Source organism: Pelophylax lessonae (assembly GCF_965119305.1).
Source record: "Pelophylax lessonae genome assembly, chromosome: 3".
NCBI lineage: Eukaryota > Metazoa > Chordata > Amphibia > Anura > Ranidae > Pelophylax > Pelophylax lessonae.
In genome coordinates, this window is record NC_138770.1 from 400,190,076 (window position 1) to 400,311,971 (window position 121,896).

At 41.9% G+C, this 121,896-nt stretch overlaps 2 protein-coding genes across 2 annotated transcripts; one reads left to right on the top strand and one right to left on the bottom strand.

Annotated features, from left to right (window-relative positions):
- Window positions 1-40,164: 40,164 nt before the first annotated feature.
- CCN6 (cellular communication network factor 6) lies at window positions 40,165-76,269 on the top strand (the record flags this gene model as incomplete). The annotated part of the gene is made up of 5 exons (XM_082248836.1): window positions 40,165-40,254; window positions 52,125-52,413; window positions 54,477-54,719; window positions 73,723-73,916; window positions 75,988-76,269. Exons 1-5 carry the CDS (start codon window positions 40,210-40,212, stop codon window positions 76,267-76,269), a joined length of 1,053 nt encoding a protein of 350 aa, XP_082104962.1. The 5' UTR covers window positions 40,165-40,209.
- Window positions 76,270-84,286: 8,017 nt separating this feature from the next.
- Window positions 84,287-120,929, bottom strand: TUBE1 (tubulin epsilon 1). The gene is made up of 12 exons (XM_082252113.1): window positions 120,794-120,929; window positions 115,108-115,181; window positions 112,270-112,322; window positions 108,466-108,523; window positions 103,714-103,829; window positions 99,924-100,045; window positions 99,276-99,463; window positions 92,170-92,339; window positions 88,877-89,017; window positions 87,115-87,255; window positions 84,616-84,790; window positions 84,287-84,464 (listed from the first exon to the last, which is right to left on the bottom strand). Exons 1-12 carry the CDS (start codon window positions 120,816-120,818, stop codon window positions 84,306-84,308), a joined length of 1,422 nt encoding a protein of 473 aa, XP_082108239.1. The 5' UTR covers window positions 120,819-120,929; the 3' UTR covers window positions 84,287-84,305.
- Window positions 120,930-121,896: the final 967 nt, after the last annotated feature.

Here is a 121,896-nt window from a genome sequence, read left to right on the forward strand (position 1 = left end):
ATTGTTGTACGTTGTGCCTTTTTTTCCCTTTTAAAATATGTAATAAACATTTGATATTTTATATGATTATTTTTCAGTTTTTGTGCATGCCATGTTCAAACCCCGTTGGGACCATTGTCTTCCTTTTGTATTAGTATTTTTTGGGGGATGGCATGACACATATTTTATGTCACCCCACAAACCTTCCCCTCCTGCATCCCTATTTCTGGTAATGAACCATCTAATGGGAGTTGTCGTGCACGTTGGTGGTGGTTTAACAAGGTGACTGGAGTTTGATTCAAGGTAACCACACCTGAAGAGTCTATATGGGATTTCAATGATTGAAAGGATCACATTCAGGATTGCATGCTATTAGCAGGAGCACTTGGAATACACTGTGGGATTCACTTTCATAGGGATTCTCTGCTCATTGTTAGGCAGTGAGATCGCTTTGAGCACATTATGGGACTTTATGTATATGTTCACAGTGTGTTTTACTATATTTTTTCACTATTTTGATTTTGCTTACATGCAAATTTTGCACATATCTATATTTGTTTGGTTATGATATATTGGTATTCGATTCTGTTTTACACATGGATCAGCTCTAATTTAATGCACAACTTGGTTTAGTATTCTTTGATTTATTACACTGATTTTATAATGTATTACAGCTTACCTTGAATAGGGTGGCTTCATTATTTTTCTTTTTTAGGCTTGGTTTCCTTTGTTTCACCTGGTGATCCAATCAGTAACACACTTCCTGTCTTTGGGTGTCTGCATTCTGGATGAAGCAGAAAAGCAGACACTTTTGGACAGCAGCATTGTCATTCTAGGGTGAAGGTAGTGTTAAGGCCCATACAAACGATAAGAATATTGGAAAAAAAATGTTGTATGACAAACGATCGGCTGATTATCTGATCTCTAGTATAGTGCTTGTGACAGCCGATGCTGACTTTTTGAATGACAAAACCAGAAGATACAGGCTAAAATTTTTTTTGCAAAAGTGAACACAATGTCCGATTTTCATTTGATTAATACAGTTTTTGTCAGAAAAAAATTGTAAGTGCAAGACTACGCATGCTTGGAAACGAAAGAATACATACAAAACAACTCAACACACTACATTACTTCTGAAGTTATGTTCTGTCGTACGAGAATTTACGCAAGTCGGTTACTCAACTCATGAAATTTCTTCATTTTTGATAAGAGACTAGCATGCAAAAAAACTCGGACAATTATTCGTTCGATAATCTCGTGTGTACCAGGCTTTAGATTAGACACATACCAAAGTATACACATATCAAAATTCTGGCGATTCAGCAGGAACAGGCTTTGGTCTTTGTATACCGCTGTATGCTCAACAGAAGCCAGTCTAATGAGCTGCTTTTGTTGACTGGTCATGCTAGAAAACCATAATTTGATCAGTGCAATGGCTAGTAGAGCTGATCTGTGTATTCTGAAGGTGTGGGAGTCCCCGTTGTCAGAATAAAAGGACACATTAGTGTTGATTTAATAAAACTGGATAGTGCAAAATCTGGTGTAGCTCTGCATGGTAGCCAATCAGCTTCTAACTTCAGCTTGTTCAATTAAGCTTTGGCTTAAAACCTGGAAGCTGATTGGTTTCTGTGCAGAGCTGCACCAGAATTTGCACTTCCTAGTTTTAGTAAATTAGCCCCAGTGTTAGAGATCCCTGCACTAACATCTCTTGTATTCATGCAGGATCTGTGAGCTTTATGTGGGTTGAACAAAAAAAACCAAAAAAAAACCTCACAGGGATCATGCACTTCATCTCGAAGAAGCTCAAATAAGCTGCTCCTACAGGCTTTTGAGCCTTTTTGAGCTCTTATTTTTTTCTGCTTGGAAACTCCCTTCCATGTTAGCCAATGTGCCCATGCACACTATGGCTTTTTAAGGAGTTTACATGCATATGCTCTTACAGGCAGAAAACCCACCCCACCAAACTTGCATTTTTGAGAGGAGCTTTTGAGCAGAAAAGATGCCTAAGTGCCTTAAAACACCAGAAAAAGCATGAAAAAGCACAAAAATAGTGTGAAAATTTACAAAAAAAAAGAGGAAAAATGAGCCGAGAAGGGGTTTGTAAAAAAAGCACAAGCTTCTTCAAGCTTTTAGGCAGAGAAATAAAAGATCAAATGCCTGTAAAAGCAGCCATTTTTTTTAGCTGCAATGTGCATGAGCCCTCAATGTGTATACCCTGCTTTAGACTAGCAGATTTAGATGTATTTAACCAATAAATTAATGCTAACACTTTTAACCACTTTAGGACCGGAGGGTTTTCCTGCTTTACGTCCTGGCCACTTTTTGCAACTTGGCACAGTGCGGCTTTACTGACAATTGCGCGGTCATGCAACGCCGTACCCAAACGAAATTTACGTCCTGTTTTCCCCACAAACAGAGCTATCTTTTGGTGGTATTTGATCACCTCTGCGCTTTTAATTTTTTGCGATATTAATAGAAAAATGTGACAATTTTGAAAAATAACAATATTTTTCTACTTTGACAGTTAAAAAATATCCAATATATTCAATTTTTGTCATATATTTAGGCCAAAATGTATTTAGCTACATGTCTTTGACAAAAAAATTCTCAATGAGTATTTTTAACCGCTTTAAGACTGGAAGATTTTACCCCATTCCTGACCAGGCCATATTTTGCGATTCGGCACTGCGTTACTTTAACAGACAATTGCGCGGTCATGCGATGCTGTACCCAAATTAAATTTATGTCCTTTTTTCCCCCAAACATAGAGCTTTCTTTTGGTGGTATTTAATCACCTGTGCGATTTTTACTTTTTTCGCTATAAACAAAAAAAAAGCGACAATTTTGAAAAAATAACAATATTTTTCAAATTCATTTTTTTATATGAAATTCCCCCCCCAAAAAATGTAAAAATCAAAATTTTTTAACATTTTAGGCCAATTTGTTTTCTGCTACATATGTTTGGTAAAAAAAAATCATAATAAGCATATTTTGATTGGTTTGCGCAAAAGTTTTCGCAGCTACTAACTACGGGAAATTTATGTAATTTTTATTGTATTTTTTTTAAACTAGTAATGGCGGCGATCTGGGATTTTTTTTTTTTTGCGGGACTGCGACATTGCGGCGGACAGATCGGACCCCTAACTGACATTTTTGACACTTTTGGGGGTACCAGTGACATTACTACAGTAGTCAGTGCTATAAATATGCACTGTTACTGTAATAATGACACTGGCAGGGAAGGGGTTAACTTTATTGATGATCAAGGGATTAATTTATGCCTGGTGCTTACTGACGTGTGTGGGGGGAGGGGACTGTGTGACACAAGCACAGATCGCAGGTTCAGCTATGCTGAATCCTTCAATCTGTGACTGCCTGTCACATAGGAGATCCGCCCGTTTTGTTTACACAAGCGGGCGGATCTCCTCACTCGATCCCCGACGATCGGGGAAGAGCGCGATGATCACCGCCTCTCCTCCCCTGGCCCGACTCCCGCTGTGTCTGAATACAGCGGAAGCGAGCCTCCGGCGGCGCGCGCACGCCACCCACAAGGGGAGGAGTCCAGCGATGTAGGTCTACGTCGCTGGACGATAACGAGCCACTTTGCCGCAGTACGCTCCATGTGAGCGGTCGGCAAGTGGTTAAAGCAATTACAACAAAGGGTTTATTTTCCTTTTGGGATAAAGGTTTTACATAGATGAATAAAAGATGACAATTATAATCACCCCTATCAGTGGTAAGTGGTTTGTCTCAACCCTCTAACTCAGCCTTTCTCAACAATTTCAACACAGAGGAACCCTTGAAATAATTTCAGGTCTCAGGGAACCCCTGCTAAAAATTACTATCCACAACTCATGATACATGGTGTGATGGTCAGTGGAATGAATGCTCCTTACACTTGTGGACACTGGGAAGAACTACCTTCTTCCAGATAGCTAAAAAGATCAATGGTGTCAGGGAAATTTATCTTAGAGGCAGAAATTGCCCATTGCTCAAGGAACCCCTAGCAACCTCTGGAGGAACCCTGGTTGAGAAACCCTGCTCTAACTGCTAGTTTGTGTGGACAGCTTAGTCTGCGAAGGTCAGTGGAAAAATAACAGAAACAAGAAGACGGGCGCCTCTGAGTGTAGACTGAAAGGTGATTTAATACAAGCTTGTATACATAAAACTCAAACGAGGAGGTTAAAACCAGGCATGTTACAGGAAATGTATATCCAAAAGGACGTGTAGGGGCTTCATAAGCCCACGATGCAGCAGTTGGCTACTTGCAGGAGCTGTTCCGGCTGGCTGGATGGTAAGCTTACCCTACAGTATACACTCAGAGGCTCCTGCCTTTTCTTTTTTCTTTGCATGTACTGGAGGCAGCTTCTACTCCCCACTTCAAGGCTGGCCCTGAAACTGGGAACATGTTTGGATGTCCTATATGGATTTGGTTTCTTAGCAGCGCCAGTAGATTTTTGAAAAATAACAGACTTGCTGGCAGGATCATCAGGTAAAAATAAAAAAAAAAAAAGAAAACTAATACAGCAACATTTAAGAATCAGTGAGCTGCAATTTAACACATTTTCGTTTTTGATTTATCACCTATTTAACCTTTATGGAGTATGTTACCAAAAAATTTAATTGCTGGTGCAGAGGATGCCTAAAATTTGACTTGTATGTTAGTGCAGACTTCTAGGAAAATCAAAGAGCCTGTCATACAAACAGGAAATTACAATTTTCAAGGCATTCTGTACAACAATGGTGTACAGAATGCCTCCAGGTTGCTATATTGCACTGAATTTTGCAGCGTTGCATAATGAAATGGAAAGGTAATTTTTAATACCATTAAAATACAATATTTGCTTTATTTTTCTTACCATGGTTATCCTCTTATTAAAGTTTAAACATAAATTTAGTGTGAGAGCCGGTCCACACTGCCGCGACTTGTCGGGCGACTTGTCAGCCTGACAAGTCGCGCTCCCTCGCGGTCCATTGACCGCTACAGGACCCGTTCTAATAGGAGCGACACAAGTCGCTCCAACTTAGAAAAAGGGTCCTTTACTACTTCGGGGCGACCTCGGAGCGACTTGCATAGACTTCCATTATGTGAAGTCCCCTGCAAGTCGCTCCGAAGTCGTGGTGCATGGCAATGCACAAGTCGCCCCCGAAGTAGTACAGAGTCGTGGCGCCTTAGTGTGAACCGACTCTGAGGGTCTCTTCTTTTCTGCTGTCCAAAATATTTATAATTTTCATCGACCTTGGCTACAATGTAACTTTGCAGATGTTCCATGGTCCCAACAAAAGTACAAGGAAATTAGATACTTTGGGGTTGATTTACCAAAGGCAAATGCACTGTCCACTTTGCAAGGGAAGTTGAATTTTGCAAGAGAGGTTTCCAGAAAGCTTAGTGAATGAGGTGAAGTTCTGCTGACTTACATTCATTGGATTTTTTTTCCAGTCAGCGATTTTCTTTCTCACAAAACCGATCCGAACAACTGATTAGCCGCTGAAAACTTTTAAAAGCAGCGGGAGGGGTTGCCTGTGCTTCCCAGGGCTTACCGTTCATAACGGCGAACCCGGGAAAGGATCCGACGGTTCGAGCGACTGGTCACAGAGATGACCAGATCATCTTTTCTCACTTATATGATCTGAGTCAGCGGTCTCAAACTGGTGGCCCTCCAGCTGTTGCAGAACTACAATTCCCATAAGGCATTGCAAGGCTGACAGTTACAAGCATGACTGCCATAGGCAGAACCATGATGGGACTTGTAGTTCTGCAACAGCTGGAGGGCGGCCAGTTTGAGACCCTTGATTTAGGAGGACAACAGTGACGTACTTCTGGTCTAGGGCGAAGTAAACTTTTTTTATTTATTTATTTAATTTTTTTGTATAAATCTTTTTATTGAAATTTTTCAACATGAAAATACAAACAGTAGGGAAGTACAATTCCCATGAAAAAATATCAAGCATATTAATAAACACAATATTAACACAGTCTTCATCACATGCAAGAATAATAATAACACGCATGAGTGATAACGTGCATAAGAAACCATCCCATGGTCATAATCGATTGCATATTGGAATCCAGAGCACCAATGTGGTGTATTACCGGTCAACCGCCACTAGATGTCGCCCATAGCTTAAATTGAGTAAAATGAATAAAATGAGGGAAAGATCCCTTCGGTAAGGTCGTACCCCACCGGCACCAGAGCGCCCCACAGAAGGACACCCCTATTGGGAACTAAACTGTGTCCAATCCAGGGGCACCAGAGGGGCACACCCCCATTATAGTAAAGAATTTGGGTCAGAATTATAATCCATTCAGCCAGGAAATCCAAGGTTGCCATAGCTTAGTCAAACGAGCGGTGGACTGGTTTTTCAGGGATAGCGAACGTTCGTAAGAGAAATTAGTTGTAACCATATCAATCATGTCCTGAAGGAGTGGTGGGGCAGACTGTTTCCAGGATCTAGCAATAAGTAGTCTAGCCGCAAGTAAACAGTGGGTAATTGTGTGATGCAAAGAGTATTGTATAGTTTCAGCGCCTAGAGAGAGAAGTGCTAATCCAGGCTCTGGAGCGATCAGGGTGTTTGTCACATCAGAAAGTAGGGAGAATACCTCCCGCCAAAAGGTTTGGATACGTGGACACTGCCATACGATGTGGAAGAGGGTGCCTACTCCTCCACACGACCGCCAACATTTACCGTCACAATTCACATCAAATTTATGGATTCTGTCAGGCGTGAGGTACCATCTTAGCGACAATTTCAGGGTCAATTCCCAGAGGTTGGAGTTACAAGTTGTGTAATAGATAGATTTCAGTGCTTGTGTCCACTGTTCGTCTGTGTATGTCATTCCCAAGTCCCTCTCCCATTGAACGTGGGGGAGCGACTTGGAGAAATTAGTTTTTTGTTGTAGTAGATTATAGAATGTGGTGATGCCCTTGACTTTAGGTGGAGTACTGGAGTTTAGAAACTTCCAAGCCACTGCCTGGACATTCAGTGGCCAGCAAGGTAAAGAGTTAAGGAAATGTCGTGTTCTGATGTGTAGAAATAGGTCAGCGTTGGGCAAATGAAATTTATTCTGCAAGGTGGGGAATGGTATGATTTTTGAGTTTTCAAAGAGATCGTTTAAATTGGTTATGCTGCGTTTGGTCCACAAGGTGAAGTATGTATCCGCCATCACGGAGTGGAGGGCTGTCAGGGGTATTGTAATTAGTGTTGAGCTAACACAGACTGTATTATTCGGGTTCGTACCGAATAATTGGATTTTTGTTACCCGAACACAGACCCGAAAACTTTACTGTATGTTCGGGTTTAAAATCCGTGTTCGGTAATTTTATTTCCTGTTTTGTATGTAATGGCGCGCTTTTAATGGCGGGCTTTCAACAGCCAATCAACAAGCGTTTAACTGGTGTGCCTTAAGCCATCCCAGCCATGCCTACTAATGTGTTAGTAGCTGTGATTGGCCATCTGAAGCATGTGACCCATGTCTTTATAAGTTTGAGAGCCACAGCGCGGCGCGTCATTCTGCTATAGTTTAGGGAGAGAGCACACATCATACGTGCTGGCTGCTGATTAGGGACAGACAGTGAAAAATTGTGCCCGAAAAGAATGCAGGGACAGGTCGGAGTGTAGGCAGGGACAGTTATTTGAGCATTTTAGGGACAGGCTGGAGAGATTAGGCAGGGACAGTCTACATCGATTTTGCTGTGTGGGGGGTGGTGCAGTGAACAATCTTTTTGAACATTTTAGGGACAGGCTGGAGAGATTAGGCAGGGACAGTCTACATCGATTTTGCTGTGTGGGGGGTGGTGCAGTGAACAATCTTTTTGAGCATTTAAGGGACAGGCTGGAGAGTTTAGGCAGGGACAGTCTACATCGATTTTGCTGTGTGGGGGGTGGTGCAGTGAACGATCTTTTTGCCCTCACTTGAGTCCACTGAGGAGGAGGAGGAGGAGGGAGAAAAAAATCTATTTTTATCAGTCTGTTGTGTGCAGCGTTCAGCTATATTTCACTACAGATTGCTGTTCTAATCTGCTATTAAAAAATCAAGTTAAAGGGGAATTTTTTTTTCCCCCTTCATAGCCTGCTTGCTGCTGAGCTGAGCTGACCGTGACATAAGACACTGCTGTGTTAACATGTGCTATTGAGTGATTTTCAATTTTATACACTTTTTACTATTCCACTATTCAATATACATCCTTTTGGGTTAAAAAAAATAAATTGTGGCATAGTCTGTACTAATCTGCTATTTAAAAATTACAAACTTAAAGGGGAATTTTTTTTTTTTTTCCCTTCATAGCCTGCTGCAGAGCTGACCGTGACATAAAACATAAGACACTGCTGTGTTCACATGTGCTATTGAAAAATCACCAATTTTATATCATATTTTCTATTCCACTATTCAATCTACACCCTTTGGGGTAAAAATAATTAAATTGCGGCATAGGATTGCAGGGTGCTTCAGTTTGCCTCCTGTTACGAACTCCTCCTACTCCTCATCCTACCTTTAGGGTACAAAAAATTTAAGCGGGGCCTAGTCTGGGTCTGTACGTGTGAGATAGATACACCTTTTGATATCATATTTTCTATTCCGCTATTCAATCTACACCCTTTGGGGTAAAAAGAATAAAATTGCGGCATAGTCTGTATCGGTACGTGTGAGATACACCTTCCAAATTTTTGGGGCACATCTTCCACCGCCGAGGATTGCAGGGTGCTTCAGGTTGCCTCCTGTTCCGAACTCCTCCTACTCCTCATCCTGCCTTTAGGGTACAAAAAATTGTAATCGGGGCCCAGTCTGGGTCTGTACATGTGAGATAGATACACCTTTTGATATCATATTTTCTATTCCGCTATTCAATCTACACCCTTTGGGGTAAAAAGAATTAAATTGCGGCATAGTCTGTATCGGTACGTGTGAGATACACCTTCCAAATTTTTGGGGAGCATCTTCCGCCGCCGAGGATTGCAGGGTGATTCAGTTTGCCTCCTGTTCCGAACTCCACCTACTCCTCATCCTGCCTTTAGGGTACAAAAAATTGTAATCGGGGCCTAGTCTGGGTCTGTACGTGTGAGATAGATACACCTTTTGATATCATAGTTTCTATTCCGCTATTCAATCTACACCCTTTGGGGTAAAAAGAATTAAATTGTGGCATAGTCTGTATCGGTACGCGTGAGATACACCTTCCAAATTTTTGGGGCGCATCTTCCACCGCAGAGGATTGCAGGGTGCTTCAGTTTGCCTCCTGTTACGAACTCCTCCTACTCCTCATCCTGCCTTTAGGGTACAAAAAATTGTAATCGGGGCCTAGTCTGGGTCTGTACGTGTGAGATAGATACACCTTTTGATATCATATTTTCTATTCCGCTATTCAATCTACACCCTTTGGGGTAAAAAGAATTAAATTGCGGCATAGTCTGTATCGGTACGCGTGAGATACACCTTCCAAATTTTTGGGGCGCATCTTCCACCGCCAAGGATTGCAGGGTGCTTCAGTTTGCCTCCTGTTACGAACTCCTCCTACTCCTCATCCTGCCTTTAGGGTACAAAAAATTGTAATCGGGGCCTAGTCTGGGTCTGTACGTGAGAGATAGATACACCTTTTGATATCATATTTTCTATTCCGCTATTCAATCTACACCCTTTGGGGTAAAAAGAATTAAATTGCGGCATAGTCTGTATCGGTACGTGTGAGATACACCTTCCAAATTTTTGGGGCCCATCTTCCACTGCCGAGGATTGCAGGGTGCTTCAGTTTGCCTCCTGTTCCGAACTCCTCCTACTCCTCATCCTGCCTTTAGGGTACAAAAAATTGAAATCGGGGCCTAGTCTGGGTCTGTACGTGTGAGATAGATACACCTTTTGATATCATATTTTCTATTCCGCTATTCAATCTACACCCTTTGGGGTAAAAAGAATTAAATTGCGGCATAGTCTGTATCGGTACGTGTGAGATACACCTTCCAAATTTTTGGGGCGCATCTTCACCGCCGAGGATTGCAGGGTGCTTCAGTTTGCCTCCTGTTCCGAACTCCTCCTACTCCTCACCCTGCCTTTAGGGTACAAAAAATTGTAATCGGGGCCTAGTCTGTGTTTGTACGTGTGAGATACACCGTTTTATAACATTTTTTCTATTCCGCTATTCAATCTACACCCTTTGGGGTAAAAAGAATTAAATTGCGGCATAGTCTGTATCGGTACGTGTGAGATACACCTTTCCAATTTTTTGGGCGCATCTTACACCGCCGAGGATTGCAGGGTGCTTCAGTTAGCCTCCTGTTCCGAACTCTTCCTACTCCTCATCCTGCCTTTAGGGTACAAAAAATTGTAATTGGGGCCTAGTCTGTGTTTGTACGTGTGAGATACACCGTTTTATAAAATTTTTCCTATTCCGCTATTCAATATACACCCTTTTGGAGTGTAAAAAATTAAATTACGGCATAGTCTGTATCGGTACGTGTGAGATATACCTTTTAAATTTGTTTGGCGCATCTCCTTCCACCGCCGAGGATTGCAAGGTGCTTCAGTTTGCCTCCTGTTCCGAACTCCTCCTACTCCTCTTCCTCATCCTCCCTTTAGGGTACAAAAAATTGTAATCGGGGCCTAGTCTGTGTTTGTACGTGTGAGATACACCGTTTTATATCCTTTTTTCTATTCCGCTATTCAATATACACCCTTTTGGGGTGAAAAAAATTTAATTGCGGCATACTTTGCATATTTGACTGTGAGATACACCCGTTGTATTTGTATCCTGTTTTTCTATTCCGCTATTTAATAAACACCCTTTTGGGGTAAGAAAAATTAAATTGCGGCATAGTTTGCATATTTGACTGTGAGATACACCCGTGCGATACTGTTGTTGTTTTGTTCCGCTATTCAATAAACACCTTTCTAGGGCAAGATCATAAATTACAGAAATATGAGGAGACCGTCAAATAGGGGCCATGGCCTGGGTCGTGGTGCTGCTGGTAGAGCTCCTGTTGCAAGGAGAGGACGTGGTCGATCTGTGCCAGCTACACGCACAAGTGAAACACCTTCCTCAAGTGTGAGTAGGCGACAGAACCTGCAGCAGTATTTGGTAGGGCATCATGCGCCTCTACAAGTGTTGAGGCCAGAACAAGTAGAGGCGATAGTAGATTGGTTTGCTGCTGACAGTGCCTCCAGTTCCTTCACATTGTCTCCCACCCAGTCTACTGCAGAAAGGTCAGAGTTGGCACCTGCAGCCGATCTCCAACCGTCTTTCACCTCACCCCCTTGCAAATCAGGCAAGCAGTCTGAGCCCCAAGTCATGCAGCAGACTCTTCTTCTTTTTGATGACTCTGTCAGCAGGGTTTCCCAGGGCCATCCACCTAGCCCTGCCCCAGAAGTGGAAGAGATTGAGTGCAGCAATGCCCAACCACTTATTTCTCAAGATGAGTACATGGAAGGACCATCGCAGCATGTCTCCGATGATGACGAAACGCAGGTGCCAACTGCTGCGGCACTCAGAATTGTGGAGACCGACAAGGAGGGCAGGGGTGAAGACTGGGTGGAAGATGATGTGGAGGACGATGAGGTCCTCGACCCCACATGGAATGAAGGTCATGCAGGTGACCTGAGTAGTTTGGAGGAAGAGGCAGTGGTTGCACAGAGCCACCAGCACAGCAGAAGAGGGAGCAGGGTGCAGAAGGGGAGTGGCCGTGTCCTAGACACTACACCTGCTACTGCCCAACGCAGCAAGGGACCGAGCACACCAAAGCCAGCTCAAAGGAGTTCTCCAGCGTGGAAGTTCTTCAGAAAATGTGCCGATGACAGGACACGAGCCTGAAGCGAGGCATAAACCTTCTCAACCTGAGCACAACCTGCATGATCAGGCATCTAAGTGCAAAGCACGAGCTGCAGTGGAGTAGACACCTTCAAAACCAAGAAAGGTCTCTGGATCCTCCTGCTTACTCCTGCTGCAGTCTCGGCCTCTTCATCCACATCTGTAGTGATACCGGCACCTGCCAACAGATCTGTCAGCAACACCACCACCTGGGTCACCAACCATCTCTACAATGTCCCGTGGAAGCATTCAGCTTTCCATCTCCCAAACACTTCAGAGGAAGAGGAAGTACCCCCCTACCCACCCGCGATCCCTGGCCCTGAATGCCAGCATTTCAAAATTCTTGGCCTTTGAAATGCTGTCATTCCGTCTGGTGGAGACGCACAGTTTTAAAAGCCTTATGTCGGTGGCTGTCCCACAGTACGTCGTGCCCAGCCGCCACTACTTTTCCAGGCAAGCCATCCCTTCCCTGCACAACCAAGTGGGGGAAAAAATCAGGTGTGCACTGTGCAACGCCATCTGTGCCAAGGTCCACCTAACTACCGATACGTGGACCAGTAAGCACGGTCAGGGGCGTTATATCTCCCTAACGGCACACTGGGTAAATGCAGTGGCGGATGGGCCTGAGGCGGATAGCAATTTGGCGCATGTCCTTCCACCACCGAGGATTGCAGGGCGCTTCATTTTTCCTCCTGTTCCTAACTTCTCCTACTCCGCTTCCTCATCCTCTACCGCCTCCTCATCCGGTCAGCGTAACACCTTCAGCCCCAACTTCAGCAGAGCCAGGGGTAAACGACAGCAGGCAGTTTTAAAACTTGCCTGTTTGGGGGAAAAACCACACACCGCGCAGGAGTTGTGGAGGAGCATGGAACAGCAGACAAATGAGTGGTTGCTGCCAGCGAGCCTCAAACCTGGCCTGGTGGTGTGCGATAACGGGCGAAATCTCATAGCAGCTCTGGGCCTAGCCGGTTTGACGCACATCCCTTGCCTGGCGCATGTGCTGAATTTGGTGGTGCAGAGGTTCCTTAAAAATGACCCCGATATGTCAGAGCTGCTGCAGAAAGTGCGGGCCATCTGTGCGCACTTTCGGCGTTCTCACCCTGTTGCTGCTCGCCTGTCAGCGCTGCAGCGTAACTTCGGCCTTCCCGCTCACCGCCTCATATGTGACGTGCCCACAAGGTGGAACTCCACCTTGCACATGCTGGAAAGACTGTGCGAGCAGCAGCAGGCCATAGTGGAGTTTCAGCTGCAGCACGCACGCGTGAGTCGCTCTGCGGAACAGCACCACTTCACCACCAATAACTGGGCCTCCATGCGAGACCTGTGTGCCTTGTTGCGCTGTTTTGAGTACTCCACCAACGTGGCCAGTGCCGATGACGCCGTTGTCAGCTTAACTATCCCACTTCTATGCCTCCTTCAAAAAACAATTCGGGCGATGATGGAAGAAGATGTGGCACAGGATGAGGAGGAGGAGGATGAAGAGGTAACATTTCCAAGGCTTTCAGGGCAGTCATTCGCAAGTGGCTCAGAGGGTGGGTTCCTGCACACACAAACGCCAGGGACACAATTGTCCAGCAGGGGCACAGTTCTGGAGGATGAGGAGGAGGAGATGGAGGAGGAGATGGAACCATGTTCACAGCAGGGTGGCACCCAGGCCAGCTCATGGCCATCACTGGTGCGTGGCTGGGGGGGATACAGAGGACACAGATGATACACCTCCCACAGAGGACAGCCTTTCTTTGCCTCTGGGCAGCCTGGCACACATGAGCGATTACATGCTGCAGTGTCTCCACAACGACCGCCGAGTTGCCCACATTCTAACTTGTGCTGATTACTGGGTGGCCACGCTGCTGGATCCCCGTTACAAGGACAACGTACCGTCCTTAATTCACTCACTGGAGCGCGATCGCAAGATGCGCGAGTACAAGCGCACGCTGGTAGACGCGATGCTGCTGGCATTCCCACCTGACAGCGGGGCCACAGTGGAAGCACAAGGCCAAGGCAGAGGAGGAGGAGGAAGAGGTCGCCAACGCAACCAGGGCACCGCCAGCACCTCAGAAGGCAGGGTTAGCATGGCCGAAATGTGGAAAAGCTTTGTCAGCACGCCACAACAAACAGCAGCACCAGCAGCTCATATGGAACGTCTTAGCAGGAGGCAGCATTTCACCAACACGCCTACATGTAGTGAATGACAGGTCTGACGCCTTCAACTTCTGGGTCTCCAAATTGGGCACATGGCCTGAGCTTGCCCTTTACGCCTTGGAGGTGCTGGCGTGCCCTGCAGCCAGTGTATTATCTGAACGTGTATTTAGCACGGCTGGGGGCGTTATCACAGACAATGAACCAGGCATGGATCCCACAGGACTTTTCCGTACCTTGTGCAGAATAGAGATGGATACCGACCTTACCCAGCCATTGTTATATTTTTGATCTTTCTCACTCTTTTGGGGTGTACCCTAATTTAAAATGACTGAAAAAAAGCAGTGTTGGCTACCTCGTCCGCCTCCACCGCCGCTTCCACCTACACCGCCACATCCACCGCCACCTCAACCTCCCTCCTACTCCATATGGGCCTCGTCCTTCACAGATGAAGAAAATTGTTTTATTTTTCTGTTTTTTTTTGTTGTTTTAAGTTATTTCCCTATCCAGATTTGTTTGTAGAGCACTTGCCATGCTCATAACTACGTTTTGCTGCCATTTTCACTCTCTAGCCCTTTCCATTGGTGTTTTAGAGCCATTTAAGTGCCTGAAAGTTCGGGTCCCCATTGACTTCAATGGGGTTCGGTGTCCGGGTAAAGTTCGGAAAAAGTCCGGGACACAGACCCGGACTTTTTTTTCAAGTTCGGCCGAACCCGCCGAACACGGACATCCAGGTGTCCGCTCAACTCTAATTGTAATTTCTACGGCGTTTGGGCCTTTGGAGTGTTGGGAAAGCAATACTTTCCATGCATTGGCAGTAGCCACCATAGGGGGAGGGAAGTGGGACGGTATTTTTGCCCCCAGGGATGTCGCTAATAGCCATGCCGAGAGGTCTGATTTAATGCTTTTTTTATTTTTTTTTTAAAGCATAAGCGCAATGTTTTTTTTTTGATCTGATGATTGCAAAGGTGGAGAATAGATTTGGGTTCTTATAGACCCCAGATCTCTCCATAAAGAGGACCAATCAGCCCTTATTTCTATCACAGAAATGTACATTCCTTGTGATTGGAATAAAAGTGATAAAAAAAACTAAAGGGACAGTGTAAAAATAAAACAAAAATAATAAAATAATAATAATAATAAAAAAAATGTTTAGAGCACCCCCATTCCCTCCATGCTCGCACTCAGAAGCTATCACATACTTGGGTCGCGCATGCATATGTAAACGGTGTTCGCACCACACATGTGAGGTATTGCCATGAACGTTATTGCAAGAGAAATAATTACAGCCCTAGACCTCCTCTTTAACTCTAAACTGGTAACCTGTGAAAATTGGCCACCTATAAAAATTTGCCGCCTATTTGCCACCAAAAGTGTCGTCTATGGAGGTTTTTAAAGGGTAACTCCACTTTCAAGGGGAAAAAAATCAGCAAATAAAGAAAAACAATATAGAGTATACAATTGTGACACAAATCACATCGTAATTGAATGTTATTAAAAAATGCTTTCATTGTATCATTTCATTTCTTGATAAAACTGCCTTGTGTGAAAGAAATTAACAGTGTATGTGTTTGATTCGTGGGACTCTGTAATACATCTTGTGGAATAATTCCTCCTGAGTATATTTCATTAGCGACCCATCTTCAGATGCCTATGAGGATAGTAAGTCATTGAATCATAACAGGTTGTGAAAGATTTGATTATGTGCTTGCCTTGAAGAAAAAGGAGAAAGATTACACTTTTCTTCTTGGGATCACATGGCTGACATAGTAAAAGAAGAATCTGGGGCTCTTATTCTTTTAGACGTTCTTTCATGAGTAATCAAGCAGAGAAGCCATTCTGAGATAGAATCACAGTGAAGCATACTTTCATAATGAAAGGAAGCCTAGAGGAAAAATGATACACAGATTGATGGCGATGTGATGCAATAGATGCTCTGCGGGGATTTTTAACACACAGGCATTCCTCTGCATCAGCTCCCAAATTCTACTCAAGGTTCATTTAGTGTCATTTCTACAATTTTTTTCCCTTCTGAAGTAAATTATCCTTTAAGGCAGCATGATGAGAGGGCGTGGCCGGGATGTAGACGGCGCCGGACGTGTGTTAGCAGAGCTCTCCACCATCCTGATCTTATCCGGCTCCATCCACGGCCCCTGTGCCTCGGATCGCGGCGGTTTTGCCCTCCTCCGCATCGGGCACAGGTGGGGCACGGATGCCGGGGAGAAAATCACGGGTTTCAGCACCGACCCCGCGGCCTAAACGAGCGGTCCCGCCGCGAGGCGCGAAAGCGGCCGCCGCCATCTTGCAGGTCCAGGCCTCATCTTCTTCCTCTGCAGCCACAGGCGCCCAGGCCTTCTTGAAGTCGGGAAAGATGTCCGCGGGGGCCGGGGACCCTCCTATGGTGCAGCCTATGGACTCAGGTACCGGGGGGTCTCTGCCGGGGACCGCTGGTCAGAATGGGGGGTCGCATGGAGGGGGGGATATTACTGCTCCCATACTGGCTGCTATAGACGCCTCAAAAACTGCCCTGATGCTCCGGATTGACCACCTGGCCTCTGAATGTACCCTAATCCGCCATGATCTGGATAAAATCAGGGGGCGCCTGACTGAGACTGAGGGCAAGGTGTCTGAGGTGGAGGATGTTACCGCTTCCCATTCGGCACAAATCATTGCCATGCAGGCCCAGGTGAATGCTTTGGCGGACAAGATGGAGGATGCTGAGAACCGACAGCGTCGCAACAATATCAGGGTGGTCGGCTTGCCAGAGAAGGCTGAGGGATCTAATTCTACATTGTTTGCTGAGAAGTTCTTTTGTGATCTACTCAAATTGCCTCCCCCTCCCCCGACATATGTGGTGGAGAGGGCCCATAGGGTTCCCACGGGACCTCGGCCACCCGGGGCCCCCCCGCGCCCGTTTCTGGTCCGCTTTTTGAACTTCCGTGACAGGGATCGTATCCTCTCTGAGGCCAGGAAGCAGGAGGAATTGCAGTTTGAGAACAGCAAGATAATGTTATTTCCTGACTTCTCTGTGGAAACGCAGAAGAAACGCAGATCATTTACTGAAGTGCGCAAACTCCTGAGAACCAAGGGCCTGAAATATGGTATGATGTACCCGAGCCGCTTGCGTGTGGATTACAAGGGATCTGTCCTTTTCTTCAATTCGGCGGGGGAGGCTGCTGACTGGTTGGACTCCATTTAATTTCCTCTGATGCACCTGCTATCTTGGATGATATGGGGCTCTTGGGGCCCTGCTGCACTGTACTCCCTATTTGCAGCTCCTGTCTACGCACGGTCTGCCTCCTCAATTGCTGCTGGGGGGACATCTACGGTTCCTGTATTGTTGCTCCTGCCCTGAAGTTTCCTGGGTTGCCCTGGGCTGGATCCATGCTTCTATTCCTGGGGCTGTGGACTGGTCTACAGGTCATTGGAGCTCTGTGTGCTACACGTTGTTGATTTTTCTCTTTTTTTGTTTTGACTCTATTTTTCCTCTCTTTAGGTTTTTTTCCTTTTTTTTGAGGAATGACTATCTAGCGGCCCCCCCTTTTTTGGGGCTGCCGTTGGTGGACAAGAGTAACGCCGGCTGCGGTTTGTATGTTGCAGCCATGCCTTTAAAATTTTTGCTGGGTTTTGGGATTAGGCTGGGTACCCTGTTGCACTTTTTTTTGTTCCAGGTTTGGGTATCACAGCAGGGATGTTTTTTTGTTTTTGGCTCCAGGCTCCATCCGGTGGTCACTGTTCTTTTTTACTTATGTGTCTGTATTGCTGAATGTCTGGATGGAGTTGGGGGATCGGGTTGGTCCTCGGGCTGTGCTTGGTCCTCCGGCTCCCTCCTGCTATATGTCCCTCTGCTGTTCTATGGCTGAGCTACTTAAAATCATGTCATGGAATGTGCGGGGTCTCAATGACAAGGTGAAACGCACAGCCATTTTTAGGTACATTAAATCTGTTCAACCGCATGTTATCCTCCTCCAGGAGACGCGTTTGGATGGGAGCAGGGTGCTTGCCTTGAAGAGGCCTTGGATTCAGAGGATCTTCAATGCCACTTACTCCACGTATGCCCGTGGGGTGTCTATTTTGCTGGGTAGAAGTGCACCCTGCTCGATTCAAAAGGTAATTACGGATCCTGGCGGACGGTATGTTATTGTTCTACTGGAGATTTTTCACCGGCAGGTGGTACTGGTGAGTGTCTACTTACCTCCCCCGTTCCACTCTCAGATTCTGGTGGATCTCCTGGTGACCTTGGCCCCTTATATGCATCTTCCTCTAATTATGGCGGGGGATTTCAATGCTGTTCTGGACGGCGGGCTGGACTCCTCTAACCCGGGTAGACTGTCGTCTCCTGAACTGGTGTCCTGGTCTTCCGCGGCTCAGCTTACGGAGCTGTGGCGCTGGAAAAACCCTGGGGTACGTGGCTACTCCTGTTGGTCTGGGGTGCACAGAACGGCGTCCAGGATAGATCTGGCTTTTGCTAATGGGCCTTGTCTTGCTTTGGTCCAGGATGCTACATATTTGGCGGGTGGCCTCTCTGATCACAACCCACTGCTGTTGACTCTGCGGGTGGGAACGGGTAGAACTAGGGGTGCATGGCGCCTTTCGCCGGGTTGGCTGCAAACTGACAAGGTGATGCAACAGGTGGAGCCCCAGATGCCTACATATTGGGAAGATAATGCCTCGTCCACGGTAGGGGTGGTCCTGTGGGATGCTTTCAAAGCGGTTATGCGGGGTCATTACATCTCTGCGATTAAGGCATCTCGTAGGGAGGCTAATGCTGACAGGGAAGCTGTTCTGCTGGAGGTCCGTAGGTTGGAAGATGAATACTCGGCCACTCCGGGACCGGCGGCCTATGCGGCCCTGGAGGAGGCCAGGAGGCGTTTGGCTTTGTTGGATACTGATTTTGCGCATGCCAACCTTAAACATAGAGCGGAGTCACTTTTTGAGAAGGGAGACAAGAATGGTAAGCTTTTGGCCTTTTTGGTGGCAGATCAGAGGGCTTCGGTAAGTGTTCCGTGCATCCAGTCTAGTTCAGGGGAACTGGTTAGGGACCCGGGGGAGATCTCCCGGGTCTTTATGGATTACTACTCTGACACCTATTCCCCCCTACCTGCATATGACCTGGAGAAGTTGGAGCGCCTTTTATCTGGCTTGCCGGTTCCGGTCTTGGAGGGTGAGGACAGTGCGTGGCTGGACAATGACATCACGTTGAAGGAAATAGAGAGAGCCATCTCATCCTTTCCCTCCAATAAATCGCCGGGCCCTGATGGGTTCCCGGTGGAATGGTATCGGCAGTACTCAGACTCCCTGGCTCCCAGGCTCCAGGCATTGTATGCTGCGTGTTTCGATCAGGGGGCCCTGCCGGGTTCCATGCTCGAGGCGTATGTTGTTCTCCTGCCCAAGCCGGGGAAGGATCGCACCCTGTGTTCCTCCTACCGCCCCATTGCCTTACTCAATGTGGATCTCAAGATACTCACGAAGGTCTTGGCTACTAGGCTGGCGGTGGTCTTGCCTTCCCTGGTGGACATTGATCAGACCGGGTTTATGCCGGGCAAGTCCACGGACACCAACCTTCGACGTCTGTTTACTCATTTGCAGGTGTCCCATGCCTCCGTTGGCACTAGGGTGGTGGTGTCCTTGGACATTGCCAAGGCCTTCGACACGGTGGATTGGGGGTACATGGGGGTGGTGCTGAGGCGCATGGGGTTTGGTCCTAAATTTTGCAAGTGGATTTCCCTTTTGTATTCCTCCCCGCGTATGGCGTTGAAGATTGGATCTTCCCTGTCTCCATTTTTTGCAGTAGGTAGGGGGACTAGGCAGGGCTGCCCTCTTTCGCCCTTTTTGTTCTCTCTGATGATTGAACCCTTGGCTATTGCGTTGCGTGCATCTCCGGAGGTGGGGGCTCTGGAAGTGGGCTCCATTAAGGAGTGCCTGGCACTTTATGCGGATGATATGCTTTTATTTTTGAAGGATCCCAATGCTTCTCTGCGGGCGGTGTTCAATATCCTAGACACTTTTGCAAAGTTTTCCGGCCTAAGGGTGAATTGGGATAAATCCACTATGCTCCCTATTGATCCTGGTGCCATTGCTGCAGCTGATGGGGCGCTACCATTGAAATGGGTGACGGAGTTCACCTACCTGGGAGTCAGGGTGTCGGCGAGGGTGGCGGATTATCTTACTCTGAATCTTAACCCACTGCTGGAGGTCTTTAAACGCAGGGCGGAGGTGTGGCGCGACTTACCTTTGTCGGTTCTGGGGCGCATTAACTTGGTGAAAATGAAACTTCTCCCTGTCTTTTTATACTTCCTTAGAAATTCCCCGGTGTGGGTCCCGCGTTCTTTCTTCCGCCGCGTTCATGGCCTGATAGGTTCCTTTATTTGAGGTACCTCTCCTCCTAGAATTGGTCTGCAGGTGTTGCAGGAGCCCTGGGGTCAGGGGGGATTGGCTTTACCTGATCTTTATAAATATTTCCTGGCTGGGCAGGGGGTGGTGGCGCGACGCTGGCTTGCAGGGGACGATGGGGACTCCGCCACGGTGCTGGAGGCGGCTGTTTTGGGCTCCTACGAGAGTCTTCGCCTTTTACTGCATCGAGGGTCCAGGGCTACATTTCAGCTGACAGGAACGATGCGTTCTACCATCAAAGCCTGGGAACAGATGCAGGTGCTGGTGGAGCCAGGAGCCACTGGTGTTTCCCCGGCCTCCCCATTGTGGTGGAACCCCAAGTTTCCTCATTTTGCCTCGATCCCTGATCCTACCATCTGGGCCGTTAAGGGGGTGAAGTTGCTGGGGGATATTGTCTCTGGTGGGGAGCTGTGCTCCTTTGATGCCCTGAAGGCGCGTTATGATCTTCCAAATGGGTATTTTTTTCGCTATCTCCAACTTCGCCATGCGTTTGTGGCACAATTCGGTTCCTCTCGGGTTGTGATTAAAGCTTCAGCTCTTGAAACAGCGATACAAGCGGCGGGTATGCGGAAGCCTCTCTCAGAATTGTACAGGGAATTGTTCGCTGTCACTCCGCCTGCTGTACGTAGATGTCGGGAACGCTGGGTGGAGGAGGTGCCTGACCTGGATGGTGATGACTGGGATGATATGTGGAGTTCACCCTTCGCCTACCTGGTCTCTGCGAGGGACCGTCTGATTCACTTTAAATTTCTGCATCGGATTTATTACACGCCGGCGAGGCTGGCACGTATTTATCAGACGGCCTCGGCGGAGTGCTGGCGTTGTTCCCATTCACCGGCGGACTTCAGTCACATCTTCTGGGGGTGCCCGGTGGTCAAGGACTATTGGGCATCCGTCTTAGCTTGTATTGTGGAGGTGGTTAAGATTCCGGTCCCCAGCTCCGTGGAGGTTTGCCTCTTGGGGTTGGTGGATGGCTTAGCCCCTGCGAGGGCCGTTCGTACTCTGGTCAGCTTGCTGCTTTTCTATGCGCGCAAGGCTCTGCTCTTACACTGGAAGAGTCCCTTGGCTCCCACGATCCTTTTCTGGAAAGGCTTGGTTAATAAAGTGACTCCGCTCTATAAGGCCACGTATCTCAGTAGGGGGTGCCCCCGCAAGTTTGATAAAGTATGGAAAACATGGATAGACTCTCCGGCCTCGACCTCCGTAGATCAGCTTTAGTGTTTTATGTGCTACTGTTCGGGACTGTCTGGGGGGGGGGGGGATGGCCATGCCGGTCGGTGATATATTCCTGTTCATTGTGCTCTAACTGCATGTATAGAAGTCTCTCTATTTTTTTTTTTTTATTGACTAAGCCATGGGGTTGCTGCTAGTGGGCTCTGTGCTGGACTAATCTATAATGTTCTATGACCTTGTTACTGGATAATTGGAGCAGTCTTGAGGGGTATCTTTATTACTGATGGATGCTTTGTTTTTCCACTGGACGTGCTGGATGGAGCCTGGGGTGGGGGGGGGGGGGTGGGTGGGGGGTGGTGTGGGAGGGGTTTGACCTGTTGTCACTGAGGGTGGTTGTTGCCCTGCGTGGCATTGTCTTGTCTGTTTTTTGTGTGCAAAAATTCAATAAAAACAAATTTTCAAAAAAAAAAAAAAAAAAAAGGCAGCATGATGAAGTGGAAATGATGCAGGTTCTTGTCTAGTAGGAAAGCAGCAGGAAGGAAATACAGTAAGTATACCGATTACCACTGGCAGCTTCCAGATCATACCCTGGACAAGACCATTTAAGTACACTGCTCTGGGAGACTATTTATCATTTAAGGCTCCAATATAACACATCTGGAACCATTATGGAATGAAAAGAGATATCTTTGGTACTTTCAAAATATATTTTGCCTTTGCCTCAGTTTGGATATTTCTGGGAAGGCCTAGGGGTGAGATCAGCTTGTTTCTGTACTTTAGGCAAACACTGTGATAAAGGCCAACCACTTCCAGACATTTTAGGTCTAATGCAATTTTGGCCAAGTTGCACATATCATCAGCGTGTACTTCCTTCTCATGTTGTATGACTCAAACCTGTAAACCACTTGCAGATACTAGACATGCAAGCAGGGCTGCTGTTAGAAATCACAGCCTGATTAGAAATCACATGCATTTATCAGTCCCTTTCTTTGCAGCCTCAGTTGCAAAGATGAATGAATTGGAATTACTCTGAAGCTTCTTGCTCATTCACACAATGAAGCATAGTAAACATAGTTTACTATGCTTCAGTGATGAATGGACACAGGAGTGGTTGATACCGATCACTCACTGTGTTTATTCAGGAAAGGAAGGGGCCAATAAATTATAAATTTATAGCTCCCATCTCCCGCTCTCTCAAGGCGGAAACTTCACCCTGTATGCTCGCAGCAGTTGCCAGCAGGAGAGGAGGGAATCCGGCAGTGCTGTTGGGGAAAGGGTGGGGCAATGGGAACACAGGGAGGCCCAGACAGCAATGGAAGGGGTGTTAATAATAAAGGGAAAAAACCCATGCGCTATCAATAACAATGTAATGATAATGGGATAATGAGAGCTAATTCCCAAATAAATCAATGGTATATATAACAGAGGTGCTGTGCTATTCTTGAAAGATTATATAATGTGAAGATAATTAGTGAAAGCAAAAGTGATTTAAAAAAAATAAAATAAAAATATGATACTACGTAATCATCTGAATAAATAGCATCCTTTATAAATGTGATCCATCAGTGGTGGGTAAGAGTGAGATAGACAAAATAAAAGTAAAATATAAAATATAGAATACAAAATAAAAAACACTCAAGTGATAGTGTGATATGCAAATGCAACAATGAAAATTTGCATGTAAGGATAATAAACAATCTTCAAATAAATAGCTTATAATTAATAGAAAATCTAATGCAAACACATGAAGTCCCTGGCCAGTGACTGGCCTGTTAAATATCAAAAGCACAGGAAATGCAATAAAACAGCTGATGGATAAAATTTGTGATGATCCGTGATGTCTCTGGCTGTGCTACATTCTTACCTTACAGCTGTAAGGTAACAGCATAAATATCCAAGGGACTTGTCTCATCCATGGATCGAATTGGATTGCTCTTATCCTGTATTCCTCAGATGTCCACTCAGTTTTCCCAGGGCTCCTAGTGATCTATGTTGTCAGTATACCAAGCCTTCTTAGCCCTGTAGTGGATGGATGGTCCTGGAGGGTAGCTCAAGGAGGATGGGCAAGGAGAGAGGAAGGCTCCAATAGTGTAGTCATTTTAAAATGGATTTATTGCAAATAAAAAACACTCACATTTAAAAACAAGTGATCCTGTTATGGCAAATGAGCAGCCAGCTTGTCCTCCGACAGCACTTCCAGATACCTATCAGCTGTCTGCCCAACGCGTGTCATCACCATCACGTGACTTCATCAGGGTATGCTGATAGGTGGTTACGGATGTGTTTATATAGAAGACAGAAACGAGGGGTGTGTTGGCAGCCATTTGCTTGAAGTCTCTGTATATAATATAGCGTTGGGTACAGATGGCAGCCATTTACGCGGAGACCAAACGTTAATATCAATTGTGTGTAGGATAATGAATAGTGATAGCAGTGAAAGCAGGTTGAAAGGATAATCAACCGGCATTGGCACATTTTAAAGTTTGATAAACACTTGGGAAATATTCTACCACCAAAACCTAAATTCGTTTACAGAAGAGCCCCCACCCTCCGCAATAAAATTGTAAAAAGTTTACTAGATCCGCCAAAAAAACGCTTGACTTTTCTTAATGGCAAAAAATCCCTGTAAAAATTGCTTTGCCTGTACCCGTACTCATCGTCCAAATGAAAGAAAAATTCTGTTTATTGCCAACAGTATTGACATATTATATGATATTAAAGAATTTATTAGTTGCCAACAGTATTGACATATTATATGATATTAAATAATTTATTAGCTGCAACACAGAAGGTGCAGTGTATGCCCTTGAATGTAGTTGTGGGCTACAATACGTTGGACGTACAAAAAGACCTTTAAAAGTGAGAATTATAGAACACGTCCAAAATATCATCAAAGGATATGACAAGCATAGTGTATCCAAACATTTCGCTAGGGTACATGACAAAGACCCCAAGCATTTAAAATTTTGTGGTATAACTCCTTATAAGAGACATTGGCAAGGAAGCCATGAAGTCAGAACCCTGAGCCAATTGGAATCCAAATTGATATTCCTTATGGATACTCTTACCCCAAAGGGGCTCAACATAGAATTTGATTTGAATTGTTTTATTAGATTTACTAGTGGTCTTCTCTTCCTTTTTCTCTCCGTCACCAGTATATTAAAATACTTGGATTTTGAAGATGTGGATGAACTGAGCTAAAGCAGGAAATCCGGTGGGTGGTGTTTGGTGTGCCAGTATGTGGATTACTCTCACTTTTGACCATCTTTTGTCAAACAGCTGATATAGTGCATTCATACATGTTTTTTTTTTTTCTCTTTGTTTGTGGTTTTGTTTTTTGCTTTTTTTCAGAAAGGGGATCATAATACATATACATCCCTGATGAAGATTCGAACTGAAAAGTTCATTAAATTCGAAACGCGTAGGATTTATTACTTTCTCTCCCTTGGGAATCTCATCCCCAAGGTGGGAGTTGTGTATCCCCATTCATTTCCTTGTTTGCAATATTTTATTGTCTATTGCCTTGGTCCTATTTTTCTCATGACTGACTTTGGTCCCTTCCACTGTTGGCCATGGGATTGGGATAAGGTTATGTGAGTTGTTCATGTTTTGCACATTGTCGTTATCAATTTTGTATTAATAAATATTCAATTTTCATATAATTTGTTTTTTTTCTTCTCTTCTTATTTATGATTGCCTTAAAAATCCCCCCCCCCAGAGGAGAACAACACATTTGTGTTATTATTTCTTATAGTTATATGGGATGATGGCAATCATGGGTCACGCACCATCTGGGACTACTTTATTCTATAGGTTAAACCCACAAGTGCCTTTTTTTTACCAATACTATTCCTTTATACGTACTGGCTTTTGGAATTTACAAATGCATTGATTTAGAAATTGAAAGATTTAGCACTGGGAAACACTTTTTGATAGATAAGTAATGCATTTTATATACAACTATATAGATCAGACCAAAATGAGGGACACTTGAGAAGAAAAGAGGCACAGAGGGACTTTTTTTCTGAATACGAGACAGTCCCTGGAAATCAGGGACAGTTGGGAGCTCTGCCTTCCTGTGTACATGGCTCAAACGCATGCTCATGAGGACACTGGTTGCCCTTCTGCCAAGGGCATAATTCTCTTTTTTTCCACTTTTTGTGACACAGGTTAATATTTCTGCACAATAGATCTTCAGAGTAAAATTTGCTTGGTTCACATACATGGCAGCCACATATTTCTGATGTAACCTGTCTTATTTAGGAGGCTACTTGGTTGTACTTAGTGCTCACCCTTACACATTACTTGGAGAGCACAGGCACTACAAATTTTACTTATGTGTTGTCATGTAAGTCCCCCTCTCCAAAAATGTTAAAAAGGAAACTTTTGTTCTCTGGTTTGGGCATTCTCCTTCTCCTCTATCTCTTGCACATAAGTGCAGGGCTTCTTGCATCTGTCTAGCTACGATAAATCCTCACAGATGGGGTTTATGTAAAGGACATGAACATCGTCATGTAATTGACCTACATAACAATGTAATTACGTGGAGAGTTCCTGGGGGCACACTAAGGACTAGAATATTTAAAAAAAATTGGTACGTCGTAAAGGCTGCCAATCCCATTTCCGATTAACATTAAATACTATCAGACTTAACAAAAGAACAGCGCTGTGCTGGCCGAATGTGCATTTAACTCAACTGGCTGGGAAACTAATATAGTCAGGGAGGAATTCATTCAGATGAAACTCGTATGTTTAGGGCCTCATGCACATTGGACGTTTATAAAACATCAGTAGAATGCTGTACCTGTAGAAGGCCTTTTTCAGCTTTTTTGCAGTAGCGTTTTTCAGCGTTTTTTAGCTTTTTGTAGCTGTAACATTTTTTAGCATTTTTGTTAGCAAAACTTTACTCCCACATAAGCCTATGGCTCAAAAACGTTGATAAATGCCAAATAGCCGAATTTTTCTGCATTTTTTTTCGGCGTTTTTCAGCAATTTTTAGCATTTATCAGAGTTAGAGCGTTTTTACAGCTGAAAAACGCCTCCTAAAACCCACTAGTTCTGGTAATTTTTTCCAGCCAGAAAACGCCCCTGCCAAAAACTGCTGATAACAGTCTGTGTGTGCATGGACACATAGGATACCATGCTGGGGAGTTTACTGGCTGCAGAAAAAAACATCTTACGCCAAAAACAGCCACTGTAAAAATGTTCAGTGTGCATGAGGCCTTATCGTTAGTCTCTTTTTCTCTTTTTCTTGGATTTCCATCTTGGATGGAAGATTTTATTATGGATCTTGGGTGTTTTCCCACCTGAAAACCAGACACTTTCACCCTTTTCCTGCCCTGGCCATATTTAAGTTTTCTATTCTGTCACACTTTGAACGAAAAGTACTCAGTTATGCAACACTGTACCCAAATTACTTTTTTATAATTTTTTGAGACTGTTAGAGCTTTTTTTTTGGTGGTATTTCATAACCACTGTTTTTTATTTTTTTACTATGTAAGTGGAAAAATACCAAAAATTTTGAAAAGAACTTCATGTTTTTCTTAGTTTTTGTTTTATCCAATGGTATTTACTTTATGTGCAATTTATAACGTCCAAGTGAAAGATATAACACCAAAACGTGTAAAGCTTTTAGTTAGCTTAGATGCATAAAAGGGCCCAAAATCAATGGAGTGCCTTTGGGCTTTCAAGAAGCATAAATTACACATAAATTACGCATGGTCCTGGAGCACCAGGACAGTGGAAATACCTACAAAATGACCCCATTTTGGAAAGCTAACACTCCAAGGTATTTTCTAAGAGGCATAATGAGTCTTTTGAAAATGTAATTTTTGCCACACAATTTTTGGAAAATGCAGGAAAGAAAATGGTTATCTAATGATTTTTTTTTTTTTTTTACACCAAGTTGTCAATTAATAAGATATTTTTAACACACACTTTTTTACGGCCTAACCACACAGAGGGACCCAAAATCCAAGTAGCACCTTCAGGCTTTCTTTGGGGCATAAATTAGGCATCTAATTTACTGACTACCTATCACATTTTTGGAGGTCCTAGAGCAGGGGTCTCCAAACTATGGCCCTCCAGTCGTTCAGGAACTACAATTCGCATAATGCCTAGTCATGTCTGTGAATGCCAGAGTTTTACAATGCCTCATAGGACGTGTAGTTCCGCAAAAGCTCTAGGGCCGTAGTTTGGAGATCCCTGCCCTAGAGTACCAAGATAGTGGAAATACCCATGAAAAGGCCACAGTAAACACCACAACGTTTTTTTTCCAAGAGGCGTAGTGAGTTTTTTAAAGACATTTGTCTTACCATAAGTTTTCGGAAAATGCGGAATGAAAATGAAAATTTTTTCACACAGAGTAGTCAACTTAAAAAGGTATTTCTCACACACAGCATGGGCATACTTAGAATAACACTCCAAAACACATTCTGCTACTCCTGAGTATGGCAATGTGCAAGAATTTTTCAATGTCTGGATTAATTATATACCAAAAATTGTATCTTACATAGTTACATATTTAGTCAGGTTGAAAAAAGACATAAGTCCATCTGGCTCAACCAATAAAAAACAAAAAAACAGTAAAGAAACTCCAACCATACAATCCCATATACACAATCCTATACCAGCTGATCCAGAGGAAGGCTGGTACACTACACTTTGGACTGTGTGGGACAGGGTTGCTGGCTGGCACTAGGCAGCTGTGGGTAGGTGGGTGGCCGCAACGGCTGTGTTACAAAAGAGAACAGAACAGATACAGAACGTGTGTCAGAGAGAGTGTTTTTGTTGGTCACTGTTTTCATTTATCACAGAACAGAATACAGAATGTGTCAGACTGTTGGTCACTGCACTCACTAGATGTAAAAGAACTCCCGACTCTCCCGACCGACTGCTTGTGCTGCATGCAGACTCCAGTGTGGCAGTGGCGGGTAAAAGACACTGTAAGGACTAAGGAGGCAGAGGGAGGCGGCCTAAGAGCTATCCAGTGTGCGGAGGCGCGTGGCGCAACATACACAATGGCGTCACGAAAATATTGGCATTATCGGCAAATCAACAGGCCGATATATATCGGTGTTGCCGATAATCGGTGGATCTCTAGTTTTTACCCCAATTTGTTTTAATTTACTTTTATTTTTATTTTTTTTTACAATTATTTTTTTTAATTCAGCTTTTAGCAGGGAAGCCTTAACAACCTATTGACTGTGCGCTTGGCAGGTGAACATCCTGCTAAGTGCCGGTAAAGTTCAGATGTTAGGCAAGTACCTGAATGGGTGATGTTCAGGCCAACTTATGCTCGACCCAAACCGTTTGCCCATCCCTAGTGGTGCCTGAATACTGTAACCCCTCACAGTTACTCTTGCTGAGTGCAGGAACAGGCCCTGCTGTTAAAAATTAGAAAAAATGTTTTAAATTACTTGCACCTGTCAAACAGGTGCAGAAATATTGGGCCTTGGGTGTTGGTGGTGCCTGAACACTGTAACCCCTCACAGTTACTCTTGCTGGGCGCAGGAACGGGCCCTGCTGTTAAAAATTAGAAAATAGAATTTAATTTACATGCACCTGTCGGAGCACCCAGAAGTGATATCAACATTTCCCCAGAGTGTCTTCAAGTTCTCCAGGAAGTGCTGGGAGCCACCAGCGCCCCCGGACCTCTGGCCACATATACACCAGTGGCTTTAAGCAGATGAGCAACAGACTCCTTAACGCTGGATATTGTTTTTAACACTGTGAGTGTCATTCCACTTTTTTTTACGTTAAAACTGTGATCATACTACAGTACACTTAGATGGCGCTGCTCTTTTTGTTTTTTGTGTCACCTGGTTAGGACTTTTAAACAGAAACAACCCCAGCTGGAGTGCACCAATAACCTGTGTTTTTTTGTGCCTCTAAGTGTAGCAATATGGTTACAAATGGTTGTGGAACAAATCATCTGAGTTTCCATTATTTCTAATGGGGAAATTAGCTTTGATTTACGAGTGCTTTGAATTACAAGCACGCAATCCAAGGTTTTACTGTGCAAGTACAGTGCATCTGGAAAGTATTCAGAGTGCTTCACTTTTTTCACATTCTGTTATGTTACAGCCTTATTTCAAATGGCCTAAATTAATTATTTCCCTCAAAGTTCTACAAACAATACCCCATAATGACAAAGTGAAACAAGTTTGTTTGAAATATTTGCCAATTTTTTAAAAATAAAAAATGAAAAAAATCACATGTACATAAGTATTCACAGCCTTTGCTCAATACTTTGTTCAAGCACCTCTGGCACCAATTACAGTCTCAAGTCTTTTTAAGTATGATGCTACAAGCTTGGCACACTTATTTTTGAGCAGTTTTTCCCATTTTTCTTTGCAGGACTTCTCAAGCTCCATCAGGTTGGATGGGGAGCATCAGTGCACAGCCATTATCAGATCTCTCCACAGATGTTCAATTGGGCTCTGGCTGGGCCACTCAATGACATTCACAGAGTTGTCCCATAGCCACTCATTTGTTATCTTGGCTGTGTGCTTAGGGTCGTTGTCCTGGTGAAAGATGAACCTTCGCCCCAGTCTGAGGTCCAGAGCGCTTTGGAGCAGGTTTTCATTAAGGATGTCTCTGTACATTGCTGCATTCATCTTTCCTCTCGATCGTGACTAGTCTCCCAGTTCCTGCCACTGAAAAATAGCCCCACAGCATGATGCTGTCACAACAATGCTTCACTGTAGGGATGGTATTGGCCAGGTGATGAGCGGTGCCTCGTTTCTTCCTGACATGACGCTTGCCATTCAGGCCAAAAAGTTCAATCTTTGTTTCATCAGATCAGATAATTTTGTTTCTTATGGTCTGAGATTCCTTTTATTAAAAGTCAGCAGCTACAGGATTTGTAGCTGCTGACTTTAACATTTTTTTTCAGAGTGAACAACTTCTTTAAGTGTTGATAAATATGACAGAGATGCAAATGAAAATTGCAGTGCTGCTCTAAGCTGAGATAGAGATCTCCTCGCTGGTTGCAGTGAAGGGAGCTGGCGCCAGTGCAAGAGCATTATCGAAGAGAAGAAAAGGAGCCTCTCACCAACCCAGGGCATTAACATGTAAATGTGGCCTCAGCCAGTGTTGCTCCATCCACACCCCCCTGACATGTTTCGCCCTGCCCAGGTAAGCGGGGGGAAACATGTCAGGAGGGTGTGGCTGGAGGGGAACTGGCTGAGGCCACATTCATCTATGCACTGGGTTGGTGAGCAGCACCTTTTCTTCTCTTAGATAAATATGACACGTCCATTCCTGATAAACTTTTGTGCACTGTAGATATTAATGCTGCTCCTGCTAACAAGGTTTACTCTATTATTCAGATGCTTGATACAGATCTGCTCTGTCTATACTGCCTGAGAAAGAAACACCAGAAATACACTATAAATGTACTACTTTACTGTTCCTACTCTAAACCGGTTGATTTTCTTAGAGACCATATTCCTTTGCTTGGTTGCCACGAAAGGAACGGCTATACTGGGTGGGGATCTCTTTGCTGCGCCAAATATATAATTATTAGATGGCCTTATCACAACAGCTTCAGCTGCCCCTATGCTACCAGGGTCTAAAGTTTTTTCACTGAGCAACACCTCACTGAACAATGCAAAGAACTTTGTACACAATAATAAAGTGTGATCAGACATGAAACCAGTGTGTCTGAGTCATGACAAAATCTGTTGTCACATACATACTTCACCGACTCCAGCCAATGCCATTTCCTGATTCTGCTTGAAAGATGCTTGCTATTGCAATTGTAAGTCCTTTCACAGAAAAAATGGTCGACTGCTGATTTGCTATAACATTAATGGGTTATTACAGTAAATGACCAGAAATTGCATTTGTCTCAAATATAACATCTGCTACTGTAATTATATTTCTCCCCACCGTCTTCAGCAGGGAAGATAAACCTAAGGAACTAATGTCTGACCATGTATCACTATTTGTTTCATCTGTATTTAAATACTTCCTGGTAATGAGAAATACTGTGCACAGGATCCTCAGTTTTTTACCCCCAAGCAAATGGAGGGATTCAGAGATTCAACAGAAGTCCTAAAAAAAGCATTTCAGAGTGGAAATCTTACAGGGAAATCTTGAAAAGGTTTTACTACAGAATTGTTACATGTCTATAGAGCTTTATGTTATTTACATTTTTCGTTGGATTTCCTCCAGGTATTCTGATATAATCTCCCACTCCTAAAATATCATTGTAAAAGAATCAGCTTGTATTTATTTATATGTGTGGTTGTGCTAGAGATGATAGATTGTAAACTGGATTCAGGGCTGGTGAGAATGTCTTTATGTTCTAAGAAATACATTGTTTTTTGTAAAAAGTCAAATATAAACAAATGAGGAAAAAAACCCATTTTGAATCCATGTTGAAAGTAATGAGATGTAAGTATTTTATGTCTTTAAAAGGCAGTACTGTTTGTAGCTTTAGCCAGAAATGTGGCCCTGATGCAGGATTCCTACATTACCTTGCCCATTAATTGACTGGCTACCAGGAGAAGGAAATGAGCAGGACTCTCATTGGCCACATCTGTGGCCTCGGACTTTATCCCCACCCACCAGGCACAGGAGAAGTGGAGGAAGAAAATGTGATGGTGGCAGGGAATCTCAGAATATGAAAGCCAGGGGGAAGGTGTAGTCTGGAAATAAAGGGGACATTAGCGACCAGGGAACCAAAGCTGGGCACAGCTGGGCACAGTTGGGCAACAAGTAGAAACCCACTTGGCACCAGGGATATCCACAGGAAAAAGAGCAAAATAAGGAAGTTAGCAAGTTTGCAGCTAAATTCTGAGTTCTTGACTGCGCTGCTGACCAATGAGCCAAATTCTTGCAATGTGTAATTTCTAGCCTTTGACACAGCAGGCTGACCTTGTAGAAATAGATGAAATCCAAATAGGAAAGACCGCTCCAGGTGGGCTGGATATCGGGTGCTGGTCGGATCCGTCAATCCAAAATCGTATAAAGCAAAAAGAGATGACCGCACTCCGATGTAAATCAAAAATTGGAGTAAATTTATTCCACATCACGACTTGGCAATGAGTAAGCGACATCTCTAAGTCGTGAAACGCGTCTGCCTTTGTGTCCTGCATTCACAGTGTGTTGTTCCAGTTGCCTATTGTTTAATGTGGAATAAATTTACTCCAATTTTTGATTTACATCGGTGTGCGGTCATCTCTTTTTGCTTCATATGACCTTGTAGAAAGCCAGACACTATCAATTGTGCCACAGTGACAGCCAGGTAGCGTGGCCTACTTTGCATCTTCCTTCATCCAGCCTGTTGGTGCAGCTTTCAGGGAACAGAGTGTATCCAGCCTTTGTTGGATGGTGAACTGATGAGCCTTTGCCCATCTTTTTGTAAGTTAAACTTTGCTTACACTTATTTGGAAACAGTGCTGCCTATGGTGGAGCTTTTTTAAAGGAGACCCTCCCATCCCTGTGGGTTAATTTGCGAAAATATCCTGGTCTTTGCGGATTATAAATACTTTTACTTGAAGGCTGAGTGTTCCACTGTTAAATTTAAAGGGCTTCACCACCAGCAGATTTTAGGTTTACCCACTGACCAGTGGTTAGTTACATTCCTACACAAGTAGGAATGTTTCCGGGTTGTGTTCAGTACACATTCTTTGTACAGAACAACTCCCGGTAGCTATATTGCATTGCATTTTCAGAAAATTACAACGGCTGCTGATTGAAAAGGAAAGGTCATTTTTAATAACATTCAATTACAATAAGACCTGTGTCACAATTGTATACACTATATAATGCTTTCTTTATTTGCTATTTTTTTCCCCCACGAAAGTGGAGTTTACTATTACCCTAAGATAACCATCCCTACAGTCAAGCACGGAGGTGGAAACATTGTGCTTTGGGGCTGTTTCTCTGCTAAAGGTACAGACCGACCAATAGACAGGGCCATGTATTGTTAAATCTTGGATGAGAACCTTCTTCCCTCAGCCAGAACACTGAAGATCTGTCATGGATGGGTCTTCCAGCATGACAATGACCCAAAACATACCGCCAAGGCAACAAAGGAGTGGCTCAAAACGAAGCACATTAAGGTCAAAGAGTGGCCTAGCCAGTCTCCAGATCTTAATCCTATTCCTATAAAAATTTTAAAGGGAGTTGAAACTTCGAGTTCCCATACGACATCCAAGAATCCTTAAGGATTTAGAGAAGATCTGTAAAGAAGAGTGTAAAGTGTGCTCAAGACCTAACGCTTATGTGTGCCACATCCCTGGTAACAATGTACAAAAGGTGAGGTTCCCCTGATTGGGACTTTAAAGGTACATTGAATTGTATAAAAAGTAAATATTTAGAAAAATAATAGTTTTTATTGATAAACACATATAACAAGTTAAAACCAATGTGTCTTTGGTGACATGCATATGCAATAATTGTAGTTGTCTTTGTTTTGATCGTTACAATTACGGCACATTTAATGTACTATAACTAACTTAATAGTACCATTATATCTTTACAACATTCCCAGCAAATTGATTCGCTCCGGTTCGTGCCCTCTCTTCGACATCCCGGCACGGGGAGACATACACCGCACCTAGTGTGTGGTGTTTTGGTTTTTGGTTTCCACCTCCCTGTTCCCATGTCGGTTCAGCTTGGACCAATTAGGAGCCGCAGTGTCCTTCACACTTCCGGCTCCGATCTCCGTGCCGGTGGAGCGCAGATGCCGCTCCCGCCCACACCTCGTCATGCTATGCGTGACACACGCTGGTTGGGGGCGGGTCCAGCACCAGCGCTCCGGGAAGCCCTCCTTGCGAAGCCAGCTGACATACATCTCTCATCAATCGGCTTGCACTCTTATAGTGCACCTCTCCCAATACACAGCCAGCGCTATTGTTTGCTGGCTGTGGTGCGGAGAGGACGCCGATTATTGAACAGTTCTCAACATCAAGGTATTGTCATTACTTTTCTATGGGGCTTTTCTATTATATAGTAATTTTAGTTTATCTCCCTGGCTCTCTATGCAGCCTTGGTGCTATATTCTTTCTCCAAACCCCTTTCCTTTTTGGGTTACACATTTTTAAATATTATCAGTAAAATTTCTCTTTACCACTAATCTAACACACCTACTAATCAGCCCTGATCTGCCTACCTTTCAGATCGGCGGTACCTGCTTGTCTGATACACACCTGTTTTAAAAGATCGTTCCTGGCTCCTCTATTTTGAGGACTTCAGATGTCCAGTGATTGTATGGCACTTACCTGACCCAAACAGCTGTGGTCCATTAACCAGTGAATCCATCCATCATCTGCATTATTGTATTTGTCGCCAAGGACACTCGCACCCACCAGATGTTTTTAATTGTGCAGGCTACTTAAGTACAGCCACGATTCAACCCTGTGAGTACTCGCCACTGTTGTTATTTTTCATGTGAACTTTTATAGTCACTTTGTAATGTTTAAAACCTTTAGAAATTATGGTTTTTTACATGTTAATTTATCTATCACTAGAGTACCGTTTTGAACCATCCCCTGAAGAAGAAGCAAATCTTTCTGGCTTCGAAACATGTCGGGTTTATAGTTCAAGCTATTTGTGGTTGATCTGCCTGTCTTCAATTGTTTGCACATTGGTTTTAACTTGTTATATGTGTTTATCAATAAAAACTATTATTTTTCTAAGTATTTACTTTTTATACAATTCAATGTGCCTTTAAAGTCCCAATCAGGGGAACCTCACCTTTTGTACATTGTAAAGAAGAGTGGACCAAAATCCCTCCTGAGATGTGTGCAAACCTGGTCACTAACTACAAGAAACATCTTACCTCTGTGCTTGCTAACAAGGGTTTCTTCACCAAGTATTAAGTCATGTTTTGCTTGGGGATCAAATACTTATTTTATTCACTGAACTGCAACTTAATTTATAGCATTTGTATCATAGGTTTTTTCTGGATTTCTGATTGATATTCTGTCTCTATCATTTAACCACTTTACCACCGGAGGATTTTGCTGTCTTACGTCTGGGCCACTTTTTGCGATTCGGCACTGTGCGACTTTAACTGACAATTGCGCGGTCATGCAACGCCGTACCCAAACGAAATTTACGTCCTTTTTTTCCCACAAACAGAGCTTTCTTTTGGTGGTATTTGATCACCTGTGCGATTTGTACTTTTTGTGCTATAAACAAAAATAGCGACAATTTTGAAAAAATAACAATATTTTTCACATTTTTTTATATGAAATTACCCCCCAAAAAAATGTAAAAATCAAATTTTTTTATCATTTTAGGCCAATTTGTTTTCTGCTACATATTTTTGGTAAAAAAAATCGCAATAAGCGTATTTTGATTGGTTTGCGCAAAAGTTATTGCTTCTACTAACTAAGGGAAAGATTTCTGTCGTTTTTGGTGTTTTTTTTTTTAACGAGTAATGGCGGCGATCTGCGATTTTTTTTGTGGGACTGCGACATTGTGGCGGACAGATCGGACCCTTGACTGACATTTTTGATACTTTTGGGGGTACCAGTGACATTACTACAGTGATCAGTGCTATAAATATTCACTGTTACTGTAAAAATGACACTGGCAGGGAATGGGTTAATTTTTATTGGTGATCAAGGGGTTAATGTATGCCTGGTGCTTACTGACGTGTGTGGGGGGAGGTGACTGAGTGACACAGGGACAGATTGCAGGTTCAGCTATGCTGAACCCTGCAATCTGACCCTGCCTGTCACTTAGGAGATCCGCCCGCTTTGTTTACACAAGCGGGCGGATCTCCACACTCAATTCCCAGACGATCGGGGAAGAGCGGCGGTGATTACCGCCGCTCCTCCCCTGGCCCAACTCCCGCTGTGATTGAATACAGCGGGAGCGCGCCGCCGAGAAAGGAAAGTGAGAAAGTGAGAAACCACTTTGCCGCAGTAGAGCTCTAGTGAGCAGCGGTAAAGTGGATTAAAAGACACACATGTCAAATATTATACACCCTTCATTTCTTTGTAAGTGGGCAACATTAAAAAAACTGCAGGGAGTCAAATAATTATTTCCCCCCACTGTATAAAGACAATATAATTTAGGAGGTAAGTTTCCCAGTTCAATGAAAACTGTGCTGTCAATCACAGGGGAAATGATACAGGGGAAAGAAGGGGTGGACACAGACACAATATTTTATAAGTGTCAGGTTCTGGTATGCAAATTAGCTGATCTTCGATTGTAAGGGTAACTCCACTTTTGTTGAGGAAAAAAAAACATTCCCCTCTGGGTGATCTCTGTACATTGCAAGGATTTTAACAAACGTTGCAGATTTCTACCTTTTGTTATTCTGATGAAATCCCTGTGTGTTTGTCTGTGTCCATGGGGTAAGTAAATCTAATGGGAGTGGTTTCATAATTATCAATCAGCTGCGGAAGCTCTAATGAGAAAAATTGCAGGGTCTGCATCCCTTTAGATGTGATTTGCTATTTGGAGTATCTCACCAAAAAAAAATCATTTTTGTTGCAGGGGATTAAAAACCCTTACAAGATGTAAGGCATATTCACACTTATCAAAAAGTCATCAGCCCTATGGCTTCCGCTGTCCTGCAGGTTCCTCCTGGTGGTCCGTGTGGCTGGGTGGAAGATGTCAGGAGGCTGGGACTCCTAGATGTTCCATGAAGTCCGCGCTGACCAGTGTGGACCGCACGGGGGGAAGTGACATCAGTGGAGGAGGCGGGGATTGGTATCGTGATCACAATAGTGCAGGCTATGCGATTTGAGCCCACAGCTCCTTCTACTGGCCTCCTTGGAGGAATAATTGTGGAATAAATGCTGATGTCTTAAAGTGTTACTAAACCCAGAACCTGCATTCACTATATTTGGTTTCCCACAGTACACAGAACATGAAAATGCAATTATTTTAGTAAATTTAAACAGATAAATACCTTTTCTCTTCAGCAGTATATAGCAGTCTTGTGACTTGTATCAGTTCCTATTAAAGCTTGTAGGAGGAGTTTTCATTCTCCCCTGATCCTCTGTCTGGACAGTGCTGATTATGTGTACCCTCCCAAGAAAAAAAAAACCTCTCTAGCAACACACACCAAACTGAGCATGTGCAGCCTGTCCCCTGGCTCTGTAAATATCAGGCTATTTTTTGGAGACAGTAAAAGAAGAGGAGGATCAGAGAGATGTGATGAAACAGCCCTTATACACAATTTAAAGGATAAAACCCTTAGGTTCCACAGTGAGTATAATGAGTATGCTTTTCTGCATATACACACTGATTTTACTGTTGTGGGTTTAGTAACAATTTAATACTACACTCAGGTGGCGCCTCCCCTTTTTCCCCCTTTTCTGTCTATCTTACAAAGTTTTGTATACACTTTCAGGATGGCTGCCTCCTCTATCTTTTAAATGTTTATGCATTTGGACTAATGGACTTAAAGCGGATCTTCAGTCATTATTTCATCTTTCCACCTATTAAATCCTCTGCCCTTGTTGTTTTAACTTTGGATAGTAAAACATTTTTTTTTCTGCCAGTAAATACCTTATACAGCCCACATCCTCTTTTTTGTCTGGTCATTAGCCTAGACTAATGACATCATGCACAGCTCTCTCTCGCTAAGGCTGGCCATACATGTTCCATATCCTTGTACAATTTTCCTTTAGATTTACCAAAACCCATATAAAATTAGATAAAAACGAAATGACACTTTCAATTGTATCCAATCAGGAAGGCCCTTGCACTACATAGTTGAAGTTATATCTAAAGAAAATTGTACAGAAAATTTTAAGAAAATTGTATAATGTATGGCCAGCCTAACTCTCGTGAGAGTTTGTCACCAAGGGAGGGAGGGATGAGTCATAGGAAAGCTGCAAAGCTGGAGGGGGCTGGGTGAGGGTGGAAATAACAGGAGACTGCAGAGATCCACGTGTATTTATCAAGAGAGGAGAAATGTGTAGGTAAGCAGTGGTGTGAGTGTGTGTGTCTGTCTGTATATATGTGTGTGTGTATATGTGTGTCTGTAAATTCAGGAAGTGAACAGGCAGCAGCTTCAGCTGCCCACAGTTAAAATGGCTGCAGCCAGACTTAGTGGAGGGAGATTTCTGCAGCATACTTGGCAAGTACAGAATCACAGTATATATATAATAATATGCAAAGTGGTTGGAGGGAAGCTTCAGAATGGTAAATATGTTTTTAGTACAAGTTATTCAGACTGCATTTCCTATTTAATATATAATTTCTGAGTATCAACCTTTGCTCAGGACATACACCTGTTTGTGCGCCAGAATTTTACTTGAACACATTCTATATACAGGGGGTCCCCGGGTTACAAACAAGACAGGGACTGTAGGTTTGTTCTTAAGTCAAATTTGTTTGTAAGTCGGAACAGGTTCATTTTTTAAGTTTAGCTCCAGCCAAAAGAACATTTTTTATGTTTTTTGGATAGCTTAGGGAAGGGTTAATACCCCTGTAACACTTGTTTTGCTGTCTGTACCCCTGTCCAGAAGATTTCACCTCACTTTCTGTCCCTATGACAATAGTATTTTGAACATTTTGGGTTGTTGTGGAAACAAGGATTAGGCTCCTTTCACACTATCCGTCCGTCGGACGGTTTCCGTTTATCTCAGCGGGGGATCCCCTGCTGAGCAGGGGCCAATCCCCTGCTGAGCAGGAGGATGACAGCTGTGTCTCCACGCTGTGTGCGGAGATACAGCTGTCAGTTCCCCATGCATCTCTATGGGGGAAATCGGATGGGAACGGACCGTCGGTCCGTTCTCATCCGATCCGATCCACTGAATGGATGGAAAATAGGGTTTCTATCCGTCCAGATTTGGCGGATCGGATGTCAGCGGACATGTCTCTGCTGACATCCGATCCCCCATAGAGATGCATGGGGGGACCGTTCAGATCCGCCAAAAAAACAGACAGGCGGATCTGAGTCTGTGTGAAAGGGGCCTTAGTGATAAACCTTCAGTGGAGAGACTTTTTTCCCATGAGAACTCCTACAGGAGGCAATTTACTTTCCTAAGGCTAGATTTCTCCTTACTTCCAGTTGTCTCCCTCTGTTTGTAAGTAGGAGTTGCTTGTAACTCAGATGTTTGTAACCCGGGGACCGCCTGTACTGAACACTTCCAGGTAGCCACGTTGCATTGCATTTTACAGAAAATGACAGATTAAAAAGGAAAGGTCATTTTTAATAACATTCAATTACAATATGACTTGTGTCACTGTATTATTATTTTTTTTTTTTAATTGGCTATTTTTTTACCCCACGAAAGTAAATTTATCCTTTAAAATATTGTTTTGCTTTTATTAGTTTATTAATTTTAATCAATTATCATTCAAAACAAAATCCCACATTTCTATTAGATGAAAGTTTTACTCTGATCGATTTTAACAATACACGCTCTAAACTCTTAGCTATTCAGTCACTTCATACAATCCAATTAACGTTAAACTAAATGCAGTACAAAAAAGAGCACAAACATCTCCTGAGTCTTCTAAGGTAGCTGATATTGCCGTAGCTTGCTTGTTTATTTGTTGATTTAATTCCTATCCTTTGGGTACACATGGCACAGCAAAGCAGAAAAACAGAATAAGGTAAAGAGCTGAGTGTGGAGCCTCCTGAGCCTGTGGGTACATGACGCAGATGGTTGTGTATGTGAGTGTATGTGTGCATACAGAAAGGTAAGACTAACACAGACGACAGAAGGGAGCTTTGTGTGCTTTCTCATATCCAGCTTCGCTCACTTTCTATCTCTCACTTCGATTTTCAGGCATCATAAACATGCAGTGGCTCCTTTTGACTCTCTTCACTACTTACTATCAGCAGGTAAGTTGTGATGCATCCATTTATTTTTCTTTAGCTCCGTGTTTTACTTTACAGAGTTTATTCTGCCAAAAAAAAAAAACGGAGAGGCCTATAGAAGGAGCAAACGTAAGCCGCTGCTCTGAAACGACGATCTTAAAGCTGCATTTCAGGATTGTAGACTTGCTCAGATCACATAGCTTGAGGTGGGAGCTCGCTCTTAAGAATCTAACAGCCACACTAACCTAATTCACAAAACATTTTTCACTACTTAACCATTGAATACGGCACCCAAACTGTGAGCTATGTTTTTTAATTAGTTACAGTGTTAGGGAAACATATTTTAAACTAGACTTTGTTTGCAAGTTTCTAAACATCCAATTATTATTTTGGCAATGACACACCATGAAAACATGGCAAACAGTAGCACGGCATCAGGTTATTACACAGGCTTCTCAAGCCTATATGCTAAAGAGTCATCCCATGTGTTGGACTTTGTTTTAGGTGGGGGGTTAGAGGTGTCATTGGAGTGTCAGTTAAGCAAGTTAAACACTCAGGTTCCAATACTATTTAATGTTATGTAACTGCAAATGTCAGAAAACACCCAATTATTATTAGTGCTCAAGTCAAAAGGTGTCGTCCGATGCTGGATTTTCTATTCAAATGCATGCAGATGCATCCCAATTTTAAAATGCATTATTTAGCAAGTAAAGGCTGCGTTTACCCTACTTTGCCTACAGTGCAAACACACTTCATTGGGACATACTGCATCCAAAGGAACAAACTGCAAGGCGAAGCAGGTCAAACTCAGCCTCTGAACCGTCATGTTTAGTGCTCTATTAAAATCAATAGAATTTTGCTGACCTGTGTTCCAAATACACCTGTCAACATGAGCCCTTTTTTTCCTTAAAATATATATTTTAATACATGTGAATACATTATAATATTGTATTTTATTCTGTTTGTTTTGTTTGACACCTTTAGCAATATGGAATCATTTTGATTGCAAACTCTCACAAGCAGGGCCCTTCTAACCATCTTGTATTTATTTGTATTTAACTCCCTTTATTTTGTGAAGAGCTGTGCAAACTGTTGGTGCTCTATAAATCCTGTGTAGATGAATAATATTAAATATTATTATAATAATTTGTAAGTAATATGTAGAAGTACTACCATGTTTTAAGATGTTTGCCCTAAATGGTAATAGGGAAACTAACTGCTTTCAAAGGTAATCTTGAGCAGGATTTAATTGAGTCCCCGTTCACACTGGGGCGACCTGGTCGCCTCACAGGTCACCGTGGGTCGCCTTCCATAGGGAAGCTGCGGACCCGTTCTAATAGGAGCGACACAAGTCGCTCCGACTTAGAAAAAGGGTCCGGAGCTTCTTTGGGGCGACCTGGAGCGACCGTCATAGACTTCAATGTTATGAAGTCCGTGCCGGCCGTTCCGAGGTCGCGGCGCGCTGCTCGCACCGCAACCTCGGAGGTCGCCCCTGGAAGTCGGATCGCCCCCGTGTGAACGGGGGCTTAGACTCAAACTAAGTAGCAAAATAATTGGACACACAAACTTACAGACAGTATTGGACAACCATGACAAAATATATTATATTCTGATACCTGTACATGATTAAACATTTTAATACTGGACACTTTCACCCCCCCCCCCTCCTTACCAGATACATTTTCAGCTTTTAGCGCTGTCACACTTTGAATGAAACTGCGCGGTCATGCAACACTGTACCCATATGAAATCTTTTATCATTTATTTCACACATATAGAGCGTTCTTTTGATGATATTTAATAGCCACTACATTTTTTTTGCTTAATAAGAAAGAACGAGAAGTTTTCTTCGTTTTCTGTTACAAAATTTTGCAAATAATCTTTCTTCATGAATTTAGGCCAAAATGTATTCTGCTTCATTTCTTAATGTAAAGATAACCCAAATCAGTGTATAGAATTTAGTCTGTAGGAATGTTATAGAGTCCACAATTTATTGTATATATATATATATATATATATATCTATATCTATGTATATATATATATATATATATATATATATATATGAAAATTGGTCAATCTTGTACTGTTGGCCTATCTGAATTCTTGAGTGCCGAAAATGCCAAGACAGAACAAATAACCCCTAAATTATTCCTTTTTGGAAAATAGATAGTCCAATGCATTTAGGAGGCATGACTCGTTTTTTGAAGTTGTAATTTTTTGTTACAATTTTTTGGAAAATTGATAAATACATAAAAATGTGTTTTTTTTCACAATATATTTTCTTACATACTGTCAGCAGTGCTGCACAGTGTCACCAAATAACTAGTGTGGTGCTGATCAAGACTGACTAGTAAGAGTATGCTTAAAAAAAATAATAATAATAATATTAAACCATGGTAACACTGTACTACTCTGGAGAGGTGATCACTGTTATAAGCAACCATTTTTTATGAATGACATCCATTCATCCAGTGTATACTATTGTGATCAGCTGTGATCTGTCGGTATCATGTGATCACTGTGATCAATCACAGAGTTCAATACAAAAGTATACAATAAATGGCTATAATTGGAAACCATTCATTGTGTACAATCATCATGTGACTTGCTGTGGTTGGTCACAGCGATCACATGGTACCGCGGTGACCTGGTACACTGATCCGTCATCCATTGTGTCTGCTGGACACAGCAGCTGACAGATCGAACCGCAACACAGTCCATGATACATGCGCAATGTGCGATCCTGGGAGGACATCATATGCCATCCACCTAGGATAGCAGCGCGCCTGCTTAGCCGTCATTTGACCATAGGCCAGGCAGGAGGCAGTTAATACATGCAATATTCTCCTTTTTTATTTTACATGCCATTTTTTATATTTTCTCCACATTTACATGGATATCAGGCTATTTATAAGTAGAAGATTTCATCCATCAGGGTAAAAAGTGACTGTTGTAAGCACGTTGCCAGTGTTATTGTTTGTCCCAACCTCTTTCACTGTCATTTTTTTTTAATGGTTTAGCATGTAATGCCACCAGCATTATAATCAGTCCAAATATTAAAATCCTGATATCAGAAAAGGTTATAGTGTTGTTATTATGTGTCATATATCCCTGGAACTGGAGCCTGTTGCTGGAAAGCTGTTTTGAGTAAAAGCAGATTAGGACTTGCCAGTGTTTGCTCTTCCATCAGTGTTATGAGAAGCCTAATGTCAGACAAGCTGACGCTGCTGCATGTGGTCATGAAGTGGTTAAGCTTGTGCTTTCTGAGCTGCACTCCTCTCCTTTGCTCATGTGAGCATTCCAGCTACCTAATTTACTTTCTAAATAAAAGGATCACTTTATTTCATGTACTCAAATCTACACATGCTTTTAAAAGTAAAGTATTTCCTGTCGGGCTAATCCCTTAAAGCGGAGTTCCAGTCCCCCCAAATACTTTTTTTTTTAAATACGAGTCCTCTGTACTTGTTTAAACATATCTAGCAACATTTAGAACATGTCCTATGTGTAGTCCCTGTAGTTTGTGTTAAAATATTTGAAGACTAACCAGATCTCAGGAAACAGGGAGGTTCCATGTCATCTGTGGGCATCTGAAGCCCTCTTCTCTTGATTTCCAGGATTCGGTGCAGCTGACTACCCAGCATGCACCTCCCGATCTCACGCCTGCGCACTGAGCGGCTCTCTCTCTTCCCAACAGGTTGCCATAACAATAGCGAGGTCGGCAGTAGGTCCAGCCTCATTGCTATAGCAACTTGTCAATCGTGACATCCCAATCCTCCCGTTCGCGTCGTTTCCGGTCTGGAAATAATGCGAGATTTCGTCACTAGGCGATTCGCAACGACTGATGGGATTCATGACTCTGCTATCCCAGGAGCCCTTGCAAGTCGCCTAGTGACGTAATCGCTTAGGCTGCCGCAGCCGGAAGTACTGTAGAAGGTATTTACAAATAAAAAAGTAATTGCCATTTATTACAGCATTAAGGATGGGCATGAGAGTAACTGGATCTTCAAAAAACGGGTGGAACTCCGCTTTAAATCTTTGGTTGTGTATACAATTTAAAACATGCTGTCATGTGGCTAATGGTGAAAGATTTGACATGGGCCTGTATTCATAAAGGTTCCAATGTGTAGAACTATCCAAGATTTAAAGGGTAACTCCACTTTCATTGGGAAAAAATAGCAAATAAAAAAATAACATAGCATATACAGTTACTTTGGAAGCCATATTGTTATTAAATGTTTTTAAAATCTACCTTTCCTTTTTAATCTGCAGCTCTGTAATTTTCTGTAAAATGCAATGCAAAATGACAACCTGGAGGCCTTCTGTACATAGATGGTGTACAGAATGCCCCCAGAAATGTAATTTCCTGCCTGAGTGATTTGCTCACTAGTTTACCCAAAAGTCTGCAAGTCTGATTTTAGGTATCCTCTGCATCAAAAATATCATTTTTGGTGTGATACTCCCAAAGGGAATCACATCTGAAGGGATGCAGACTCTGCCACCTAATTAATTAGAACACTGCAAGTGCAGCAGCTGATTGATAATTATAAAATCACCCCCATTCACATTAATTTGGCACATGGACATGGACAAACAAATAGCTATTTCTTCAGAATAACAAAAGATAGGAATCTGCAAAAAAGTTTGTTAAAATCCCTGCAATGTACATTGATCACTCCGGGGGGGGGGGGGGGGATGTTTTTTTTCCAACAAAAGTGGAGATACTCTTTAAAGCGGAGTTCCGGCCTCAAAATTGTTTTTTTTGGTCACTTACCTTATTATAGAAGAAAATATACTCACCTTCCTTCCACTTCCTCCCTCTGCGGCCCATGCCGTCACTGCCGGTTTGCGAATCGCTCCCAGGAATCAATGCGCCTGCACCGGCCCCGCTCGTTACTTCCGGTGCAGGCGCAGCATTCACTGCTAAACAGCTTCTGGGCATGCCCAGAAGCTGTGTAGGGATGCCGCACCTGCCCCGGAAGTGACGAGCGGGGTCGGTGCAGTGCATTGTGGGACTCTGACGTCACGGAAGAGGACACGAAGAGGGACGCTGCGGCTTCAGCTGCCCACACCTGAGATGGCAGCAACGGAGAAGAAATTTTCAAGGTAAGTATTTCTTCTTACAGGTAAGTGCGACCCGGGACAGTTCAGAGGCTATCCATTATAGAATGTACTAGCCCTGACTGTCCCGGGGGTATTTTTAGCTCAAATTGACCCCCGAGGTCAGAACTCCGCTTTAACTAAGATTTATCTTGCAGTATATTCACTAATTCTATTCAGCTACTTTTTAGGCAATGTTTGCTGTTCATTAGCACCGATCTATTGTCATTATTTTATCAGCATAGATTGTAAAATGCCAATTTCTTTTACAGTATGTTCAACATATTTTTAAAGTGGCAAAAAGATTACTTGAAAATAGTTGCCATTATGACACGTGATTTCGCAAGGAAACACATATTGTCCTTCTTCCTAAGGTTATTGTAGCCATATTAGTGCGCTTTCCACAAAAACAATTGATTTATGTCTATTAAACTTATTTTTATTTGCACCAACATTCAAATTTTCAGGACAAGCTTTCAGGGTACCCCCCCTTCTTCAAGGTCCAAGCAGTATTGAAGTTTGAATGGTAGTGCAAATGAAAAAAAAGTATCATGGACAATACTGTTTATGTTAAGCTTAAGTTAAAGCAAATCTGAAGTGGCAAAATTCAAAAATCACATCAGGTTTGCTTTAGGCCTCATGCGCACAGGACATAAAAAAAAAAAAAAGAGCTTCAAAGCCAGTATGGATGGCAGGAAAAAGCAGCTGTAAAAACGCATTTTTAGAAGCTTTTGGCATTGCCGTTAAAGCGTGTTTAGCCGCATTAGCGTTTAGCAGCGTTTCTCTGGCCTCTTCTATTTTCAACTCCCAAATCAAATTACTACAGAGCACAAGTCGCATGTCAAAATCAATGCTTCCCTATGAGAGCTGTCTTAAATGATCCGGCTTGTGTGGGTCCGGCTTTGAAAAAAGTTCCTGCACTACGTTGGTCCGACTTAGGCATGATTTCAGCCCATTGATTTAAATGTAAGTCGCATCCTAGTCAGTTCATCATCTTAACGGATCGGACTTGTAGCATGCGACTTGTGCTATGAGAATCTTTAAGTGGAACTCTATGCCAAAAAAAAAAAAAAAAAAAGTGCATGGGGTCACCCCTGGATTTTAAAAAACCCCACCCCACAAAAAAACTGCGTACGGTCCTCCCCAAAATTCAAACCAGACCTTTATCTGAACATGCAGCCCGGCAGGCCAACAAGGGGGAGAACATTAGCGAGCAACCCCCTCCTGAACCATACCAGGCCACATGCCCTTAACACGTTGATGGAGACAAGGGCCTCTTCCCGACAACCCTGGGGCAGTGGTTGTGGGGGTCTGCTGGCAGGGGGCTTATCGGAATCTGGAAGCCCCCTTTAAGAAAGGGGGCCCCCGGATCCCACCCCGATGTGAATGAGTATGGGAGGTTATTGAAAAGTCCTTCATTAAAATTGAAGAATGCCCCACGTCGTAGCTCCAACGTGTCTTCTTCCTCCAGTCTTCTCCCTTTAGTCTTCTCCCTCCACTAATGTCTTTTCCCTCTGGTGATGTCTTCTCCCTCTGGTGACTCCGACCTGCTGAAATAAAAAAAAACGTGATGTCACAAGGGGGGTCTCCGAGTGACATCACCGGATGGCCATGCCCCATGGCTATATAAGAACTGGCAGACAACGAAGCTGAAGCAATGGCAGGAGCCAGCATCGAAGGAGGACCATTTTTTTTTTTTTAGCGGGTCGGCAGTGGCCCCCCTGCTTCACAGCACCCATCCCCCATGTTGAAGGCATGTGGCTTGGTATGGTTCAAGGGGGGGGGGGGCATGCGCTTGCCCTCCCTTTCCTTCTCTGCTGGGCTGCATGCTAGGATAAGGGTCTGGTATACATTTTAGAAGGGACCCCATGTGTTTTTTGGGGGTTTGGGGTTTCCCCTCAAAATCCATACCAGACTAAATGGTCGGGTATAGTCTTGGGAGGAACCCCACTTTGTTTCTTTTTTTAAATTCTGGCATAGGATTCCCCTTCGAGATCCATACCAGACTCAAAGGGCCTGATATAGATCTGCGGGGGGACCTCACGCCGTTTTGTTTTTAATTTTGGCATGGGGTTTCCCTTCAATATCCTCAGAGCACAAGTCGCATGCCACAAGTCTGATCAGTTAAGATTAAGATCTGGATGCGACTGTAAGAATATTTAATAATAATATCTCGCGCTCGTACTTCATTATGTCAGAATATTTATACTGCTCTGAATATAACAGTGTCTATTTATGGTTAATAAGCAAAGATCTATGAGAAAGGAGAATCTTCACCTATTTCCACAAATCAATATGTAGTGAATTATTTTTAATTGATTAATTTCTTTTTAAAAGCATATACCAATCTTAGTGAGTACAGTCTACAGTATGGAATATATATTAAAATATTTATTCACAAGACATGTAATCACAATATATGATCAAACAAGAAGTGACACAAAAAGATAACTACATAAAATACTAACTTCAAACAATCAATGCAATGTGATGTTTAGCTCAATAATGAAAGTGAAACAAAGTGAAAGTAAAATGAAAGCAAGAATACCATTTCTCCAGGTATAGCATGAACCATATGAAAGTGTTCTATATAAACAGACCACAAATGTCTGCGAATTGTATAGTCGAAAGTCGTTCCACTGCAGATGGAGCGAGAATAAGCCATGCAAAACGGAAGACTTAAAATTGCAAATAATGCACTAAATCTGATATTAATAAAAATGTATAAAAACAAAAATCAGCTTTTTAGAGAAAAATCAACTATGGTTTATACGGCTGGGATTGTAATCTTATTACCCTTAAATATGCAATATAAAACATATAAGGAAGGAATAAACAATATTGAATAAAATCAAATAATACAGCAAGGCATATTTACCACACTTAAGATGGTGGCTAGTTTCAAATGGTCATTACCAGAGTCCTTAAGATGGATGCCAGTGAGGGAGGAGTTTTGTTTGGCGTCCCTCAAAGTTTCAGATGAATGATGGAGCAAGATGGAGTATGTCTGGATGAGTCTATAGATGGATGTAGTAGTGTGTGTGTGATGTAAGTGTAAGGTGTGTTGTCAGTAGTGATGTAATGTGTCCTCTCTCATATCTGGGCTGTTCTTTTATATGGTATGAACAAAGGGCTATAAAAATCACCATAAGTTAAACCCAGAGGGATGAAACATTATCCCCATTGGTTGGGATATTCTATACCTTAACTGGTGAGGTCAGAGCCACACCTCTTCTGATAATTAACCCTATACCTTGGATAATAAAGTTAAATGATGATTTCTAGAGTAATCATATAACACCACATAAAACTTTGTCCATACTCCCAGTACATACATAAATGTCCATCTGTATCTCCATCATTCACCTTGGCAAGTAATGCCATTTCAATAATAATTATTTTTAATACAATATAATATTTCTATATGGGAAATATCTAAAATATCCCAAGACTGCACCTGGTATTATCTTCACAGGAGGCAGTATTGCACTGTTCATTAAATTTTGTATGTAACAATAATTACCACTATTCTTATCTGATGATCTTTGACCTGTTGGCTAGTGAAAGTCCATTAATTATTTGACCATGCCATAGGCTGTCAGACATTTTGTCTGGGATTGGAAGATCTATGATCTCTCAAACACTTAAACACAAACTTCTCTGAAATTAGGTAATTAGTGACGAGATACACATGTTCTTACACTTATTAGAAAAAGAATTCTAAGTAAGATTACTACTGTAAGAATATAAACCCAAAATATAATATACCATTCTTAAATATATATGTATATGCCTTACATAATATAATGACATAATTATGGCTAATATCTTCTCACACATAATAATGTATCTTTAAAAACTTATATATAGTTCATTTTAAATGTCTGCTAGAGTATACTGGGGTATTGTCCATTGTTAAATAATTACAGATAAGATTACAGGCCAGACTAGCCATCAGTGACTAGTACAGTGTCTCGCTAATTGTCCCTTATCTGATGAGATGTCAATGTATTACCTTATTTATGATAAAAGGAATACAAAGACCTCTGTTGAAATTCTACTCTCTCTTGTAAGAGACATTTTGTTTAAAAAGTAAATATGAACTCTCCTTCACCTTAAAAACAAGATGGAAACTATACTGTTCAGAATCTTATATGCATAATATGGAATATACATGGCTTTTTAAATCCATTTTTTTTTCTATTATTATATTAATCACCCCCAATAATCCCGACACGACTTACATTCCAATCAATGGGCTGAAATTGCGCCCAAGTCAGACCAAACAAGTGCAGGAACCTTTTTCAAAGTCTGACCAACACAAGTCAATTAGTCAGATCATATTAAAAAAGAATAGCGCACACATGCAAAAGAAATTACTTCTGGGGTTGAGCACCCCACCCCCCACACACACCTGTACTCTATCAGTGTCCACTATCAAGTAGATATAGGAGGAGTCCCTTGTAGTGCATTAGCACATCTCTCCCAGCAAGGAGTGTTGTCTCCAAGGGTTAGAGAGGCTGGATTCACCCCTTTTTTATGGATAGTGTAGGACCCACTGATAATGGGGTACTTTGACGTAGTGGTGGGCTTGAGCACGATATGGCCATATGGTGGGACTAAATCCCCATTTTTATTTATGGATTGTCTCCATATTTGATGATTTGATCTTTTGCATGTGTGCGCTATTCTTTTTTAATATACATGTCACTTGGTTCATAGCTGCACCGGCTTTAGATATACATGTTCAGGGTTTGCTCCCCCAATTTTTTGCTTGATTAGTCAGATCAGTTAAGACAGCTCTCATAGGGAACTACTGTTTTTGACATGTCAAAAAAAAAAAAAACGCTTGACCTGGCTTACCGCCGTATACAGAGTTAACTTACATTCAGCCGCATTAGTGTTTTTAGAGCTGTAAACCTGCTGCTCCAGAACGGACTGGCTCTGGGGTTTTTTGCAGCTTGAAAGCGCCTATGCCACTCGCAGCTCCTAAAAGCTATGTGTGCATCATGAACACAAAGAATAACATGGAGATGCATTCTTAAGCCGTAAAAAAAAAAAAAAAAAACGACTGACGCTCCTAAAAGCGTCAGGAAAAACGTCCTGTGTGCACGAGGCCTATTAGGTACTGCAGATTTTTCACAGAATGACCAAATATTTTATTTTACATTTACAAGGATTAGCCATTTGCAACAATAAAATGTTTTTTTGCTTAGTTTATGTTTCCCTATTAATACATTTATTTTCTTGGATACATTTCTTATTTCTTCAATAAAACCATACCACTTTGCATTTCTTTTAACTACATTTAAAAGTACATATATTCATGTCCATTTGGTTGTCAAGAGCTTCAGTATCCAATACAATGTAACCATAGGGTGCTGCATGGTAGTAGCAAAGCAACAAAAATCCTGAAATAGATGTTGAAACTGTGTCCAGTTACTGTATGTTCACAACATATGGCTGTAATGTACCTGGACACATTGAGTGCTTGTTGATACTGATTGAAGCATTATGTCTATGGTAGTTGATAATAGTAAAGACATGTTGGGCAATTTCCTTATGCTCCCCTGTGGGCGGTGTCCAGTTGTGAGGATGGTGAGGATTGCTCGCTAGTGCCCCTAGAGGCTAACACGTGCCTACACACAAGTATGGCATTAGGGCAGCGCTCTTTGTAGAAGCAGCACTTCTCCACACAGATATTGGTTACTCTTTGTAATCTGTGTCTCTTTTTTTCTCCTCCCAGGCTTGCTGATTGGGGAGGGTGTGCTCTGGGAGAGGTGCCCAGGCCCGAAGCCTCAAGCTTCCTGGTGTCCTGCTGGAGAGTATATCCAGGGGAGGAAGTGCAGGAGGGGTGAAATTTCATCAGGGTGCCTGGAAGTGCTGGGTAAAAGCTGTACACATTGCAGGAAGTTCTGGGGGTCCATTCTAGGAGTATGGGTGCTCCATTAAAGCCTCTTTACAGTTTGTTGAATCCATTGTGACAATCTGGCTTAAAGGGTTTTGACTACAGGTATGAATAGAGTCCCATAGTCTGCATCTATTGTCTTTTTGGGTGTCCTGTGCCCTAACCCCTCTCTAACTTAATTTATTGGGTATTTAATAAACTTTGTAAAACTTCTTAAAGTTACTGAAGCCCAGTTTCATCCACACCACAAGGAGTCAAGGATTCCACCCTGAGGTGAACTGCTAGCCCACTGAGCTACCTCCAATACTACCTAGGGTTAAAGGGTACTACATATGAAAAGCTGGTTTGTTATTTTATCTTTTAATGGGCTTCATTTTTTCCTGATATCTTTGGTTGGAGTTCAGCTTCAAATATACCTGTCATTTTTCTTAGTTTGAGTTAGTTTGAGTTTCTTAGATTGAGCAGAGAAGGATTAGAGGTATCCAGTGCTCCGTTAGAAAGATTTACCCTCACTTCCTGCAGACAATGTTTGAGTAGACAAGAAATGGGGATAACACTGACAACAACACAGAAATCCACATTTTTTATTTATTTGTAGAATAGGGGTGGTCTAGGACCTCTGTCAGATTTCTATTTCTGTCTGTGTTCCTAAAAAAACCCATAAAACCATTGTCAACCAAACAGGGGTTCTAATCCTTCCCAGCACCTAAAATTAGAGAAAAAAAGTAACGCTCCAGTAGAGTAGTAAAAGGTGGGTTATTCTTCATGTTTTACCAGTAACAAAAATATGTTAGCATCAGTGAAAAGGGTCATGTGGGTTGGAAACTGGGAAGATAGACTGAGTTATAAAGTGATGCCATATACTTATAAAGTGCATATTGCTATAGTTTCTTTGCAGGACAGAAGAGCAAGTAAACTCATTGATGGCAACGGACAAGGCAGCGAACTCAGAGAATGTCCAACGAAAGGAGTTTTGTCACTGGCCATGTAAATGCTCCAATAAACGTGTATGCCCCATGGGAACAAGCCTGGTGAAGGATGGTTGTGGATGCTGTAAGATCTGTGCCAAACAACTGGGGGAAAGTTGCAATGAAGCAGAGGTGTGTGATCACCACAGAGGTCTGTACTGTGACTTCTCAGCTGATGCCCCAAAGTTTGAAGTTGGGATTTGCAAATGTAAGTTTGCTTTCTTAATGTTGACTGTATTGGGGGAATTTGTTATCGTGTTTCTTTTTCACTTAATGATTTGTAACTGAGTTGTATTATTGATCAGTGACTGCCATGCTATGAATTTTACTCATGCATTTGATTTACAGCTTTATGTTGGTCAAAGTAGGAACAATGAAAAATTTTTGAGGTGCATCCAGAAAGTAATGAGACTAATATTTTAAAATGATTTAATTAAAAAATGAATTAAATTGTCTCCTTCAAAGTATGCACCTTGTGAATGTACACAATGCGCCCAGTGATTTTTCCATTCTTCATAGCATCCCTGGAAGTCTTCAAGTGGGATGGCATTTTGAGCCTTTGTAGTGGCTCTTTGGACGTTATCCACAATACCAAAATGGTGTCCTTTCTCATGTTCAAATACTGAGTCACGATTTAATGAACAATTGACTTGGTAATTTCTGTTCCCTCTGCAATCACTCTGATAGTGAGCTGTTGGTCACGGTTGAGAACAGACCTCACTGCATCAACATTCTGTGCATCAACATTCTGTTCCCTTTGTGACCGACTGCTCACTATTAGAATGATTGCAGAGAAAACGGAAATTACCAAATCAATTGTTCATGAAATCTTGACTCAGGATTTGAACATGAGAAAGGACACCATTTTGGTAGTGTGGATAACGTCCAAAGAGCCACCACCCAGGCTCTGAAGGCTATCCCACTTAAAGACTTTCAGGGATGCTTTGAAGAACAGAAAATTTGCTGAGAGCATTGTGTACATTCACAAGGTGCATACTTTGAAGGAGACAATGTTCAATTTAAACATTTTTCAATGAAATCATTTTTAAAATATCATTCTCATTACTTTTTGAACACCCCTCATATACATGTCAGTGCATCTTCAAATAATATCTCTTTTCAATTAAACAAAATTCCAAACTAGAGTCACTAGTGCTGCTGAATTCAGATAGTCCTTGTTTTAACCTAAGTAGCAGTGCCCTTCTAAGCATTCATATTTGTGGGGCCTCAGTTTGCAAACAGATTGGGTTGTAAAGTTTCACCAGAGTTCAGACAACCAACATTATGTGGCTTTGGAGCAAGGAGATTGTGAACATCACATGTCTCACTTACACACCTAAAGCTCTGGGCTTTCAAACCGATTGGCACATAGATCTTTGCAGAGTCATATTGTGATGATCTTAGCTTTATAATTATAAAAAGGTAATAATTTTGTATAAACTGTATATCACACTTTACACAGTCATTTTTATGTGAATACAATTTTTTTCAGCATCTGACTTTTGCATAAACTATTACGTGGTAATTTCTCTGAAACCATGCGAAATTACGAATCATGCTAAATTACTGAGTCTAGACTGATGAGGCCCACCGCAGTGCTAACATCCTTTTGGCCCAGCCCCACACATCTGAACCCCATGGACTTGTATGGAGCCAGGATATGGATTAAATGGGTCTCCCATAGAAGTCTATGTACCCCCCCTCCCCCAAACATGTGCAGACATTAGGATGAAGAAGCAGCCTTAAAAGGATGTATACATTGGGGCGGACCTTCATGGCCAAAACTCAGTGGAGTGGGGGCAAAAGGGTAACAGAACATTGAAAGTTTCCTTAACCTTTAAAGCTCTAAATGCACCACGAGACCTGAGTGTTTTGTTTTTGTTAAAACATATTTAGCATGACATAATCAAGAGGAGAATCAGTCATACACGGTATGTGCATGTAAAAGGCATGGGGACACCGGATCATTTTAAGTGATTGTAAATGAATGTTTTTTATTTTTATTACAAGAAGTACATGGGACAGTAATAAAGCGTATCTTTTCCATTAGATACAAGATGGAAAGATGGCAAGTGAACATCTACCAAACATAGTATGTTGCTGACCAATAATACAATGGTATATAGATACATGCCTATTTATAAGGCTTAATATGATGTCCCTTTCCTGAAAAATATGACCTATGGAACATTCAAACTTATAACAAAGAAATAAGTATTAATTAGCACATAGTATAAATATACCTGATATTTTCTGTACTTGAACTTACAGATCTATATGCTGTTGGATGTGAACTCAACGGTGTGCTTTATCAAAATGGACAATCTTTTCAACCAAGTCCCTTTTATACCTGTCTTTGTATAAGTGACACAATTGGATGTTCTCCGCTGCTTACTTCCAAACAAGATGAAAGCCAATGCACAGAGTCTACAGATGTCACAAAAAAAAAGGCTGACTTATCAAACTGTGCTCTGGAGAAGAACGCAGCTATGACAGAAAACAAACTTATACCAGGTATATAGCATTATCTAGTTTGCTTTGTTCAATGTAAGGCCTCCTATACAGGTCAACCCAACCTATTGATTTAAAAAAAAAAAAATTCTGTTTTATTCCAAAATATTTTATTATAGCTTGTAGCACTGACAGATGTCTATGTAAGATTGTTTAATGATATTGAGCCAGAGATTAGCAGTATGTAAGAAACATATAAGCAAAGGGTAGTGCGCTATTCAGATGTGTGTTGAAGCTAAAATAATAACTGGATTTTTGACTTACCATAAAATCCTTTTCTCTTAAGTTCATTGACGGACGCAGTTCTTTCTGATTCATATCAGTAGGGTTATACTGCCCCCTACAGGAGTAGGACACTAGGCAGGAAAAAGTTCTGGCTACGCCTATGGGCAGTCCCGGAGGGTAAACCCTCTCTCTTCCTTCATAGGATGTCAGTTTTGTATCAAAGCAGTGTCAGAATGTAACACCAACCCAACTCAAAATAGAGGGGCGGGTACTGCGTCCGTCAATGAACTTAAGAGAAAAGGATTTTACGGTAAGTCAAAAATCCAGTTTTCTCTATCGTTCATTGACGGACGCAGTTCTCTCTGATTCATATCAGTAGAGACGTCCCAAAGCAGTGCCATAAAATGAGTGGTGGGAACAGCAGAAAAGAAACAAGTCCCCAAGGCCAAAAACAGCCAACCAGGCAACATAGGACTCATCAGAACAAAACATGAGGCCCGCCTGAAAACAAACAGTAAACACCCTCAAGGAAGGCCAAAAGCCCTCCAAACAGCAGCCAGCAAAAAACCTTGCGGCCGAAAAGAGGCATTTGCAGATGCCAGCACATCCACCTGATAAAACGTAGCAAAGGTGTGAACAAACGACCAGGTAATCATCTTACAACCTGAAGCACAGATGCCAGTATGGCAAAAAGCCCAGGAAGCAATAGGCGCCCAAGTAGAAAGCGCCAAAACAGGGAAAGGTAGGACCTGACCCATAAATAAAGAAGCCTGCACCACCGACTGTCCGATTCACCTGGAAATAGTCGCAGCAGACACAGGCAGCCCTGTCCTTGGGCCATCCGTGAGCACAGAGAGCGAACCTGACTACGGGAAGATTCAGTAGTCGCCAAGTACCCCTCGAGTGCCGAACTCCATCTAGAGTATGCAGCGCACATTCTGTAGGATGAGGGGGCTCAGGACACAAGATGGCAACACAATGGCCCCGTGCAAATGAAGACTAGAAACCACCTTCGGAGGGAAGGATGGATCCAGACAAAGTACCACCTGGCCCCATGAACCAACAGATAGGGAGAATGACAGGACAATGTCGCCAGTGCTGACACCCCGTGTGCAGAGTGACAGCAACCAAGGCCACCTTCTACAATAAGGTAAGCAGGGGATACCCACGATACTCGCAAAGGAGGGTCTGGAAGAACCGACTGCACCAACCAAGGTCCCCAGTTGGCGACGGAGGTCGCATCGCAAGAACCAAGTGTCGCACCCCCTGGAAAAAGTTACGCACCAGAGAAAGGGCGGCCAATGGCCTGTGGAATAAAAATGATCAAAGCTGAAACCTGACCCTTGACAGTACTCAAGGCCAACTTTTGATCAATTCCCCCGTTGAAGGAAGCCAAGATCCGGCCCCTGAGCAAGAGCGAGGGGGAGCCCAAGAAGACTCACACCACGCAATACGCGACTTTCTCATATGATGAAAAAAAATCATCATAGAAGACGCTTCCCACGCTTTACGCAGGGTGGAAATCACCAAAGCAGACAACCCCCCGTCCTTTGACACCTGGCTTACAACAGCCAAGCCCGCAAGCCGTTGAACATAAAGCCGGACGGGAGATCGGCCCCGGAGAGAAGAAAACCCAAGGAGCGTCAGCAGCAAGCCTGACCAGGTCGGCGTACCAAGCTCGGCGAGGCAAGTCCGGAGCCACGAGAATGACCGAAATCCTGCCGCCTCGATCCTGCAAAGGATTCTTGGCAGCAACAGGAGAGGAGTTAAGGCAGACAGCAGCTGACACTGACCTCGGCCCATCTGCGAGCACTCTCGACCATGCCGCCTTCAGCCTTGCACAGGTGACCACGCCAAACATCTCAGCATTGAACATGTTGAACCTAGCGAATGTTCTTGCCCATGATAGAACCCATGAGGCCACCATTGCACCAGCCAGAGGGTCCCGGGAGCGGGCCACGACCTCTGCACTATCCTGTAGATGTGATGCCAACAGGCCCACGTCTGGAGTGCCCCCAAATGAAGGCACAACTGCTGGAACGACTCCGGATGAAGGGACCATTGCCCTACATCCAGGGCCAGTCGACTGAGGCAAACCACCTACTAATTGTGTTGTTTCCCCCCTGAAAAGGGAACAGCGGATAGAGCTGGTACAAGGCGCTCTGCCCAACGAAGAAACATCACTTCCAAGGCAGCAAGAACACTTATGGTGCCCCCATGGTGAATGACACAAGCCACGGTCGCGGCGTAATCAATTGAAAGTGCACCGGACAGCTGCAGGTGCCCGATCCAGTGAACTAGACAAAGCTGGAATGCTCTCAGCCCCTGGACAATAAGCGGTAACCTGGATCCTCCAGGGACCATACTCCCGAAGCAGAAAACCTGCCGAGGACTCCTCCCCACCCGGACAAGCTTGCATCTGTGGTGACAATCGTCCAGTAGATGGGGAGGAAGGATTTCAGAGCAAGACTCCCAGGGCACCCGGCCCAGCCGGATCCGCAAGTCCAGAGAGTTTGGATTCCAGTCGCATTCAAGAAGGAGTGCCTCCTGGGGGATCCCCAGAGGGATTGAGCGAAAGTGACCATCTTGAAAGCAACACCATCAGTCCCAGAACTCGCATGCAGGTCCAAAGAGAAGACCATGTGCGGAACAGCAACAGTCGACCTCAGTCTAAAGTGCCAAGAGTTTTGACCCCGGAGAGAGAAACACCCTGACCGAGGACAAGTCCAAAGTCAGACTCAGAAAATCCAGTCTCATGGAAAGGACCAGGGATGATTTCTGAAGGTTCAGAACCCACCTGAACTCCACCAGATTTTCCACGGTGACAACCAACTTTGTTGTCAGCACTGTAGGGGACTCCAAACGGAGAAGCAGAGCAGCCAGGAAACCAGGGCCGATACGCCCCGCTGCTGCAACAGCGCCAGGACCGGAGCCAACACCGTCGTGAAGACCCTAGCAGCATAAGCGAGACCAAAGGGTAACACCACAAACCAAGAGATGCTTCCCCACTGCAAAAAACGCAGAAATTGTAGCTGTCCAGAACATAACGGGACGTAAAGGTAGGCAGCTTGATGTTTATGGAGGCCAGGAAGCCCCCTTGTGTAGAGAAGCCACCACCGTGCGAACCAATACCAACTTGAATTTGTGATCTGCACGGAACCAACAAAAGTCCAGTAGGTCCAGCTTGTTGAACCAGAGCCTGAACTGCTCCACAGAGCGCCTGTAAGCGATCCGGAGACAGCCGCACATTGGAAGGGAAAAAAAACCTTCCCGGAAATAACCGGATCAAAACTCGATCTTGCAACTGGACCGCGCGACCTCCTGAACCCAGTCAGCCTGGGATCCGTCCTGACTAGGCAGATTAAAACTGACATCCTATGCAGGAAGAGAGAGGGTGTACTCTCCGGGACTGCCCATAGGCATAGCCAGAACTTTTTCCTGCCTAGTGTCCTATTCCTGTAGGGGCAGTATAACCCTACTGATATGAATCAGAGAGAACTGCGTCCGTCAATGAACAATAGAGAAAATATGATAAACCAAGAAGTGTAATAGATAAAAAAACAATATGATAAACCTTCAAAATATAAATATAAATAAAAAGCAAGTATAAATCAAAATGCTGAATAAATATAAAGCACAAATATATAAAAAAGGAGGAGCTAGTGACGTGAAGCATTCCTACATACAGTCTGTCATCACCCACAAGCTGTCTCTCCGGCGAGGCGGAGAGATCAGAAGCGTTGGCTGCATTTTATGAGTAGTAGCCGTGGTGAGAGTACTGGCTGTTATTGGAAACTTGAACTGCAATTTACCTACTGACCTGTCAGGGGAAAAATGCACCAGAAGGTTATCCCTTACCTAGATGTAAGTGAGGAGTGTTTACCTACTGATCAGGGGAACAATGTACCAGAAGGTTATCCCTTACCTAGATGTAAGTGAGAAGTGTTTACCTACTGATCAGGGGAACAATGCACCAGAAGGTTACCCCTTACCTAGATGTAAGTGAGAAGTGTTTTTAAGGAACTAAAAACTTTGATTGATACTTTAATTTGGACCTTTCTTCTTTGTTATATACATTGAGCTGATTGCTACATGAAGACAGCCCAAGGAGTTTTCATAGGATATTTAAAGGCTTTGTCTTTTTATACTGAAGGTGAGCGTGCATTTTAGCCACACACTTTGGTGGAAGATAATTCACCCATTTTTTGTTTTGTGGGACACTGCACAGTTCTTTTTATAGAGGTGGGTTGTTTTTTCCACCTGATTTCACTTCACTTGTATAATTGCACATGTCACAGCATGTTGGTTCATATGCACTGCACGGAATGTTGAACCTTCTATGTCACTTATCATAAAGATAATTTACTTTTCATGACAATATTACACTATATGCTCTTTATTTTTTATTTTATATCTGGGGAAAATACATCGAGAGGAGAAGTCTCCCCACAGAGAGGAATTTTATCACAGTTTGTCACAAGCATTGACTCTAATTGTTAGAGGTGAGAGCACCAGATTATCCAATCGAGGAGTTGATGAACTTTTCACAGACTTTTTTCTTGAACTTTCCTTTCTGGACTTTCAATATTATATATATTTTTTATCTTTGGACTTTCATTTTTCAATTTGTCTTTTGCATTTTTTGGCATCATTTGCATGTTTTTTTTTTTTAAAAGATATTTTTATTGAGATTTCAAACAAACATACAAATACAACAAACCAACCGAAAACAAGACCTTCTTGACAAAGAAGGGAAATAAACATGTCAATGCTTAACAAGTATTGCCTAGATCGCTGATGCTCCCCGGCCACACCCCTTCCCACCCCCCCCCCCCCCGGACCAACAAGATAGGATAAGCTGTAAATTAACAAGACAAAAAGTATAGTCAATAACCAAGAAAAAATATGTTGCACTCAATACTTGGAACGGCAGCTATAATTCCTTATGGGGTAGCAGAAGCGGAACTCGTCTCTACAGAGCTCGGAGGAGGTAGAGTAAGAGGACTGGATATCCAGCCATGCCAAATTTTATTTAAAACAGGTGTGGATGACCTCGCAACTCAAAGGTAAGTTTATAAAGGGGAAGGCAGCCATTAATCAATTGAAGCCAGGTAGGGCCCTTCCAGCACAGAAGAATCATCATTTGCATGTTTAGAAACTCACTGCAATTGAGATTTTTTTTTATATATTTGTGCTTGATATTTATTCAGCATTTTGATTTATACTTGCTTTTTATTTATATTTTGAATGTTTATCATATTGTTTTTTATCTATTACCCTTCTTGGTTTATCATAATCTTATTTTAGCTTCATCACACATCTGAATAGTGCACTACCCTTTGCTTTTATATTTCTCTTAGCAAGCTCTTGAGTACTTGTGTTGGTGAGTGCTGAAGTTCATTTAGGCCCCTTTCACACATACGGTCCATTTCATCAGTTCAGTCACGTCAAAATGTATCAGTTTTTCATCCGTTTTTCATCCGTTTTTAATCCATTTTTCATCCGTCTGTCCGTTTAAATCCGTTTTTTGTCCAATCCGTTTTTTTGACAGATGAAAAATAGGGCATTCGTCCGTTCCAAAAAACAGACATTGACGGAAGCGGATGAAAACTGATGTTAACAGATGATCATCCATTTTTACATAGAGATGTATTGATGTCTGTTTTTCATCCGTCAATGATGAAAAACAGACAAACGGACCGTATGTGTGAAAGGGGCCTTATAGGTGTGGATAGTAGCCATCCCAGCAGCACACCTGTTCTCACACTTTATTTATGTAAGAAACATACATCAAGGTCTTTTTTTTTTAGTTAGGTTACCTAGTGATTAGTGGTTTATCAAGTTTTTGTGGGTTTTAGGACGGACACTTTTTAATCTTTGTGTGTAGACTGTAGATTGCTAATACTGTTACAGCATTTAAGGTATTTAAAAAGCATCTTGGGTTAATGATGGAAATATCAATTTTGAGTTGTTCAAAGGATACAAACACTGAGGAATATTTGTAGGCAGATCTTGCGAAAACTCTAGTTGCCTGTCTGTGGCTTCCAATACACAAGACAAGCATTCAACTAGTAAAGTCAACACCTTACTTTTGAGTTCTAGGGTCTGTGACTTAGAAAGTATTGAAGCCTTAGGCCCCTTTCACAAATGGGAGTCCGTCGGCGGACTCCGTTTTTCTCAGCGGGGGATTGATCCGCCGATCCCCAGCTGAGCAGGCGGATGGCAGCTCTGTCTCCGCGCTGTGTGCAGAGACAGAGCGGTCAGGTCCCCTCTTTTCTCTATGGGGTCCATTCTCATCTGATCCCATCCGATCAGATCCACTGGACGAATGGAAAATAGTGCTTGCATCCGTACAGATTTGACGGATCGGATGTCAGTGGACATATCCCCGCTGACATCCGATACCCCATGAAAAACTGACAGGCGGATCTGTACGGCCCGCTAGTGTGAAAGGGGCCTTAAGCTTGCTATAGATGGCCAGCAGCCTCAGCAGCTGATCTACAAAAGTTTTGCAACATCTCACTAGACAGAAGTTGATCTAGCGAATGATTTCTGTCAGGCAGGGACGGCCGCACGGGGACAGAATCTGGCTGGTCCCTGCTGAACCAGCCGAGTTTTGATGACCAGCTTTGACATTAGTATAACATTCAGGTAACTAGCATTTTTTTGAGAACGTATGGTCAATAGTGGCAACCTATCTACACTCACCAGTCACTTTATTAGGTTCACCTGTTCAATCGCTTGGGAACACAAATTGCTAATCAGCCAATCACATGGCAGCAACTCAATGCATTTAGGCATCTAGACGTGGTGAAGACAAAAGGCTTAAGTTCAAACTGAGAATCAGAATGGGGAAGAAAGGGAATTTAAGTGACTTTGAATGTGGCATGGTTGTTGGTGCCAGGCGGGCTGGTCTGAGTATTTAAAAAACTGCTGATCTACTGGGATTTTCACGCACAACCATCTCTAGGGTTTACAGAGAATGGTCCAAAATAGACAAAATATCCAGTGAGTGGCAGTTGCGTGGATGGAAATGCCTTGTTGATGTGAGAGGTCAGGGGAGAATACACAGACAGGTTCGAGATGATAGAAAGGCAACAGTAACTCAAAAAAACACTTTGGTACAACCAAGGTATGCAGAATACTATCTCTGAACTCACAACACATCGAACCTTGAAGCAGATGGGCTACAGCAGCAGAAGACCACACTGGGTGCCACTCCTGTCAGCTAAGAACAGGAAACTGAGGCTATAATTCGCACAGGCTCACCAAGCAATAGAAGATTGGAATAATGTTGCCTTGTCTAATGAGTCTAAATTTCAGCTGCGACATTCAGATGGTAGGGTCAGCATTTGACATAAACAACATGAAAGCATGGATCCATCCTGCCTTGTATCAATGGTTCAGGCAGGTGGTGTAATGGTGTGGAATATTTTCTTGGCCCACTTTGGGCCCCTTAGTACCAGCTGAACAGTGTTTAAACACTATGGCCTACCTGAGTATTGTTGCTGACCATGTCCATCTCTTTATGACTAGAGTGTACCCATCTTCTGATGGCTACTTCCAGCAGGATAATGCACCATGTCACAAAGCTCAAATCATCTCAAACTATTTTCTTGAATATGGCAATGTGGTCCCTGTACTCGAATGTCCTCCACAGTCACCAGATCCCCATCCAAAAGAGAACCTTTGGGATATGGTGAAATGGGAGATTCACATCAATGGATGTGCAGCCAACAAATCTGCAGCAACTGCGTGATGCTATCATGTCAATATGGACCAAAATCTCTGAGAAATGTTTCCAACACCTTTTTAAAATTATGCCACGAAAAATGAAGGCAGCTCTGAAGGCAAAAGGGGGTCCAACCCGGTACTAGCAAGGTGTACCTAATAAAGTGTCCGGCTTCCTTTAAAGCCCTATAATCGTATTACATGTTCCAGTAAATGTAGGAATCATTATTTTCTTTAAAGGTATCTTGTCTTTTAATTGTCTGCACTTTTCCTTATCAGGATTAATTGTATATTTTGTGCATGAGAAGCAAAAAATAATTTTGTGAATGAATAAGCTGCTGAAGGTTGACTATATTGGCTTTTAGCATTTGTGATCTAATTATATGAAATATATCTTGTGTATGATATCTAGATCATTGACCTTAATCAGTAGCTGTCACTGTGTAATGTAAGTGTTAATAATAGTTTTAGCTGTGTTTTCATCTATACTATGGCTCACAGATACTTGTTATATTTAAAGATGACTCACAGGCTGTTCTGAATCTCTTTTGTCGGATCACTTGCATTAAGTGCAAAAATCTCACTGCAGGTTTTTTAAAACCAATAATTTAGCATATTGTGTGTCAGTGCCAAATTATTGTCATTCAAATAATAATGGCATTGCTTTGTTTAGGCACATACCATTTTCAGCTAAACAATACTTTCACTAGTATTGGCGGAATTTTTGTTGTAATTATCATCAGCAAAACAATGCTAGATCGCTAAGAGGATTTATGTATGAACAGCGAGCTAACAAAAACATTTCTTGACACCCATAGTAATTAAACAGCTTGCAACTTCACTTTAGTACAAAATTGAAAAAGCTCATTTTAATCTGCTTTGGACTTGGAAAAGCGATCGACAGTGGATCAGGCAATACTGACACCTCCTACGTGCCTGTTTTTTATTTTTATAGAATTTTATACTTAGACAGTTTTTATGATTGAGAGTACTTTACTGTGAGCCTAGCATTTGGCTCAAGGTTGCGGCTTAGCCCCATTCACTTGAATGGGTTGCATTTGGCTGCAGTTCAGCTAGCACAGATACTGTATATCATTTTTTGCAGATGCAGTTGTGAAGAAAAGCATCATACAACTTCATCTGGCTGCTGTGTTATTTTGAGGTGGTTGGCTAGGTCATGGTAAAACGGTGACTCGACCTTCTATTTTTACGACCCTTGACCACAAGTGAAAACCAGCCTAAAATGATGGATTCTGGTTATTAGAACATATTTCCTGTGGTCTGTGAGTTAATATTTCAAACAATCTGTTTTATAGGTTATTAACAGTAAGTATTTTATTCTGGGTACTGGGTGGGAATTCTATGCTATATTCATTACTTTATATAGATTTTATCATTTATGAATTTAGACATCATTTAGAAGATACACACATTTATAGACAGTAAATTATCAAACTAATTATGTGGGTGTTAAAGTATAACTAAAGGCAAACCTTTTTTTTTTTCAGGGGTTGGAACACCTGTCAGTTTTTATTGGTGTCTGTGCCCCCGTTAAGGAGATTCCCCTTCTCCATTTGTCCTTTTTACCATTATCATTGAAAGTAAAAGTAAAAGAAAATCCCACATTTTGGGTTGTCCCCAGAAAAGTAATAAAGGGGAAATCTTCCAATGGGGACACTATTTCTGGTGACCTGGGGATCCCCAAGGAATTCCCTAATTTGCAGGGATTTCCTCTCACTTCCTGTTTGGCTGTGGGACAGGAAGTGAATGGAAATCTCTGCAATGGTACACAGATGGCGAAAAAAACAATCTGACAGGGGTTATAACCCTCCCTTAATCTATCCAAAATGAAAAAAATGTTTTGCCTACTTTAAGCATGGTACATGCTACTTCAATAATGCTTTTTCTGCCACTAATGTAATACTTACATACTTGCCTGTCCGCTAATAAAGAGACCGGGTAATGCAAATCTAAGGCAATCCCTGTATGGAGATATGCTATCATATAGGGGAATTACAGCATTCCTTTTTAAGCTATTCCATGTAAAAAGGAAAAGTGCTGTTTCCCTCAATAACAAAAACAAAATGATGCTACATACAGTGGGGAAAAATTATTAATTGACCCTCTGCAGATTTTTTAAGTTTTCCCACTTACAAAGCAATGAAGGGTCTATAATTTTTATCATAAATGTATTTTAAATGATAGAGACAGAATATCAACCAAAATCAAGAAATAACACGATACAAATGTTATAAATTGAGTTGCAGTTCAGTAAGTAAAAAAAGTATTTGATCCCAAAGCAAAACATGACTTAATACTTGGTGGAGAAACTGTTATTGGCAAGCACAGAGGTAAGACATTTCTTGTAGTTGGTTACCAGGTTTGCGCACATCTCAGGAGGGATTTTGGTTCACTCTTCTTTACAGATCTTCTCTAAATACTTAAGGTTTCTTAGCTCCCTCTGAAAATGTTCTATAGGATTAGGGTCTGGAGACTGGCTAGGCCACTCCATGACTCTAATGTGCTTCTTCTTGAGTCACTTCTTTGCTGCCTTGGCAGCATGTTTTGGGTCATTGTCATGCTGGAAGACCCATACATGACCCATCTTCAGTGTTCTAGCTTTGGGAAGAAGGTTGTCATCCAAGATCTTACAATACATGGTCCCATCCATTAGCCCCCTCAGTGTGGAAAAGTCAGCCTGTACATTAAGCAGAGAAAAAGCCCCAAAGAATAATGTTTCCATCTCCATGCTTCACTGTAGGGATGGGGTTCTGAGGGTCAAAGTCAACATTTTTCTTTGTCCATACGCGGCGAGTCAATATAATGTCAAAGAGCTCCCTTTTGGTCTTGAGATCATTCACAAGCTCCTCCTGTGTAGTTCTGGGTTGACCCTTCACTTTTCTCAAGATCATCCTTACCCCATGAGGTGAAATCTTGCATGGAGCTCTAGATCAAGGGCGATTGATAGTTATTTTGTATTTCTTTCCTTTTCGAATAATTGCTCTAACAGTTATCTCCTTCTCACCAAGCTTCTTGCTAATGGTCTTGTAGCCCATTCCAGCCCTTTGCAGGTCTACGATCTTGTCCCTGATGTCCTTTGACAGCTCTTTGGTCTTGCCCATGATCATTATGTTTGAATGGAAGAAAGAGATTCTGTGGACGTGTCTTTTATACACATGAGTTGTCGTTAGCAGCACCTTCTTACATTGACAGAACTATGAATATCTGTGGAGCCCTTGGTCGGATTGGTACTCCAAACACAAGCTAGATCCTTAAGGTCTTCACTTCTAGGCCTACAAACATGTAACTGGATACCTCACAGTGATTCCTGTATAGTACCTGTGGTTTTAATTCTTCATGGTTATTTCGTATTTTCTTGCTCTGTGTAATCCATCATGTTATTAACACCTGATTTATACAGGCGTTGCACCCTCACCCCTGGGAGGCAGTTTTGACTCCAATGGGGCTTACGGGGCTGAGGGTAGGCGCTTCGAGTTCCTATGCAAATGTGTTATTATATCCCTGGTTGGGACACCTGTGTCTATACCTGTCGCTACATTTCTCGTCATTATCCCTTGGTAATGACTTATTGGTGACAACTTTTTTGTTGCTATTTCATATCTGTAAAAACCCTTTTTGTTTGTTCTGAAAAATTCCAATAAAAAATATTGAAACTAAATTGACAGGACTAATTTGTGTACCACATGAGCACATACTGTAGGAGCCAGAAACATAGAAACATAGAATGTGTCGGCAGATAAGAACCATTTGGCCCATCTAGTCTGCCCAATATATCTGAATCCTATGAATAGTCCCTGGCCCTATCTTATATGAAGGATAGCCTTATGCCTATCCCATGCATGCTTAAACTCCTTCACTGTATTTGCAGCTACCACTTCTGCAGGAAGGTTATTCCATGCATCCACTACTCTCTCAGTAAAGTAATACTTCCTCATATTACTTTTAAACCTTTGCCCCTCTAATTTAAAACTGTGTCCTCTTGTGGTAGTTTTTCTTCTTTTAAATATGCTCTCCTCCTTTACCGAGTTGATTCCCTTTATGTATTTAAAAGTTTCTATCATATCCCCTCTGTCTCTTCTTTCTTCCAAGCTATACATGTTAAGGTCCTTTAACCTTTCCTGGTAAGTTTTTTCCTGCAATCCATGTACTAGTTTAGTAGCTCTTCTCTGAACTCTCTCTAGAGTATCTATATCCTTCTGGAGATATGGCCTCCAGTACTGCGCACAATACTCCAAGTGAGGTCTCACCAGTGTTCTGTACAGCGGCATAAGCACTTCTCTCTTTCTACTGCTTATACCTCTCCCTATACATCCAAGCATTCTGCTGGCATTTCGTGCTGCTCTATTACATTGTCTTCCCACCTTTAAGTCTTCTGAAATAATTACTCCTAAATCCCTTTCCTCAGATACTGAGGTCAGGACTGTGTCAAATATTCTATATTCTGCCCTTGGGTTTTTACATCCCAGGTGCATTATCTTGCACTTATCCACATTAAATTTCAGTTGCCAGAGTTCTGACCATTCTTCTAGTTTTCCTAAATCCTTTTCCATTTGGCGTTTCCCTCCAGGAACATCAACCCTGTTACATATCTTTGTGTCATCAGCAAAAAGACAAACCTTACCATCGAGGCATTTTGCAATATCACTTATGAAGATATTAAACAAAATTGGTCCCAGTACAGATACCTGAGGTACCCCACTGGTAACATGACCTTGTTCTGAATGTTCTCCATTGACTACAACCCTCTGTTGTCTGTCACTCAGCCACTGCCTAATCCACTCAACAATATGGGAGTCCATGCTCAATGACTGCAGTTTATTGATAGAGAGTCCATGCTCAATGACTTAGTTTATTGAGCCAGAATTATTGTTGGTTGGTAGGGGATCAAATACATATTTTACTCACTGAACTGCAACTCAATTTATAACATTTGTACTTTTTTCTGGATTTTTGGTTGATATTCTGTGTCTATCATTTAAATAAACCTATGATAAAAACCATAGACCCTTCATTTCTTTGTAAGTGGGCAAATTTACAAAATCTGCAGGGGATTAAATAAATTATTTTCCCCACTGTATCTCTTCTGGTAACTGATAGAAGGCTTTACATCACAGGTTCACAACCAAGCACACACCGAAGATGTCTCATCATATCCAACTTTATTAAAGCCAGAAAAAATCACACTGCATCTTTACCTAGGACCACTCTTCAAGAGTCTTCACTAATGCTTCATCCAATACGGGCTTGATCACAGAGAAGTGATCATGTCATTCACAAACATGTGCTACAGGTAGCAAGTCCAGGGGGACATTTTCTTCCTAAAGTAATTCATATCAGTATATTATTCTAGTGATAAATCATATGAATTCTATTTATTCGATATAAAATTGAATCTAAGGAAGTATTTTAGTTCATTTGTAAAAAAAAAGAAAAAAAAAAGTCATAAGCGGGTATTGGCAATAAATATCGATTTGCCAGGGGAAACTTGAGATATGATAAGCCACACTAGGAAATATTTGGCAAATACTAGCTTATATAAAAGGTTACATACTTTAATTAATTAAAACGTGTAAAACACTGCTTTACATGCAAGGGGGAAAGATAAAAAATCTAACAGTGAGAATTGAGAAAAGGCTGAAAACTGTGTGTTAAAGCTGAGGTCCAGGGAATAGTAGGTAGGAATTGTTAGTAAATCTGATACACCCATGGAGTGTAAGTTGTGTGTTATCTTCAGAATGTATTATTTTCTAAAATGGTCTACAGTGCCTTGAAAAAGTATTCATATCATAACCCTTGAAATTTTCCACATTTTGTCATGTTACAACCAAAAACCTAAATGTATTTTATTGGGATTTTTTGTGATAGACCAACACAAAGTGGTACATTATTGTGAAGTGGAAGGGACATGATAAATGGTTTTCAACATTTTTTATAAATACATATGTAAAAAGTGTGGCGTGCATTTGTAATTGGCCCCCCAGTCAATACTTTGTAGAACCACCTTTTGCTGCAAATGCAGCGGCAAGTCTTTTTTGGTATGTCTCTACCAGCTTTCCACATCTAGAGAGTGACATTTTTGTCCATCATTCATTGCATAAAAAGCTCAAGCTCTGTCAAATTGGATAGAGAGCGTCTGTGAACAGCAATTTTCAAGTCTTGCCACAGATTCTGAATGGGATTTAGGACTGGACTTGACTGAGCCATTCTAACACATGAATATGCTTTGATCTCAATGATTCCATTGTAGCTCTGCCTGTATGCTTAGGGTCGTTGTCGTGCTGGATGGTGAACCTCCGCCCCAGTCTCAAGTCTTTTGCAGACTTTAAACAGGTTTTCTTCTGCAATTGCCCTGTATTGACTTCATCCACCCCACACTTTTCAGATATTTATTTGTAAAAAAAAATGTGAAAACAATTTATCATTTTCCTTCCACTTCACAATTATGTACCACTTTGTGTTGGTCTTTCACATAAAATCCCAATAATTTATGTTTTTATCCCATTTATGTTTTTGGTTGCGACATGACAAAATGTGGAAAATTTCAAAGAGTATAAATACTTTTTTAAGGTACTGTATTTAGCCCAGTTTAACCCTCCCAGCATTCTTTTCCCATGCTAACTGACCAGTCTTGAGGACTGCCCCCAGGATAATGTGTCCTACCAGTATGGGCAAGACATGGAGTGGACCATCTCCCAAACATGCTGGTGACAGCAGAGCTTTAGTAATAGAGTACAAGGGGCATTTTCTGATTCCCTCACACTACCACTTTCACTACTCTAATTGCCGCTAACAGGCATTGGCTAAAAGATAAAATGCCACATTGATTTGTTGGAGATTTCTTTTCCAAGCTTGGTGCTATTTCTTTCAGTTCCTTTAGTTAAACCCGACAGGGGCTACAAAGGAACAGAGTCAATTTTTAGGGGCAAAATTCTGGTAAGGATGATACTTTTTTTCATCACTTTGAAATTAAAAAATGTAATGTATGGGTGTAGGACTATAAAAGACAGTTTGAGGGAACCTACAGTTCAGCCTAATGATGAACATCTCTTGTGGTCCTGATGTAATGTTGGAAAAATCCAGATTAGAGTAGTCACTGCTCTGTAATTGTAATCGAATATCTTTAATGTTAAATTGGATTTGTAAACAGGTTTAGTAATCCATACAGGTGAACTGCCAGAGATGTAAAATTCATTTTTCCAATTAATGCAATGACTACATATTGCATATTTTACAACTTAGTCTTATAAAATACAACATATCCAAAGGTAAAGGAAAGGGATTCCAAAGAGCACATATGTGAGAGATTTTAGTACAATTTGTGCTGGATTAAGGTTTTGTACTACTGAGACTTGTTTGCCGTCAAATATCTGTGATTTCAGTACCTAATAAGTACACCTTTGAGGAAATAATTTGGCGTTAGTGGTTAGATTAGGGTTGTGATTTACATGTTTTTAGCGGTTGATTTTTAGGATTGGGTTAAGTTGTAGGCTTCCGTTAATGGTTAGGGTTACATTTAAAGTGATTGTAAAAGGCAAAACTTTATATTTCGTTTTGCTTACAGTGGAAGGCTTAAACTATTTGCAAAGTTTTTATTGATGTGTCCCCACTGGAGAAATAAACCCCTGTCCTGGTGACTACTGTCATTGAACAGAAAGGGAGAGGAAATCCAAAGTTTAAGAGTTGTCATGAGAGAAAGAGGTGAAGGGAATTTATCACAAGGACAAATATTCTGATGACAATTGTGTAAGAAATGTCCCCTCCCTTTGGGAAAACTTCCTCTTACTCCTGCTGTGTCTTTAACACAGGAAGTAAAGGAAAATCTCACTAGCAGGTAACAGACAGAAAAAAATTATGTCTTTTAATCCTTCTCTACTTTGTCCAGAACTTTATGCTTTAGTGGGATATATTGCAAATACATAAACTGATAATATAACACAGCTTGCGCAGGTAAAAGTTATCTCATGCCTTGGCACTTATCAGCTTTGCTTTGTATCTTTGTATAATAGCATGAGATAAACAATTTATTATTCAAACTAACATTTTAACATGCTCTTATGTATTGCAGATAAGTTCTGGGCTTCTAACCTGCTTCCTCATCTGACAGCATTAAACCAATGTCTACCTTTCAGGTACACGTATAGATTTGGTCATATTAATGAACAATGTTAAGGATGGGCAATGTTGAAAGGCTACCTTAATGCTTTACACATAACTAATGCAGAAATGGTGAGAGTAGATGTTTTTATTACCAAATAAACAAAGAGGACTTTTGAAGATATTCTTTTTTAAGTATTATAGGTAATACCTTTGTCAGATCTTTGAAAAATCAATCCAAAGCTTAATCAATGTACATCATAGCTATCCTTGTAGCTTAGGATCATAGTATCCTCATTGCTTTCTTTGTTAAAAAAATGTAGTTAGTTTATTTGTGGTTATACAAGTGAGGATATATTGTATACTATGATAGGAAACTAAGCAAGTAGTCACTGAAGATGGCTACAGGGAGGTTTATTAACAGCCATCAGTGCTGAGGAACCTTCATATTGCTGATTACTTTGGAATCTCCTGCATAGTATCTTGGGCTCACTTGATTGAGTAGAAGTACACACATTGTAAAGTACTCCTTTACTCCTTATCAGTTAAATACATTGGAAAACTGTGTGCGCAATGTGTGTTTCCAAATGTTAGAAAAACTCATTTTTGGAACCTTCCATGGTCTAATTTGATAGATTGCTGCATCAGGGTGTCACAGCAGGAGCAGAATTAGAATGTTTATGGCCACCCTGGCAAACCCACCTTGAAACAACCTACACCCTGCTGTCAAGGGTCCACCTTGAAACAACCTACACTCTGCTGTCAAGGTTCCACCTTGAAACAACCTACACCTCGCTGTCAAGGTTCCACCTTGAAACAGCCTACACCCCGCTGTCACCCATACCCCCTCGCCTTCACATCTACCCTTAAATGTGGCCCCTGCATTGGAAGCATCAGCTGCCTATGGTTGGATGATCAGGGTGCGGATCAATGGATAGAGGACCCGGCAGGAGGCATCCTTCTCACTCCCCCTCAACTCCCTAGCGAGGCTCCACCAAGCTATCCAGGGCCACCAAAATTGAAAGGATACCATACAGCTCATCCTATCAAGGAGAGGATCTAGCATGCCATTCAATTTACCAACTATAAGTACAGATTCGATGATCCTACCTACATACAAGCGCCTTTGACCCCTAACAAGGGTCCATTCCCTCTGGTGAGTAGGGTTCCTGAAGGGGTTCAAGTCACCTGGCACGAGTGATCAACTTTCAGAACTTTTATGTTTTGCACTGGAGCACTTCATTGCACTTTGTTTATATGCTAATTTTAGTTATATTGCACCTTAGTGCACTGGAAATTTTATTTGTGGACTTTATTAATTCATTGGACACTATTTAATCATTAGTTATTATATTTGTGATCACATATTGTATTTTATACATGAAATATTTTGCACCTTTTTATTTTATCACATGTTTGAATAGTCATATTTTTCTGCAAGTGCTGTGTTATCTTGTTTTATTATTATTTTTCCGAGTTTTTACTTGGTGAGCAGCAGCTGCAACATCTGTTCATTTGTTCTATACACTCCTTTTATATCTATTTATATTTTAACACTATATTTGATTTTAGCGCAGGTTTAAATTCACTATAATACAGGCTTTACATTGAGTCACACATTGCATTGCCATTGCAGATCAAGGTACCTGTAGGAAACCAAGATTTTGAATGCACATAGAATTCTTAGTCTCAATAGAACTCGAAACGTCAATGCTATAAACAGTGCTACCCACGGAGTTACCTTACAGATTTAAAGATGGAAGACCTTGAAAGCTGGTTAAGACAGGCATTTATGTGGATGGGTCCCACCTGAGCTTATTAGTTATATCTATCTCTTAAGGACACACTTCTACCTTGAGTCTACCTATCTATAAAGCTCATACATAAAAATTAACCTTTCTTTGGCAAACCTTAGAGGACTGGACATAATGAGACACATATTTCTTAAATTTCTATGATAACCATAGAAATATTGCTAGGAGTTCCACACTCACTCTGTATTGTCTCTGACCTAGCTTTCCTAATGCATAAAAAAGAAAGAACTTCAGACATAACTTTGGCCTTAAAAAAAAAAAAAACGTACATACTTAAACCCAGTCTGGTTTACCTCCCAAAATAACAAGACTTGTATACCCTGAAAAGACTTGTAGCCCAGGAAAAGAGATGCCATTGGCTGGAACAGTGGATGCAACTGTTGCTTCACTGGAAGGTGGAGGTATCTTTCAGAATTTAGTTCCACTTTAACTGCAGTATTTCTCATATACAGTAGATAAATGTGTACATATGATTGGAAAGCTTCCTTCTTTAGCCGATGGTCATGACATACATGCAGTATACGCTGGGATAAAATATCAAGCAAGAATGTGCACTGCAATGCATCAGACATGCGTAATGGAGACTTCAAATTTCTCCAGCATTTATACAGAATTACAATTTTGTTCATTTTTTTGTATATACGGTTTAAAATATACATGTGATAAGACAAATAAGGTTGCTATCCTTGTGACACTGCTAGTTGCCTGGTTGCCATGCTAATCCTCTGCCTTTAAAACAGTGAAAAAAATAATATATATAACAATTAAGAATATAGATTCATACAAAGATCTTCTCTTTGTTATGTATTGGAGTTTTTGGTAGATGCCACTAGGTTGAATTACACACCATCTTGTTGCACCTGTTCAGTACTCAGCGCAAGAGTTCCAATCTTTCAATGTGCTCTAAACACTACAAGGAAATCATGAAAAAGAAGTCACCCCACTAAATCTTGAGAAAGAAAACTTATGGTGGGTGGGTTGCACCCAGGAATGCAGGGGAAGCTCTAGTTTGGAGTAAACAGCAATATAAGCAGTGGGTGACCAGTCCACTGCTGTCCACCCATAACCTGAAATGTCAGTTTGGTGGATAACTCACTTAAACATACTATGCTTTGTTTCAGTGTACAAGATTTTACCACTTGTTTGGAAAAGAAAATGCCTCGTCCAAGCAACTCAATGGAGTCCATGTTCCAAAACATGTGGCATGGGGATCTCTATCAGAGTTACCAATGAAAACAGCAAATGTGAAATGACAAAAGAAAAAAGACTATGCTACCTACGACCATGTAATACTACTCTGCTCAGTGCTATAAAGGTAAGCATGTATAAATTTACTTTTTAGGTCGTCAGTGTAAATTTTAATTATTTAATAATTATTTTAAATTAAAACCACTGGTATACATTTGTGGAGATTTGCTAGTTATACCACAATAGATATTCCAGAACTCAAATCGTGGCCATGTAATTAACTTGTTTTGCGATGCACTACTTGGCTGCTAAGTTCACTTCTCACCAGGACCCAGTCTGTATGGAATTTGTACATTCACCCTTTACTTGAATTGGTTTCTTATAATTTTTCAGATCTCTTCTGAAAAACATAAATACATGTTTTCAATTTACTTGTAATCTGATTAAATTGGCCCTAGAGTATGTACACATGCTTCTATGATTGTGGTAGGGATATCGGAATGCAAGTGCCTCTGTGGCAGGAATTGAGGTAAATGGTTCTATAAACTCTCTAAAGCTCCGTTTGTTGGTGCTAAATAAATAAAAAGTGTTACATTTTACATGAAAATATATAATATGAGGAAACATGGTATGTGTTTTAGGGAGAAAGATCTGTCATGTCCAATATATTACTGAAAAAGCGAAGATTGTGTGCAAAAACTGCACCAAAACCCCTGGACTATGAAGACAGACCAAAATCGTAAAAAAGACTTGTTTTATTAAATTGTATAAATATATAGAAAAACATACAAATATTACATCCATAAGAAGAAAAAAAAAAAGATACAAAAAAAAAAACGAATACCCATTATACTGGATGTAAAGGAGCGTAAAGGCACGTAAGTGTAGACAAGAGTACCATTCTTCTTCACTGCCGGTATTGCAATATATGCATAAATACACCAGTAAACATGTGTATAAGTGTGTAAACACAAGTATGCATGTACTGTAAATGAAATTACTGAAATGGAAAATTGCCTATTTTTGTTTTACTGCTCTGTGCTCATCACTCTATAAGGCTCCATTCATATCTAGGCGTTCCGGAACGTGGGCGGAATCGCTGCAAATCTGCCTGCAATCCCGAATCACCACAAATCATGGGACGCACTTGCGATCCCCGTCAATTCCATTGGCACTCTTAACGTAGCGTACTTTTGCTGCGATTGTCGCCCAACAAATTGCGGTAAAATCACGCAAAAAAGATTTGCGAGACACCGGTCGCTCAAAAGAAGTTCCAGAACTTCTTTTAGACGCCTAGATGTGAATGGTGCCTTACTGATCTTTACAAAGATGTGTGTATGGTTCCATAGACAATAATGCATCTATATCCAGATCAGTAAAAAAACATGGCATTTTTTTTCTCTTGTGTTCAAGAGGCCTTACGAAGCACTGTACAATGATAAATAACTCAAGACACAAGCAAATACATAATACAGGAGGAGAAATTGCCCCAATAATTAAATGTGAACACAATAGGCGGGGCAGTTGGTTACATAGTAATTAATAGTTAAGAGAGAAAGATGCACATTTTTTATAATAATAATATTATTTAAAGATTTTAAAGATGGATTATATAGGACAGGGTACAGAATTAGAAAAAAAATAGAACCTACTTTAATTAAATCTTGTTGCGATTTATGGAATGTTGAGTGAAAAGGACATTAGTAGTACAGTGGAGGAGCAGAGGTAGGTGCTTTGGGAAGCATATGTGAAAGAGACCGGAAATATGAGTTGGGGAGGAATTGTGGAGAAGGCAAATGATAATAAACAGTTGCAGAACAGGGGGGGGAGGTTTGATGATAATAAACAGTTCTTTTGTAAGGGATAGAAAAGTCAAACGCAGAACTAATGATAGATAACAGAGTTTAGAGTATTGTAGGTAACCAGAGGAGGCAAGAGATTACGAGAGTGTGGACAAGAACTTTGTTGGTCTCTTGAGAAAGGTGCAGTACTTGCAGATGTTAGAAGTGTCACTGAAAAATGAATCAAGGGCAACACCAAGGCAGCACTGAAGAAGACCTTGAAAGAACAGTACAGTTGGTTAACAAGTAATCATAAAGAAGGAAGTGTCCCAAATGGCAAGTAATCAAAACTGTAGAATGTAGATGACAGTTGCAGAAATAAAATAATGGCTATGTTTTGTGCATATTACTTTACAGATCCCAAAAGGAAAAACGTGTCAACCTACATTTCAAGAATCTCAACCTGTTAAATTGACATTATCAGAGTGTTCAACAGGACGGAGCTATAGACCCATTTATTGTGGTGTGTGTACAGATCGGAGATGCTGTATCCCCAACAAGTCTAAAATGATAACAGTCCAATTCCACTGTCAAAATGAAGGATCCTTCAGATGGAAAATGATGTGGATCACATCTTGTGTTTGTCAGAAGACTTGTATTAACCCAGGAGATATATTTGCTCATCTTAAAATTTTGTGAGTGGTACTTTATCACTTTGGTTACCAAATGTTAATACTACAGCCACACTTTACACTGAAGCCATAATCTAGAAATTACCAGGATATATAAAATAAACTAAACCACAGGAGAATATACTGTGTATATGTGTATATATATATATATACATACATACATACACACACACACACACAGTATCCTACAAAAGTGAATAAACCCCTTACATTATTGTAATGTTTTCATGTGATAACACTGAAGAAATTATACTTTGCTACAATGTAAAGTAGTGAGTGTACAGCTTGTATAACAGTGTAAATGTGCTGTCCCCTCAAAATAACTCAACACACAGCCAATACACCCCTAAGTAAAAATGTCCAAATTGGGCCCAAAGTGTCAATATTTTGTGTGGCCACCATTATTTTCCAGCACTGCCTTAACCTTCTTGGGCATGGAGTTCACCCAGAGCCTAACAGGTTGCCACTGGAGTCCTCTTCCACTCCTCCATGACGAAGCTTTTGGATGTTAGAGACCATGCCATCCTCCATCTTCCATTTGAGGATGTCCCACAGATGCTCAATAGGAGTTAGGTCTAGAGACATGCTTGGCCAGTCCATCACCTTTACCCTGAGCTTCTTTAGCAAGGCAGTGGTCTTCTTGGAGGTGTGTTTGAAGTCGTTATGTTGGAATACTGCCCTGAGGCCCAGTCTCTGAAAGGGAGGGAATCATGCTCTGCTTCAGTATGTCACAGTACATGTTGGAATTTATGGTTCCCTCAATGAACTGTAGCTTCCCAGTACCGGCAGCACTCATGCAGCCCCAGACCATGACACCCCTACCATCATGCTTGACTGTAGGCAAGACACTCTTGCCTTTGTACTCCTCACCTGGTTGCTGCCACACATGCTTGACACCATCTGAACCAAATAAGTTTATCTTGTTCTCATCAGGCCACAGGACATGTTTCCAGTAATCCATGTCCTTAGTCTGCTTGTCTTCAGCAAAATGTTTGCAGGTTTTCTTTTGCATCATCTCAGAAAGAGGTTTCGTTCTGGGACAACAGCCATGCAGACCAATTTGATGCAGTGTGCGGCATATGGTCTGAGCACTGACAGGCTGACCCCCCACCCCTTCAACCTCTGCAGCAATGCTGGCAGCACTCATATGTCTATTTCCCAAAGACAACCTCTGGATATGATGCTGAGCACATCCACTCAACTTCTGAAGTCAACCATAGCGAGGACTGTTCTAAGTGGACCCTGTTCTGTTAAACCATTGTATGGTCTTGGGCACCGTGCTGCAGCTCAGTTTCAGGGTCTTTGCAATCTTCTTATAGCCTAGGCCATTTTTATGTAGAGCAACAATTATTTTTTTTAGATCCTCAGAGAGTTCTTAGCCATGAGGTGCCATGTTGAACTTCCAGTGACCAGTATGAGAGAGTGACAGCGATAACACCAAATTTAACATACCTGCTCCCCATTCACACCTGAGACCTTGTAACACTAATGTGTCACATGACCCTGGGGAGGGAAAATGGCTAGTTGGGCCCAATTTGGACATTTTCACTTAAGGGTGTACTCACTTTTGTTGCCAGCAGTTTAGACATTATTGGCTGTGTGTTTAGTTATTTTGAGGGGACAGCAAATTTACACTGTTATACAAGCTGCACACTCACTAATTTACATTGTAGCAAAGTGTCATTTCTTCAGTCTTATCACATGACAAGATATAATAAAATATATATGAAAATGTGAGGGGTGTACTCACTTTTGTGAGATACTGTATGTATATATATATATATATATATATATATATATATATATATATATATATATATATATATATATATATATATATATATATACACACATATATACATACACACACACACACACAGTGAGGGAAAAAAAGTATTTGATCCCCTGCTGATTTTGTATGTTTGCCCACTGACAAAGAAATGATCAGTCCATAATTGTAATGGTAAGTTTATTTTAATAGTGAGAGACAGAATAACAACAAAAATATCCAAAAAAAGCATTTCAAAAAAGTTATAAATGGATTTGCATTTTGATGAGTGCAATAAATATTTGATCCCCTATCAATTAGATTCCAATCTGTCCACCAAGGCCAGGACCAGAAGAGCTGTCTAAGGATGTCAGGAACATTATAATATATTATAATATACACACACACACATATATATATATATATATATATATATACACACACATATACACATGTACTAAACAAGAATTAGAATGTACAATATTCTAATCTATAGGCCTCATGCACACTGGACGATGTTACGGTTGCTGTTTTTGGTTTCAGCCGATTTTTTCCTACAGCCAGTAAACTCCCCAGCATGTTATTCTATGTGTCCATGTACATATAGGCTTTTATTAGCTGTTTTTGACAGGGGCATTTTCTGGCTGGAAAACAACCCAGAACGAGTGGGTTTGAACAGGAGTTTTTCAGCTGTAAAAGCTCTAACTCTGAAAAAACCTTGTTTTTAACGCAGCATTTACATTTAAACTAGTTTATTATTCAATAAGAATATACTATTTATAGTATTTCCACTTACACTTTCTTGCCTCAACAAACCGAATTTGAGTAATACAAGGTTTTATTCACTTAAAACTAAAGGCCCATACACACGTAGCGATTGTCGGCCGTAAATATTCGGCCGCCGAACGATCAGCCGATTGTCGGCTTGTTAGTATGATGCTTCCGACAACCGACTGCGACTTTTCGGCCGAACAGAATCGGGTGTGCAGGCTATAAAATTTTTGTTGGCCGTCACCAGAACGGCCGATTGTTCGCCAGTCAGTACAGAATTCGGCCGACAAACAGCAGATGAGCAAGACTGGGCATGCTCAGAGAAGAAAAAACACATGGAAAGTTAACCATCACATGGCATCACTTCTGCAGTCGGCTGTTGTTGGCCGACAAAATTTGTGTGCAGTCTTTAGCACTTTTCAACCAATAGGACAGCACCGGACAAAAGACGGCCGATCGTTCGGCCAACATTCGGTACGTGTGTACGGGGCTTAATTTTAAAAAATGTCAAAATTATTTTAAATATTGAATTGGCCCACCCTTTGCAGCTATAACAGCTCCAACTCTTCTGGGAAGGCTGTCCACAAGGTTTAGGAGTGTGTCTATGGGAATGTTCGACCATTCTTCCAGAAGCGCATTTGTGAGGTGAGGCACTGATATGGACGAGAAGGCCCGGCTCGCAGTCTCAGCTCTAATTCATCCCAAAGGTGTTCTATCGGGTTGAGGTCAGGACTCTGTGCAGGTCAGTCAAGTTCCTTCACCCCAAACTCACTCATCAATGTCTTTATGGAACTTGCTTTGCGCACTGGTCAAAATCCTTTGGTGGAGGGGGGTTTATGGTGTGAGGTTGGGCTTGGCCACTTCGTTTTAGTGAAGGGAACTCTTAAGGCATCAGCATACCAAGACATTTTGGACAATTTCATGCTCCCAACTTTGTGCGAACAGTTTGGGGTTGGCCTCTTCCTGTTCCAACATGACTGAGCACCAGTGCATAAAGCAAGGTCCATAAAGACATGGATGAGCGAGTTTGGGGTGGAGGAACTTGACTGGCCTGCACAAGATCACGAAGTCATGCTCTTTCATCCTAGCAGTATGAACAACAGCAGCCAAAATTATTAGGAGCAGGATAGCTTCAACACCAGTAGTGCTATTTTCAGCTGTATAGCCTTTAGGGAGTTGGTGTTAGGCCCCGTTCACATAGGGGCGATCCGACTCGGGGGGGGGGGCGACCTCCGAGGTCGCGGTGCGAGCAGCGCGCCGCGACCTCGGAGCGGCCGCCACAGACTTCATAACATTGAAGTCTATGGCGGTCGCCTCCAGGTCGCCCCAAAGAAGCTCCGGACCCTTTTTCTAAGTCGGAGCGACTTGTGTCGCTCCTATTAGAACGGGTCCGCAGCTTCCCTATGGAAGGTGACCTACGGCGACCTGTGAGGAGACCAGGTCGCCTCACAGGTCGCCTTAGTGTGAACGGGGACTTATTCCTAACGCTTGGATACATTGTAAGCTGTACAGTTAATTTGGAATTTAGTTGAGAGCAGTGGGCGCAGACACATTATTTTAAAAGTACTCTTCTATTGAAAGGAAAGCAGCTAAAGCGGTTATCTAGTTGTATCTAATCATGTAAAAAGGCTCCTCATTTTGCCTTTTAATTATTTTTAAACGCTTGCCGACCGCCGCACGACTATTTACGTCGGCAGTCAGCCCCTCACAGGCAAAGCGACGTAGGGCTACGTTGCTAGCCTGTGAGGGTCTAGGGAGCTCCCGCGCGGTCACGGAGCCCCCCGCGCGTGGGCCCGGCGGACCCGATGTCCACCGGGCACTCGCGATCGTCCGTTACACCGGAAGAAAGGCAGGCGGCTGATGTAAACAAAGCCGTCTGTCATTCTTCCCTGTGTAAGAATGGAGATCAGACGGTTCTACTATGTAGGACTGTTGATCTCTGTTCTTACACTAGTAGCCACAGCCAATCACAGTTAGAAACACGCCCCTAGGACACACTTAACCCCTCCCTCTCCAATACAGTTAACTCCTTCACTGCCAGTGTCATTTTTACAGTAACAGTGCATATGTATAGCACTGATTACTGCAGTAATGTCACTGGTAAAATTTTGATTTTACATTTTTTTGGGGAATTTCATATAAAAAAAAAAGTGAAAAATATTGTTATTTTTGCAAAATTGACGCTATTTTTTTGTTTATAGCGCATGATCAAAAAATCGCACAGGTGATCAATTACCACCAAAAGAAAGCTCTGTTTGTGGGAAAAAAAGGACGTCAAATTCGTTTAGGTACAGCGTCGCACGACCGCGCAATTGTCCGTTAAAGTCACGCAGTGCGAATTGCAAAATAGGCCCTGGTCAGGAAGGGGGTAAAATCTTCAGAGGCTTAAGTGGTTAAATATGTATAAAAATAACTAACATTAATTATCAGCTATGTAAATCTGGATTTCAGATATGGCACCCATTGTTGATAAATACTGGCATAATACATTCATCATTTAGATATGAATACAATACGTACTAGGTTCTAGAGCATGGTGGATTACAGAATGATGTCATATTAATGGGACATCAGTGGGTAAAGTCAATGCATGTGGAAATGAAAGAGTGAACCACTGGGAAACATGCAGAGCTAATTCTGGCAAATTGCTTGGCTAACTCAATTAGGAGTAAAGTGCTAATATTGGCCAAGTTTTGAATTTCCTTATGTGTGACATACATAGTCTTGTGTGCAATATACAAGTCATATATATTTAATATTTTATGACAAAATTGAATATTGTTAGGTTTATGGTTAAAGTTCAAGTGGAATTCCAGTCAAACTACAGTACTTTTAAAAATGCTTCCTCCACCTTCTAACACCTATTCTGACTAATCTGTGTAGAAAAAGACCTGAAAATAGATAAGTATATAGATCTTTTATTACCCAGGTTAGTAAGAATAGGTGTTTTACGAGGGCGGGAGGGATATTTTAAGGAATAGTTAGGGTTTGACAGGAATTCTAGTTTTTAGTGGTTTCTATCTTAACTAAGCTAGAACCGTTGATGAAATATGGGAGCTACCAACGCTAGCCTACTTCTGAAAATGCTAGCTACTTGGTTCTGACTGGCTCAAAGTCATGGACCAAGAGCAAGCATGCTGCAAATAAACAAGAAACGTCAGAATTTGTTATTTTTTACTTGATACAGGTCAGTAAATCAAAAGCATTGAAGTCAGTATCAGAATGACACCCAGACCTAGCATTCTCAGGAGAGGTCAGCTCCCATATTTTTTCATGACAGTTCTTCCTAAAATACAAGTTGATTATACATTTTATTTGTACATATTTATTGCGTTAGTATATATTTTGTGAATTTATGTTACTTATTAGGTTTCTAAAGGTTACCATGGATTTTAAAAAAAATAAAGACTCAATTGTTATAAAGCCACAAAAACCGTGCATACATAATTTATTTTAGACAGCAAATAACTCTCTTTATGGCCTCAAAATAATTTTCCGAACAGGTCTATTTGCATTAATATGAATATAGAAAAGAGCAGACGTCTTCGATCAGTATATTCCAAAATGTGAATTTAATAATAAAAATAAAGCTATTACATAATGTTTATACAATGCAATCTTATTTGTCACAAATTAAAGTATTTTTTTTTACACCGAGGTAAAACAATGTTTCACAAGTACATATTCCAATTGCATTCAGAAAATTTCCTTTTTTGGTTATTAAATATCAAAAAGAGAATCCAAAACCAAAAAATGAACATTACCTTTCACAGTAGTGTGTTAAACAAAAGAATTGTAATATTAAGGCATGATGTATTGTAAACTGTACCACCCAGCCTTAACTGCTGGGTCTGATTGTGGGCACCAAGACAGATGTCTCTATATTTATCAAGCTTTGTGATGCTTTCTGTTGACCCCAAACCCTGCATACAGCATTCAAGGAGTGGTAAACCATTATAATAATATTCCTACTCTAAGCACGTAAGGAGTGATGCTTGGCCCTGCATCTGACATCCGTGTACCTAGAAGGGTTCATTGACTCTTCTACACTGAAAAAGTCCAGTATTCTATTTAGGCACCCACTGAAACATTCTAAATACTGCTTCCTTGGACAGGTGGCTGTGAATACCCTGGAAAAGAGAAATGGACAGAGGGCGCACCAGCCTATCACATTATCTTTAAAACAATTTATTGTAATAGACATGTATACACATTATACTCACCAAACGATTATGAAACACGGGCAATAAGCAATGAGGGACCACCAGGGGTCTCCACTGGGCATCCTCAGCTGCCGCAGGCCGTGGAAGGATGTAGACCTCCAAAAAACCGCTTACGCGTTTCGGGGGGTTCCCCCTTCATCAGAGCTAGTTGGGGGAATGAGTGGTTTTTTGGAGGTCTACATCCTTCCACGGTCTGCGGCAGCTGAGGATGCCCAGTGGAGACCCCTGGTGGTCCCTCACTGCTTATTGCCCGTGTTTCATAATCGTTTTGTGAGTATAATGTGTAAACATGTCTATTACAATAAATTATTTTAAAGATAATGCTCTAGGCTGGTGCGCCCTCTGTCCATTTCTCTTTTCCAGTATCTTATTTGGGTTACCACGACCCGTTGAGAGTGGCAGCACAGCCTAAATTTACTACAATTTGACCTGAATCGCATTTTCCGGATACCAGCCGCAAGGCCACCCCTTAAGCGCAGGAGCCATTTGCTCTTTGTACACGGCTGTGAATACCCTACCTACCCTTTATGGAAAAAATAAATAAATAAAACAAACCAGTATCAAAACCCAACATATCTAAAGCAAGAATAAAGAAAGAAGGCACACAGTTAGTACCTGTCTGCATATCTGAATCAAAAAAAAAAAAAAAGCATGTGTCAAACACAGAGACTTTAAAGAATTAGGACTCCTGCACAATACCATATATAACAAATGTTGAAAATATATATAACATATAGGACTCTTGCACAAGAGCCTGTGCAATGTAAATTTGGGCATATTTCTCCCATATGGGAAGCCCAGGTGCTGTGTACAGCTGCCCATAGGCATGAATGGCTGCACTTGCCTACTTTACACTCAGGTATAACCTGGGACTTGCATAAACACATGTACAGTGTATGGGCACATTCCAAGAACAAAAGAAACAGCTCATTATTATAGAGCCAAATTCATTATATTATAGAGCCAGTTCACCAAAAGTGATATCTCACTGTAGCTGAAGTCCAGTGGGCAGAATCTCCTGAAAACTGTATTGCTGAGATTTACCTCACAGTTTCTGGAGGCTCTCCTCTTGCTAAGAGAAGAGTGGTCATGAGTATTCCAATCCACCTTACTGGAATTGGCCAAGTTAATAAAGACAACTACCTCCTCATTTACATCACTTAACTTTCACATACCATGCTTGCATCAGATCATTCTGGGACATATGCATCTTTCTAAGATTTTCCATTGTAGAACTGTGCAATTTAATAAAAAAAAAAAGAAGAGGATAAAAAATGAGTGTCAAACTGCTATTTTAAGTCGAGGAGGGTTTGGCATATGTAACCCTTTGGTGGCATCCAGTTGGTTGTACTCTTCTATTAATGAGGATAATGATGTCAGAGCCTCTGAAAAACAGTTCTGCTCCATGCCATCAATTTGTAGGTAATGGTGAAGATGAGCCTGCAAAAATGAAGAGTTTACCTTCAATTAACCCTATATAAACATGTTCACATGTTTAGAAAATGCAAAACATATATTTATTTAGGCTTATTATATGCTGTCTGCATTTTGTGCAAAAACCTTACATATATTTAAGGATTAATATATATACCTTCTTTTTGTACAGCCTATTAAACCGCTCTCTCAGGTCTATAAATGTTGGCTTCACACATGTGTTATTGGCTAGTGCCAGCAATGAATGGGAATGGCCAACTGGTGGGACAGAACACATCCCAGTTTTCCACCCTTCTTGGTTCCAAGAAACAAACGGTAGTGAGGGTTTCAGCCTGCATAAAAAAAAAAAAAAAAAAAAAAAAAGATTATATATACAGTATATATTTACACGCACGCACCTTTCATACATTTTTATTTTACAAAGGACATCTAAAGTCTTCTATTACAATGGACTTTCCCATCTGAACCATAAAGTGTTGAAATCTACTGACAAAAATTGTATGCTAGCTTTAAACAACTGTCTTTAAGGCCGATTTCACACCTGTGGGCTTTTGTGTGCATTTTGCAGCACATAATAATGCATGCGTCATAAAAATACATTGATTTCAATGAGACTATTCACATGCATGCTCTGTTGTAAAAAATGAGGCATGTCCGACATGATCTGCATTTACCCCTGTTTTCTAGCCCTTTGAAGTCTATGGAAGTGCATGAAAACGCAGGTAAAACACATGAATGTGCATGAAAAACCACATTTAAAATGCACTAAAAGCGCATGTTAAAGAACATTCACAAGACACAAGGAAAAATGCATGACAGCAGAAGCGGAGAGATGTGTATGGGGCCAGGAAAAAAAAAATTAAATGTAAAGGATTTCAACACATCTGTGCTTTATACAAATACCTTAACTTCAGGGTAATGTTAATTTAAAATGGAACACAAAACAAATCCACTTCTAGTAATCAGGACAATTTTCTGTGAAATGGTACCTTTTTTCATAAACATGGGCAATTCAAACTGAGTATATAATGAAAAAATATAAATATAGGCTACCCTCAGTAAAACCTGAAGCAATTTTTGGATCCACAGATATAGAAACGGAGTCTTGACTTTTCCAGTACAAGCAAAGCTTGCCCCTTACTGGCCATATAAAAAGTACCAACAAGCTCTCCTTTTTCAGTCACATGCAGGTTTTGCATAATTCGGACCCCCTCTTGGTTATCTCTATTTTCTGCATATCTCCTCGCTGACCATCAGTCCTGACATTGCTACTTGGGCATACTACATATACACAATAACTTCATGATAACCGTCCTGTGTAATGCATTGTTTTCTTTTGCACTCCTAATTTGCATCAATTTACAATTCATACTGCTCTTTGAAATAGTATTCTGAGGCATGTGACAGCTGTGCCAGGGTGTGCCTTAGTTATAAAGGACAATACTGGCATCAGTCAAAAAACAGACAGGTCAAATTCAAGATTTGGGCACGATTGTGGTCATACCGCATTACACAGCCCTTAGAAAAATACTTGCCCACTTAGGGCAAAATAACAGGTTTGCTTTAATCCCCATCCAGCTTACACGTGTATTTTCTTCACTCATGTGCTGCTGCCAGTCTTCAATGACTTGTAGCTTACACAGGACTTTACTTCCAACTCCCAGTGGCTAAACAGAATGGTTGGGAAGTGAAAAGAAGGCAAGTATGTTTCTGCATTATAGCAAAACTGTTTATTTGCACCTGTTGATCGCGGGTGCAATACTTTCCAGGTTTCTGTTAAAAAGTAATAAAGGCACATTTTTTAACCTGCAAAAAAGTGTTTTTTTAATTTTTTAGTAAAAGGTGAACTTAGCCTTTAAAAACAGAAATTCACTCTTTGGATTAACTACAGCTGTCAGCTTTTTGAGCTTAAAGTGGTTGTAAAGGATCAAGGTTTTTTTTACCTTTATTCCTTCTATGAATGAAGGTAAAAAACATTCTGTGTGCAACAGCACCCCCAGGTCCCTTCCCCCCCCAGAACTTGCCTGAGCCCCATCTCGATCCAGCAATGTGCACGAGAGTCTACGCTCTCCCGGGCCTCTCCTTTATTGCTGAGACAGCAGTGGTAGTCACTGGCTCCTGGTACTGTCATTCACAGCCAGTTAGCCAATGAGAAGAGAGTGGGGGCAGAGCTGAGCCTGCTCAAGTGCCTCCATAGAAAGCTACTTGCTATGGGTTTGGCAGAAAAAAAAATTGACGCACCTAAACGCGTGTAACGCATTTAGGTGCGTTTATCACTTAAGCGTTCATTCATTTCATTTCAATGGCCAAAATAAACTATTATTCTAGCCAATGAAATGAATTTACGCCCAAATGCTTAACGCACCTAAATGCGTTACATGAGTTTACAAGCATCAAGCGTTTTTTCTACTAAAACTCTGCTACCAGGTGGAAAGAAGTTTAGGAGAGTTAGCAACACATCCAGTGTGCATGAGGTCTTAATATTGTGAAAAACTGGATGCATATGTTTCTTGGACTCTTAGAAATGCCGGTTGACTCCTAGAAAAGTCTGATGCAAAATACAATACAAACTCCATGACAAAAATGTGATTAGGACCCTTGTGTGCTATACACCAAAAACACATTGATGTTTTTGGAGGTATTATCTGACACCAACCTTTCAATATTCCTGCGAAGGTCAGAAATGTGAACATTTCCTCTCACCATCAAAGCACAGGCAAGGTAAAGATTATGCTTCGGGTCTGCTCGAATTAACTGATGATCTTTGTTAAAGGCATCAGAGAACATCTGGTCCAACCTGTGCAAAAATAACATGTAATCACAGTAAACTGGGTGTTGTGGTGTATTCAAATACTACAATATGTAAACATTTATTTAACTTTTTTTATTTTATTTGTGCCCTCTAAGGGTTCTCTATTTTACAGCAATTGTTCAGTCCAGCCTTTTCCTGTTTAATGGACTCCTAAGGCATATCAATTTATCAAGTAAAGAGCCCTGTTGTTAGGGGAAACTTGTCATGAGAAAATAACAGAGGCTGTTGTTGCTAACTGTTCCTTCTGAAAAAGCTAGCTGCCCGGGTGTTGTGCTGATGGAGCATTAAGGAGGTAAGAAATTCTGGCACTTTTCCTACACTCCTTTTTAGTAAGTTTGTTCCAGATAAGCGAGGAAAGTATTGATAGCAGACAGTCACTGAACTGGCATTTTTTACGACAGCAACCTCTATAGGTCTCTCATGATAGGGTCACTTTAAAAACCCTAAACCTCTCTGAGGAAGATCCTAAGCTGGGCATACATGATTATTTTTTTTTTTTTTGTTCAACCAGCAGGTTGAACGAAAGAAAATGAATGGATTCACCCAGCCAAACACTTGAGGTGGATGGGTAATCCCTCCTGCGAAGCTAATGTATTCTGACAGCGGGGAAGCTTCCCTGCTGTCAGAATAAGCTCGTCAGGACTGCTGGCTTTAGCCGGCAGCACTGATGAAGTGACATTTTTCCAACAGGCTGGTTGATTGAGAGATTGACTTCTGTACAACCAGCCTGCCCCCATAGATGTATCGAAATGTATCTGGTTCCTGCTGAACCAGCTGAATTTCGATCTATGTCTGGCTTTAACGTGTATGGTAAGGAGGGTACAGCAATATTCCCAACGCACACATTCCTGAATATGGCTGAAGAGTGAGAGTGTGCAGTAGTGAGCACTGGATGGAGACCGGAAAGACTTCAAAGCAAGCATATTTCACCAGCACACCAGGGAACTCCATAAGAGGGTCCAACACTTTATTTTATGATCACATCGTAGCACAAGATAGCAACATCAGGCCACATGCCTGATAAAGGGGTTCTGCATAAACCTTCTGTTATCCTTTCTTTCCCTATTGGCTGGAATTTTTATAGATTATATAAATGTATCAAGAGAGAATATGCAACATTTCACTTTACCCTTGAAAGTCTAATGCCTGGTACACACTATAATTTTTTTTTCATTCAACCCAATGGGCCGAACAAAAAAACCGAAGAGCTCGAGAGGAGCCACTGTACTAACTATGCAATGTTAATACAGCGATCTCCCTGCTGAGCTATTTTGTTCTGACAGAGGGACTGCCTGCCTGCCAGAACACACCAGTCAGCGCTCTCAGCCACTGGCTGCCAGCGCTGATCGGATGCCGGTTTTCCAGTATGCCGGTTTAACAGAAGACGGCCATACACACAAGCCAAATGTTGGACAGTTGGTGACCGTGTGCACCAGACTTAATCTCCAGAATGAACTTTCCCACCTGCCATCTAGAGATTTCTAGAGAGCTGTGGCATGAGAAAGGGAGCTATAAAGACCTTAGAACAACTGCTATACACAGTTAGATGGGATAGCAAGAAGAATTGCATGGGTCAATTTAACAGCACTAGCCTCTGAGTTCTCACCTTCGTGTAGGTATATTTACATCAGCAAGTGTATAGAGAGGAGTTAGGCTGGAGGTTAAATAATGTAAATGAGGAAATGGGACCAAGTTCATGGTGATCTCATTCAAATCCATATTAAGTTGCCCTTCAAATCTTGCAGAGCTAGGAGGAAAACAAAGACATTAAATGTAATTTGCGGCCTTGTGCACTGCTTCTCATTCAGGTATTTTTCAGAAATTGTCATGCAAATATAAAAGCAAATATAAATATGGTTCCTTCATATTAAGGTTCCTTCATCTGGCAGAATAACAGCGCTAAAGTACATCTAATATTTGTGTACCTGGGCTATAGTGATGTCCAAAAGGTGCCTACAGCTAGTGAATTGGCTGCAGCTGGAAACAAGGTGTATTTCCACTTGATGTTATTTATGTGCAAATCCCAGCGCTGTCCCCATGGATCATTCGAATCACATATTAGCAATCCTTATAATCATATGCATTCATTGAGTCCAAACGTGAAAGAAATGAATAAAGTTCTCCTAATAAAATAATCTGAAGACGCACAGTGGGAGGACGAAATGCATTATATGGGAACTTCTGGCGACGTCACGTCCGGGTTTTGGAATGCATGCCATGGTGCTGGTTCTGAACCAGGATTACATGCTTTTTTTCCCCCAAAAATACATGCTTTTTTATCCAGAGTGTATGTGAGTAGAATTTTTTTAAACTTTGTTAAATGTTTTAAACTTTTTAAAAAATGTAATTACTCTATGTAGATCTCTTCATCCTCTTTACATGACAAACATCCTGTCAACCTGCCATCTCAATGAGAGAAGTAGAGGCGCTGGAGAAACAACATAATTTCAGGATTCATCTGTATTGACAGGCGCATTCAAACTCAAATGTTGGTGAGTGAGGGCACACGAGGGGAGTACAGCACTTTATTGCACACAGAAGAATTGGAGAACAGCTTGCACCTTCAAGAAAGCACTTTTGTACTTTCTTTCACGTTTGGACTCCATGAAATAATATACATGTACATGATTATAAGAATTACTAATGCTCCAATTGTATGATCCACAGGGACAGCGCTCAAATTTGCACATAGAGTGCTAAAGTACAACTCAAGCTAAAACATTTTTGCTTGAATAGAAATGTTAGGATCTTTGGCAGCTTTTTATTTTTGTATATTACTACCCTCTGGGGAAATGTTCTTAAAGGAAATAAAATATCGCATGAAAAATACAGGGGTTGCTATTGCTAACTTCCTGCTAAAAATAGCAGTTGCCTAGCTGTTTGTGGCTTCAGTACTTTCTAAGTCATTGACCTTGAACAGGCATGCAGCAAGTAAATACAGCGTGAGGTCAGAACATCTGATTTGCATATAGATCTGGGTTAAGTCTGCTATACATGGATTAAAATTCGGCCAGGTCAGCAAGAACCACCCAAATTTCAATCCATGTATGAGCAGGCTGGTTGTACACAAGTTGCTCTATTGATCATGTTGGAAATTTTTCTTTCTAACAGCTCTGCCGGTACTTATCTCTCCGCTGTAAGAATACAATAAGGCAGCGGGAGGGATTTCCCCATCCACCGTGAGTGTTTGGGTGGGAAATCAAGTCATTTTCTTTTGTTCAACCAGCTGCTTGAATTAAAAAAAAAAAAATGGTTCAAGTATGGCCAGCCTTAGTCACGTAGAGAGTAATGAAGAAAAATGGTCAGCGTTTGAACCATGCAACTGGAATCAGAAATAAATTAGCAAATGCATTGTTGGAGTTTACAAGTCATGACCCCTTATGGCTTGCAGCTTAAAACAAGAGACTATACAGCAGAGAAGGTATTCAGAGCATACATATTAACAAAAAGGTAAAGAATACTTCGAAAGAAAAATACAGTACTCAATAACCAATTATATGCATTTCATAAGCCACGTAAGTTACTATGCAAAAGGTTTTTAAACATCTTTTTGATTGGAGAATGTCTAGTAAAGAATATTCTCCTAATTAAAAGGAACATACCTACAAAACTAAATTGTCTCAGTAATGTAACCTATTTTTGACACTTTAAAGTTTATCCTGACCTTAAGCTGTCCCAAAGATATGGCCTTCTATGAAACCATATATGCAATTTGTACTCTCACAAAATCACAATCTTTAAAATAAATCTGTTGCAAGAGAGAAACATGGGAGCTGCCATTGCTAAGCCCTTCAGAAAATGCAAATTGCCTGTCATTCATGTTGACTCTTGCTTCAATATTTTGAGTCACTGACCAAGAGCAGCTACGCAGAAAACTGCTCCTGACTTTCTCGATCTTTAGGACTTTGCAAACAGTTAAAATGCAATAGTCTGTTTTACGACCAGCTCACTTTATGTAATCTATTAGCTGTCTGTTCACAGTTCAAAGTAAAAAAAAGATTAAAAATCTTTTACACTTAAATGTCAAAAAATGAATTAGTAATTTTGTATCAATAGTTTTTCTTCCTATTCGAGTTCTGGTTTTGTGTATGACAAATTGAACATTTTATATGGAGAAGGGGGTCCAGAGAATGAGTATTAAAAATATACAGTGTATATAAGTTACAGTGATCTTTGGCAGTGGTCATTTAAAGTGAATAAAATGTAACAGATTGCAGTTTACAGTCCTTAGACGTGGTGGTTGGCATTTATTTTTCTTAGACCTTTGCCTATTTCCTGTCTAGGGCATTCTGTAGTCCATAGAGCTGAATTGAACAAGACTGATACCATTATTTAAGAGAAGGCTGCACAGGGCAGTACTGGATTTCAGGAAACAGGTATTTTTTGCACTTCTCAAACATACAGTATATAACAAAACACTTTCAATGCTATATTTAAAAGACCAAAGGGAGCAAAGAAGAGTAGTTCATTGTTAAAGTAGAAGTTCAGCCTGAAACTAACTCTAAATCTACTGGCAGCCACATTTTAGGACTAATCTATCCAACCTTGTAAAGCAAAAATCGCTATACATACATTTTCTGCTGGAAAATGCCAGGAGAGTGACATCACCCATAGACTTACTATGGGGCTTCCGTTGTCGGCTGCCTCTTCTGCACATGCCTACACAGAGAAGCCACCGCTGACAGCTCAGTGTTGTATCGGCTGAAGAAAAGGTATGTATAGCGATTTTTGCTTTACAGGGATAGATGGATCAGTCTTAGAATGTGGCTGCCAGTAGATTTAAATTTAGTTAGTTTTAGGCTGAACTTTAAGTTTTAGATACAATACAAGAGAAGTACTTGGATCTTTGTTTACAGCCAGTAACAGAAAACCATATAATGTAAAAATGAAGGTGTTTACCTGGTGAGATTTAAAAGCAGGTTTGCTACAATGTTGTTCATGGCATCAAATGGTTTCTCATTTTCTTTTCCACCACCTCTATTGGAAATTAGGAGGCTATTTGGCTTTACACTTCCAAGTTTTCCAGAATTAGTCATATGAACAATTTTATTCACAATGTCAACTAATGACTTAAAAGAAACAAATACCAAATTAGAACAAAAAACATAATAAAATAAAAACTAAACGAAAAGCTAGAGTTATTACCCAATAACTCCTTTTCCAGGAATCCTCCAGGACGATTACATGAGAGATAAGCTCCACCTACTGCAGGAAACACAAGCACACACAAGTTTAAAAAGGCTGCCCTAGGTTTCCCCTGCAGTTGTAAAAAGATTGCCTGGCCGTCAAATACTAACGTTCTGATATATGTACTTAATATCTTCCATCAGTAAGGGTGGGGTCTACCGTCCTGGAGGATTCATGGAAAAGGAGTGGAAAAGGAGTTATCAGGTAATAACTCTAGCTTTCCCCAGTCATCCTCCAGGACGGTCACATGAGACCCCAAAGATTTGTACCTAGGGTGGGACTACTGCCTGCTGGATATTTCAATCAAAGGTCAGATCTTGGGCAGAGACCAAATCAGTCCTGTAGTGTTTCACAAAGATGAAATCACTGGACCAGATGGCTGCTTGGCAGATTTGCTCGATGGAGGCCCCAGCTTTCTCTGCTCAGGAAGTAGCAATTGAGCAAGTCGAATGCGCTTTCGGGTTTGGCAGGCTGGCCTGTTTTTGGGTTCCATAAGCTGTTTTTATTGCTGTTCTGATCCATCTACTTACGGAATTTTTGGATGATTTCCCTTTGTGAATGGTGCCTAACAAAGCGAAAAGGTTTGGAACTTTCCTAAACTGTTAAGTGGCGTCCAGATAATGGAGGACGCAACTTCTAACATCCAAGGTTGCGAATGCTTCCTTTTCTTGGTTGGATGGATTTTGTCAGAAGGATGGTAAGATTACCTCTTGTGACCAATGGAATGCTGAGGCAACTTTGGGGAGAAACAGGGGGGTCTGTTTCGAAGGACTAGTTTGTCTTGGAAGACTGTGAAGAAAGGTTCCTTTATAGAGAGGGCCTGAATTTCGCTAACTTGTCTAGCTGACGTAACAGCAACTAGGAAGGCTGATTTGAGTGTCTGGTTTTTCAATTAAGTTTCCGAAAGTGGCTCGAAAGGTGCTTGAGTTAGAGCCCTGAGAACTGGGGAAAGGTTCCAAGGGGCCACCTTAATGCTCTAGGTTGCTCTTCAGGGCCTTTGGAAAAAACAATTTGTTTCCTGGGTTCCTCCACTCTTATCTATTATCCCTTTGATAGACTGATGGATTGGAAACGATCTGCGTTTTTCTTCTTAAACTCCTCTATACAGTCTGTCCCTGACAGGGTCTACGGGCTGCGATTCTTAGATTTCTTCCATTATGTAAATTGCTTTTAAGAGCTCTTCCATTTCTTCTGCCGAGAAAAGATGCTTGGAAATTTTCTGTGATTCAATTGAGCCCGATTCCCTGTCTGAATCTGAGCTGTCCTAAAATAGGAGTTCTCCCTTTTCTTCTGAACTATCTTCGTTAACTATTTTCCTGATGCACCGATTGCAAAGTAACTTATCGCTGTCGGATGGGATCTTTACCCCGCAGATACAGCAATATTTTTTCTTTTTGGGTTTGTCAGCCCCCTCAGTTGATTCCTGGGTTTTGGAGAGGGAGGAGGAGGGGGATAGAGTGAGAGGGAGGGAGAGGAATACGCACAACACAGGAACTGAAGGGGCAGCCTAGGGCGGCCTTTTTAAAACTTGTGTGTGCTTGCGTTTCCTGCAGGAGGTGGAGCTTATCTCTCATGTGACCGTCCTGGAGGATGACTGGGGAAAGACACAATAGTATTTAGTAAACTCTATGCTTTGTTGGATAACATAACATAAAACATAACATATATGTTCTGGATATACTTATGTCCCATGAATGGATAAAGAGCAATGACTATCTGCAAGTGCAGGATATCATATTCCATCTGTTTAGTTAACTACTACTGTATTTCTCCAAAAATAAAACCTAGCATGATTTTTCAGGATACATGTAATATAAGCCCTAACCCAAAAATAAGCCCCAGTTAAGATAGTCAGCCAGACGGACTTGAGACTTATTGCCGAAATGACCAATCAGAGTATAGACACAACGCACATGCGCACTTGATGCGTATAGTATTAGTTTGATCCCCAGACAAGAGGAGTGCAAAAAGAAAGCTATTCCATCGAGTACAAGAAACAAATTGTGGAGGACTCCCGAAGGTAAGGATCTTACGGCTTTCTGCAAAGAGATGAAGTTAGATCTCCAAATGATCCGAAAATGGCGAGCAGAGTACGATAACCTCAGTCAACATATGGACAAGGAAAATGCTAAGAAGTGTGGATCAGGTCAGCAGCCATTATGTTATTGTTGTACATGAAAAAATAAGACAACCCCTGAAAATAAGCCCTAATGCGTCTTTTAGAGTCAAAATTATTATAAGACCATGTCTTATTTTCGGGGAAACATGGTAACAATGAAAAGAGAACATGGTGCCTCTTCTGCAATAAAATCCCACAAAGTGTTGCCAGCCCTGCCCAGTTCTCCTCTACAGGTTACCAGTTTAGAGTTACAGAGGAGGTCTAGGGCTCGAATTATTGCTCTCACTCCGATTGCAGCGATACCTCACATGTCTGGTTTGAACACAGTTTACATATGTGGGCATGACTTGCTTATGATTTCGCTTCTGCGTGCGAGCTAATGGGGATGGGGCGCTTTAATTTTTTTTTTCCCTATTTATTTTCTTTTATTTTTACACTGTCGTTTAAAAAAAAAAAAAAAATGTTGATCACTTTTATTACTATTACAAGGAATGTAAACATTCCTTGTAACATAAATAAGCAGGAACCTCTTTAATGTGAGATCTGGGGGTCAAAAAGACCTCAGATCAATTTTTTCCATGATGAAAAAAAATGGGCCTTTTTGACTGTTGGGAGGAAGCGACGTATGACGTCGCTCTGCTCCTCTAAGGCTATAGAGTCGAATTGGGGCAATCTTGCCCTCACTCGACTTCCTGCCAAAGAGGAGAGTGGACCGGATCATTTTCCCTGCTACCGACGGCTCCGGTAAGCGGAGAAAACGACCGGGAAGCGGCGGGAGGGGGGCACCTCTCCCACCGCCCATAAAGGCGATCCCCTGGCGAATGCGCTGCTGGGACCACCTTTATGTTAAAACGTACCGCCTGCTGTTTAAAAAAATACCGGGATTATGGCAGCTATTTGCCATAACCCAGGTATTTAACATCAAGGTACCGATGTAAATACACAGTGGGCGATCCGTAAGTGGTTAAAGAAACAAAAACATAGGAAATGTGCAGAGATGTACAGCATGTTTTTATTTTTTTTCCCCAAACATACTCTTTAACTGCTTCCGGTCCACGCTATAGCCTATATACGGCTGCAGCGCGGACTCTAATTTTCGGGAGGCCGTTTTTAAATGGCCTCCCAGAAGCAGGCTCCCCGCGCGCTCCCGCGAGCGTGCATCGGGGAAAATCTGTGTCGGCCGTGTCCCTTGGACACAGCTGATCACAGATCGTAGTGAATGGCCAATCACAGCGGCCATTCGCCACGTGATCGGACCGTCCAATGAGAGATGATCTCATATGTAAACATATGAGATCATCTCTCATCGCCAGCGCTCCTTCCTCACACGGAGACTGTAGTGTGAGGAAGGAGGGAGAGCTGCACAGTGCCGGGGACACAGAAGAAATGTAATCAGGGCACCGATCACCAGTGCCCTGATTACAAAAGGTAAAAAACATACACAAATTGCCACCATCAGTGCCCACAGTGCCCGCCATCAGTGCCCCCTATCAGTGCCCATAGTGCTGCCAGTCAGTGCCCATCAGTGCCTGCTCATCTAGGCACTGATGAGCACTGACTGGCAGCACTATGGGCACTGAGTGTGGGCACTGATGGTGCTGCCCATCAGTGCCGCCCATCAGTGCCACCCGTCAGTGTCCATCAGTGCCATCAGCCAGTGCCCATCAGTGCTGCCTATCAGTGCCCATCAGTGCTGCCCGTCAGTGCCGCCTCTCAGTGCCCAGCAGTGCCACCTCTCAGTGCCCAGCAGTGCCACCTCTCAGTGCCCAGCAGTGCCGCCTATCAGTGCCGCCTATCAGTGCTCATCAGTGCCGCCTATCAGTGCTCATCAGTGCTGCATATTAGTGCCACCTCATCAGTGCCCATAAGTGCCAACTCATCAGTGCCTATCAGTGCAGCCTATCAGTGCCCATCAGTGCCGCCTCATCAGCGCACATCAGTGAAGGAGAAAAATGTATTTATTTTCAAAATTTACTCGCAGAAAATAAGAAAACTTTTTTTTTTTTCAAAATTTTCTGTCTTTTTTTTTTGTAAAAAATAAATAAACCAAGAGATGATTAAATACCACCAAAAGAAAGCTCTATTTGTGTGAAAAAAAAGATAAAAATTTCATATGGGTACAGTGTAGCATGACCGCGCAATTGTCAGTCAAAGTGTGAGAGCGCTGAAAGCTAAAAATTGGTCTGGATGGGAAGGGGGTTTAAGTGCACAGTAGGCAAGTGATTAAAGAAACATGTATTCAGAGCAGTAAAACCGCTTTGATTTTCTATTTAAAACATGTAGCATATACTACACTATCGTTGCTCTTAACAAAATGTATATTGTAAGGGGGACAGGCTTAACTGGTAGCAACAGTGGTGAACCAAGAATAGTTCATGCAGGTTTGTTCGCAACTTTATTCTGCAATGCAGCTAACACAGTTCCAATGCAGGAGTTTGTACTGAAAGCCCATAGCATACTATAATCCTGCCACCTCTGGAGTATTCCGTCCAATTCTGGTCAACTGTCCTCAGAAGGGAGGTGCGGGAACTGGAGAGAGTCCAGAGAAGGGCAACAAAATTAATAAGGAGACTGAAGGACTTCAATTACGAGGAAAGACTACAAGCACTAAACTTCTTCTCGTTGGAGAAGAGACGCTTGAGAGGAGATATGATAGCGATTTACAAATACCTCAAATGGTGATCCCAGTGTGGGAAAAAAAAACTGTTCAGTCTCAAGTAGTGTAAAAGGACACGGGGCCACACAATGAGATTGGTCGAGAAGCGGTTTAACCTTAAGCTGTGTAGAGGTTTTTCACTGTCAGGGCAATAAGGATGTGGAACTTTCTTCCACAATTGGTGGTGTCAGTGGGGAGTATTGGCATTATTAAAAGACTCTTGGACATGCATCTTAACTATGAAACTATAAGACAAAAAACACCTGCATGTCTGAGCCTGAACTCAGGTCAGTTCCTGACTACCAGGGTGCCCCTAATAGGTTCTTCATAACAAACAGGGATCACTTACGTTTTTAAGTTTCAGTCAGCACTTAGCCTTTTCACCCAACAGCAAGCTCTGAGACCCAAGCATCAGTCAGTCATAAAGGCTTGTGGAGAGCTGATACAAATAACTAGGTTAAGCTGCTAGGTAAAATGTGGACCTAGGAATATAGGCTTTACTCCACCCAAAGCGCCTCAAAACCTCTAAGCTCAAGGGCCCAGAACAGAACCTATTAAGTTTGCTATCTCCATATTACACACAACTATGGAGCATCCTATAATCTGCAGGTGAGAAGCCTAAGTGAAACATACACACAGTCCACAATCCTGTGCCACTATATATACAGTATATGTTTATTTAAAAAAAAAAAATGCACACACAAAACACAGGAAACATGCTGGTATTAACTACTTCCAGTCCCCCTCCACCCACCCCCCCCGGACTTTCCGCTGTGATTGTACACAGCAGGAGTTGATAAGATTCATTGGCTGGGACCTGCTGATCGGCTATGTCCAATCACACCCCAGAGCCCTGTGTTGACAATTAACACAGAGACCTGACAGAGGGCAGAGAAGCAGAGGGAAGAAACAAAAGGGATCTTTAGTAAAAAGCAGCACACACTACACTATGTTAGGCACACATGTAACCCCTTTATTTACCTGAGATGTTAACCCCTTCCCAGCTAGTGTCATTAATACAGTGACAGTGTATAGTATTAGCACTGATCACTGTATTAGTGTTACTGGTGATGTCAGTGTCAGTTAGTCAGTTCCCACTCAGTGTCAGTTTGTGTCAGATTTCCCACCACACTATCGCAGTCCCATCATAAGTCGCTGATCACCACCATTAGTAGTATATATAAAAATGAAAAAACTCCAGTCTATATACCATAGTTTGCAGATGCTATAACTTTCACGCTAACCAATCAATACACAGGTGTCAAACACAAGACCCGCGGGCCGAATGCGGCCCCTCGGGCCATTTCATGTGGCCCTAGAACCTCTCCTGCAGCTGCGGCACACCCCTTTTCTCTGCCCCCCCCCCCTTGTCTCTGTAGTCGGCAGCAGAGAGGACAGAACTCCTTTGCCAGATCCTTTGCCAGCTGCAGAAAGGCTCATCTTTTCCCAACCCCCCCCCCCTCTCAGCAGTCCGCAGCAGAGAGGAGGGCAGAAATCCTCCTACAGATCCTGCACCTCTCTGTGAAGCTGCAACACCTCCATTGGTCTCAGCATTCAGCAGACTCTGGAAGATGACTCCAGCACTCCTCTGGTTCTCCTCCAGACCCTTTCCATATCCACCACACCTTCTTCCTGGCAGCAGCACAAGGTAAGGGGATGCATTGTGATGTAAGGAAGGGTGGGTGACTTTTGACTTCTGATGGTGAGGGAGGCTCTTGACATCTCGTTTAAGGGGGCGTGGAGTGCTCTGGACATCTAATCCTACAGATCTAACCGGCCTTTTGAGGGCAACCATAATGCTGATGCGGCCTATGTATAAATTGAGTTTGACACCCCTGAATCAATATATACTTATTGTGTTTTTCTTTTTATCAAAGACATGTAGAGGAATACATTCTGGCTTACATTTATGAAGAAATGTGATTTTTTTATTTTAATTTTTGGATATGTTTTATAGCAGAAAGTAAAAAAATATTGTTCTTATTGATATTATTATGAACAAAAAAAAAAAAAAAAAAACAACTGTAATGTAAAGGTTCTTACTTGGTTTTCAATGGGAAGTACACAGTCTGCATGTTCAGTAAGCTCCTTCATGGCTAAAACACTGTTGTAGGGTGATGTGATCACATCATCTTCAGCTGACGGGTAGACAGAGGTGACAAACCTGTACACTTCAGGGAATTCATCCTCAAGCACATTTAAAACATATGTACCTAAACCAGATCCTGTTCCTGAGGGTGGCAAATAATTTCAAAAAGAACTGAATTAGCAAATTTGCGCATTCTTTGGTAGTCTACTCTTATTGCTTTAAAAGAGTAACCTCAAACTAGTTTCAAAACTAGTGTAAAATATACACTATACATGTAGTGGCAATGCTTAAATAGTAAACTGTTTTTTAAATTGTTGTTACTTTAAAGTGGTCATCCACAGATATGATATGACAGACTGGGTGTTTAAAAGTTTGGCATTTGAACAGCATTAGCATTGCTAGTAAATAGGCAAGCTGGAATTTTTAAGTAAAACTTTTACTTATCTGAAAATAACCAAATTTATCCTATTAATGCCTATGAGCTTGCCCGACTTGCACTGAATAATGAATATGCTTGTCAAGTGAACAGAAAATCATCTGATGTCTAACAAACCTGCTGGTAGAAGTTCATGTTTTATTTCCACTAGAAATATTCTTCTTACCTCCTCCCATGGAATGAATCACAAAGAAGCACTGAAGACAATCACACTGCTCAGCTGTCCTTCTCACATTCTCTACGATTTGCTCCCGGTACTGAGAACCATACAGCTTGTGACCAACTGCCCTACATATACAAATGAATAGGTCTATATCTTCAGGAATCATTGTGATTATTATAAACTTTTTCATTTATAAATGTTAATGACTTTTTCAGCAATGTTTGCTGTAACAAATACATGCCACGTAGTTTACACCATAAATTATCTTAAAGTGGTTCCAAAGCCTAGCTATTTTCTTCCTTATTGCATTGCCCCGCTAACTGTTCCCCCATCCCTAAACACTTACCCGACTCCTGTCACTGCTCCAGCGAGTCAAAATGTTCTATCACTCAATCTCCTGTGAGTCTATGAAGGCACATAGTCCAACGTTGGAGTGCATCCACAAAGGTGCCCCCATAGCACACAGCTTCCTATGCGGGTACCGGCTGGTAGAAGGAGTAGAGGATCGCCAAAGAAGAGGTAAGGGACCGCTTTGTGCAATATCATAGCACAGAGCAAGTCAGTATAACCTCCTTTTTATTTAACTTAAAAAAATAGCCTTTAGAAATGCTTTAAACAGACTTGAGAGCAAAGGAAATAGTGGAACAGCACTCAGGTAGATGAAAAGCAATGGAAATACTTTTATTCTACAAATCATAAATGGACTGACAGTGCAGGGAACAGGTAATCCAAGGTTAACCTTGGATTACCTGTTCCCTGCACTGTCTGTCCATTTATGATTTGTAGAATAAAAGTATTTCCATTGCTTTTCATCTACCTGAGTGCGGTTCCACTATTTCCTTTGCACTTTATCCGGATGACGGGTCTTACCAGCACCAGGTTGGACTGATACACCTGAGCGGCTCTGTTCTCCAATTATCCTTAACCGGTTGCCGACCGCCGCACGACTATATACTGCGGCGGTCAGCCCCGGCCAGGCAGAGTGACGTATCGGTACGTCACTCGCCTGTCACTGACTTGCGAGCCTATCGCGGGCGGGCGCGCGCCCGCCGAGGCGCGCGCCCGCCGCGGCTCGTTCACAGACAAGTCAGTGCGTGTGACCGGCGGACTCGATGTCCGCCAGTCACACTGCGATCGCTGCTGTGAAGGGAGAAAGACAGAGCAGCTTGTGTAAACAAGCTGCCTGTCAGTTCTCCCTGTGTAAAAGTGAAGATCTGTCCGTTCTACTATGTAGAACGGTTGATCTTTGCTTTTACACCAATAGGAATGTCCCTACACAGTAGAAAGCACGCCCCTAGGACACACTTAACCCCTCCCTGTCCAATAAAGTTAACCCCTTCCCTGCCAGTGTCATTTTTGCAGTAACAGTGCATATGTATAGCACTGATTACTGCAGTAATGTCACTGGTACCCCCAAAAGTGTCAAAAATGTCAGTCAAGGGTCCGATCTGTCCGCCGCAATGTCGCAGTACCGAAAAAAAAAATCGCAGATCGCCACCATTACGCGTTAAAAAAAAAAACACCAAAAATGACAAAAATCTTTCCCTTTGTTAGTAAACGCGATAACTTTTGCGCAAACCAATCAAAATACGCTTTTTGCGATTTTTTTTACCAAACATAGGTAGCATAAAACAAATTGGCCGAAAAATGTTAAAAAATTTTGATTTTTACTTTTTTTTTTGGGGAATTTCATATAAAAAAAAATGTGAAAAATATTGTTATTTTTGCAAAATTTACGCTCTTTTTTTGTTTATAGCGCGTGATCAAAAAATCGCACAGGTGATCAAATACCACCAAAAGAAAGCTCTGTTTGTGGGAAAAAAAGGACGTCAAATTCGTTTAGGTACAGCGTCGCACGACCGCGCAATTGTCCGTTAAAGTCACGCAGTAAAAAATCGCAAAAAAACCCCTGGTCCTTTAGCAGCCAAATCCTCCGGGGCTTAAGTGGTTAAACAGACTTGAGAACACTCATCTTGTCTTATAGAAGAAGTAAACTCTAACTGAACGACATCTAGTTTTCTAAAGCAATGTGCATCAAACAACTGTCATGTTTTTTTCTTTTTTAAAAATCCTGTTTTTACCTAATTTTACATTATTATACAGGATTTATATAGCACCAACAGTTTGCGCAGCGCCTAACAAAATGAAGGCAGACATTACAGTTACAATACAATTTGGAACAAAAGGAATCAGAGGGCCCTGCTCGTTAGAGCTTACAATCTAAATCCCAGCATTGCTGATCCCAGCTTCCTGTCTACACTGCAAGTCATTGTTCAGGACAGGTTTCCTGATAGTGACACCAGCAGAACATGCGTGTACACTTAGTATATGCAGGGCTGGTTATAGTCTCCACAGGAAGCATGTGACAGGGAATCAAAGCAAAATAATAATTTGGAGACAGAGTTTTGTCACCCTTTAACAGGAAGTGCCTGAAACAAGGACCACCATGGCAAGATTGGCAGGTATTATTCTAATAAAAGCTGCAGATTTAAAAAGAGAGAAAGGTACTTTTGAAACTACTTTGATATGTTAAACGTTATACAAGATATACACAGTATGTAGCATGTGCATCTGTGACATCTGGTTTTGCAGACAGACAAAGATTAATTCCCTGTTGAAAGGGTGCCATAAACAATACTAAATTAAACTGGACAGCAAGTTGTGGCTCCCAGGCCATTATTTGTGGACCAATACTCTACAGCAGGCATCACTAGAGGACCGTGGTCTAGGTCCGGACTGAGCCACTGTTCCATTCGGACCCGTGGTCACGCCATTTAGGAGCCTTCCTTCCCCTGGCCTCCACAGCTATAATTCTCAGGGCAGTGCGGAGAGTGAGAGGCAGGATTGCAATGAACGGTGATCAGGAGGCACAGCCGCACTGGATAGAGGGTGGGAGCGGTAGCTGCATGAGTTACCTTTCTAGATTAACTAGCAGATAACTGGTTGCTAGGATGCTGGGCGGTCCTAGAAACCAATCACTAGCTTAATATAAAAAGTGGACCCTGGAAACTCCACCCTCTATCCAGTGCTGCTGTGCCTCCCACTCTGAGTAACATAGGAGAGAATAGGCAAGAGGACATGGCTGTGAAGGTTGGTGGGGGGGCAGACTGGGGGGTGACATGAAGGGGGCAGTGCTGTGTGTGTGTGTGTGTGGGAGGGACTGATTTGAAAGGGGGGCAGATGTGGGGGGTGCAGAGCACATTATTGTGGTGGGGGAAGGAGATGTAAAGGGGGGGGAAGAGGACAAGTGCCTTTGGGAAAAAATGTGCTGTGGGGCGGGGGGAGATATTACTTGGAACAGTGCTGTGGGGGGGGGGAATAAAGGAGGAGCAATGCTGTGGAGAGAGATCTAAAAGGGGGGCAGTGCTGTGAGGGGGTGAGATGTGATGTAAAAGGGGGCAGTGCTGAGGGGGGTGATTTGAAGCAGGGCAGGTCTGTGGAGGGGAGGAGATGGGATGTAAAAGGGAGCAAGTGCTGTAGGGGGTGATGTATAATGGGGGAAAGTGCTGGGGGGTTGATGTGAAGTGGACTCTGCTGTGGGAGGTGATGCAAAGTGGGCAGTGGACAACAATGTGAAGAAAAAACGGATGTGATATAAGGGACTGCAGGGGACTGAAGACACTGATGTAAGAAAGGCATTGTGATATATAATGAGTTTGCTGTAATGGGAAGGATCTGAGACATTCCACAAATATGCAATTCGGACCTCTGCTGGAAGAAAACAAGTTTACTGATCGGACCTGTATGAATTTTAATTCAGTAGCCCTACAGATATGTAGTGTTAAGGTCTTACCAATTATTTCCTGAGCCTGATACATCAGTAATGAGCTGCTTGCTATCAAAAAGGTCTCGAAGAGGCCCTTGTAATATCTCATTTACAACACCTTCTTCCATATCTATCAAGACAGCCTAGGGAAAAAACACATTTAGCATGACATTGAGTACTGTATTTACAGGCACTAGGCAAAGCAAAATATAGTGGTTTCTCATGTGTTTCTGAGGGACTTTTAATACTGTTATGCTTATTACCCACTTGATTTCCGGAATGTGAAAAGGAGCATAAACTTTCAAAATGTTAAAGTATATCCTAAGCACAAAAAAGCATAATAGTAAGTCTTTGGAAAAAGCGATGAAAGTGTTCTAACTAGTGATGCACCAAATTTTCAGGTGCCGAAAATAGTCGGTCGAAAATAAGGTTTTCAGCATTGTGCCGAAAGAAAGAAAGTGCGGATAACGGTTGCCGAAAACACCTGCCATCTTGCTGTGATTTTACCATGCTTATGTGTTTTTTTTTTTTTTTTTACATAGGTCATGTGACTCAAAAAAATTTTTTTGCATTCTTGTTGCGTTTTCAATAAATTCCAGTTGGGAGGTGCGTTTTTTTAAATTGACCAAATATGCAACAAAAGTGCAGCAAGAAGGGTTTTTAACACGGCTTCAAAAGGCGATGATAATGGGCAATAATAAATTTATACTTCATTAAATTCATGATATTAATTAAAAAGTCAAAAATAACACAATTATTTTAAAAATATATATATATATATATATATTTTTAAAAACCATCAGTTTCGGCAAAGTGCATCCTGAATTTTCGGTTTCGGCACTGGAATTTCCATTTCGGTGCACCACTAGTTGTAACCCACATGAACAAGATTCTACCAATCAGTGGACCTGTGCACATAGATGCTGGTCCTGCTATTACTGTTCTCCAATGTGAGCGTGGTAAGGGGTGCTTAGAGTCATTCGGCTAAGGTTCCTTCAGCTTCTAGCATAAAGATTCTTCATAAGCCACCAAAATATTTACCAAGTACTCTGGTTTGATGTCCAAATGTAAAGAACTGTAAAGTGCACCTGGTAAGTGGTGAAAAGTAGTCAATGGCTACCAGATGATACAGGACTGCCTGAACACATGCTAAGCTAAATTTTTCTACAAGCACTTAAGAGATTACATTTCTAATGGTCATTCTGTAGCCTGCTCCTTCCACTTTCCTCACTGAAATGTGCAGCCAATAAGGAAACAAGGGAAAAGAAAAGGGACTGGTTACTGCAAAACCATATATTTGGCGCTCTTAGCATAGGAGCACCACCATGAATTTAAAATGTCCTAGGGATGACTGTAGTATAAATCATCAGTCAGTTCACAACCTTTTATCACATGGCAGGTCTGTTTTAAAGCTTGATTCCTGCTCAAGCACAAAATAAAAAAAAAAACAATTCTCACTGTAATACTCTATCTCCCAACAGATTCCCCACTCTGTGATCTGGTGTTGGTCCTCTTATATGCTGAATGATGCCCAACTTCATTAACTTACTTTCTGTGAGCCAAGGGTGTCAGGGACTCACCGCCTGGGGGTACAGAATCAAACCACCTTGGGAGCACATGAGAAAGCTGGGGAGAGCAGCAACATGTCACCATGTTGCTATTGCAATTAGCACTTTAACCTTCCTGCCTTATTAAATAAAGCCTGTTTCTGTGTAGCCTATTATGCATATTTAGTTGCTCATCAGTAGTCTGAAAAATTAAATGTTATTAACAGCCTAATCAGTTAAAACTTTACAAATTTTGCAAATTAGAAATTAGCATAAAAAATATTTTCACTCAGTGTAGGACTGTTTTTGGTGTTGCGTGACAGAAAAGGGTACTAGACTACATATCTGGTGGTCACACATCTCTGGACAAAGATCTTCACAATATATGAACAGGAGCCTTTCAATCTCGGGGACACCAGAAACTGCCCTCCTCCCCATGCTCCCAGGATTAATTTCAAATGCCAAGAAGGGTCTAATTTATGCATTTTTCTTATAGCAGCTAGAATGGTGATAACCAAATGCTGGAGAACTAACAACCCCCTTACTATTAGGGATGGGTTCCCAAATGTACCCACTTGCATGGAGGAGCAGGCAGCTTGATTCCAAAACAAATGCAACCAATGTGCATCAACCTGAAGCATTTGGATTAATTACATGAGCACTGACTGTTTCAGAAGCCAACTGTGACATATTATGGACCATTAACTCATGAAATAGACAAGATGGGCGCTCCTCTCAGTGACTAACCAAGTCTACCCCCCCCCCCCCCAATCCTCTCTTTCCTCTTCTGAGCCTGTCTACTTTTGTTTCCCTTTGTTACTATGTACTCCCTTCCTAGCAGAATCTTTAGTAGGTCCATTCTCCCAGGTCAAAGGATATTTAAATACACCCCTACTTGCTCACACCCAGATCAGCCACATGAAGGGATCAATATACAGTGTAGCCTCTACTAGACCACATTTATCACATTAAGGTTGCTGAAATCCATTACCAGTGACTAAGCGTGCAACTGACTGATCAAATTTCTGTGAAAAATTCCAGTTTTCTGTACTGTCTCTGTACATAGTTTTATATTAAGATTGTTCAATAAACTCTTATATAAATAATAATAATAATAATAATAATAATAATAAAGGAAACTAAGAAAGAGCTCAGCTTTTCAAAAAGTATGAAGAATCAGAAAGTGCAACTAAGAATATCCTCCAGATTTAATTGAAATAAAACACTGGAAGCTCACCTTCTTCAATGGCTGGGATAACACAAGGAGTGTATCTTGGTAAACTGCTTTTTCTTTCATATAAATATCATGCGTGGAAGTTGTTTGGGAAAACTTCCTTCCTCTACGTCATGATTTGTGCATAGCCAAGATACACTTTGGGGTTGATTTACTAAAAACCATTTACTAAAACTTGTGTGCAAAAGTGCAAAATCTAGCGCAGCTCTGCATGTTAGCCAATCAGCTTCTAATTTCAGCTTATTCTATTAACCACTTGCCGACCGCCGCCCGACTATATACGGCGGTGGTCAGCCCCTCCCAGGCAAAGTGACGTACCGGTACGTCACTAGCCTGGGAGCAAATAGGGGGCCAGCGCGCGCCGCCGGAGGCGCGCTCCCGCTCGTACCCGAAGAAGCCGGTGCATGTGACCGGCGGACCCGATGTCCGCCGGTCACTCGCGATCGTCGGGTGGAGAGGGAGAAAGGCAGGCAGCTAATGTAAACAAAGCCGCCTGTCACTCTCCCCTGTGTAAAAGCACTGATCACTCGGTCCTGCTATGTAAGACCGTTGATCTGTGCTGTTACACACAAAGCCACATCCAATCACAGTAAGAAGCACGCCCCTAGTGACACACTTAAACCCTCCCTCTCCAATAAAGTTAACCCCTTCCATCCCAGTGTCATTTTTATAGTAACAGTGCATATGTATAGCACTGATTACTGTAGTAATGTCACTGGTACCCCCAAAAGTGTCAAAAATGTCAGTCAAGCGTCCGATCTGTCCGCCGCAATGTCGCAGTACCGCAAAAAAAAAAAAAAAAAAAACGCAGATCGCCGCCATTACTCGATAAAAATAAAAAACAATAAAAAATGATTAAAATCTTTCCCTTAGTTAGTAAACGCAATAACTTTTGCGCAAACCGATCTAAATACGCTTTTTGCGATTTTTTTTTACCAAACATATGTAGCAGAAAACAAATTGGCCTAAAATGTTAAAAAATTTAGATTTTTACATTTTTTTGGGGGGGAATTTCATATAAAATTTTTTTTAAAAATATTGTTATTTTTGCAAAATTGTCGCTCTTTTTTTGTTTATAGCGCATGATCAAAAAAATCGCACAGGTGATCAAATACCACCAAAAGAAAGCTCTGTTTGTGGGAAAAAAAGGAAGTCAATTTCATTTGGGTACAGCATCGCACGACCGGGCAAATGGCCATTAAAATCACGCAATTCCAAATCGCAAAATAGGCCCTGGTCAGGAAGGGGGTAAAATCTTCCAGGGCTTAAGTGGTTAAGCTTTGATAAAAAAAAGCCTGGAAGCGGATTGGTTTCTATGCAGAGCTGCACCAAATTTTGCACTCTCCAGTTCTAGTAAATCATCCCTTGTGTGTATTATCCAGGCCAATGTAAAAGACAAGCTTCCAGTGTTTTACCTTTTTTTTTTTAAATTGATTGTGGAAGATACTCCTAGAGGTGCTCTCTGCTCCTCTCTTCTAGTTGGATTTCTTTCCCATCTGTTGTGGTTTGGATGTCCAGAAACCTTGGAGGATCCTTGCAGCAATTGACAGAAAGGCTTACCAGAAGGACTATTTTGCTGGTCCTCCTCAAAAAGGATATTTTTGGTGGATGCCACTTAAAGAACACAGGTGTTTATGTCTTCCTGTGTATGTACAGTCATTTTCCATTTAAAATGTTATAGCTAAAGCTGAAGTGCATCTGGGATTTCAGAAAGTAGTTTAATTACAGTAGTTTAAAACATACCGCATATTTAACAAGGTATATCCCTGCCAATCAATGAATAAGAGTATGAGTAAAGTGCTAAATTGGTTCGAAGCATAAATTGGGTTGCACATGACTTAGAATTATCTGTAATAAATGCCTCCATTAGATTCTGTGATATCCATGGTTGTACATTGTGTGATCAGCAGGACAGAAGCTACTTTATTATGCAGTCATAACAACACTGGTACTTTTAGAGATGGTAATTCAAGATGCAATCAGTTTCATTTGTCTTACCCGTGCTTTAAGTGAGCAAATCTTCCCTCTTTGAACATCTGGTCTGACAGTTTCAGTTCTGGAAAACAAAGACAGTTTTCTTTTTAAACAATATTTAAACAGCTCTCCTATTCACTGCAAAAAAACTGGGACACTGGTAAGCATTTTACAATGTCTAAATACCGAGATCTTGTTGTACATTGCACTTTTGCCTAAAGAGTATTTTTACATATGATTTTTCCTCTCTGGCAGTAACAGTTCCCTAAGACAATAGGTTTGCATCCTCTCACATCACAGACTCCTATATCGAAAACCCCCAAAAATGTAATGCAGCAGCTGTGTTAGTTTTCCTTTTTCTTGCTTTTTTTCCTTTAAAGAATAAGTCCACCCTAACACTAAAATCCCTGCATCTACAGACATCCACGATCTAACACTAACCTATCAAGCCCTGTAAAGAAGAAATAAGTATACATACCTTTTTTTAAGCTGATCCAACCCAATCCCATGCTGAGCTGTCAGCCACGGCTTAGCTGTGATGGCGGGTGCAGAGGACACATCCGACAACAGAAGCGCCATAGTAAGTGTTTGGGTGACGTCACTTCCCATTCATTTCACAACTGTTGTCCTCTGCAGAGCTTTTGCCGCTGGAGACTGGACCGGATTGGATCAGCTTCAAAAAAGGTAAGTATACTGATTTCTTCTTTACAGGACTAGATAGGTTAGTGTTAGATCGTGGATGTCTATAGATGCAGGGATTTTAGTTTTAGGGTGGACTTACACTTTAACTTCACCTGGTGCTTCTGTAAATAACCCATTTCCTGCACTTTAATGTCTACCATCATTCCTTCAGTGTATCTATGGAGGGCATCCAAGGTTGCAATACGTGCTGGATTGTAGCATATGAGGGTAGGGAGTTCCCTACTCTAATATGAGGTTCTTTGACCTACCTGCAGGAGTCACAAAAGAAAAAGAAGGAAAGAAAAAAAACAACATTCTTAACCATTGGAGGATTGCTCTTAAAACACAGACGCTTAACCCAATTTTAGGTCGGTGAGTGAGGGCACATGGAGGGGAGCACAATGGCACTTTTTGGAATACACTTGAAGAATAAGATACCCAGCGCTTTAAAGGACCTATGCACATATTTTGCACGGATTACACTTTATTTTTTAATTTTCTATAACAATTTTGCATTGTGGTTTAAACATTATGTTATTGTATAATATCGCATAATGAATAAGGACATACATTAGGCACTTTATGGTTAGACAGCGCAGGGAACACACAACAAATACCGTAATTGCTTTTTTTACCTCTGTATTTCACTGTGTATTCCCATTACGGGAGCCCGAATATCTCCAGTTCTGTGGGCGTGTTGGTGACCCTGAGCTCAGAAGATGGAGTCGTGGCATCAATTGACTCCACTCCCAGCTGTAGAAGCCCCCACAAATCTCCTAGCTTCCTCTGTCTCCCAGGTGCTCCTGCAAAAGACCAGGCTCATGGAGGGATGGCGCAATCGCACGTCACCTGGCAAAACCCTTCACAACTCTCATCCAATCTGACCCCTGGGAAAGGCACCATGTGACATCCTCAATTGCCACAATGCTGAGGCGCTGAGCACAGTCCAAGGGGAGCAGGAGGAGTTAGGGGGAAGGATCTTTGTAGATGTACTGTATGTACGGCTTTGGGAGACACAACCCCTTCTTTCATGCTTTTGCATGTGTATTCTAATTAAGTATGTCAGTCACAGGGGAGGGGGCGAGTCAACACCTTTTTTTTTTTTTTAATATGTCTGATTGTTTGACAGTAGGAAACTGATGAAGATTTTAGATGAACAGCTGCTCCTTTTCTGGCCAGAATGGGGACAGAGGACTTCTGCTGCTTTGTCTAATTTGGTAGAATGTTCATTTTAATTTTGATTTCTCGGGTACAACCACTTTAAGTTGGCCAGTGTGTCTAGGTTTTAATGATCTCTACTCTAGGCATGTAAGAGTTAAAATATTGAAGCCAGAAAGTCAGTATGACTAGCTATCATTGTCAGAAAGAAAGGTCAAAATGACAGTCATGTTTCTTTCATGACAAATTTAATAGCCAAGGAGGCATCGGTGAAGAGGTCTTGGTAAGGGCAGTGCTATTACCTGACGCAAGCTATAGGACTATTGACTAGGGGCCTATTCACACTAAGTCCTGGTTCACACTGGCGCGATGCAGGAAACCCTGCGATCCAGTGCCGGTTCCTGCATCGCACCTGAATCGCACAGTGGTTCAAACTGAGATCTGTGAATCGCTGGGGGTGTCAATGTAAAGTTAATGGCACCCCCAGATCGGTTTGCAGATCGCAGTGTGTGAACACCCATGTGATCCAATTCCAGTAAGGACCCAAAAAAAGGGTCCTGCACCATCCTGGTGCGAATGCAATGCGATTTCAGCCATACAGTGTGTATGGCTGAAATCACATCGTACAGACATTGCATGTGATCTGCACAGCAATGCAGTGCGAATCACATGCGATGCATGGCATTGCACTAGTGTGAATCGTCCCTTTTGTGTAAATTACAACACATGACGTAATACACACAAGTGGATGTGAAATGCCTCATATATAGTAGTTCCCCTTAAACATACCCTAACTGTACGGCATAGATGCAAACCAGTCACATAGGACATAATTGGATTTATTTTCCCACACATTTTTATTAAGGTTATTAACTACACAGATATAAAAACATACAATAACATATAGAAAAGTACCAGTACATGATAACATAATAATATACACCACTGATCGCTAAGGAACCGTATAGGTATAACGTCGTTTTGGGCTGTGACTATAATTCCTAGTAATAAGAAATACATCCTCCGAAAGAGGAACTGCATGACTGGAGGACGCCTTCATCCAAGACGAGGGGTCAACCCAGTCATGAACTGACCATGGTAGCGGGTCTTTATGTGTACAATGAAACCCCTCAAATGGGGAGTGGGACCAATTGCGGCCAACCAGCGGCCCTACGTCATAGGAAAAAGAGAAAGAGGCAAGAAAAAAGATGTGAAGGAAGAAGAAAGGGAAAAGAGACAGCGAGTCTTTTCTAGGGCGCAAAGTAGTTAGCCTCAGATTAGAGGAGGCTGGCCCCGTCAGTTAGGTGAAACAGGGGTCCCAGGTTTTTTTCAAATCGGGGAAGCTTGTCCTGTAGAATGACAGAGAGGCATTTGTTTACCATTATCCAAGACAATTTATTCTTTAAAGAGGTCAAAATATAGTACCCGGGATTTCCAAGATCTTGTGATTGTTATTCTGGCTGCTGTAAAAATGAAGGCTATTAGGCGTTGGGTGGGTGTGAGGACTGCCTGTTGCAGGGACTTAGTGAAAATCGTCCCTGTGAGGGAATAAATAAATTGTAGGTACGGATCTAGAATCTGCAAACCTTGGGCACGTCCACCATACACGATACGCCGTTTCCTCTTGGCCACACCCCCGAAAACACAGGGGGGAAAGAATGGGATTTCTAAACCCAATTTCATTCATGTGTTTTGCTGCAGGAAAATGGTCATGCGTGAATGGATGCAGATATTGGCCAGCAAATCAAACTACATGATCCTCACAAGCACGATGTCAATGGGCCAAAGAACACTTTGAACCACTACGATCAGATTTTAAATTAATTCACCAACCTGACAGTTATAAAGCTAACTGCAATTATTTCTAAGACAAGGGATCCACAAAACTAGCAACATCAAATACTCCAGATTATGCATAATAATCTTTTAGGGCTGTACTAGTAGCATGTTTAAAATTTCTTATTTTCTGGTATAAACCATAAGCCTTACCTTGTGTCAACATTTCTAAAAAAGCTGCACAGAGCTTCATCGTAAATTCCTTTCTGAAAAAAAAAAAATTTAAAATGAGATATATATATATATATATATATATATATATATATATATGTTTTGCTTCTGGTTACATTTATTCAACAGTAAAAGAAGTAAATTCATTTGAAGTGATCCTAATCACAAACTTACAAGAGTACCTGTCTTAGCCTTTAAACAATCCCTGTGAAGCTCTTTAAAATAGAACTATGGCATCCCAAAAAGTATAAGTTGCATCTGCAGTGACCAATTTACCTTATTTCCCCTACAAATTCTCAAAAATACCAAGTGATCCTGCCAGTTTAGTTAACCTAATATAGCTTCCTGCGATTGGGGGGGGGGGGGGGGGGACACTTCTGCACTGCAACTCAATTTAAAGCAGCATTGTCCGATTGTCCGTCATGTAGGCCGGATTTGCTTGCACTACAGTGGGATCAGGGGGTGTGGCTATCAACTAGTTCTGCCCAGTGCTTTCTGGATTGGCAGAATCCACTGTGCTACTGTACCCCCTCCACACTGTGACTGACTGGGAAAAGAGTGTGTAAGGCACAAATTAACCACTGGACCGGAAGGATTTGCCCCCTTAATGACCAGGCCATTTTTTGCGATTCGGTACTGCGTTATTTTAACGGACAATTGCGCGGTCATGCAATGCTGTACCCAAATAAAATTGATGTCCTTTTTTTCCCACAAATAGAGCTTTCTTTTGGTGGTATTTGATCACCTCTGCAATTTAAATTTTTTGCGCTACAAACAAAAAAAGAGCGACAATTATGAAAAAAAAAAAAAAAAAAAAAAAAACAATATTTTTCAATTTCTGCTATATAACATTCCAAAAAAAAAAAATGTAACAATCAAAATTTTTTAACATTTTAGGCCAATTTGATTTCTGCTACATATTTTTGGTAAAAATAAATTCACAATAAGCGTATTTTGATTGGTTTGCACAAAGTTATCGTGTCTACAAACTACGAGAAATGTCATTTTTATTGTTTTTTTTTTTTTACTATTAATGGCGGCGATCTGCGATTTTAAGTGGGACTGCGACATTGCGGCCAACAAATCGGACCTCTAACTGACATTTTTGACACATTTGGGGGGACCAGTGACATTACTACAGTAATCAGTGCTAAAAATATGCACTGTTACTGTACTAATGACACTGGCAGGGAAGGGGGTTAACACTGTGGGTGATCAAGGGGTTAAATGTGAGCCTAGGGGATTGTTTCTAACTGTAAATGATCATAGAGCTGCCCGTCCTTCTCTCTCAGCGGGGAATGATCACGGGTGCAAGGTGGCAATCGAAGCCACCTGCCCCGTGCATCAGAGTCTCCGCTGCCAAGCCGGCGGCGCGCGCTCGCCCCCTAGCTGCATGCGTGCGACCGACGTATACCTACGTCAGTTCACGCAGGAGGGGCTGCCTGCTGCAGTATAAATGTGGCAGGCGGTCCTTAACCGGTTAAGGTGGTTTTGGCTCACTCAAGGGAGGTAAATTAACTTTAAAACAAAAAGAAAATTAAAGACTTCTGAAATCACATAGCAATGGGATTTGAAACCCTTTAGACTACCAGACAGGAGCCTTTAGAGGTACTTTTGGCTGGATCCACATGTTACAAACTGATTATACAATGTCTGTACAACCTCCTTTAGATCTATCAACAACTAACTGTATATACCATAAGTGCCTGCCTACACAATTGTACCTAGTCAGGGTGGCTGTGGTTGTTGGTAGTTTTAAAGGAGATTTGACAATCAACTTGTAATGCATGGAGCAAGCTTTAGAGGCTAAGCTCAGGTTGTACAATGTTGACTTCCCTCCTAGCCAAATTTTTGCCATCCCGCTCATGTCATGTTATTTAACTGACAAATGCTAGAGTCTCTGAAGCGGTCAGGACCTGGATCACCTGCCTGTGGCACTGTGCTTCCTAGAGCACAAGGTTGTGATTTCAGTGGACACCAGTGGGTGTCTCCCAGCAGGTCCCAGTAATCAGTTTCCACCTGGTGCTTGCTGCTGGGAGGGCATTTAGGCCCTCCCCTACTAGTGCCTCTTGCTCCAGTGTTTTGCTGCTGCCAGATTCTGTTTGCCATTAATCCTGATCTTGCTCCTGCCCTGTTTCCTGCTGCCATGTATCTGCTCCCCCTTGTTACTAATCCAAGTTTTGGTTCTCTCTTCTCATCTACTCCCTGCGGCTCCAGCTTTCCCCTGCCTTTCTGTATATGTTGTATGTAGTTAGGCTGTTTATTAGGTTGATTAGTTAGGTATTCTGTCCCTGGGTTTATGGTTCACCTATATTTTTATGTTTGCTGTGTGCTAGTGTTTGGATGGATTTTGTTTCACTGTCTCCACCAGTCTCCTGAATGTAGCCACGCAGATCTGGGCTGTTAAGGCTGACATCTCTGGAGTGAATACTGGCATGGAAATATTCTTGTAACACTTTTATATTTCTAAACCATTACAATGCACTTTAAAGTCTTTTGATCACATGGGCTGCATAATGTGGACCTTGTGGAACATGTGTTCCCAGCATTGGCCATGAGCAGAAATATACATTAAGCCAAAAAGCTCAGCACAAGAAGCCACATGAACACCTAATGAAGTATTACTTTGCTTTGTGTTAAGCTGAAGATGAGCTGCCATTGATATCCCTGCAGGCCTAATTCTCCAGAGTACCTTTTCTAGTTTTGTACCACCACTCAGGACTGTTCTGAAGTACCAGTCAGTGAAGGAACTTCAAACATACAGGATGTGTCAGCTTGGATTAAAAACAATAAAAAATCTGAAAAAATAAGTTGTTTTACCTTGTTCACGGCGGCATGTTCTCTCAACGCAAGGTCCCAGAACCTGCACCCAATCTGATTTCCACACTGTCCAACTACACAAGATAAGAGCAATACAAATCAAAGCATATTCCAGAATTGCTCTGTTGCTTAGGTCATATTTTGCAAAAATAAAATGGCCCCATTTTTGTACAATGACATATACACAGAGTGCAGAGAGACGATCAAATCACACCCTCAAAGAAGCTCCCTATTTATTATCCCTAAAATACAGTTTTAAAGGAAGCTAAATCCTTACAAGTATTTTTTGGATTACAGGAAGAAACCCACTTAGTGAGTATCTAAAATCAGTACAGATAATGTTCCCCTTCAGTAATGGAACTCAAAGATCTCAAAGCAACTGCACACTTACTATTTTTTTAATGATGGTAAATAAAAGTAAGTCCAAATTTATTGCGTGCTTAGTTAACCACTTTACCACAGGAGGATTTTCCTGCTTTACAACTTGGCACTGCGCGACTTTAACTGACAATTGCAGGGTCATGCAACCCTGTACCCAAACGAAATTTACGTCCTTTTTTTCCCACAAACAGAGCTTCCTTTTGGTGGTATTTGATCACCTTTTCATTTTTTGCGATATTAATAAAAAAAAAGCGAAAATTTTGCGAAAAAATTGGCATTTTCTACTTTGACAGTTAAAAAATATCCAATATATTCAATTTTTGTCATATATTTAGGCCAAAATGTATTTAGCTACATGTCTTTGACAAAAAAATTCTCAATGAGCGTATTTTTAACCGCTTTAAGACCGTAAGATTTTACCCCATTCCTGACCAGGCTATATTTTGCGATTCGGCACTGCGTTCATTTAACGGACAATTGCGCGGTCGTGCGACGCTGTACCAAAATTAACTTTATGTCTTTTTGTCCCCCACAAATAGAGCTTTCTTTTGATGGTATGTGATCACCTGTGCGATTTTTAATTTTTGAAAAAAAGAGCGACAATTTTGAAAAAAAATATATATTTTTTACATTCTGATATATAACATTCCCCAAAAAAATTTAAAAATCAAAATGTTTTAACATTTTAGGCCAATTTGTTTTCTGCTACATATTTTTGGTAAAAAAAAAAAAAATCACAATTTTGATTGGTTTGCGCAAAAGTTATCGCGTTTACTAACTACGGGAAAGATTTGTAACTTTTATTGTTTATTTTTTTTTTATTTGTAATGGCAGTGATCTGCGATTTTTTTTGCGAGACTGCGACATTGCGGCGGACAGATCGGACCCCTTAGGGCTCTTTCACACGGTCCGCCTCCGTAGGCGGATCCGTGCTGCTCAGCGGGGATCGATCCGCGATCCCTGCTGAGCCGGCGGATGACAGCTACGTCTCCGCTTGCAGTGCGGAGAGGGAGGTGTCACAGCCCCCGCTGCCTTCTATGGGAGATTGGATGAGAGTGGACCGCCTGTCTGCTCTCATCCGATCCGATCCGATACCTGAATGGATGGAAAAATAGGGTTTCCATCCGTCCAGATTTCACGGACAGGATCGGATACGGGTGTCAGCGGAGGTGTCTCTGCTGACATCCGCTGCCCCATAGAGCTGCATGGAGGATCCGATCAGATCCGCCTAAAAAACTGATAGGCGGATCTGATTGGACCACCCGTGTGAAAGAGCCCTAACTGACATTTTTGACACTTTTGGGGGTACCAGTGACATTACTACAGTAATCAGTGCTAAAAATATGCACTGTTACTGTAATAATGACACTGGCAGGGAAGGGGTTAACTTTATTGGTGATTAAGGGGTTAAATGTATGCCTGGTGCTTACTGACATGTGTGGGGGGGAGGGGGATTGTGTGACACAGACCGCAAGTTCAGCTATGATGAATCCTGTAATCTGTCCCTGCCTGTCACATAGGAGATCTGCCTGCTTTCTTTACACAAGTGGGCGGATTTCCTCCCTCGATCCCGACGATGGGGGAAGAGCGGCGGTGATCACCGCCTCTCCTTCCCTGGCCCGACTCCCGCTGTGTCTGAATACAGCGGGAGCGTTCCTCCGGCGGCGCGCGCGCGCCGCCGAGAGAGGGGAGGGTCTGGTCTACGTTGCCAGACGATAACGAGCCACTTTGCCGCAGTACCAGCTCAGGGAGCGGTCGGCAAGTGGTTAATGCATAGTCTGATTATGAAAGTGGTACAAACATGGACTCTTTACAGCAATCTCTCTGTGACTCAGAGTAACATGTGACTGTGTAGTGTAGTCTCTATGAGAACAGAGAATAAAGTTGAGAAGCATATGTTCCCTGTGCGTGCTAGGGTTAAGGGTTAAGCTGATCTCTTTCAGGAGTACATAAAAAAACATTACTAATCCTTTACAGACAATAGCATACTCCTTTTCTAAAATTCTACAATACTACATTACATACAAGACATTTCTACAAGAGTAGAGGTTTTCTAAGCATAACAAGAAAAATGTGCTTGTGTTGAATGCTTCCCACGGTGCCACATCCCAAATATGTCTAGACAATAGGAAAATTCCCCTATTTGTGGGACTTTATAGGCACTCAGGTATTGGTATGAGTAACATTATAAACAAATTGCTATAATTTAATCAACTTTTATTAAGAAATTACAAATAGACATATAAAACCATGGCAAGCTAAGTAAAATACATCAAATCAGCAGGTATTGATTTGATCACAAAATCCTGATGTATTGTCCCAACTAGTTTCGGAGTGGCGACAGATACTCCTTCTTCAGGGAGGACCCTGGATAGTGGTATATTCTGCTGTGATGATTGAGACTATAGGCCTGCCATCAGAATGTTAAAACCAAGTAATCAAACTGCTCAGCCGAATCACCAAAGATGCTGTGTCAGAGATGTGCCGAGAAATATTTCCTCAGTTATACATATTCATGCAAGGTAGAGGTTTGTTGTTGTATATTAGTCAGCCTCAAGATGTGCTAGAGGAGGACAGCTGAAACCCACATTATGCGATCCTGCTTGTAAGGGCTTGAAGACAGCAAAATGGTATGGCTGAACAGCCTGCTGGATTCATGACAAATGAGCAACTGTATTACTCATACCAATACCTGAGTGCCTATAAAGTCCCACAAATAGGGGAATTTTCCTATTGTCTTTTCTAAGCATAAATTAGTTTACTAAGGGCCAGTGCTACCAGAATGCGGTGTGGTGCGTGATTCCATGTGTATTTTCTGTACTGCCTTCAAAATGCACAGCAGTTGCGATCTGCAGCCGTTGTCAATATTAAGTTATTGACACCCCAAACTCAGATGGCAAACACAGCATGTTTGCCCTGAACCGGATCATATGGTATAGAAGTACCAACCGATCCTGTTGTAGGGAGTTTCCAAAAGTAGTGCATGCATGACTTTCATACCGTGTAATTTTAGCCCAATCAAGATAAACGGGCTAAAATCGCAACACACAGAACTGCATGTGAATTGCACAGCGCAACTGTGCCCTTGATATGATGATGATGGCATAGTGTCACTGTGCCCTGGATGATGATGATGGCCTAGTGTCACAGTGCCCTGGAGTTGATGATGATGGCGTAGTGTCACTGTGCCCTGGATATGATGAGGATGATGGCGTAGTATGACTATGCCCTGGATATGATGATGGCGTAGTGTCACTGTGCCCTGGATATGATGATGGTGTAGTGTCACTGTGCCCTGGATATGATGATGGCATAGGGTCACTGTGCCCTGGATATGATGATGATAGCCCAGTGTCACTGTGCCCTGGATATGACGATGATAGCCCAGTGTCACTGTGCCCTGGATATGACGATGATAGCCCAGTGTCACAGTGCCCTGGATATAATGACGATGACAGCCCAGTGTCACTGTGCCCTGGATATGATGATGATAGCCCAGTGTCACTGTGCCCTGGATATGATGATGATAGCCCAGTGTCACTGTGCCCTGGATATAATGATGATGATAGCCCAGTGTCACTGTGCCCTGGGTATAATGACAATGACAGCCCAGTGTCACTGTGCCCTGGATATAATGATGATAGCCCAGTGTCACTGTGCCCTGGATATAATGACGATGACAGCCCAGTGTCACTGTGCCCTGGATATAATGATGACAGCCCAGTGTCACTGTGCTCTGGATATAATGACAATGACAGCCCAGTGTCACTGTGCCCTGGATATAATGATGATGACAGCCCATAGTCACTGTGAGCTGGATATAATGACAATGACAGCCCAGTGTCACTGTGCCCTGGATATAATGATGATGACAGCCCAGTGTCACTGTGCCCTGGATATAATGATGATAGCCCAGTGTCACTGTGCCCTGGATATAATGATGATGACAGCCCAGTGTCACTGTGCCCTGGATATAATGATGATAGCCCAGTGTCACTGTGCCCTGGATATAATGATGATGACAGCCCAGTGTCACTGTGCCCTGGATATAATGATGATGATAGCCCAGTGCCACTGTGCCCTGGATATAATGATGATGATAGCCCAGTGTCACTGTGCCCTGGGTATAATGACGATGACAGCCCAGTGTCACTGTGCCCTGGATATAATGATGATAGCCCAGTGTCACTGTGCCCTGGATATAATGATGATGACAGCCCAGTGTCACTGTGCCCTGGATATAATGATGATGATAGCCCAGTGTCACTGTGCCCTGGATATAATGATGATGATAGCCCAGTGTCACTGTGCCCTGGATATAATGACGATGACAGCCCAGTGTCACTGTGCCCTGGATATAATGATGACAGCCCAGTGTCACTGTGCCCTGGATATAATGACAATGACAGCCCAGTGTCACTGTGCCCTGGATATAATGATGATGACAGCCCAGTGTCACTGTGAGCTGGATATAATGACAATGACAGCCCAGTGTCACTGTGCCCTGGATATAATGATGATGACAGCCCAGTGTCACTGTGCCCTGGATATAATGATGATGACAGCCCAGTGTCACTGTGCCCTGGATATAATGATGATGACAGCCCAGTGTCACTGTGCCCTGGATATAATGATGATAGCCCAGTGTCACTGTGCCCTGAATATAATGATGATAGCCCAGTGTCACTGTGCCCTGGATATAATGATGATGACAGCCCAGTGTCACTGTGCCCTGGATATAATGATGATAGCCCAGTGTCACTGTGCCCTGGATATAATGATGATGACAGCCCAGTGTCACTGTGCCCTGGATATAATGATGATAGCCCAGTGTCACTGTGCCCTGGATATAATGATGATAGCCCAGTGTCACTGTGCCCTGGATATAATGACAATGACAGCCCAGTGTCACTGTGCCCTGGATATAATGATGATGATAGCCCAGTGTCACTGTGCCCTGGATATAATGATGATGACAGCCCAGTGTCACTGTGCCCTGGATATAATGATGATGACAGCCCAGTGTCACTGTGCCCTGGATATAATGATGATGACAGCCCAGTGTCACTGTGCCCTGGATATAATGATCATGATGGTTATTAAACGATGAAGAAAAAAAGTTTGAGAAAGCTTGCAGAACAGCAGGTCCATTGCATTCCCACTTACAGAACAATTCTATAGCAGGAACGTGCCAGTATCAGTTTAGAAGAGTGAGCAAAGTTTTAGAACGTCACCAGCAGGAAAACAGAAAAGCACACAAGTAAAGAAGACATTTATTACCTCCGGTTTCTCCATTATTCCTCACCTTGTACAACTATAGACTGTGTCATTCCTCTCCCGCACTGACAGCACCAGTTACCGCTCACAGCACCGACCTGTGTGCAGGAGGAACCTTTCTTTTTGTGCTGTGTACACGGCGGACGCACATTACATGAGTACCAGCATGCAGCCTGAGCTGTTGTGCTTGGCGCTCCCTGGCGGCATAGCAACGGTGTCAACTGCTGGAAGACGCCATTTTAGCGGAGTCCTTGCAGAACACTACAGGCTCTTCTTACTACAAAGAAATGGCAGCCGAGGAAGGAGGCAGAGACGAGGGACGAGGGAGGGTTCACCTCTGCCTTTTGCCAGAAGGGTTTTTAGAAGGGTTTGATTTGCTGGTTTCTCTTTAGCTTCAGTTTACTTTTTTCTATCTTTGCTCGTGTGCAAATAGGTGATGTGAATACCCATTCATACAGTGACCAAAGTGGAGATTTCAACAACTTGGTGTTTTCACAGAACAGGCGCAGCGTATTCACTCCTGTACACGCTATAATGAGTGGAGATTATCTGCCTAGTAACCAACATCATGGCTGCCTCCGAGGTGGTGACAACTAGCGGGCGGACTAATAGTGTCCACTCATTATAGTGTGTATCGGAGTGCAAAGGCTGCCGGTGTAACGTGAGAATTACCTACCCCATGAGAAAAACCTACCCTCGTCACTTCCGGCCAGGAACAGCTGAGCAGTGCGCATGCTCCCAGCCCCGGATACCTAATGGAACAGCTGAGGAGCTGACTAGTGCGCATGCGCACTAGTATGAAAAGATCACGGTGTACTGTGAAAAAAACCTACCCACGCGGCGGTTCCATAAAACAGCTGGGCTGCAATACGAGTAATCTCCGCTCCTGTCCCTGTCACTTCCCTGATCTGGGCTAGTAAATATAAAAGCGGCTGGTGGCTCCGTGATTTATGTTTTCATACACCCGCCGCCGCTTTTATATTTACTTGCCGAGATCAGGGAAGTGACAGGGACAGGAGCGGAGATGACTCGTATTGCAGCACAGTTATTTTAATGTAACCGCTGCATTACATACAGTGCCGTGCACCGGAAGTGACGAGGGGTAGGTTTTTCTCACGGGTAGGTAATTCT

Bases quoted from the DNA above. Each gene is read 5' to 3' on its own strand.
- TUBE1 (XM_082252113.1), bottom strand. From the start codon at position 120,818: ATGACACAGTCTATAGTTGTACAAG. The intron at 89,018-92,169 runs GTAAACACCTTC...TTTTCCTCCTAG, and splicing joins CTGCTTTTAAATCTCACCAG to CTCTGCAAGATTTGAAGGGC. The intron at 87,256-88,876 runs GTGAGAACTCAG...ATTTTTGCACAG, and splicing joins GTAAATATACCTACACGAAG to GTTGGACCAGATGTTCTCTG.